A 144179-nucleotide genomic window follows, 5' to 3' on the forward strand; every position below is an offset into this window, starting at 1 on the left:
TCTTTGAGCGTTCTGTGTGCATTCCGTGTGCATTCTTTGAGCGTTCCATGAGCGTTCTTTGAGCGTTCCGTGAGCGTTCCTTGTGCGTTCTGTGAGCGTTCTGTGTGCCTTCTGTGTGCGTTTTGTGAGCGTTCTCTGAGTGTTCTGTGTGCGTTCCGTGTGCGTTCTTTGAGCGTTCCGTGAGCGTTCTTTGAGCGTTCTGTGTGCGTTATTTGAGCGTTCTGTGTGCATTCCGTGTGCGTTCTTTGAGCGTTCTGTTTGCATTCCATGTGCGTTATTTGAGCGTTCTGTGTGCGTTCCGTGTGTGTTCCTTGAGCGTTCTGTGTGCATTCCGTGTGCGTTCTTTGAGCGTTCTGTGTGCATTCCATGTGCGTTATTTGAGCGTTCTGTGTGCGTTCCGTGTGTGTTCCGTGTGCGTTCCGTGTGTGTTCCGTGAGCGTTCCGTGAGCATTCCTTGTGCGTTCTGTGAGCATTCCGTGTGAGCGTTCCGTGGTGTGCGTTCTTTGAGCGTTCCGTGTGCGTTCTGTGTGCGTTCTTTGAGCGTTCCGTGTGCGTTCTGTGTGCGTTCCGTGTGCGTTCTTTGAGCGTTCCGTGAGCGTTCTGTGTGCGTTCTTTGAGCGTTCTTTGAGCGTTCCGTGAGCGTTCTGTGTGCGTTCTTTGAGCGTTCTTTGAGCGTTCCGTGAGCATTCCGTGTGCGTTCCGTGTGCGTTCTTTAAACGTTCTGTGTGCGTTCTTTGAGCGTTCCGTGAGCGTTCCGTGTGCGTTCTTTGAGCGTTCTGTGTGCGTTCCGTGTGCGTTCTTTGAGCGTTCCGTGAGCGTTCCGTGTGCGTTCTTTGAGCATTCCGTGTGCGTTATTTGAGCGTTATTTGAGTGTTCCGTGAGCATTCCGTGTGCGTTCTGTGTGCGTTCCGTGAGTGTTCCGTGAGAGTTCCGTGAGCGTTCCGTGTGCGTTCTTTGAGCGTTCCGTGAGTGTTCCGTGAGCATTCCGTGTGCGTTCCGTGTGCGTTCTTTGAGCGTTCTGTGTGCGTTCCGTGTGCGTTCTTTGAGTGTTCTGTGTGCGTTCCGTGTGCGTTATTTGAACGTTCCGTGTGCGTTATTTGAGCGTTCCGTGTGCGTTCTTTGAGCATTCCGTGTGCGTTCTTTGAGCGTTCTTTGAGTGTTCCGTGAGCATTCCGTGTGCGTTCTTTGAGCGTTCTTTGAGCGTTCCGTGAGCGTTCTGTGTGCGTTCTTTGAGCGTTCTTTGAGCGTTCCGTGAGCATTCCGTGTGCGTTCCGTGTGCGTTCTTTAAACGTTCTGTGTGCGTTCTTTGAGCGTTCCGTGAGCGTTCCGTGTGCGTTCTTTGAGCATTCCGTGTGCGTTCCTTGTGCGTTCTTTGAGCATTCCGTGAGCATTCCGTGAGTGTTCCGTGTGTGTTCTTTGAGCGTTCCGTGTGCGTTCCGTGAGCGTTCTGTGTGCATTATTTGAGCGTTCTTTGAGCGTTCCGTGTGCGTTCTTTGAGCATTCCGTGTGCGTTCCGTGAGCATTCCGTGTGCGTTCCGTGAGCATCTGCGTTCTGTGTGCATTCCGTGTGCGTTCTCTGAGCGTTTCGTGAGTGTTCTGTGTGCGATCTCTGAGCGTTCTGTGTGCGTTCTTTGAGCGTTCCGTGTGCGTTTTGTGAGCGGTCTCTGAGTGTTCTGTGTGCGTTCCGTGTGCATTCTTTGAGCGTTCAGTGTGCGTTCTTTGAGCGTTCTGTGTGCGTTCCATGTGCGTTTTTTGAGCGCTCTGTGTGCGTTCCGTGTGCGTTATTTGAGCGTTCCGTGAGCGTTCCATGTGCGTTCCGTGAGCGTTCTTTGAGCGTTCCGTATGCGTTCTTTGAGCGTTCCGTGAGCGTTCTTTGAGCGTTCCGTGAGCGTTCCGTGAGCGTTATTTGAGCGTTCTGTGTGCGTTCCGTGTGCGTTCTTTGAGCGTTCCGTGTGCGTTCCTTGCGCGTTCCGTGTGCGTTCCGTGTGCGTTCTTTGAGCGTTCCGTGAGCGTTCTTTGAGCGTTCTGTGTGCGTTCCGTGTGTGTTTTGTGAGCATTCCTTGTGCGTTCTGTGAGCATTCCGTGTGAGCATTCCGTGTGAGCGTTCCGTGTGCGTTCTTTGAGCGTTCCGTGAGCGTTCCGTGAGTGTTCTGTGTGCGTTATTTGAGCGTTCTGTGTGCGTTATTTGAGCGTTCTGTGTGCGTTCCGTGTGCGTTCTTTGAGCGTTCCGTGTGCGTTCTTTGAGCATTCCGTGTGCGTTATTTGAGCGTTATTTGAGTGTTCCGTGAGCATTCCGTGTGCGTTCTGTGTGCGTTCCGTGTGCGTTCTTTGAGCGTTCCGTGAGCGTTCCGTGTGCGTTCCGTGTGCGTTCCGTGAGCATTCCGTGTGCGTTCTTTGAGCGTTCCGTGTGCGTTCCGTGAGCGTTCCGTGTGCGTTCCGTGAGCATTCCGTGTGCGTTCCGTGAGCATTCCTTGTGTGTTCTGTGAGCATTCCGTGTGTGCGTTCCGTGAACGTCTGCGTTATTTGAGCGTTCCGTGTGTGTTCTTTGAGCGTTCCGTGAGCGTTCTTTGAGCGTTCTGTGTGCATTCCGTGTGCATTCTTTGAGCGTTCCATGAGCGTTCTTTGAGCGTTCCGTGAGCGTTCCTTGTGCGTTCTGTGAGCGTTCTGTGTGCCTTCTGTGTGCGTTTTGTGAGCGTTCTCTGAGTGTTCTGTGTGCGTTCCGTGTGCGTTCTTTGAGCGTTCCGTGAGCGTTCTTTGAGCGTTCTGTGTGCGTTATTTGAGCGTTCTGTGTGCATTCCGTGTGCGTTCTTTGAGCGTTCTGTTTGCATTCCATGTGCGTTATTTGAGCGTTCTGTGTGCGTTCCGTGTGTGTTCCGTGTGCGTTCTGTGTGCATTCCGTGTGCGTTCTTTGAGCGTTCTGTGTGCATTCCATGTGCGTTATTTGAGCGTTCTGTGTGCGTTCCGTGTGTGTTCCGTGTGCGTTCCGTGTGTGTTCCGTGAGCGTTCCGTGAGCATTCCTTGTGCGTTCTGTGAGCATTCCGTGTGAGCGTTCCGTGGTGTGCGTTCTTTGAGCGTTCCGTGTGCGTTCTGTGTGCGTTCTTTGAGCGTTCCGTGTGCGTTCTGTGTGCGTTCCGTGTGCGTTCTTTGAGCGTTCCGTGAGCATTCCGTGTGCGTTCCGTGTGCGTTCTTTGAGCGTTCCGTGAGCGTTCTGTGTGCGTTCTTTGAGCGTTCTTTGAGCGTTCCGTGAGCGTTCTGTGTGCGTTCTTTGAGCGTTCTTTGAGCGTTCCGTGAGCATTCCGTGTGCGTTCCGTGTGCGTTCTTTAAACGTTCTGTGTGCGTTCTTTGAGCGTTCCGTGAGCGTTCCGTGTGCGTTCTGTGTGCGTTCCGTGTGCGTTCTTTGAGCGTTCCGTGAGCGTTCCGTGTGCGTTCTTTGAGCATTCCGTGTGCGTTATTTGAGCGTTATTTGAGTGTTCCGTGAGCATTCCGTGTGCGTTCTGTGTGCGTTCCGTGTGCGTTCCGTGAGTGTTCCGTGAGAGTTCCGTGTGCGTTCTCTGAGCGTTTCGTGAGTGTTCTGTGTGCGATCTCTGAGCGTTCTGTGTGCGTTCTTTGAGCGTTCCGTGTGCGTTTTGTGAGCGGTCTCTGAGTGTTCTGTGTGCGTTCCGTGTGCATTCTTTGAGCGTTCAGTGTGCGTTCTTTGAGCGTTCTGTGTGCGTTCCATGTGCGTTTTTTGAGCGCTCTGTGTGCGTTCCGTGTGCGTTATTTGAGCGTTCCGTGAGCGTTCCATGTGCGTTCCGTGAGCGTTCTTTGAGCGTTCCGTATGCGTTCTTTGAGCGTTCCGTGAGCGTTCTTTGAGCGTTCCGTGAGCGTTATTTGAGCGTTCTGTGTGCGTTCCGTGTGCGTTCTTTGAGCGTTCCGTGTGCGTTCCTTGCGCGTTCCGTGTGCGTTCCGTGTGCGTTCTTTGAGCGTTCCGTGAGCGTTCTTTGAGCGTTCTGTGTGCGTTCCGTGTGTGTTTTGTGAGCATTCCTTGTGCGTTCTGTGAGCATTCCGTGTGAGCATTCCGTGTGAGCGTTCCGTGTGCGTTCTTTGAGCGTTCCGTGAGCGTTCCGTGAGTGTTCTGTGTGCGTTATTTGAGCGTTCTGTGTGCGTTATTTGAGCGTTCTGTGTGCGTTCCGTGTGCGTTCTTTGAGCGTTCCGTGTGCGTTCCGTGAGCATTCCTTGTGTGTTCTGTGAGCATTCCGTGTGTGCGTTCCGTGAACGTTCCGTGTGCGTTATTTGAGCGTTCCGTGTGCGTTCTTTGAGCGTTCCGTGAGCGTTCTTTGAGCGTTCTGTGTGCATTCCGTGTGCATTCTTTGAGCGTTCCATGAGCGTTCTTTGAACGTTCCGTGAGCGTTCCTTGTGCGTTCTGTGAGCGTTCTGTGTGACTTCTGTGCGCGTTTTGTGAGCGTTCTCTGAGTGTTTTGTGTGCGTTCCGTGTGCGTTCTTTGAGCGTTCTGTGTGAGTTATTTGACCGTTCTGTGAGCATTCCGTGTGCGTTCTGTGAGCATTCCGTGTGTGCGTTCCGTGAGCGTTCCGTGTGCGTTATTTGAGCGTTCCGTGTGCGTTCTTTGAGCGTTCCGTGAGCGTTCTTTGAGCGTTCTGTGTGCATTCCGTGTGCATTCTTTGAGCGTTCCTTGTGCGTTCTGTGAGCATTCCGTGTTCCGTGTGCGTTCTGTGAGCGTTATTTGAGCGTTCCGTGTGCGTTCTGTGAGCGTTCTGTGTGCGTTCCGTGTGCGTTCTTTGAGCGTTCCGTGAGCGTTCTTTGAGCGTTCCGTAAGCGTTCTTTGAGCGTTCCGTAAGCGTTCTTTGAGCGTTCTGTGTGCGTTCCTTGTGCGTTATTTGAGCGTTCTGTGTGCGTTCCGTGTACGTTATTTGAGCGTTCCGTGAGCGTTCTTTGAGCGTTCCGTGTGCGTTATTTGAGCGTTCTGTGTGCGTTATTTGAGCGTTCCGTGTGCGTTCCGTGAGCGTTCTTTGAGCGTTCTGTGTGCGTTATTTGAGCGTTCCGTGTGCGTTCTTTGAGCGTTCTTTGAGCGTTCCGTGAGCGTTCTTTGAGCGTTCTTTGAGCGTTCCGTGAGCGTTCTTTGAGCGTTCCGTGAGCGTTCTTTGAGCGTTCTGTGTGCGTTCCGTGTGCGTTATTTGAGCGTTCTGTGTGCGTTCATTGAGCGTTCCGTGAGCGTTCCGTAAGCGTTCTTTGAGCGTTCCGTAAGCGTTCTTTGAGCGTTCTGTGTGCGTTCCTTGTGCGTTATTTGAGCGTTCTGTGTGCGTTCCGTGTACGTTATTTGAGCGTTCCGTGAGCGTTCTTTGAGCGTTCCGTGTGCGTTATTTGAGCGTTCTGTGTGCGTTATTTGAGCGTTCCGTGTGCGTTCCGTGAGCGTTCTTTGAGCGTTCTGTGTGCGTTATTTGAGCGTTCCGTGTGCGTTCTTTGAGCGTTCTTTGAGCGTTCCGTGAGCGTTCTTTGAGCGTTCTTTGAGCGTTCCGTGAGCGTTCTTTGAGCGTTCCGTGAGCGTTCTTTGAGCGTTCTGTGTGCGTTCCGTGTGCGTTATTTGAGCGTTCTGTGTGCGTTCATTGAGCGTTCTGTGTGCGTTCCTTGTGCTTTATTTGAGCGTTCCGTGTGCGTTCCGTGTGCGTTATTTGAGCGTTCTGTGTGCGTTCCCTGTGCTTTATTTGAGCGCTCTGTGTGCGTTCCGTGTGCGTTATTTGAGCGTTCTGTGAGCGTTCCATGTTCGTTCCGTGAGCGTTCTTTGAGCGTTCCGTATGCGTTCTTTGAGTGTTCCGTGAGCGTTCTTTGAGCGTTCCGTGAGCGTTCCGTGAGCGTTATTTGAGCGTTCTGTGTGCGTTCCGTGTGCGTTCTTTGAGCGTTCCGTGTGCGTTCCTTGCGCGTTTCGTGTGCGTTCCGTGTGCGTTCTTTGAGCGTTCCGTGAGCGTTCTTTGAGCGTTCTGTGTGCGTTCCGTGTGTGTTTTGTGTGCGTTCCGTGTGTGTTCCGTGAGCGTTCCTTGTGCGTTCTGTGAGCATTCCGTGTGAGCGTTCCGTGTGCGTTCTTTGAGCGTTCCGTGAGTGTTCTGTGTGCGTTATTTGAGCGTTCTGTGTGCGTTATTTGAGCGTTCTGTGTGCGTTCCGTGTGCGTTCTTTGAGCGTTCCGTGTGCGTTCCGTGAGCATTCCTTGTGTGTTCTGTGAGCATTCCGTGTGTGCGTTCCGTGAACGTTCCGTGTGCGTTATTTGAGCGTTCCGTGTGCGTTCTTTGAGCGTTCCGTGAGCGTTCCGTGAGCGTTCTGTGTGCATTCCGTGTGCATTCTTTGAGCGTTCCATGAGCGTTCTTTGAACGTTCCGTGAGCGTTCCTTGTGCGTTCTGTGAGCGTTCTGTGTGACTTCTGTGCGCGTTTTGTGAGCGTTCTCTGAGTGTTTTGTGTGCGTTCCGTGTGCGTTCTTTGAGCGTTCTTTGAGCGTTCTGTGTGAGTTATTTGACCGTTCTGTGAGCATTCCGTGTGCGTTCTGTGAGCATTCCGTGTGTGCGTTCCGTGAGCGTTCCGTGTGCGTTATTTGAGCGTTCCGTGTGCGTTCTTTGAGCGTTATTTGAGCGTTCCGTGTGCGTTCTGTGAGCGTTCTGTGTGCGTTCCGTGTGCGTTCTTTGAGCGTTCCGTGAGCGTTCTTTGAGCGTTCCGTAAGCGTTCTTTGAGCGTTCCGTAAGCGTTCTTTGAGCGTTCTGTGTGCGTTCCTTGTGCGTTATTTGAGCGTTCTGTGTGCGTTCCGTGTACGTTATTTGAGCGTTCCGTGAGCGTTCTTTGAGCGTTCCGTGTGCGTTATTTGAGCGTTCTGTGTGCGTTATTTGAGCGTTCCGTGTGCGTTCCGTGAGCGTTCTTTGAGCGTTCTGTGTGCGTTATTTGAGCGTTCTGTGTGCGTTCTTTGAGCGTTCTTTGAGCGTTCCGTGAGCGTTCTTTGAGCGTTCTTTGAGCGTTCCGTGAGCGTTCTTTGAGCGTTCCGTGAGCGTTCTTTGAGCGTTCTGTGTGCGTTCCGTGTGCGTTATTTGAGCGTTCTGTGTGCGTTCATTGAGCGTTCTGTGTGCGTTCCCTGTGCTTTATTTGAGCGTTCCGTGTGCGTTCCATGTGCGTTCTTTGAGCGTTCCGTGTGCGTTCTGTGTGCGTTTCTGTGAGCGTTCCGTGTGAGTTCCGTGAGCGTTCCATGTGCGTTCTTTGAGCGTTCCGTGTGCGTTCCGTGAGCGTTCTGTGTGCATTATTTGAGCGTTCCGTGAGCGTTCTGTGAGCGTTCCGTGTGCGTTCCGTGAGCTTTCCGTGTGCATTCTTTGAGCATTCCGTGTGCGTTCTTTGAGCATTCCGTGTGCGTTCCGTGAGCGTTCCGTGAGTGTTCCGTGTGCGTTCTGTGAGCGTTCAGTGTGCGTTCTTTGAGCGTTCTGTGTGCGTTCCATGTGCGTTTTTTGAGCGCTCTGTGCGCGTTCCGTGTGCGTTATTTGAGCGTTCCGTGAGCGTTCCATGTGCGTTCCGTGAGCGTTCTTTGAGCGTTCTTTGAGCGTTCCGTATGCGTTCTTTGAGCGTTCCGTGAGCGTTCTTTGAGCGTTCCGTGAGCGTTATTTGAGCGTTCTGTGTGCGTTCCGTGTGCGTTCTTTGAGCGTTCCGTGTGCGTTCCTTGCGCGTTCCGTGCGCGTTCCGTGTGCGTTCTTTGAGCGTTCCGTGAGCGTTCTTTGAGCGTTCTGTGTGCGTTCCGTGTGTGTTTTGTGTGCGTTCCGTGTGTGTTCCGTGAGCGTTCCGTGAGCATTCCTTGTGCGTTCTGTGAGCATTCCGTGTGAGCGTTCCGTGTGCGTTCTTTGAGCGTTCCGTGAGCGTTCTTTGAGCGTTCCGTGAGTGTTCTGTGTGCGTTATTTGAGCGTTCTGTGTGCGTTATTTGAGCGTTCCGTGTGCGTTCTTTGAGCGTTCCGTGTGCGTTCCGTGAGCATTCCTTGTGTGTTCTGTGAGCATTCCGTGTGTGCGTTCCGTGAACGTTCCGTGTGCGTTATTTGAGCGTTCCGTGTGCGTTCTTTGAGCGTTCCGTGAGCGTTCTTTGAGCGTTCTGTGTGCATTCCGTGTGCATTCTTTGAGCGTTCCATGAGCGTTCTTTGAACGTTCCGTGAGCGTTCCTTGTGCGTTCTGTGAGCGTTCTGTGTGACTTCTGTGCGCATTTTGTGAGCGTTCTCTGAGTGTTCTGTGTGCGTTCCGTGTGCGTTCTTTGAGCGTTCTTTGAGCGTTCTGTGTGCGTTATTTGACCGTTCTGTGTGCATTCCGTGTGCGTTCCTTGAGCGTTCCGTGTGCGTTCTTTGAGGGTTCCGTGAGCATTCCGTGAGCGTTCTTTGAGCGTTCTGTGTGTTCCGTGTGCATTCCGTTTGTGTTCCGTGAGCGTTCCGTGAGCATTCCTTGTGCGTTCTGTGAGCATTCCGTGTGAGCGTTCCGTGAGCGTTCCGTGTGCGTTCTTTGAGCGTTCCGTGAGCATTCTGTGTGCATTCCGTGTGCGTTCTTTGAGCTTTCCATGAGCGTTCTTTGAACGTTCCTTGAGCGTTCCTTGTGCGTTCTGTGAGCATTCCGTGAGCGTTCTGTGTGCCTTCTGTGTGCGTTCCGTGAGCATTCCGTGTGCGTTCCGTGTGCGTTCTTTGAGCGTTCTGTGTGCTTTCCGTGTGCGTTATTTGAGCGTTCCGTGTGCGTTCTTTGACCGTTCCGTCAGCGTTCTGTGTGCGTTATTTGAGCGTTCTGTGAGCATTCCGTGTTCGTTCTGTGTGCGTTCTGTGTTTGTTCCGTGAGTGTTCTGTGCACAGACTTCGCAAGTGAAAATCCAGACCAAAAACGTTGTGAGTTTGTGAGCCACGTCTGTAGAGCCCACGTTCACGAGCACCTTAGCCTCACTAGTTAACAACCTAACGTTCCTGTCAGGGTTAAGTATTCAGTGTTCAAACACTGACTTGTACAAGAATGTACAGCGTCATAATTAAAGATATAACCTAACCCAATGGCTCCCTCTCATGAAGTTGATGTGTACAGGTTAAACTTGTCCGTGCTTGTAACCCTTAGTTAAAGAGAAAGATTTAAAATTTGAGCAACTAAAATCAAAAGAGATGTTCTCCTTTTGGGTTAGTGGCCAAGCATCAAACTAACCACGAACCATAGTATTTATATAAACGTTAAATAAGTATTGGGCACAATAACTAATACACAGAGTATCTACATTGTCAGCCATTATCAAACGGTAAATTGATGAGTTGTGGCATCATAAACGGCTCAGAAAAGAACCATCTAGATACATTTTAAATGTCTGAATCCTCCCCTTTCCTCAGACTCCCTGTGTGGATAGCATCTGTGCTCCACGCTGTCAAACACCTGAAGAGTGACCGCGCCCGTCGCAAGAAGGCCTACAGGCTCCTGCAGAGGAAACTGGTCAGTGCTCATGTAATAAAATGTCACATTTTTCATGGTATTGTGTCCTTGTTGTGTCTAATATGAGAAAAGGCCATGCTCTCTCTTCCTCCTGCTCCATCTATCAGAAAACTGTCACGAGTGAGTCCATCATGCTGCCCTCAAAGGGCCGGCTGTAACTGGAACACTGTATGAATGTAACTACCTCGGAGCATATTGTTAAATAACTGTCTTTGCATTTGATTATTGTTTATTCAAGTGTAAAAATAATGTACATGCATTTATATACATGTAAAAAAAAATATATATATATATATATAAGCAAATTTCTCTAATATTATCAAATGAATCCATTTAATTAAATTAAATTTATTAAAACCCACATTACTGTATGAAAGATCAAACACATGTTATTACATTAACTTTGTTCAAAGCTTTTTTGTCACAGTTGAGAAGAACGTAACTGTTCTCCACTGGTTCTCCACAGGTCTGGGGCAGTGGTTCTCAACTGGTCTGGGGCAGTGGTTCTCAACTGGTCTGGGGCAGTGGTTCTCCACAGGTCTGGGGCAGTGGTTCTCCACAGGTCTGGGGCAGTGGTTCTCAACTGGTCTGGGGCAGTGGTTCTCAACTGGTCTGGGGCAGTGGTTCTCAACTGGTCTGGGGCAGTGGTTCTCCACAGGTCTGGACCAGTGGTTCTCCACAGGTCTGGGGCAGTGGTTCTCCACATGTCTGGGGCAGTGGTTCTCCACAGGTCTGGACCAGTGGTTCTCCACAGGTCTGGGGCAGTGGTTCTCCACAGGTCTAGACCAGTGGTTCTCCACAGGTCTGGGGCAGTGGTTGTCCACAGGTCTGGACCAGTGGTTCTCCACAGGTCTGGGGCAGTGGTTCTCCACAGGTCTGGACCAGTGGTTCTCCACAGGTCTGGGGCAGTGGTTCTCCACTGGTCTGTGGCAGTGGTTCTCCACAGGTCTGGGGCAGTGGTTCTCTACTGGTCTGGGGCAGTGGTTCTCCACAGGTCTGGCTGGAACCCACCATCACCCCTGAATAACAAGCTAAGACCTAAATCGAGGAACATTTTCAACTTCTCAAATTGATTTAATCAGAAGATGGTGCAGTTTGAACCTGAGATAGTAAAGAATATCACAGTATGCACAACAAAACTAGTTTGCAGTCAATTATAAACCAAAAAGTGCATCTTAAGGACACAATGTAATACAACATACATAACTATTCAGTAACTTCAGACTTTAAAATACTCAACAGTGCTTTCATGCACAAACATGAAATAAAAAGGTCTATAAGTCAAAAGATGTAACTTATGGCTCACTCACTGAATTTATGACAACCAACACTGCACTACAAGTCAGTGTCTTGATGAGCAGCTTTTATCCACAAACTCAAAATTAATTAAACAAAAAGTGGAATTAAAAAAGATTCAAGTATACAACATTAACTTTTCTTCTGATTACCTTATCAGTAGGTTAAACACTGAAAAACATGAAGCAGCACTCACTTCAACCTTAGTGTACCACTGACCAACCTGAGTATGGAGGAATTCATAATGGGAGAACTGGGGATGCTTTTTAATACAAAGTCAATGCACAGATGCGTTTGTGATTATGGCATCATTTCTGCCGGGCGCGTGAATGATGCGACGTGAAAAATGCGCCTCATTCACGCAAGCTAAATGTTTTATCTTGTGTGTGTGTGAGGCTGTGTTGTTACAGCCAATCAGCGTTGAGATGCTCCGCCTGACATCACTAACGGAGGATAAGTTGATTGTCTGGAAGCGGCCGTCATCCAGACGCAGTTCCTGGAGAAGCTGTGTGCGGCTACGGATAACATTATATATGTATATTATGAACCCTGACACGAGGGCTTGATGGTCCGACGTTTGTGGGACTTGCACAACATGTACAACTAGTGGTTATTTCTTCCATGGCAATAAGCCACGCCTCCTCTCCGGCGCTTCTAGAGCGAATGATCACTAATAGTCCAGCGAGTAAACTCACGCGAGTAAAGCAACGCAAGAGTTAGCTTCTCTTTTGGTCTGAACGCAGCATAAAGGAGAGTGAACACACGGCACTCCGCTGCAGAAAAAATGACCTTCAAAATAAAAGCACAGCATTTCTTTTCTTAAATTTTTTTAAGAAAAGGCGATCATATGTCTTTTAAGCCGTCGCGGGCCACATAAAATGACAGGCCTTGTGTTTGACACCTGTGCCCTATGGGGTTTGTGGTAACATAGAACCACCTCCAGCTAGGTGGATTACATTTATGGCTAAATTGTCCCTATTTTAGACTTAATTAAATAACTGTTTCGCAACAAGGACCAGTACAAAGCAGGATTCACTTCAAAACTGAAGCTCAGGATGGATTAATACCGACTAGTTGTGACTCAACTTGCATGGAATGTTCTACTGCTAATGTGGACTCACACACTGCATCAATGTTGGAGTATGTAATACTAAAACATTGTGTGAACATCGAGTGAACATTTAGCTTAATTTAAAGCCACCAACTAACAGTCGGCGGTTGCTATTAGTGGAACTTGATACTGTAACGCAGCTCAGCTTGAAGGCTCGTCTGCTCCGTGAGCTTGGCCGGTATGTGTGTGTATTGCTGCTGTAATGTGTGTATGCTACTCTCTGCTGGCATATTTGCCGGAAGCGGTGAAGGGGGACTTTTGTTTTATCCAACTGGTTCTGCCCTAGCTGCAGTGCACATCAACAACCACAAGGTGGCACATGTGAGCAGTCCAGGCCTCCACATTGCTCACTGATCAAATCAGCATGGATGAAGCCTCAGCAAGAGAGGAGGAAAGTGATTTGTCTGGCGTTTTCCAAAAAATTGGGGGTTAGAAACCTGAACTAAAAGTATGAACAAGTCTGCTGGGTTGCTGTTGGTAGGGGGCTCATTCACTCGCCCACAGTAGACACACTATTGATAGTTGGTCCATAGTAATCAGTCCAAAGTCTTGGTTGCAGGATCACGTTCTATCCTTCTCATCAGGTGGTTCCCCTTCAGTAGAAGGAGAGTATTCTGGTAAGGGCAAACCCACAACACTCGGAAGGGGGGGGGGGGATTATATCATATCTGGAGGACTGGGAAAGTCTGAACTACCTTGCTTTACTTGGACCTGGATAAGAGAAACTGAATGTAAAAAGATCAATACCTTAATAAATGGCTCAAGGATAATGCTGCGTTCACACCAAAAGCGTTGCATGAGTAGATACCATGCAAAGTCAATGCACAGACGTGAATGGTTGCGAATGACGCGGATTTTCGGCGGGCGTCGCGAATGGTGTGGCGCAAAAAATGTAGTTTAAATATTTAAACTTTGGCAAAAAATTCACCCGATGCTGAGTTGCGAAAGCCAATCAGCGTTGAGATGCTCCGCCTGTTGGGCTGCTGCTGCTCTGGTAGCGCTGGAAGCGGAAGTTATCGAGACGGAGTCGGTGAACGTCACCGAGCTGTGTGAGCCTACGGGTGATGTTATGAACCCAAACACCAGGGCGTTAGATGTTCTGATGCTTGTGGGATGTCCACAACAAGTATAAAGCAGAACTAGTGGTTATTTATTCCATGGTGGATGGCGGAAATGATAACGGAGTAAAGCCACGGAGATACGCCACGCCCCCTCTAAGGCGCGAATGAAGCGAATAAACCACAACTTGTCGGGCAAGTAAACTCACGAGTAAAGTGAATTTACGCTTTTGGTGTAAACGCAGCATTAGTCTTGCATATTTACAGCCACCAGCAGTCATTAAATATTGTCTCAGCTCTTCCTCTGTTTTCTTTGTCTCACTTTTATTATAGATGTTTCACAGGGTCGGTGTGAAGGAGGGGGATCGGTTCCAGCCCACATATGTTTACCCAGAGGAGGTGAAAATGTTGATTCGTTCTGTGTTCTCACAGGACATCTGTAACTACCCCGACCCCTGCCATGATCAGGCGAGTATGAGCACCTTTCACAACTCATTTATTCTCTTGAAATTGTGCATCTGACATGGATGTTTTTATTCTGTCCATTTTAACATGGTTATTTGCTTTGTGTGTTTTGAATTTGCGAGCCTCTGTGTTGCATTTCTTATTAGTACTTGAATGAGGATACTCACTGTAAATCAAGGCAATAGAGACTTCTTAATTTGCTCAGCTGGTTTTAATGGATCACCGTGTGTCTCCTATACATGCATAACATCAACTCCTGTATAACCCCCAGTATATGCTACCGTATATGACATCATAGACTACCGTATATGACATCTGACACTCTTTTGAGCGTGAAAATGGCTATTCAAACAGCATTAACCAAGATGAACTCAAATGGAGACATTTTGGAGTTCTTTCCTCTCTCCCTCCCCCTCCCAAAGGCCATATGATCTGCACTTATCTACAGGTCAAGCCTGTCAACTTGCTAGCACACCCATCCAGATCTGGTCACAGTCTGACCGGGTAGAGGGGTTGTGGGTGTGGCCACACTCTGACTGACGGGAGCAGTCTCTAACATGGTGGCTCTGTCAGAGTGTGTGTTTGTCCCTGTGATGGGCTGGGGAACCGGCACTGGTTAGAGGTGACGGCGGTTCCACCGCTGCTCTGTTCCATGCTGCTTCCTGATGAAAATTGGTGTCCATTATCGCTCACCACCTCATCTGGAATGCCAAACCTGGCGAAGAGTGTTTTCAGTCTTTGGATAAGTTGTGCACTTGTTGTTGAGGGCAGCTGCAGTATCTCTAGAAACCTGGAGTAATAATCAGAGATTACCAGGTAGTTGTGGTGGTTGTGCTCACAAAGGTCCATTGTAATTCTCTTCCAGGGTCGCTGCGGAAGCAGTGTGAAGATGAGAGGTTCCTTTTGTTGTGTTCTTTTCAGTTCACAGCACACCTGACATGACGTTATGAAATTGCTTATCTCCGTAGAGCGTCCAGGCCACCACACAGATGAACACGCTCTTTCCCTACATTTGACTGAAATTTACTGTCTGAAGGATCTCACCTCTCATTGGCTTTCGCACGACAATCCTGTTTGCTCTGAGGACAAGGCCAGTGTGTTCTGATAGCTCTGATTTCACTTGGATGTACTCTCTCGCGTACATTGCTTAAGTGTTCAGGCCATCCTTTCTTTCTGGACTGCGTGACAGGGTGCTGCGACGATCAGAGATTTTCCTGGAGCATACTCTGCCACTGGATTGAATCTCATGAGCCTCATGAGGAGACAAATGAAGGTAGTGTGCTTACAGCTGTCTGCATGCAACCGTATCTGGAAGAACCCACTGGCGGCATCGAGCGAAGAGAAGACAGTGGCCCCACTCAGCTTTGCTGTAATCTCATCAGTAGTAGGCAGGATATACTGTTCTCTTTTCACAGCCTCGTTCAGCCTCTTGACATCAACACAGATGCGGGCTTTACCTGTGCTCTCTTTCAAGACTGGCACCATGGGTGCACACCAGTCCGTGGGCTGTGTTGCCATTTCCCTCCATTCTCTGGAGCTCTTCCTTTACCTTTTGCAGCATAGGGAGAGGTACGCGTCATGCTGTGTATACAGCATCTGTCTGAGCGTTGTCTTTCAGCAGTATTCTCATCGGTTCAGTCTTTAATGTCCCGCGCTCGCCATATGCCTGTGGATGTCCTCTGTCGCACACCGTTTCATCCACTCTCCTCACCAGATTCATTTCCACAGACAACGGTCTGCTGAGTAGGTTGTTTACAGTAGGTCCGCGGATGGCATATGCTGTGAGTAGGTGAGTTTTTCCTTTGTAGGTCACAGAGCTCTGGATCTGTCCTATGCACTGCAGCTCGCCGCCTGGTATATCTGCAGGCTCCAGTGGTCTTTTAGGGATGAGTGAGAGGTAGGTCTCCTCGCAGATGATGTTAAGATCGGCCCCTGTGTCGATTTTGAAGTCAACTGGTGTTGAGCCCACCAGGAACTCGACGGCCCATTGCTCTGGTTGCTCGCCTACTTTACACAGCCCCAAAAAAGTCTGACTGCTTTTAGTCACATGCTCCTTGCATGCTGACTTGTGAAGCAACCTCTTCCGACTACCTGACTGTCTCTATAGTCAGCGCTAGCGTCAGGTCCTTCGTCAGCTGCAACTTCCGTGAGACGTCTTTCTCAAGTATTCCAACGGCGATTCGGTCGAATATATCCTCATCTCGGCTCGTGCCGAATTCGCAATACTCTGCCAGTTGATACAAAGCCCTGATAAGTCTCAGTTTTCTGTCCCGGTCTTTGCATGCGCAGATGGAAACATGTGTATTACATTCCTTCTCGGCACAAAGGACTCATCGAACTTTCCAAGCACCCTAACAAAATCATTTATATGTCCATCTTCGGTAAACGCAAACGAAGGGAAGATGTTCTCCGACTCGCTTCCCATAGCGTATATCAGGCTGCTCACCTGCACGGCGCCATCTTCTTTGTCCAGCTTAGTGGCAGTTCTGAATCTCACAAAACGCTGCTTCCACAAGACATTCTGGCTTATCGAAGGAAAAGTTTGTTGGGGGATGGAACTTTGCCATGACTCCGTTTTCACGATGTAAATCAAGGCAATAGAGGCCTCAACTGGTTTTAATGGCTCACCGTGTGTCTCCTTTACATGCATAACATCAACTCCCGTATAACCCCCAGTATATGCGCAAGCACATTAGTGTATGACATCATAGACTACCGTATGTGACACTCACTATTAATTATTTGTGCACCCATTGAAAAGCGTCAATATTGTATAAACCTTGTTGTATATGTAATCTTATCTCTGTTTTTAGGTTTGTTTTGTGACATCTGCCTCTCGGGACTACAGATAGCCTCTTGGCTAACTGGCACATTTACAGAAATGTTTTTATTAATGTGCACTGTCCCTTATCAAATAAACCAAAGTAAAAATAAATAAATATTGAGCTCTGTGATAAACAGGTACAATCAGCCTGTGAACCAACTGGTTATCATGCAATGATGTGTGACTGTGCTTGTGTTGTTTCAGGTGGTGTACCTCACTGTAGAGGATCTGCACAAATATGCAATGATGGCTGTGTGATTCACTGTTGAGTTTTCTCTTGTTCTGACTCAGTCCTCTTTGTTCATCTGCGGTGGGCTTGCTGTATTACATTTGTTCAGACTGTCTCTCCAATACTTGGCACATTCCAGCTGTCTGCCTCACATACTGATACACTAAAGCAACATACTGCAGTATCTGACAACAGTTCATATAGTTACAATGCCAAGTAGAATTCATGATACTTCACCCTTTATTAATATCCCATTAATAATAATGGAAGTTCATTTTTACCTTCTGCAGTTAGTTTTGGCAATACTCCTCTATTTAATAGTGCATAACCAATCTGCAGAGAGTTGTCTCTATTAAACATTTTATTTCACATTTCATTAAATGTAAATTGTTGCAGCAATGTGCAGTGTAGTATTTGTACCCGTCCTGGTATGTATTAGCGAGGGCAACTGTGGCTCAGTAGAGAGCAGGTCGTCCTTTAGTCAGAGGCTCGGTGGTTCGATCCCCGGCTCCGCCAGCACATGTGGATGTGTCCTTGGGAAAAGACCCTTAACCCTGAATGTCTCCTGTAGCTGTTGTTACAGTGTGTGAATGTTAGTCACTCCTGATGGGCAGGTGGAACCTTAGCTCCTCCCATCAGGGTGTGAATGGGTGAATGATGTCATGTAGTGTTAAAGCGCTTTGAGTGGTTGAAAGACCAGAAAAGAGCTATATGCACTGCATTTACCAACACATTGTGATCAAAGTTGATAGTTTTCTATACATAGACATAATTTTAACAAATGGAATAACATCAAATGTATCATAGCAACAACAGTGTATACTCTGAAAACATTGTATTCTGGGGCAATTTGTAGTTGTTAAAGCTACTTTTACCATTAATAGACGTTTCAGCTGATTGGTTGTGTCACGGTAGTAGCGGCAAAAACAGGACGGAAAAAAGACAACTTTATTGTTCGCAGCAAAAATCCAATGTACTACCTCACCCCGTGATCTATGGTGATCAAAACAGGACGAACTGATAAAGGGGAAAGACACCAACAGGGTTTAAATACACAGGGCTGGTGCAGGTGATTGGACACAGGAGGAAACAGGGACAGGGCAGACAATCACAGGGACAGGAAGTGAAGGGAAACAGAGGACACGAGAGACGGGGACTTCAAAATAAAACAGGAAACACAAAACAAACTACAGATCCTGACAGGTTGAGCAAGCAAGAACCAACATACTGTACATGTTTCTGCACTATTTACTGTAACCCTTTGGGGCTGCCACAGAATATGTTGAGATATGTAATTGTTTGTTGTTTTGTTGGTACCATCAAGTTTGTTTTCAACCAACAACACTATATAAAATATACTACACTGTAATATGGAAGAAATAAGATAATACTCCAAATTGTTTCTATAAATTCATAATTAGCCTCATAACCTAGCATGCAGCTCTTTGATCAGGAGACGCCTGCTGCTCTGGGTTCACGGTTGAACAATAGTCAAAGTATAACCTATTAGTATGTTTATGGTGCATTACATACATGGATGTCTAAATATTGCTGTAGCCAGATATAAACAGTTGTGGCTGTTTTACAGATCAGAAAAAATATTTAACAATGTTTTAGACCACCTCTCAACCTCACATTGTACTGCAGCAGGGTCTGACAGTCTGCCCCGCTCAGTCCTGGTTCTCCTGGTCCTCCCTTCTGTCCAGTGGCCCCATCAATACGGCCTCCAGCAGCGCGGTGTCGGTGTTGGCTCCCAGCCGAGCAGCGACGTGAAGCGCAGCTCCTGGCCAGGAGGAGATGCTCCTGCAGGGCGCTGAGCTCTCCATCTCCGTCCAGAGTGTTGACTTCTGGTTGAAGACTGCAGCAAAGCCAGATCTGGGTCTGTCCACAGAGGACTGGTCTCTGCTGGAGTCTGAGCTGAAGTAGTTTCTGAAGAACCTGACCCGGTGTCCCCAATGACAGGCATTAAGAACAACTATAAAAAAGATGTAGGTCGTAGATAGGATCAGGATTAAACTAAGTTCAAAGTTCCTCACAGTTACCAAAGAACATTTAGACTGTATGGAATCAATACAAGGGCTGCACGGTGGTGTAGTGGCTAGCACTGTCGCCTCACAGCAAGAGCGCCGCGGGTTCGATTCCCGGTCGGAGCGGTCCTTCTGTGTATCATTGCTAACAGTTATCAAATAATTCTATGATCCCATGCAGCATGAATTGCTGTTGGCTAACTCTCCACATTCCATTTTAAATGATGTGAAACTCGTGAAAAGATTAGCTGCTATAAATAATGTTCAGATATTGGGAATACTTGACAGTACAGAGTAGTATGTTTGATTGATTTATACATGAGATCGTTGTTTCTGACTACTGGTCTTTTCAGTGCAGAAACCCGTTGACAACAGATGAGGTGTAGTGGCCAGATTCGACCAATAATGTGACTATATGAGTGGGGAACACTGGTCACTTGTTAGCGTTGTCCAGAATTGTCTGCCTGGTAAGCCTTTGGAAGAATTCAGCCAACAACTTCTCTCGTTCTGGTAGATTTATTTCTCTGATCACAAGCAAAGTACAAGCTGAGATTGCGACGCCAGGGGAGTCTCAACAACTCTCCGTAGAACTGAAAACCCGGCCTTTACATACACAGATTTGGTCACAGGTTTGTATGCATCATCCCAACTTCTAATTGGTGCTGAACTATCAAGAAGGGGGATAATTCCATCTCCTCCTTCTCTCTCTCCACAGAACTGAGCCTTGCAAGGCCAGTCCACATCTTGGTTAGACTATTCGATGACATATGGGTGTGCTGAGATAAGGCGCTATCTATTCTCGAGAAGCAGACATTCACAGACACAAATCTCATCTTCTATTTGTTATTCTGAACTGGAGTAGCCTGACAAAAGCATAACATTATGACAATGTATAAGAATTTATATTATCACACTCAATACTTGTATTCATCCCCTCTGCTACAATGCACCTCATCACCACTGGTGCAGCTGGTTGGTTTGAGACGTAGTTGCATACAGCTGCCTCTGGAGGCGCCACAGCTGGGGAGTCAATTTTGTAGCAAAAACAATATATCAAAGTAAGTAGAGTTTGCAACGGGTGGATGAATTTTCCAAGAGAATTTTTTTTAAATCAAAAGAACAACAATGTATGCACAGTTGTAGGTTGACAGGTAGGTGGGTGAAGACCTTAGGTCGACAAGATGGAACAAAACGACTCCAGCAGCCCAGGCGGAAAAAAAAATATACTAAGTATATTTAATCTTAGCATACTTGAGTATACTTGAAGCCCTACTTATCATAAGTTTTATTAAAGTGTGTTATTTTGGAACAACTAATGTTGTATTTAATATATTTAAGTAGTATTTAAGTACTATTTGAAGTATATTTAATATATTTTCTTGTGCTAAATTGGAACTACTTAAAGTATACTTAGTACATGACTGTGTATGTGCTAATATGCATGCAGATAGTTCACTTAAAGTATATTTTTTATTGTATTTAAGTATATTTGAAATATATTTTGAGTATATTACAAATATATAAACATCACATTCTAAATATATTTATAGTGTTATAATAGTATACTTTTGGTGTACTATAATCATATTCTAAATATATTAATATTGTGCTAATAATATACCAAAAGTATACTTTTAGTATACTATAATCACATTCTAAATATATTAATATTATGCTAAAAATATACCAAAAGTATACTTTTGGTGTACTATAATCATATTCTATATATATTAATATTGTGATTATAGTATACTAAAAGTATACTTTTGGTGTACTATAATCATATTCTAAATATATTAATATTTTGATTATAGTATAATAAAAGTACTTTTGGCTTATTCCAATTCCTAAGAAAGCACACTTTGTTATTACTATGCTATATTACTTTGTACACTACATAATACTGTTGTCCATTAAAATACTAGCAGTATCCTAAAGGCTGAATGAACTTCCCAGACAGTAATCATAATCACTTCATTGAATTAAAGTTTACATGTATAACTAAACAGAACAAAGAACCATCAAACAAAACAAAAAAAGACATGTAATGAACCGCAAACAGGATCCATATGATGTTTATGTATATGAAAAACGTGTGATTAACATTCTTCAGCTGTACAGCCAGCTTGACAATATATTCTACAGCATCATTATTCTCCAAGGAACAGACAGGTTGTTGTATTTGGCAGAATTTAATGGAGGAAAATATACTTTTGTAAAACTGAAAAAGAGCACAAAACACGTACAATAAAACAACATTATGCAGTTGACAGTAAACTAACAATCGCCAATACTGTATTCAAACCAAAGAAATATTAAGCTAAGCATGTTAATATAAATGTAAACAGTAGATGTTTTACGGATGAAGCCGATTTTGCGCAGATTCTCAGTCCGTGAGTGAACGTCACTTCCTGTTACTGCGTGTGTTTACGGTTAGCTTACTTCGTGCAGCTATTCTCCATGGACACTAGGTGGTGCTAGAGGGCATATCAAATATACAAATACACTGGTTCCAACACAGTTACACTTTGGCCTGATGACGCGTCGGAGGCACTCGTCTATGGACATTCTTTAATAACAGTATATGTTAAGGGAAGAGAGAGAGATGATGTCACAGCATATTAATAAATGTTCTTATATGTTGACTACACAGGAAATCCTGTTGAACCAATATTATTTAAATCAGTAAATCAGTATTAACATTGAGGAACTATATCAATATGACATGCCAATATTCCTACCAGTGCAGGTCAAACATATATTTCATCACTGGTCGGACTAATAACGTGGCTGTCCGACCAGTGATGTCCTGTCTGCCATTAAAAAAATGCTTCGGTTTCATCAAAAGTAATAGGTGAAACGTGACGTGATATGTTAAGTATGGTCAATAAATAGTAATGAATAAATAATGTTTAGATATTTGTAATATACTCAAAATACATTTCAAATATACTTAAAATACAATAAATATATACTTTAAGTGAACTATCGGCATGCATATTAGCACATACACAGTCATGTACTTAAAGTGTACTAAGTATACTTAAAGTTGTTCCAATTTAGCACAAACAAATATATTAAATGTACTTCAAATTGTATTTAAGTACTACTTAAATATATTAAGTACAAAATGAATTGTTCCAAAATAGCACACTTTAAGTATACTTATGATTAGTAGGGCTTCAAGTATGCTAAGATTAAATATACGTAGCATATTTATTTATAAACACAATTAATATATACAAATAATAGCATGAATAAGTTTACTTAATAATTACAGAAATATATTTATCAAATGTGCTTTAAATACATTCAATGTTCAATGTTAATTTAGAGCATATTTGAAATGTACAAAAAATGTTAGAAAAAAAAGTTGAAAGAAGTACATTTAAGTAATTGCACAGAACTTACACTTAAAGTATATTTTTCTTATAATATATTTCTTGAAAGGATACTACAGTACAATTATTTTAAAGTATACTTTTTAAAATAGGTGGAAGCGTGACTTTAGTATATTTTTTATATATTTGCAATATACTATTGACATTTTAAGTATATTTTAAATACATTAAAGTATATATATTTTCCTCCTGGGCAGGTCTTTCATGTTTTTCCACTCAGGGATAGTTCAGCTTCTGATTTTAAAATGTGTTTTATGACATGACAAGGTGGTAGGTCTGTGTTGCCCCCGCCCCGGTCAGAACATACCAGCTCATAGTCGACATCCCCCACTCACCACAAAGGGCCTGAGGAGTTTATTTAAAGCTGGAAGAAGGAAGCAATACAAGTATCTTTTCTCCTGGTGTGAATTGTCTCAGCTTGGCTCCTCTGCTGTTGTTGACGCCCCAGGACGTACTGGATCTCACTCTTACTTGTGCCTAGACGGTTTAGAAGTAGAAACCGTTGAGGACAATTGGTCTAGGTTAATGGGAGAAAAGCTATCCAAATATACACCAGGGCATACAGCCGTTTCCAAGGCCACATCAACTAGATCAACTACATCACTAGAACAGGATAATTTGAGGATTAGCTCCCCCTTATGGAATCCTGACATTTTATGTTAAATCTGATTAAAAAAAAACACTGCCTGGAAGTGTGATCTGTTAAAAAATAATAATATGATTTGGACCTTAAGTAGAAATATATTTGGGGGATTTTTCTTACGTTTGCTCACGTGGGCAATGACAGAGAAACCTGGCGGGGCGTGATTGGGAGGAACGGCTTGCCCAATCTGAACCCGAATGGTGTTTTGTTGTTGGACTTCTGTGCTAGCCACAGTTTGTCCATAACGAACACCATGTTCGAACATAAGGTGGCTCATAAGTGTACCTGGTACAAGAACACCTTAGGCCGGAGATCAATGATCGACTTTGTAATCGTATCATCTGATCTGCGGCCGTATGTCTTGGACACTCGGGTGAAGAGAGGAGCAGAGCTGTCAACTGATCACCACCTGGTGGTGAGTTGGATCAGATGGCAGGGGAGTCGGCTAGAAAGACCTGGCAAGCCCAAACGTGTAGTGAGGGTGAACTGGGAACGTCTGGCAGAGGATCCTCTCCGGGAGGTCTTCAACTCCCACCTCCGGAAGAACTTCTCACAAATCCCGAGGGAGGCTGGGGACATGGAATCCGAGTGGACCTTGTTCAAAGCCTCTATTGTGGACGCGGCTGCTCGGGGTTGTGGCCGGAAGGTCATCGGTGCCTGTCGTGGCGGCAACCCGAAAACCTGGTGGTGGACACCGGGGGTGAGGGAAGCCGTCAAACTGAAGAAGGAGGCCTTTCGGGCGTGGCTGGCCCAGGGGTCTCCTGAAGCAGCTGACGGGTACCGGCGGGCCAGAAGGGCTGCAGCGGCGATGGTCGCGGAGGCTAAAACTCAGGCATGGGAGGAGTTCGGGGAGGCCATGGAGAAGGACTTTCGGTTGGCCTCAAGGAAGTTCTGGCAAACCATCCAACGGCTCAGGAAGGGAAAGCAGGGTCTACCCCAGGCTGTTCTCAGCAGGGGGGCGGAACTGCTGACCCGGACTGGGGACATCGTCAGGCGGTGGAAAGAGCACATTGAGGAACTCCTAAACCCGGCCAACATGTCCCCCGGAGAGGGGGCAGCGCCGGAAAACTTTGGGGTGGTTTCACCCATATCCCTGGCAGAGGTCGCTAAAGTAGTCAAAAAGCTCCTTGGTGGCAAGGCGCCAGGGGTGGATGAGATCCGCCCTGAGATGCTGAAAGCGCTGGACATTGTTGGGCTGTCTTGGTTGACACGCCTTTTCAGTGTTGCATGGGTGTCGGGAACAGTGCCCATGGACTGGCAGACCGGGGTGGTGGTTCCCATCTTCAAAAACGGGGACCGGAGAGTGTGCTCGAACTATCGTGGTATCACACTGCTCAGCCTCCCGGGAAAAGCTTATGCCAGGGTGCTGGAGAGGAGGCTCCGACCGCTTGTCGAACCTCGGATTCAAGACGAACAGTGCGGATTCCGTCCCGGTCGTGGAACAGTGGACCAGCTCTTTACCCTCGCAAGATTACTGGAGGGGTCCTGGGAGTTTGCCCAACCAGTGTACATGTGCTTTGTAGACCTGGAGAAGGCTTTCAACCAGGTCCCTCTGGGTTTTTGTGGGGGGTGCTGCGGGAGTATGGGGTGCCGGACCCGTTGGCACGGGCCATCCGGTCTCTGTACGCCTGCAGTAGGAGCTGTGTTCGTCTCCTCTGCATTTTGAGTCCTATTTCCTGTGGCTCCCAGCCAATCCGTGACAGGACGAACTGACCACCATGGACTCAGGGGACTCCGATCCTCTCCGTCAGGCTCTTGCCTCTCAAGGTGCGCTCGTGGGTCACCAAGAACAACTCCTCAACGACATGATGGATGCCCTCCAGACCCTCTCAACTAACGTCAACCAGCTTGGACAGCAGCTACACCAGATTTCCACACAGTGGACCTCTTCGGCTCCAGAAGGGGCCACCTTATTGCCTCCTGTCCAGTAAAAGACCGGGCTCATCAGTGAGAGGGACAACACTGGTGAGCCGTACATCCCTGTCAGTAGGTCCTCCTCGTTTACTCTCCAAGGTTGATATCTCTTCTCCAACTGCCTCTCTGTCAGGAGGTGTTGATGGATTCTGGTTCGGACGCAAACCTAATGGACAGTGGTTTGGCCCGCAAGCTAGGGTTGGAGGATCTCCCACTCTCCAGAACCCTGGAATTAGTACCCTCGATGGGCGTCTACTCTGTCGGATAACTCACCGTTCATCTCCTGTTCAGCTAACCTTCCCAGATCATCACACAGAGACTATATATTTCACCTCATTTTGGGCCACCCCTGGCTGACCCAACATAACCCCCACATGGACTGGGCTTCGGGAATGGTGATTGCATGGAGGAGGGAGTGTTCTGAGAGATGCTTTCCCATAAGAACATCTCTGACCTTACCTCCACCTACGCCTCAGTCGGCACTCATGCTGGATCCCGACTACCCGGACCTTTCCAAGGTGCCGGGATGCTACCTTGACCTTAAGGAGGTATTTAATAAGGCCCGAGCCAACTCTTTGCCTCCGCACCGGGAGTATGATTGCGCCATTGATCTGCTCCTGGGATCTTCTCCTCCCAGGCGAAGGCTCATTCCTCGTCTGCACCTGAGACTCAGACAATGAAGGATTATGTGAACTCCGCGTTGGCTGCAGACCTGATCAGACCTTCTTCGTCTCCAGCAGGACCTGTTTTTTTTTTCGTCAGCAAGAAGGACAAGACCCTCCGCCCCTGTATTGATTACAGGGGTCTGAACAACATCACCATCAAGATGGTACCCCCTCCTTATTTCATCAGCATTTGATATGTTACAAGGTGCTAAGGTCTTTACCTAACTTGACTTAAGAAATGCCTATCATCTGGTCAGAATTAGGGAGGGGGACGAATGGAAGACTGCTTTCAACACCCCAGTGGGCATTACTAATATCTCTTAATGCCCTTCGGACTAACTAATGCTCCAGCGATTTTTCAGGCCATGGCAAACGATGTTCTCCGGGACCTGCTCAACCTCTGTTTTCATTTATTTGGACGATATTCTTATTTTCTCCCCCGCCGAGGAGACTCATTGGGGTCACGTCAGACAGGTCCTCCGACGTCTCCTTGACCACCAGCTGTTTATAAAAGCAGAGAAGTGTCTTCACTGTTTCGTTCCTGGGGTTTATTGTTTCTGAGGGCAATGTGAGGATGGAACCGGGGAAAGTCGAAGCAGTCACAGATTGGCCCACTCCTTGCACCCGCAAGGAGGTTCAATGATTTTTTGGGTTTGCTAATTTCTATAAGAGGTTTATTAGGAACTTCAGCTCTGTAGCAGCCCCCCTGCATGCACTAACCTCTTCTGCTGTTAGGTTCCAGTGGAATCCCGGCGCCGATGTTGCCTTCCTACGGCTCAAGGGAGCGTTCACCACTGCTCCGGTGCTTACCCTCCCAGACTCTCGTCAGCAGTTCGTGGAGGTCTCGAATATGGGAATTGGAGCGATACTTTCCCAAAGGTCCGCGAGGGATAACAAGCTGCACCCCTGTGCATTCCTCTCTCGGAGGTTTTCACCTGCAGAGAGGAATTATGATATAGGAGACCGAGAACTTCTCGCCATCAAAGTGGCTCTGGAGGAATGAAGGCACTGGCTGGAGGGGGCAGAGCACCCATTCCTGGTCTGGACGGATCATAAAAACCTTGAGTATCTGCGAACAGCTAAAAGACTGAACCTTGTCAGGCCAGGTGGGCTCTTTTTTTTTTTTTTTTTTTTTTTGTAGGTTTAACTTTTCTTCATCTTATCGCCCAGGCTCTAAGAATGTGAAACCGGACTCTGTCTCGGCTGTTTGACCCTGTTGCCCCCCCCCCCCCCCCAATCCTCCCTCATGCATTCTGCCCCCTTCCTGCCTGGTTGGGGCCGTCACGTGGGACATTGAGGAGAGGGTGAGACGGGCTGCCGCAGATGTTTTTGTTCCTGATGGTTGCCCCCCCAGTAGGATGTTTGTTCCCTCTTCTCTCCGATCTCAGGTTAATTCAGTGGGCCCACTCTTCTCGAGTTTCCTGTCACCCCGGGGTGCGGAGGACTATGTTGTCATTAAGCAGCGGTTTTGTAGGCCCGTTATGGAGAGGGAGGTAGGGGAGTATGTGTCAGCGTGCCAGGTGTGTGTGCACAGAGTAAGGTTTCACGTCCCCAGTTCGTTTCTAAGTTCTGGAAGGAGTTTGCAGTCTCCTAGGCGCCACGGTCAGTCTGTCTTCTGGGTACCACCCCCAATCCAATGGTCAGACGGAGCGATTGAACCAGGAGCCCACTTCCTGGTGCAGACGCCTCATTTGGGTCGAGTATGCACATAACACTCTACCCTCCTCATACACTGGTCTCTCCCCTTTCCAGTGCGCTTATGGCTACCAGCCACCCCTGTTCCCGGCTCTGGAGAAGGAATCTAGGGTACCCTCTGCGCTGGCCATGGTCCGCCGGCGCACCTGGGACCGAGCCCGCCGGACTCTCCAAGAATTCGGCCTGTTACAAGAGGACGGCAGATCTACGGCAATCCCAGGCCCCTAACTATCGGGTTGGAGAGAAGGTGTGGCTATCCACACGGGACCTCCCCCTTCACGTGGAGTCCCACAAATTGGCTCCTCCATATGTGGGGCCCTTCCCAATTTCGAAGATGATTAACCCTGTGGCCATGAGGCTCAAGCTCCCTAGACCCATGAGGGTACACCCCACGTTCCATGTGGCCCATCTAAAGCCAGCCAAGGAGAGCCGTTTGGTTTCACCACCACCCCAACTCATAGATGGCGGCCCGATCTACGCTGTCAAGTGCCTCTTGGCGTTTCGGTGCCGTGGCCGACAGTACCTCGTGGACTGGAAGGAATATGGGCCTTGGGAGAGAGCCAGCAACATTCTGTGCCCAGACCTCATCAGAGACTTCCACCGGAGGTTCCCCGACGAACCTGGGCCGTCAGGTGCCGGCCTTAGAGGGGGGTGGGGTACTGTTACACCCAGACCTTATGTGTAGTCTGTTTTCTGTTGTGTTGTCTGTCACTTACCTTGTCTCTCGTTTCAGAATCCTCCCTCCTTGTGTGTTGTCCTCATGTGATTGCAGACCCCGCCCTCATTGTTGCCACCTGTGTCTCGTTTCCCTGTGTATTTAGTCTGTCAACCCCTTGTTCTGTGTCAGTTCGTCTCTTAATGTTGCCCAGTAAAGATCCCTATTTCCTGAGTTCTGACTACCGCCTCTTTATCTGCATTTTGAGTCCTATTTCCTGTGGCTCCCAGCCAATCCGTGACACCCACTCTGGTTAAATCTTTTTAGAAATTTTAGATAGTTCTGATTCACCTCTTAAATCTGTGACATTTTGGGAACTAGTGTGTTTCAATGTCTAATAGGATAAAATGAGTAAATTGTTGACACACGGAGACAGGCACACAACTGCAAGGCAGTAGTTCTTGTTTAATTCCATCATTGTGTGTGTGTGTGTGGTACTGACACTAATGCTATTTTCACGGTAGAAGCAACAAAGCTGCCAAACGGCCAAGGGTAGTCAGCTGCAGTGTTTATCGCTGGTTAATGTAGTTTTGTTAATTAGTAATGGGACCTGGTCAATGACGAGCATACATTTTCTTCCACTTTTTAAACAGAACACACAGGAATTGTGGGGAGGTAAAAGTGGACGGGAAATGGGGAAACTAAAACACATGATTGGGTGAAGTTTCATTGGAGTGCTGAAAAATGTTGAGGCCAGCTCAACTGGTGGTTAAAACTGCCCAACGCATCATCGGAACTTCACTCCCTGACATTGAGACCATCCACCTCAAGCGCTGCCTGCGGAGGGCACGCAGCATCGTCAGGGACCCCACACCCCCCAGCCACAGACTGTTTGCCCTCCTTCCCTCTGGGAGGCGCTACAGGAACCTCCGTTCCAGGTCCAGCAGGCTCAAAAACAGTTTCTTCCCCTCAGCGGTCAATACACTCAACTCTGCACCACGTTGACATCCACCATCCCCAACCTCTCCCCACATCACACTTGCACCTTTAATGTTCACATATAGACACTTGCACCTTCACTTTACTGTATATACATACTGTTTATATTATACATATCCACTACACACTATATCTGCTTTGCACTTTGTTTGTAAATATACTGCTCTCTTTGCACTGCTGGTCCGATGCTAACCGACATTTCGTTGCCTCAGTAACCCATCGATCCTCCTCTCTCACATACATTTTCGCTCTCAATTGCTAGTGTCTATTAGGAACAATAATGGATTTACATTGGAGGTAGTTACAAGCCTTGTGAGTCTCATACATATGCCATTGTCCATTGAGAGCTCATTCAATGAAGTTTCAAATCAGTTTATTTTGTATAGCACACATTTTACAAACTTCACAATCTGTACACATACGACATCCCTGACCTTTGACCTCACATCGGATCAGGAAAAACTCCCAAGAAATAGAAAAAACCCTTTTAGGGGGAAAAAAGGAAAGAAACCTTCAGGAGAGCAACAGAGGAGGATCCCTCTCCCCGGATGGACAGAAGATTCCTGCATTGTGCTCTGCGTGATATGGTATTCAAAAGCAAAAGAGAATCGACTCAGCCTAAGTTGGAGATGTACCTAGTCCCAGTTTCGTCTACTCCTCGACTTTTGTGATTGGAGCTTTATGTCTACAAAGTGAGCAGCTGTTTAATATGCTTTCAATATTCATTGAGAATAAGTCCCTTTTTGTCTATAATAGTATGTGCATCATGTTGCACTAATTTTGCTATCAAAGACATTCAAAATCTGTACCCTACTCTCCCAAATTAAGTGCCATCACACCACTGTGAACTATATTTACATTTGTTTAAAGTGTAATTGCAATGCAATGATGCAAATATGTTCCAAACAATGCAAAATAATACAAATTAATGAAAGTAATTAACTGAATTAAGGTAATAATCCATATTTCTTAGTCAGTAGTCACCGCAGGAAGCAGGATGTGTGATCAGGCCAGGTTCTTTCAGGAGCCCACAGAAAAGATATTGGAAGCAAGACATGACATGAGAGATCACAGGACGAGGTGAGGGAACAGTGTATTTTACCATTTTACTCTATTACGACTACTGTCCACAGGTTTAGTTTATTACATGGGTACAGATTGATAACATCAGACGCAATGCATTTTGATTGATGCAGATCATCTCTACATTCTGGAATTCCATATTATTGCCGATAGATGATCATGTATGTTGAATTAGTAGGCTACAGTGAAACTGAAACTGAGTCACAATGTATATAAAATCAAACACATTGCGCGACATGAATATGCACTTATTTTATTGCTCGAACTGCTGCTGGCAACATTAGACAACCTCAGTGATGAGTCCATATTTTATGTAACTGTGCAGCTTCATAATGTTTTATGAGAGAAGAACATGTCTATAATTGAGGCATTAACACAGAACCAGTGCAGTTCTCTATTTAACCTGTTGGCTGCAGTAAGTCTTCACTGTAATGTTCCACTTGATGTATGCAAACAGATACTGTACAATGGCCTTTCATAAGCAGCTGTTTGGGGCTTAGTTTTATATTGTATCATGTTAGGTCATAAGCTTGTGTTAGCACTCAGTTCCCAGTTTATTGATCTAAAATAAATGTATTCTTTTACAACAGTCCTGTAATAAATTATTCCTTCATCAATGTTTTTATTTAACGGTTTTGAGAGAGGTGTACATTTTGGAGGGTGTAGTGCACTGTTGTTGACTTGTATTGAGTTGTACTGGGAAGTTTCCATTATTTGGTCCAGACCATTTATTATTAAAAAGCCCTCTGAGGCAAATTTGTAATTTGTGATATTGGGCTGTATAAAATAAACTGAATTGACGTATCAGTGATGATAAATGACATATTAGAAGGCTAGAAGCTTAGTGTACCTAACAAACTGGCCACTGAGAGTGAAAGTCCTAGGGCTGCAGAAGTTGTGATAGACTAGTTAACAGACTAGCTATCATGTATACTTAATCATACTGCTGCAGTGACGTTAACCATCATCATCATCATCCTTCAGTGACAGTACACACCCGGGTTATGGTTCCTGAATGCATCACCTGTCTGGGACACATTGGCAGTTTTGTTGCTGCAAATTACCTCAGTATAATTACATTCACTGAACTAAATTTAATTGGCAGCTGGATCATAAGACAAGAGCAGTGCTACCTCACTTTACTGGGCTGTCTGGGCCTGAGAATGGAACAGAACACACAAAAACATTTTAATTCCATTACACATAGGTCATCCCTGTCCCAGGACCTCACATTGGATCAGGAAAAACTCCCAAAAATAAAGAAAATAACCTTTCACAGGGAAAAAAGGGAAGAAACCTTCAGGAGAGCAACAGAGGAGGATCCCTCTCCCCGGATGGACAGAAGAATAGATGTCAAACCTGATTCAGCCCTAACTATAAGCACTATCAAACAGGAAAGTCTTAAGTCTATTCTTGAATGAGGTGACTGTGTCTGCCTCCAGGACTGAAAGTGGAAGCTGGTTCCATAAAAGAGGAGCTTGATAACTGAAGGCTCTGGCTCCCATCCTACTTTTTAGGACTCTAGGAACCACAAGTAGCCCCGCATTTAGTGAGCAGCTCTCTAGTGGGGCAATATGGTACTACAAGCTCCTTAAGATATGATGGTGCATCACCAATCAAGGCTTTTAATCTTTTTACACAGTGCGTATCATTCCCAGAAGAGCAAAGTTAATATGAACACTGATATCTCTGTTTCTCTTGTAATCTTCTTTGAGGTGGATTCATCAGGCTGAACTCCAGTACCACCAACATAAATGATAGTGGATCTTAAACAGTCAGACAGTTGTATACTGTTGTAAAGAAGCAATTTAAATGTATGCAATGTTAAATATTTGGTTAAGTAAGGAGCAAAGAGTCAACCGTCTGTTATCAGTTTCCTTTCATTTCTGTATCTGCTTAACTCGGTTTCCCCCTTTTTTTTGCTTTAGTTATTAATTTAATTTTTATTTACTGCATATATTATTTATTGTACTTCATTTAGTTATTCAGTGCCCCCATCCTCCCCCTTTAATCCTCCTTGTGGAGTGCATGTGTAAAAGTATATGCATGTGGGAAGGTGTATATGGGTATGCTGTGCAGGTATGTGGACGTAGATGGCTATGCATATGTAGATGCATATGTATATGTATTTGTCGGTGTAGAAGTGCATATATGTAAAGGTTAGCATTTATACTCGCAACTAGAAAAACTATTGACACTAATATTACTGTGTTTATTTGCTATTTTATTTTATTGTATTAAGTTTATTTAAATGTCAAGGACTGTTCTGTTGTGTTGAAAATGCAAAAAAAAGTAAAGGATAGTTTGAATTTACCTGAGCCCTATTCTAAACGTGTGTGTGTGTGTGTGTGTGTGTGTGTGTGTGTGTGTGTGTCATCCAAATAACAATTTGTCCTCCCTGTCTCTCCAGATGTGTTGTTTACATTTGGAGATAATACATATCATGTATTGAAGAATAGGTATTTATTTGCAAGAAAGTAATTCCAGAGAAAACAGCTGTTCTCTGGGTTATTCAAGCTAACAGTAGCCTATGCACAGAGCTGAGAGAACCTCCATTGTATTGGGTGGAGTCAGAAACAGGAGCTGGACATTTTGTTTTTGCTGACCTTGGCTGGCTTAACTTTGGTGCAGCAGTGAACATTTAAAAACTATTTTGACAGTTAGTGGCTAGCATAACAATATTTCACTGGTTCCAGCCTCTCAAATGTGAATGTTAGCTGATTTTGTCTGAGTATGATAGTAAACCTATATCTTCATGAGTTTGCTTTGACATGCTTTGGAGCAATCTGTTAATCTGCTGATTAGTAAATACTTGGAAGACAATTGATAATAAAATATCATATGTATATTTAACTTGTCTCTCAGTATATGGTGACGTCACTGTTCACTGTGGTCAGAAGTGCAACACACTCAACCAGAGGGGGCAGTAAACAGCCTATTATAAAAATATAGGTATAAATATATTTTTTAATTTTTATAATCCTTTATTAGTCTCGCAGTGGGGACATTTACAAACATCATATTACATATTTATATAATACATTTTTTGGTTTTGCATTTGGGCTGTTCAAATCCTCTGGATGGATAGGCTACTGCACCATTAGGGAGCCGTCCATGCTGTAGAGCCCCCCTTCAGGACCCCCACTGATGTCAGCCGAGAGCGAGAGAAAGAGAGAGACTGTCTTTGCATGAGAGGCGATCCACAGCAGAGAGGTGAAGGAAAAGAGCACTGCTTCAGCTCTGCTGTACTGTGAATGGAAGAAGGAAGCAGCAAGTTGACAGCTTGAGCTAACTCAGAGAATAGTGCTGCAGATCACAGAGGACACTTCCTCCTCCTCCTCCTCCTCCTCCTCCTCCTCCTCCTCCTCCTCCTTCTCTGCGCTCTCGCCCTGGGAATAAGCACCTGCTCAGCCATCTCTTCCCTCTTCATTTCCACTTACTTCCACGCTCTCCACTTCTATTTCTTCTCTTGTTGTGGTGCATCCAAATCAGGATGCGGACCCAGCAGGGCTCGGGGGGGGGCGTGCCCCTGCCTGGGGGCAGCTGTGGCAGCAGCGGAAGCTTGGGGCTGTCGCCTGGGTCCGACTCGGACGGAGGAAGTCCCACAGTCAGAAGGGTGGACAGCATGGTGGACGGAGATCTCGGGGTGGGTGGATGTACGGGTGGAGGAGGCAGAGGAGGAGGTAGTTTGGGTGGAACTCTGAGGGGGGTCCTGTCTCGCTATTGGAGCTTGGAGAGTCTGCATTCGACCACAGGTAAGTGCCTTCCACATACGATGCATGTCTTTGCAGATGTGAAGTCTCCTTTTCATGCACATGGATATGCTATACTCTCTATGCTGTATGTGACCACACATGGACACTAGCACACCGACACATTGCCGTGACGGTAGTGTGTTATTCAGGGTTGGTTATGATGTGCGTGTGCGTGTCACGCCAGCCAATAGACTGACACTCACTGACAGACAGGGTTGATGTGTTTGGGTGGGCCGGCTGCCTCGCTTTCTAGTCAAGCACAAAGAGACAGAAAATGCCTTTTACAGCCCACTTTCTTTCAGTCTGTATGTGTGCTACACACATATCTGTGTTTTGTGCACTCAAGGTCCTCAGGTAGCATGATGAATCAGGAGTCAGGACTTGGGCTGGGTATCATTTGAAGTTTTTCAAAGTCATTTAAACCAGGAATCCCTTGAGGGAGAGCTGGCCAAGAAGACAGCAGTTACAGTTTAGATATAAATAAAACACATCAGACATGAGAATAAGATAATCAGTCACAGAAGGAAGAGACTAATCTAGCTCAAATAAAGCAGTTGAATTTCTCAGTTTATATGGCTTTACATTTTATGGAGGAGAGACTGCTGGAGTTCTGCATCAGGAAATTACACATGAGGGGAGTTTCCTCACCATGACATTGTACACAAAGATATACATGTGAAGATGTCTTTGTAGACTCATTGACAGCCGGTCTTCCAAATTATAAAACGCACAAAATCCCTTAAAAATATATATACCAAGCTCCATATATATATATATATATATATATATATATATATATATATATATACATACAATGTTCACTCTGATGGGACATGTTATGAGAAATGTTAGAGTTGGAATGAAATGAATGGCTACTAAGTAGGATGAACTCAACAAAAGTATTTTCATCTGTTGTTGGAATCTGGCTGTGGAGATTTAGTGAGGTCCAACACTGATGTTGGTGATAAGGTCAGGCTCACAGTTGCTGTTCCACTTCATCCAAAGGTCTTGGATTGGGTTGAGCTCAGAGCAGAACAGTTACGTTCTTCCTCACCAAACAGTTTCCTTTTTGTCTGTTTTTGCACTGTATCTGAGCTAACATGTTTAGAAATCGCCATGTTTATTATCGGATACAAGCGGCCACAATTAGTTTCCTCTGTTGGGATAGAGATAGGGTAAGTAAGGAGCTCGGACATCAGGAGGGTATTTGAGTTGAGCCGCTAGACCTTTGTGTCGAAAAGAGTCAGCTGAGGTGGTTCGGGCATCTAGTCAGGATGCCTCCTGGACGCCTCCCATTAGAGGTTTTCCGGGCACGTCCAACTGGTAGGAGGCCCCGGGGAAGACCGAGGACACGCTGGAGGGATTATATCTCCCGGCTGGCCTTGGAACGCCTCGGGATCCCCCAGAATGAGCTGGAAAGTGTTGCGGGTGAGAGGGAAGCCTGGGTCGGCCTGCTGAACCTGCTGCCACCGTGACCCGACCCCGGATGGATGAATGTTTATTGTATATTGAAACAACAAAGGGACACACAAACTGTTGGCACAAAGTCGAAAGCACACAAGTATCTTAACCCTCTGTCAAAGGACACGATGGCCCGAAACATGTTTACGCAATGTTTATATTCATATCTCCGCGATAATATGGCACAGAAATATGGTTTGGATGTTGTCGGAGTCTGTAGACGTTCTACTTCTGTGTTCTTCTTTTCACAAGATCATATGTGATTCACAGATCGAGCCAAGAGCTTGGACGTGCCCTGTGAGGTTTGTGTCGAGCTCCTCCATATATTCCACCACTTTTGTGAACCTAAGGCTTTGGTAAACTAATTTCAAGCACCAAAACCGTTCTTCCACATGAGTAAAGAGATTTGAAGAATTTTAATAAATCCGTCTTCAACTTTTCAGCTTTAGGGCCAAATTACCTCTTTACACTGTGCCTAAGGAAAATGTTGCTTCATTATTTAGATAGCTGAGATTGTTTTGCAACTTTTTGTTGTATCTGTAACGGCTTTCAACGTTATCCCGTGAGTCTCGGACTGAACAGAGGCAGCAACACTGAATATTGGGGTTCCCAAAACCTTTTTATTCGCATGGACACACAAACAGCTGTATATCGCGAACTCTCGCCTCATGCCCAGTGCTTATAGTTAGGGCTGAATCAGGTTTGCCCTGGTCCAGCCCCTTGATATGCTGTTATAGGCTTATAGGCTGCTGGGGGATGTTTTAGGATACACTGAGCACCTATCTCCTCTTCTCTCTCTCCTTATGGATGAATTTACATCTCTCCATTGCACCTTATTAACTCTGCTTCCTCCCCGGAGTCTTTGTGACTTCACGTCTCATAGGGTCCATTGGACCTGGAGGTGTCTGATGCTGGTGAGCCGGCCTCCCGCGTTGGCCCTGCTGATCGCCCTGTAAAGCCCTCTGATGGAAATTTGTAATTTGTGATATTGGGCTGTACAAAATAAACTGAATTGAATTGAAATGTAGCGCAGGGGGTCGACCGCCCACCAGATGGTGAGGCACTTCTTCTCCACCATGCTGTACCTGGCCTCCCTTTCCGAAAGCTCCCGGCTGATGTAAACGGCCCTCTGTTCGACGCATCAGTCTGCAGAGTAAAGGGAGTGTAAAGTTAGGTGTGTGAAGGAGTGGTTCCCCACAGAGAGCCTGTTTTACCTTCTCAAACACCTACTGGCACTGCTCAGGAACCGGCGTGGACTGCAGCGTCAGCAGGAACCGGCAGCCGGAAACCCTCCACCGACGCGGTCCGGAGGTTTGCGCCCCCCACTCAGGGGCTGGGCCTGCGTGACCTCTGCCCCTGGAGCTACGAGGGCCCCCCCATAAGCCCAACAAGTCCCGTTGAAGGGGTTTGGTGCCGAGACCCTATGGGGGTTGTAGTTCCCTTTCTGGAGGCTACGAGGGCCCCATAGGCCAAGCGGGTCCCTTCAAAGGGGTTGTAGGCTGGGTCCATCCTTGGTCGGTTCGTTCTGTTATGTGCAGCTGCAGGTAACTGGGCCCAAACGCCGTCAACGAGGGAAAGGCAACTTTATTGCACAACAGACTTCAACGCAGACAAAACGAGCTCACACACAAGCTCTTCAGCGATCAACACAAGACGAACCGACAAAGGGGAATGACACCAACAGGACTTAAATACAGAGGGCTGGTGCAGGTGATTGGACACAGGAGGAAACAATCAGGGACAGGGCAGACAATCACAGGGACAGGAAGTGCAGAGAAACAGAGGACACGAGAGACAAGGACTTCAAAATAAAACAGGAAACACAACGCAACACTACAGATCCTGACATACACTCCACAAGGAGGGTTCAATGAGGAGGGAAGGAAGGACTGAATAGTTAAATTAAGTAGAATTAAATAGTATATGCAGTAAATATAAAATGAAATAAAATAACTAACTAACTAATGTAAAAATAAAAACACTCACCCCTTCTATTGATTTCCCCTCGACCACCCCCAGGTTCTGTTTGGCTTGTTCCAGGCTTGGGTCTTCCCCCTGGGCGTCTCCTCCCCCAACCTGAGTTTGGGGATCCATCCAGTGCTGTGTCTGCTCAGCCCCCTGGTTTGCCACAATACTCATACACATATAGGCTGTGCTGTTACGCTTACTTCAGGCGCACGTGGCCTGTAAGCCTGGCCTCTATTGTGTGTCTCATTGATCCTTTATATAATAGCGACCTCGCTGCTATTGTGTTGTATTGTGTGATGTAATCACATACACGATTACGCCCGCCATCCTTCTTTTTCATTCTTTTATCCCCCCTACACACACATGAACACCCTCACCACATGATTGTTTGTTGATTTGACGTTGTTGATGTTGTTGGTCAATAATATTATTGACTTTGATTAGTATTGTTAGAAATAAATGAACTTGGTTATACTTTAAAGAACAGTTTTATGTGATTACTTTGTGTATATGTGTGTATTGTGGTTGTTATTGTCGGGTGCTCGTATTTAAACCTTCACTGTTTGATCTAAATGTGGAATAGTACTTTGACTATTGACATTTTAAGTGAACACCAGTTTTGAGACTTAATTTATAGTTTGGTTATTGGTCCCCGATTCAAGGGTGGTGCCCCGTTATTATTAATAAATGTTAATAATTGTATTATATTAATAATGATATTAATGCCAATGAATTAGTTTTCATACTTGCTGAAAACCAAACACGCTCCTGCCAGATCCCAACACTGTGTTAGTAGATTTTGATTCTGAAACCTGAGTCTATCTTTTTAGAATTCTCCTCTATTTACCATCATCATTGTGCTACTCTTTCCCAGCAATGCTGCATGACATCCCTTACAGGGCTTTGTCATGCTTGACCCCAAACCACCATTATTTATGTCTATTCCTTGCACTCAGTGCTGTACGTCCACAGTGACAATACAATTAGTCCAAATTATGTTTCATGTGTGAGGTCATGTGTGTAAATATGTCTGTGACTGGCCCATGTTCGTGTTAACTCTTCCCTCTGTGTGGGCCTGTAAATGGGCCAGCTGGCAACTGTGCCACACACACACACACACACACACACACACACAAACACTGACAGATATCCTCATCTGTGGAGCAAGAAAGAGTGGGGGAGGAGGGAGGGATGTCTGAAAGCATCAATCACAAAAATGGGAGTCACAGGGCTCTCTGGGAAATAGGTCGCTGTGGAACAGCTATTCAGCCTCAGGCGTCTTCGTGTTCTACCTCTGCTGAAGTTACTTAGTTGAGATGGGGCCGGGGGAAGTTATCTTTCATTGTGAACTATTTCTCATAAAATCCTTCACTTTAGCTGAACCCTCTGTGTTAATAAGGCAGAATCCAAAAAATATTTTTCCTGGCCACAATGCATTGTGTCAAATTGGTAACATTAAAGTCAAGTAGCCAGCACAGGCACTTGCTACCATCATGTTTGAAACAATGGAGACATCAGGTAAAAGCACTCGCTGTCTGAAAGCACTTTTTATGCTAGCATGTCAATGGAAGTCACAAATATGTGTAAAACAGACAAAACATTTGGATTTTGCATGGCAGATAGATAATTATACCTTTTACCAAAACAAATAATTTGGTTTATACTTTTCAAATATCAACATATTTTGGGTAGTTGTTGTACTTAAATTACATGACAAGAATTAGAGCTTGACTGATTAGTCGGTTTGGCCAATTAATCTGCGCAAATAGGACATTTTACAAATAATTGTTATCGGTAAAGCTGAGCTCAGATGGTGGCCGATAGCTGCACAGCCGCTACCAGGACATACAGCAGAGCTCTTCATGGAGGCTCCATGGACATAATAAGCTCCACTTTTGATGCAAATATCTGTGTGCATGTGATTAACTTTCAATAATAATCAAAGCAGTTGTAAAAGACCCCTTTAAATTATGTTTTAGATATTTATTATTTATATAGTTTTGTAACCATTTTCGAGTGAAAAACGGACAGACAATACTCTTCTTCTTCAGGACTTTGCAATTTGCTGCTTCATTGCCATATTGCTTTTGTGATGTGTTCAACCATTACAGAGGAAATAACTGTAATAATAATTGTAGAGCTACAGTGTTAGCCATCACAGCAATGTCTACCTTTCCCCTTTCACTCATTCTTTCCATTCCGGCCTCCCCCATGGAGGCGTGTGTGTGTGTGTGTTTGTGTGTGTGTGTGTGTGTGTGTTTCAAATTCAATTTAGTGGCAGTAGTGTGTTTGTATCCTTGTACTGTCTGGCTTTCAAAAACTGTCCATGTAAGGCAGTGAGCTAGAGGAAGAACTCCTCAGCCTGGCACTTCATTGCACTTTATACCCCCCCTTGCCCTTCCCCTCCCCCTCCTACCTCTATCATTCCCCCTGCTTCACTTGGTCAGAGCCTGTGAGTCCTCATCCGAAGATCAGTTGTGAGTCCTCACTCCTCTGTGTGTAGCACAGTGATGCCGGGCTGTCATTGTATTCGTGAGGATGTGTGGCTTTGAGAGACAGTATTTTAGACTGGTATATCAGGGGCCTTTTTCTTTAAAGCTACTGCCCCCTCCGCAAACCTGTAATCCATGTACTGTATTTATCTTGGATTCTGTATGTCTATTGTTTCTGTTTGTGGTTAGAAATCTGATGTTTTTAATGAATGTGTGCTAAACTACTGCTGCACCTCAGTTCCAAACATCTTTCTGTTTGCAGTCACATGTGTCAGATTTAACAAATCTGCCAAAAAGCTGGTTTTGAGACTGTGCATTTATTTATATTTTGAAATCATATTGATTATGGCACACATTGGTACATGGCTGTGCAGCACCATCTAGCCTAACGGTTTCATCGGGAGGGGAGACGGATAAAAAAAAACAGCCCCAGCAGAGGCCCTGGCGAGGGAGGACTCACAGCCGACTGATGCCTCATCAAACAAAGCTTTTTCCGAGTTCCCCATGACAGAAGAGGAAAATGCTGTGACAGTTTAGGACCGACCATTTGGAAGACCCCAACCTGGAACAAGCCAGACCGAACCTGATGGTGGTCGAGGGGAAACTGGTAGACAGTGTGATTGTTACCACCTTTCCACATTGTTCGGTGAAAAATGGCCGCCTGTGTAGGGTAGCTAAACTGGGGTAGTCCCTAAATGCTGTGTTCCAAAAGTATTGTACCTAGCCCATCTGGAGCTCATCTGGGAGTAGAGAAGACCTACGACCGAATCCTGGGTCACTTCTACTGGCCATTGGTAAAGAGGGTGGTCCGGGATTACTGCAAAAGCTGCCAGGAGTGCCAGAAGACGGCTCAGAAGGTACGTTCCCTTCCAGAGAATGGAATGGAACGGATATAGTAGGCCAATGCCGATGTCCAGTCGGGGGCATTGTTACATCCTGGTCATTATGGATTATGCCACCCGCTACCCAGAGGCAGTACCATTATGCATTGCAAATTGCCAAAGAACTATTCCTCTTTAATTCAATTCAATTCAGTTTATTTTATACAGCCCAATATCACATATTACAAATTTGCCTCAGAGGGCTTTACAATCTGTACACATACGACATCCCTGACCTTTGACCTCACATCGATCAGGAAAAACTCCACAAAGAGACTTATTAGAGCAGCCTGATAATAAGGAGTTGCAGTAATCTAGTCTGGAAGTAACAAACGCGTGAACCAGCTTTTCTGCATCTTTTTGAGACAAGATGTGCCTGATTTTTGAAATGTTACGTAGATGATAAAATGTAAAAAAAAATTGCTTCACGTGGAGTTAAAGGAGAAGTCTCCGTCAAAGATAACTAGAGATTCTTTACAGTGGTGTTGGATGCCAGGGCAATGTCATCTACAGAAACCACATCACCAGATAATTGATCTCTGAGGTGTTCAGGGTGTTCATTGTGGTTATCTGGATCGTGGTCCATGCCTACTACTCATTATTCAAAATGTATATCATATTTATTGAATGTGTTGTAACTTTGTAACTCTGTTCATTCTGTACACATGACATCTATGCATCTGTCCATCCGGGGAGAGGGATCCTCCTCTGTTGCTCTTCTGAAGGTTTCTTCCCTTTTTTCCCTGTCAAAGGTTATTTTTGGGGAGTTTTTCCTGATCCGATGTGAGGTCAAAGGTCAGGGATGTCGTATGTGTACAGATTGTAAAGCCCTCTAAGGCAAATTTGTGATTCTGGGCTATACAAAATAAACTGAATTGAATTTGAATTGAATTAATGCACGGGTTACACGGTGGTTCTTAGAGTTGCACAACATTACTTTTTCTGTTGAGCACCTGTCTGGAAAAGCCTATGGAAATGGAGATGCCCTGTCCAGGAGAGATGAAGGCTGGTTGGTTGATGCTCCCAGCCGCCACCTGGAGCTGGTGGAGGGGGTGTGTGGCAAACCGAGGGGAAAAGCGGAGCAGACAGAGTACAGGTGGAGGATCCCCAAACTCAGGTTGGGGGAGGTGATTGAGGGAGTGTACTTCCCCGTGCAGGTGATTAGAGCAAGCATATGTTCACAAAGCTGGGAAGCAGCAGGAGAAGCTTGGACAGGAGGCTAGGAGGATCTCTTGAACCTCTGGGAAGGAAGCGCATTGGACGGGAGGTAATCAAGCACAGTTACCTCTCTCCTCTGCTCTGCACACACAGGACAAAGGAATCGCCTCACACCAGGTGTAGACCGAAGACCATAGACCCCAACCGGGAGGAAGCTTTTGTTGAGTTTGAGCCCATCCCCTTTTACCCTAACCTACTTATTAAAGGAGACTTTTTGTTACATTACTACTGTCTTTGAGTTTATTTTATTCCTGAATCTTGCAACCACGCCCCACAATTTGCCACAATACATATATTGTTGTGCAAGTGCAAGTAGTACAGACTCTACAAATATAGATATGTCGGTCACATGATTAATGAAAGAAGCTGAACTCATAGTTCTACAACCTTCATCATGACTTTCCTCCACTATTGGACACTTAAATAAGAGAGGGTTGGTAAGAGAAGACAGTTTATATGACCCACCATCTGTTTGCTTGGAACTCTGATCTGCGTCAGCCTGCGGTGTTTGAAGATGTCATTGACTGGCTGTAATTACTCCTCTCTGGCCTGTTAATCCCAGTAGATGTGACACGCACTGTTAGATGGCAGACAGTTTGAGATGATCCACTACACAACCTGCCACATGCTCCTCTCATCCACGTCATCATCCACTCCCATAATTTTACAGCACACATGATCCTCCCTCTGGACACACCACACTGTTTACCTCTGGGCTTCCTTCCACCCTAACCCATTTTCCACATAATCACCAACGGTCGAAGTTCAGAACAAATCCTGTATCAGAAAACTTTCATGAATGCCAAATTTGTCCCGAAAAACGCATAAGTGGAGTTCAGAAAATCACCAAATCAAAGCCGGATTACTGACAGACAGCTCCTAGACTGCCTCAGACTGTATGTCTGTGCTGATGAGCCCAACTACAAGGCACTCAGTGTTCAGTCACAGCCATTACACTGACTTGAGTCACATGACTTCTGATGGCATTGTGATTGGACACAGAGCTGAACTGAACTGAACTTACATTAGTAACTGACTGAGCATGTTGTCAGTGTTGTGTTGTAACTTCAGTTGATAAATACAACATTAATATTGGTAGTTCATCCAGCCTGCTCATTGTAAATGTGTTTTTTCTTCTTCATATTGTGTGCAGTTAACAAACAATTTACTTTTTATGTTGCACTGAAATGAAGTCAGTGAGTGTGTTCTTGGTCACATCAATTTGAAAGCTGGACCAAAGTCTTTGATTTCATTCAATTACAATTAGGTCAAATAAAAAGCCTCAAGTTGTCCAGTCTGGACAGTGTGTTTCTTTCAACGCCTCAATAGGGAGATCTTGCCTGTCAACAAGGCAGAGGTCAGAGGTCAGGGATCTTGGGCTTAAAAAGGTTGGTGACCACTACTGTAAAGTAATGTTGCACTTTTTTGGTTGTATTGCCAGTGTTCATCACAATATATCAGTAGAAAGAGTTATGCCATGAAGTGATTACTGTTGGCAGTCAGAGCAGTGCCTTGTTGGAGAATTCATGTAATGTCCCTCCGTTCACCCCTCCATGCTGCTATAGCACAGACACTGTGCACATGAATTAAGGCCAATCAATACCTGGAGCGCCTCTCTACAGCATCACATACCACTGGTCAGGGTGTCCTACACTGCCCCCATGAGGGCAGAAACCAAAACCTCCACAGACCCGATGATGGCAGGGATGATGATGTTAGAGTACATAGTGTATTATGATGTGTAAGATGCTGCTGTTCGAAGTCAATACTCTCAGTAAAAGAACCTTACTGCTTCCCAACTGCATCTTACTGTGCAATTAATAGCTCAATTTTCTCTTCCATTCGTCTCTGTGAGTTGCCACCAGATAGGTCCTCCATTTCAATTCAATTCAATTCAGTTTATTTTGTATAGCCCAATATCACAAATTACAAACTCCCCTCAGAGGGCTTTACAATCTGTACAAATACGACATCCCTGTCCCAGGACCTCACATCGGATCAGGAAAAACTCCTCAAAAATAACCTTTGACAGGAAAAAAAGTGAAGAAACCTTCAGGAGAGCAACAGAGGAGGATCCCTCTCCCCGGATGGACAGATGAATAGATGTCATGTGACCAGATGAACAGAGTTACAGAGTTACATAAACACATTACATGAATATGACAATGTATGAATGGACCTCCAATCCATGAAACAGAAGGAGGTAGAGAGGAGGGGGGGCGGGGCATCAGCAGGGCCAACGCGGGAGGCCGGCTCACCAGGCATCAGACACCTTCAGGTCCAATGGACCCTATGAGACGTGAAGTCACAAAGAGAGAAGAGGAGATAGGTGCTCAGTGTATCCTAAAACATCCCCCAGCAGCCTATAAGCCTATAGCAGCATATCAAGGGGCTGGACCAGGGCAAACCTGATTCAGCCCTAACTATAAGCACTATCAAACAGGAAATTCTTAAGTCTATTCTTGAATGAGGTGACTGTGTCTGCCTCCCGGACTGAAAGTGGAAGCTGGTTCCATAAAAGAGGAGCTTGATAACTGAAGGCTCTGGCTCCCATCCTACTTTTTAGGACTCTAGGAACCACAAGTAGCCCCGCATTTAGTGAGCAGCTCTCTAGTGGGGCAATATGGTACTACAAGCTCCTTAAGATATGATGGTGCATCACCAATCAAGGCTTTGTAGGTGAGGAGAAGAATTTTAAATGTGATTCTTGATTTTACAGGGAGCCAGTGCAGAGCAGCTAATACAGGAGTCATGTGATCTCTTTTCTTAGTTTTTTGTGAGTACACGAGCTGCAGCATTCTGGATCAACTGGAGGGACTTAAGATACTTATTAGAGCAGCCTGATAATAAGGAGTTGCAGTAATCTAGTCTGGAAGTAACAAACGCGTGAACCAGCTTTTCTGCATCTTTTTGAGACAAGATGTGCCTGATTTTTGAAATGTTACGTAGATGAAAAAATGCAATCCTTGAGATTTGCTTAACGTGGGAGTTAAAGGACACGTCTCGGTCAAAGATAACTAGAGACTCTTTACAGTGGTGTTGGATGCCAGAGCAATGCCATCTACAGAAACCACATCACCAGATAATTGATCTCTGAGGTGTTCAGGGCCCAGTAAAATAACTTTAGTTTTGTCTGAGTTTAACATCAGGAAGTTGCAGGTCATCCATGTTTTTATGTCTTTAAGACATTCTTGAATTTTAGCGAGCTGGTTGGTCTCTGGTTTGATCGATAGATATAATTGAGTATTGTCTGCATAGCAATGAAAGTTTATGGAGTGTTCCCTGATAATATTGCCCAAAGGAAGCATATATAAGGTAAATAAAATTGGTCCAAGCACAGAACCTTGTGGAACTCCGTGATTAACGTTGGTGGTCATTGAGGCTTCATCGTTTACAAATACAAATTGAGATTGATCTGATAAATAGGATTTAAACCAACTACCTGAAATGCCAATCGACTGATCCAGTCTCTATAATAGGATGTCATGATCAATGGTGTCGAACGCAGCACTAAGGTCTAATAATACCAGTACGGAGATGAGTCCTTTATCAGCACTAAGGTCTAACAAGACCAGTACAGAGATGAGTCCTTTATCAGCACTGTCTAATAATACCAGTACAGAGATGAGTCCTTTATCTGATGCAATTAGGAGGTTATTTGTAATTTTCACCAGTGCTGTCTCTGTGGTGTTTTCAAAATCCTGACTGAAACTCCTCAAATAAACTATTCTGATGTAGAAAGTCACACAACTGATTTGTGACTACTTTCTCAAGGATCTTAGAGAGGAAGGGAAGGTTAGAGATCGGTCTGTAGTTAGCCAACACCTCTGGATTAAGAGTGGGCTTCTTCAGGAGAGGTTTAATTACAGCTACTTTGAAGGAATGTGGTACATGGCCTGTTAGCAAAGACACATTAACAATATCCAGCAGAGAGGTGCCAATTAAAGGCAACACGTCTTTAAGCAGCCTCGTTGGGATGGGGTCCAAGAGACAGGTAGACGGTTTAGAAGTAGAAACCATTGAAGACAATTGGTCTAGGTTAATGGGAGAAAAGCTATCCAAATATACACCAGGGCATACAACCGTTTCCAAGGCCACTCCTCTTGATGACAGATCGGCAGTAGTTGAGGGCAAGAGATCATCAATCTTGCCTCTAATAGTTCAAATCTTTTCATTGAAGAAGTTTATGAAGTCATTACTACTGAGGTCTATAGGAATACACGGCTCCACAGAGCTGTGACTCTCTGTCAGCCTGGCTACAGTGCTAAAGAGAACCCTGGGGTTGTTCTTATTTTTCTCTATTACTGATGAGTAATAGGCTGCTCTGGCATTACGGAGAGCCTTTTTATATGTTTTAAGACCATCTCTCCAAACTAAGCGTGATTCTTCCAGATTGGTGGAACGCCATATGCTTTCGTGAAGTTTGCTTTAGTTTTTGGGTCTGAGGGTTATACCGGGAGCAAACCTCCTTTGCCTCACTGTCTTTTTCTTCAGTGGGGCTATCGAGTCTAGTGTCATTCTCAGTGAGCCTGTAGCACTATTGACAATATGATCAATCTTGGACGGACTAAAGTTAGCACAGGAGTCCTCCGTCACATTGAGACGTGGTATTGAATCAAATGCAGAAGGAATCGCTTCTTTAAATTTAGCTACAGCACTGTCAGTTAAACATCTGGTGTAGAAGTGGGAACAACTGTTGGAAAGACAGCCGATGGTGACGCTTATGACTAGGTGTGACAGCAAGTGTATTTTTAGCTTATCAGCCAGGTAGCCACAAACACTTGAGAGGATGTTTCTGTGATAGGAGGAAACACAAAGCTCACAGCATGGAATGATTGCTTCAGGATGATGTGACTAGATATGTAACAGGTCTTCACATATATGAAAGCTCAAAGCTATAATGTTAAAACTGTTTTTTTATTATTTGGATAGGAAAAAACCGCTTCATACTGGTTGGAAGGAATTCAAATGGGATGTGTTGGTCATTTGTTGTCTGAGAGGGATCCTCCTCTATTGCTCTGCCTCAGGTTTCTTCCTTTTTTCTCCCCTTATCTCCCCTTACCCCTTTTGGAGGTGAGTTTTTCCTGAACCGATGTGCGGTCCCGGGACAGAGGATGTCGTATGTGTACAGATTGTGAAGCCCTCTGAGGATAATTTATAATTTGTGATTTTGGGCTATGCAACATACATTTACTTTATAATTTCAATTTCAATTCAGTTTATTTTATACAGCCCAATATCACAAATTACAAATTTGCAATCTGTACACATACGACATAACCTGACCTTTGACCTCACATCGGAGCAGGAAAAACTCCCCAAAAATAACCTTTCACAGGGAAAAAAGGGAAGAAACCTTCAGGAGAGCAACAGAGGAGGATCCCTCTCCCCGGATGGACAGATGAATAGATGTCATGTGTACAGAAAGAACAGAGTTACAGAGTTACATAAACACATTACATGAATATGACAATGTATGAATGGAACTCTAGTCCATGAAACAGAAGGAGGTAGAGAGAACGTGGGGGTGGGGCATCAGCAGGGCCAATGGGAGGCCGGCTCACCAGCATCAGACACCTCCAGGTCCAATGGACCCTATGAGACGTGAAGTCACAACGACTCCGGGGAGGAAGCAGAGTTAATAAGGTGCAATGGAGAGATGTAAATTCATCCATAAGGAGAGAGAGAAGAGGAGATAGGTGCTCAGTGTATCCTAAAACATCCCCCAGCAGCCTATAAGCCTATAGCAGCATATCAAGGGGCTGGACCAGGGCAAACCTGATTCAGCCCTAACTATAAGCACTATTAAGTCTACTCTTAAATGAGGTGACTGTGTCTGCCTCCTGGACGGAAAGTGGAAGCTGGTTCCATAAAAGAGGAGCTTGATAACTGATAATCTACTTTAGAAACTTAAATTCTCACGCCAACTTGTCAACTTTTACAACGGAGCAGTAGAAATGATACTGACGACAAACTTTACAAACTGGCATGATGTGTACAACTAGGACAGAAGGGCTCTACAGTGGTGAATAAAACCACAACATCACCATCTCCGGAGCATCAGTGATGTTGGTGACAAGGAGTGCCTGAGAAGAGCTACATCAGAATCAGAATCAGCTTTATGGCCATGTGTGACACATACATGGAATTTAGTTACATGTAGCTCCCGTCGTACATATGTACACATAATATACAAATAAACAAAAAATATATGGAAAAGACAATGACAACTGAGTAGAACACATTTAACACATTTATAAATATATATAGACTAATATATATAAGTAGTGCAGAAGGAGGTGTCTGATTGATTGTTCATCAGAGTGACGGCCAGTGGGAAGAAGCTGTTCCTCTGTCTGGTGGTTTTGGCATACAGTGCTCTGTAGCGCCCCCCAGTGGGAAGAAGCTGTTACTCTGTCTGGTGGTTTTGGCATACAGTGCTCTGTAGCGCCCCCCAGTGGGAAGAAGCTGTTCCTGTGTCTGGTGGTTTTGGCATACAGTGCTCTGTAGCGCCCCCCAGTGGGAAGAAGCTGTTCCTCTGTCTGGTGGTTTTGGCGTACAGTGCTCTGTAGCGCCCCCCAGTGGGAAGAAGCTGTTCCTCTGTCTGGTGGTTTTGGCATACAGTGCTCTGTAGCGCCCCCCAGTGGGAAGAAGCTGTTCCTCTGTCTGGTGGTTTTGGCGTACAGTGCTCTGTAGCGCCCCCCAGTGGGAAGAAGCTGTTCCTCTGTCTGGTGGTTTTGGCGTACAGTGCTCTGTAGCGCCTACCAGAGGGAAGGAGTTGGAACAGCTTGTGTCCTGGGTGTGAAGGTCTGCCGAGATCTTTCCAGCCCGTTTCCTGACTCTGGAGGTGTACAAGTCCAGGATGGAGGGCAGGATGAAACCAATAGTTCTCTCTGCAGACCTGACTATCTGTTTTAGGATTTTAAAGGATATTAAAAGCATAATTACAGCCTGTTTACCTTGCTGCCCTCTGAAAAGAGATACAGAAGTATCAGCTGATAAACCACCAGACCAAAACTACTTATTTCCTCAGGTTGTGATACTTGATTTTATTTTAATTTAATTTAATTTAATTCAGTTTGTTTTTATATAGCCCAAAATCACAAATTTGCCTCAGAGGGCTTTACAATCTGTACACATTCGACATCCCTGTCCCAGGACCTCACATCGGATCAGGAAAAACTCCCCAAAAATAACCTTTCACAGGGAAAAAAGGGAAGAAACCTGAATATGACAGAAATTATGAATAATGAGTAGAAGGCATGGACCACATTCATTGCATGAGATAACCTCAGTCAGTCTACATCATACCAATTCTTATTTCGTTTTCCAAATGACCAAAAACAATGGCTCACATCTCAGTCTGTCACTCTTGGCATTTTAATGGGGGAGGTTGCTGATCCAGTGAGTTTTTTTCTGATTAATGATGTTCAATAAAAAGACAATAATTCAGAAAAAAAGGTCTTTGTCCACTTTTTAAACTATTTGCTCCATTTGAAAGCACTGTCCTGCCGCAGTGGGATTGTCAGACGATAGGAGGACGTTTCGTCGCTCTGGTTATTTGGCGGCACAGTAACATTCAGTGACTGGGTGTAAAATATCACTGTGTCTGTCTCCCAGCTGATTGTCCAGACAGCCAGTGAGATTAAGGACACGAACAAGCTACCGAACAGGCCTGCCTGAGCTCAGTGATGTCTTCGGAGCACTAATTCTATATGACCCGCTCAAACTCCACATGTGTGTAAATCAGTTAACCACACTGTCTGATGTGTTTGCCCCTCTTCTGTTCTCCCTGTCCCTCCCTGTCTCAGCGGTGGTTGTACCTGACGGGACATCAGAGAAGGCGGGGCTTGCGGGTGATCTTGGCAGCGAAGAGGATCTGCTGTATGAAGAGTTTAGTAGTTCTGTACATCATTTTGGACATCTAGGAGGAGGCGGAGGAGAGCAGCTGGCCATCAATGAGGTAGGCAGCATGGAGGTGTGTTCTAGATTTCACCAGGGTTATGGTTAGCGCCATGATTGGCTCCAAAGAAGTTGGTTTAGATCAATTTAAAAAGCAACTTTGTGCAGAATCATCAAGTGAATCTATAATTTTTTTAATGAGCGCATGCCACAATAGCTTTTTGGTTTTGGCTGATAACCTCCGTCCAATTGCATAGCTCTATGTCAGGATCTGTAGTGGATCTGTAGTGTTGTGTCGTGTTTCCTCTTTTATTTTGAAGTCCTTGTCTCTCGTGTCCTCTGTTTCTCTGCACTTCCTGTCCCTGTGATTGTCTGCCCTGCTCCTGATTGTTTCCTCCTGTGTCCAATCACCTGCACCAGCCCTCTGTATTTAAGTCCTGTTCGTGTCATTTCCCTTTGTCGGTTCGTCTTGTCTAAATCATTGAAGATCATGTGTGTGAGCTTGTTTTGTCTGCTTTGAATCCTGTTGTGCCATAAAGTTGCCTTTCCCTCGTTGACGGCGTTTGGGTCCAGTTACCTGCAGCTGCACATAACAGAACGAACCGACCAAGGATAGACCCAGCCTACAACCCCTTCGAAGGGACCCGCTTGGCCTATGGGGGCCCTCGTAGCCTTCAGAAGGGGAACTACAACCCCCATAGGGTCTCGGCACCAGACCCCTTCAACGGGACCCGTTGGGCTTATGGGGGGCCTCGTAGCCCGAGGGGCAGAGGTCACGCAGGCCCAGCCCCGGAGTGGGGGGCGCAAACCTCCGGACCGCGTCGGTGGAGGGTTCCGGCTGTCGCCTCCGTGCTGCAGCCCTCGCCTGTTCCTGTTGCTGCCTCCGTGTTCCGGCCAACCCCAACTTCCTGTGACCTGTCGGACTTCCGGCCGGCCCTTGCTTCCCTTGCCTTGTCCCAGGACGCTCTCCGGGACATGATAGAGTCCCTCCGAGCGGTGAGCATGATCCTGCTTCGGCCGCAGTCCACGCCGGTTCCTGCCGACGCTGCGCCGCAGTCCACGCCGGTTCCTGCCGATGCTGCGCTGCAGTCCACGCCGCAGTTTCGTGTCCTGTCGGCGCCCCGTCCGACCCCAGCTCCTCGTGTCCTGTCGGTGCCCCGGCCGACCCCAGCTCGGCGTGTCCCGTCGGTGCCCCGGCCGATCCCGGCACCCCGTGTCCCGTCGGCGCCCTGGCCGATCCCGGCTCCCCGGGTCCCGTCGCCGCCCCGGCCGACTCCGGTTCCCCGGGTCACGTCGCCGCCCCAGCAGACTCCGTTTCCTCCTGTCCCGTTGCCGCCCCGGCCGACTCTGGTTCCCCCTGTCCCGTCAGCGCCCCAGCCGATCCCGGCTCCCCGGGTCCCGTCGCCGCCCCGGCCGACTCCGGTTCCCCCTGTCCCGTCGCCGCCCTGACCGACTCAGACTCCCTGTGTTCGGTCGCCACCCTGGCCGCTTCCGGCTTCTGTTCCCGGGGGTCCTTTTGAGCGGTCTACGGCTCCAGAGCCCGGTTCCCCTGAGCCCGGTTTTCCAGAACCCGGTTTTCCGGAGTCCGTCTGTCCGCCTGGTGGCCGTCCTTCAGCCCGTCCCCCGGAGCATGTCCGTCCGCCTGGTGGTCGTCCTTTTGCCCGTCCCCTGGACCAGGTCTATCTGCCTGGTGGCCGTCCTTCAGCCCGTACCCCGGAGCTCGTCCGTCCGCCTAGTGGTCGCCCTTCTGCCCGTCCCCCGGAGCAGGTCTGTCCGCCTGGTGGCCGTCCTTCAGCCCGTCCTCCGCAGCCCATCCGTCCGCCTGGTGGCCGCCCTCTTGCCCGTCCTCCGGACTTCTTCTGCCATGCTTTTGGTCCCGCCTCCGGCTCCCCTCCACCCACCCTGGGGGACTGTGTTGGGACGTCTGGAATCCGCCCCTTGAGGGGGGGGGTTATGTCAGGATCTGTAGTGTTTTGTCGTGTTTCCTGTTTTATTTTGAAGTCCTTGTCTCTCGTGTCCTCTCTTTCTCTGCACTTCCTGTCCCTGTGATTGTCTGCTCTGTCCCTGATTGTTTCCTCCTGTGTCCAATCACCTGCACCAGCCCTCTGTATTTAAGTCCTGTTTGTGTCATTCCCCTTTGTCGGTTCGTCTTGTCTAGATCATTGAAGATCATGTGTGTGAGCCTGTTTTGTCTGCTTTGAATCCTGTTGTGCAATAAAGTTGCCTTTCCCTCGTTGACGGCGTTTGGGTCCAGTTACCTGCAGCTGCGCACATAACACTCTAGTTCTAATGCATTGTGGGCCTTTGTGCTTTTTAGTGCATGTTAGTACTTGTTAGTGCATGTGAGCATGCCTGACTGGTTAACTCACAGCTGTTGCTCTGCACTGTTCTCATACAGCTGATCGTCGTGGATGCATAGCACCCTAGGGCGTAGTTTTGGTGCTAACATTGGTGCGGACTCACATAAACGGGGTCTAGGATCCTCCCCCAGGACATTTTGAGTGTTAAACACTTCATTTCCTGCTTTATGGTTCGATTGACAATTGAAAGTATTACAAATATAATGGAACATAATGCAGTATGGCTCTCAGGCATTCAGTAATGCTTTCAGATATTTCTTCTCCTGCAGATCTACGTTTCTCAATTCATGTCATCTCTACTGAGTCAAGTCACATGTGGTCATGATTTACTCTTCCCTCCTCTTTTGAGTCTTGAACCTCTTTAAATGTGCATGACCTAAATGATGAATTAATGCATTTTAATTGATTTATAAACCCCTGGAAGTTAATAGCTCAGATGTGTTTTAACAATATTTCTGCTCATTTCTAAATTCTCCGCACATTCAAAACATTTCCCATGTATCAGTGTTCACTCAGATGTCAAGAATAAAGTCATAATACTTTGAGAAATAAATGGTTATAATATAGTTAGTATCAATTTAATCAGAATAAAGTCATAATAAATCAACCTATTAAACCACCTTCCGTTCAGGTGTGGCTTATTGTCCAAGTGAATGTTAACCACAGCACCTCTGATAAAGTAGCTATATCCACTTTATCATAAACAATCCAACCAGCAGTTCAAACCAGAGCTCAGAGGAGAGGGCTGGCCTATCTGCTACGGTCACTGATGATGATTCAATTCTGTTTATTTTGTATAGCCTAAAATCATAAATTTGCCTCAGAGGGCTTTACAATCTTTACGACATCCCTGTGCCAGGACCTCACATCGGATCAGAGAGTGCAGAGGAGCTAATACAGGAGTAATGTGATCTCTTTTCTTAGTTTTTGTGAGTACACGAGCTGCAGCATTCTGGATCAACTGGAGGGACTTAAGAGACTTATTAGAGCAGCCTGATAATAAGGAGTTGCAGTAATCTAGTCTGAAAGTAACAAACACGTGAACCAGCTTTTCTGCATCTTTTTGAGACAAGATGTGCCTGATTTTTGAAATGTTACGTAGATGATAAAATGCAATCCTTGAGATTTGCTTAACGTGGAGTTAAAGGACAAGTCTGGGTCAAAGATAACGCCTAGATTCTTTACAGTGGTGTCGGATGCCAGGGAAATGCCATCTACAGAAACCACATCACCAGATAATTGATCTCTGAGGTGTTCAGGGCTCAATAGATATAATTGAGTATCGTCTGCATAACAATGTAAGTTTATGGAGTTTTTCCTGATAATATTGCCCAAAGGAAGCATATATAAGGAACATAAAATTAGTTGTCGTCCACTCCCAGAGTGTCAATAGTTTTCTTCTGTCTTCTCATACCGTGCACATACATATATATTGTTCATCATCATAAAGGTTCTGTGTGTAAAATCTCAGCAGTGAACACGACTGTGCTAGAGAAATTGCGGTGGACACAACAGTCTCCAGCCACTTCACAGACAGCTGTCAGTTTCACATCATTCAGATGCGCAGGGGACTTTTAGTGGGCCGAATAGGGTGAAGAGGCGGAGTAGGCTCAACAAGCAATTTGGCTTCTCTGCGTGTGTTTTCACGATGATGCAAACAGGTTTGTTCTTGTAAAGACCATTCTGTCCTCCTAAAATATTGGTAGGAGCATGTCCTTATTGTCCATATGCAAACTTATGCACTTGGTAGCACCCACCCTCCAGTTCTCCTTCAGGAAAACACTATTGCCATTGTTTGCACTGTTACCGCTGTTAGCATCGATAGTTGCTAGACAGTTACTTTTAGCTAAACTGAACTGACAGGAAATGGTCAATTCTGTGTTATTATGGTAAGTGGAGAAGAGCCAGGCCAGGTCTGGGGCAACTGTGGCTCAGTGGTGAAATAAATAAACAAATAAATATGAATTAGAGGTGTCCAGTGAAGTACAGGGGCAGACTGTGGGTGAGTGGTGAGCAGGGTTGTCCTTCAATCAGAGGATCGGCGGTTCGATCCTCGGCTCGGCTAGCCCATGTCGATGTGTCCTTGGGCAAGACACTTAACCCCATATTGCTCCTGTAGCTGTGTCTACTGTGTGAATGTTACTCCTGATGGGCAGGTGGAACCTTAGCTCAACCCATGAATGGGTGAATGATGTCATGAATGAATATATTGTTTTATAAATAAAACAATATATTCATAGATAAAACACTAGTGGACCTTATCAGCAAGCATGAGATAGAGGCGAGGTGGAATGGCTGGCTGTCTAGTGTCAATGAGAAGAAAGAGATGGCCTCCGGAATGCCCACCTCCATCTTCTTATGAACAGATCCTGCATGGAGCAAGTCAGGACTAGCAAATTTATTTCTCTCCACGATACGGAGTCTGGCTGCAGAAGAGCAGGTTGACCTCCTGCACTAAACCACTTACTATGCTGCAGCACAATGTTCATATGTGCTGTAAATGGACCTGTACTTGTAAAGTGCTTTTCTAGTCTTCTGACCACAGGCACAGTTGCTGGAGCAACTTTGGGGTTAAGTGTCTTTCCCAAGGACACATCAACATGTTTTTGTAATTCACATGTATTTGTTTATTTATACAAATTTAACAGTATCTATTCCTGTTTTTTTATTCATATTTATTTGTTTATTTATTTGATGTCTACTATCAAATTTTATATCAATCTATTATTTGAAAGATAAAATAAAATGTACGGTATATGTGAATGCAGCAAATAGCACTCAACCTTAAACCCACACACCAACAAACACACATTATTTCCCTTGAGATCCATCCATTATTCTGCATGGCCTCAAACGTCCCCCTCCCTCTGTTCCTCACATTCTCAACACCCCACCCCCCACCAACACAACGGTTGCTATGGCCCTGCCTCAACTATTCTGGTATCCAGGATACGTTGACACACTCTCCATCCTGATTGGCTGCCAGCTATGCAAGGGTGGGCACAGAGAAAAGGAAGGGAAGGAAGTGAGAAAAAAAGAGAAGAGGGTGATCCTGGTTTCTAGATGGATGGCTGAGGCCGCACAGCTCCAGGCAGAGCAACGAGCTCCATTTTAGCAGGAACTCTGAATGGAGGGATAGAAGAGGACAAAGGAAACCAGAGGAAGAACAAATGACCAGTCGGATTGAGAGGTAGAAACATCTGAGTAAATGTAGGCTAGAGAGAGAGAAGAACAAGGCGAAAAAAATAAGGGGACAGACGGATACAAAGAAGAGGGAGGAAAAGACGAAGAGGCATGAGCACGAACCAGAGAGATGCAGCATCCTGTCCACCTTTTATCCTGACAGCCGACCGAGAGAGCGAGAGGAAGAACGAAACGAAAGACTAAACTGGTGGAAGATAGAAGGAAGAAAGGAGGGGAAGCGCCTGTTCTTAAAAGAGGAGAAAAGGAGTAAAGGAGGACAGGTGTGTTGGGGAGGGGGCACGTAGGCTAATACACGAGTAGCTTCACTGCGCGCAGTTTCACACACACGCTGACACAGATCGGCACCCAGCCTCAACTTGCAGGCCGGGGTGACGCTGGGCATCGGCAAGGTGGCAGGAGAAGCAGAGGAGGTGACCGCCGGAGCAGAGCGGAGGAGGAGAGCAGCACCAGAGGACGACGACGGAGATAGTCGAGGAGGAGGACGAGGTGACGCGGTGTGGTGTGGAGGCTCGACGCTGAGGGAGAGACGACGGGGGAGGGGCAGCGGTGCTGAGGAGGAAGAGGAGGAGGAGGCCAGGGGACTGATGGCTCGCGGCAGCGGCTCAGGGAGGTGGAGCAGGCAGAGGTTGGGATTTTTTAGCACCATGCTGCGCTGCAACCTCCCCCCAGAGACACAGAAGGTGGTGGTGTTCCTCATCATGATGCTGCTCATCATCATCAACGTGGTGCTGATGTTCCTGCTGGCCTTCCAGTAGAACGCACACACAGACCAACACCCTCTCACACAAACATACACACACACACACTCAGACTTATCTATTCTGGATGAAGGAAAAGACCAGATAAACTGATACAGTGAGGGGCCGAGGAGCAGAGGATTGATGGGTGTCCAACATGGCAGAAACAGAACACAGGTACAACCAGAAGGAGAGGGAAGATCATTTTGTGTCAGAATGAATGAATTTGTATCCTTTTTGTCATCAGAAATTTGTAAACGAGAGGGTTTACTGTATATGAGAGATGGACCGTGTATAGGGTGAGTTCATCCGAATTCTAGAAAAATCATCAATCTCATACCTCAAGTAATAACTATTAATGCAGATGGTTTGATTTGGCCGGTCTCTGTGGTCTCTGTGGTCTCTGTGGTCTCTGTGTTCAGTCTCTATTCTGTATTTTACAATTTCTCAACAAATTCTATGAAAAGAACCAAACCAACAATACTGTCTGACTTCCCCACCGTTTTTGGCTCTCATCTCCAAACCCACTGGAGACATAAATATTTAAAAACCTCTCGCAAAGATATAGTTACATTAAAGACTAAAGCTCAGCAATTTTCTTCAACAGCTGGACAATGTAGTTTTTGACAAACATCACTCAAACTGCAAGAAATAGTTCATTTGTTGGGAACTATTTTCAGCAGCAGGAAAAAGTTATGTTGAGCTTTGATACACACAATACTTTTAGTAATACATTGTTGTATCTGCACATGGAATTTGTTGACTAACAGAAATACAGAATATTGCCAACCTTACCATAACCATGAACATACGACTTGGCAGTTTCAACATAACTGAATAGACCTGATCAATAATTTAATGCCATATATAATAATAATATGGTATTAATGTAATATATCTAGTACCTCGCCCCCAAATATTTTATTACCAACTATCTTTTGATTGTTTTGTGTACTATCTTTCCTCTTGAGGTTTTACAGTATTACAATACTACTTGTTATGCTTGCTGTTGTACTCGCTACTTTACACTTGATCTTGATTGACTGCTCAGTGTTCTTAATTTTTCTTGTAACATTTACTAAAACCGCACACCTTTGACACAGGTATTTGTTGTTGTCAATGAATTTGCCAAGAGTATGTGTAGTTATTGTAGCAACAGGTCTGACAGTTCAGCTAAATCAGGGCTTACATTGTTGTGGTCCAGAGGTTCTCACAGTGGGCTGCTTTCACTCTTGGTAGAACAAACATTGATTTCTACTGCATGACTCGTCCATCCCTCTCTTCTCTCTCACACCTGTCGTAATTCTCCATAAATTCAATGGACAGTGGTAATGTCACTGGAGATTGTATTACTGGAGAACAGCAGCTTTCTGTTTGCAGGTGAAACAGGAAGCTCTCACGTTAAAATCCACAACAATATCAATCGCCCACCTCTCTTCAAATTGTCTGTCCTCCAGGTCAACCCTTCTTATAGTATGAGAAGACACAGCTTGTTGTGATGTGAAGGAGTGTGAAAGAGGCAGTTTGTATATTCTGTAGCCTTGGTACAAAATTAAGTGAATATACAAAAATTATAATAATGTAAATTCAAAACGTGCTGGGGGCCTTCAGCCAAAACTTGAGCCGAAATTGGTAAAGGAAAGAATATTTAATTAAAATTTAATAGATGGCCTAAAATATGTTCATGTTACTCTGTGTAACTGTAACATTCAGCAGTTAAGATAATGCTATCTCACAACTGTGTTTATGTGTCTTTGTGTTGGACTCTCTTTGTGTTAAGAAATCACTTAGGTCAGCTTTAAAAAACTGATGAAAATGTACACAATTACATTATTTTACTTTGGTAATTGGCTGCTGTGGAAACACCACTGTGCTGTGTATTATGTAGCTCTTCACCCTTACTCTGTCAACACATTCTCACCCCAACACATTCAATACCGCAGCTTGGTCCATGCACACGTCTTTAAAGGAAGTTCAAAGTAGGCAACAACTAAATTAGGTTTACAAGTGTGGCGGATGTTAACTGGACTGAATAAAGCTTTGTTTGTAGCACGAGCCTCCGCAGATGGCGTAAAAGCTTCAGCATAAACGTAGGGCATTTCTGCTCTGGGGTGCATTATTGTTTGAAATACGAAAGAAATGAACTGTGGAATCAAAAAGACGACGAGTGTAACTCATATATATGCGCATAGACAGTAGGTGTAACGAAAAAAAAAAAAAACTCCACAATGACGAGGGATTGGAATAATCTGTAAATTCCAATCTCATATTCATGAACTACTTCATTATAAAGAAAGCTAAGGTTGAATATCCTCTAAACAATAACATTTGGCTGCGAAATAATTACTCAAATGAGGATTTTTAAGACATCTTGTTTCCAAAGCATCTAAAAAAAGAACTGGCCTATTTGGTTTAATTAATTACATGACACCAACAGTGGACCCATCTGTGTGAACAATCACTTCATACAACATCATTTGTTCTGAGTGTGTAATAGGGACGCATGTATTTATACCATAGTTGGTATGCAGCGCATACACACGCTAAAAGGGGTCTCTGTTGAGAGAGAACAGGTTGACCCAGAGCTTTTGGAGGGCTTCACTTGAATTGAAATGACTAAGATATAAGCCCAACCTCTTTGGTTTGTCCCTGAAAAAGAAGCAATATCCAGTTGGGACCCCTCATTATAAGTTGTATGTCTGTGAGCTGTGAGCAGTTCAACCAGAGTGTATTTTCCCTTTAAGATTGTATAATACAATGGCTGGCCTGACATTGTGAATTTACTCCAAAGACTCAACAAAAGCAAGATATTTGTTTTGTTGTGGCATACACTACATTAAATTAAAAGAATATATATTTTCACAAGTAACATTCAGGGTTAATGTGTCTATGTAGGTGTGCCCAGGATTAGCTATTGTGTGACCCACGACCCCCTCGGCCAGACGAGACCTGACCCGCACTCAGCTGCAGGGGGCAGAGCTGCTTGTGTGTGTGTGTGTGTCACCCATTGCTGTTACCATAGTGACTCTTAGTCGTGCTCTATGAGCACTGTCATGATGCTTGGCCTGTTTACAACAACCTGTAAGCAGCCATTTACTATCACAACATTTGATGAGAAGATTGTGTCCTGTCATGTAGTCAGAGATGATTCTAGAGAGGAGGGCAGCCGAGAGGCAAGCTGGTGTGGGTGTGTTGCCTAGCAACAGCCATATCGTCTGTTTTCCTCATCGCCATGATGTATCAGTGAATCTACAGTAAGAGCCATTTAGCAGACAGGAAAACAACACTAGGAGGTTGTGTGAAAAACGTCTAGACTTTCCGGCCTGCTCAGAGGAGGGGTGGGGTGCTGATGTGGTCCAGCAGTTGATGTTGTCTCGGCAGGAATGAGAGGCTGAGCACCATAATGGATGTTCTCTGTAGAATATGGGCCATGTTGATGCAGTGAACCTGGCGGTGTGAAATATGACCACTGTGTCTTCATCAATAACACTGTGTCCTGTGTTCTTCTTTATCTCTGTCTCTACGGTCACCTCAGTTTCTCATTGCTCGACCATGAGCCGTTACCATAGCTTAAAGATGAAGTTTATAGTGTATAGGCACAGAGTGACCTCTGTGTATGGGCCTACCCTTAACCCATAGCACACCTTTATGTCCTACTAATTATATGGAGTACACACTATGCATAATGATGAAATGGCCCTATTTTGGCAGTTAATGAGCTAAGTGAGGTTTTGACATTTCAAATCTTGTTGTACCATTATTATTACTATTATTATTATTCCAAAATACCTTCAAGACAAAACCTGCGATAGTTTTATATCTATCTTGATTATTACCCATTACAAAGCCTTCATATGAACATTTAATTATTTTGGCAACGTTTGCTATGTAAAATAATATGTAATACTTAATACTTCATAATAATTTAAAAGAACACATTATGTTTCATTAATTATATTTGTTCACAAATAAAAAAAGTTTACAAATTATTTCACACAAAGTATGTGAACATTGTATCGATAAACGTGTTAATTTCTCAGAGCCTCCAAAGTCACAGAGGCCATTATACGACTGACCTGGATGATAAAACTGACCTGTGTGTAAATTGCCCCTTTAATAGTGTCCATGAAGGTTCCTCTAGGTGGTCCGAAACACATATTTGATGTCAGCAATTGTCCATGTTTAGGTTCACTACATGCATCCAGACTGAAACATCTGGACATCCATCTTCCCAAGTATGAATGATGACTGTGGTGGCCCTCGGACTTTTCATCCAGCACCCCCATGAGGGTCATGTTAGGCTATTTCATTCTCACAAACTATTGGAGGAATTGTCCTGAGATTTGGTTCAGACAGTCACACTCCTGTCAGGATGATTCGTAATAACTTGGTGATCCCCAGACTTTTCATTAGATCGACATTTTAGCTTGTCTAATACTTTACCTAGAAAACCTTCCCATCAGTCTCAGCAAGACGTTGTGTTTACTGCTAATTAGCAAATGTTAGCATCCAAACACACCAACTAAGTTGGTGAACATGGTAAATATTATAGCTGCTAAACATCATCACGTAAGCCTGAATTTAACATTATTCAGCGTATGTTCCCTGATTGAAAGTCATTCCAATGTGGTCCTAGAGGTCAGATGTCAGAGCAGCCCAATGAACAACCCTTCTGTCTCACCTACCTTCACATACTTTGTCAACCTGTGGGAAACAATGGTTGAAGAAGATAACTGGTTAAACTTAAAATATTTGAACACTGTGCTGCACTGAAATTGTTGAATGTTACTTACTTGTCATTTTCGTGGCTGGCCTTGATATTTATGGTTCGACTCAAAGTGCCCTTGTTGCAGACATGATCCTTCTGTGGTGGTTCCTTTGCAGCTGATCAGCGATGGCAGTGTGGTGTATGCTGAGGCCCTCTGGGACCATGTCACCATGGACGACCAGGAGCTGGGCTTCAAGGCCGGTGATGTCATCGAAGTAGTGGACGCCACTAACAAGGAGTGGTGGTGGGGTCGCTTAATGGACAGTGAGGGCTGGTTCCCTGCCAGCTTTGTACGGGTGAGACAAATTATTTCCAGGTTGCTTGAAGAGACAGAATTGACCGTCCATGGGGCTTTGAGTTGCACTGTTTGATTAATGACTGCAACTGCTGCAATGCTGACAGTATTGTCAGTGGAGCCGCAGTACGACTTGGCACATGATAAGCATGTTATCACACACACTAGCACAACTGTAAACCAGAATATATCACAAAATTGGAATTGCAGTTCGCATTCATGTGATTTTTGTGATGGGTGAATTCAAAATAGAAGAGGCAGCGGCAAGTGTAGGGAAAAAACAAAAGTCTTCCTGAGGTTTTAATAGTTACCTGTGTCCTCCTCAGTTGCGAGTGAACCAGTATGAGCCTATGGAGGAGTGTCTGGCCCATCTGGAGGAGGCTGAGGCTGGAAAGGAGAACAGGGCAGGTCTGGGCTTGTTGCTGGGACATGGTTTACACTGCAAAGAACAGATGAGGACCAACGTCATCAATGAGATCATGAGCACAGAGAGAGACTACATCAAGCACCTGAAGGACATCTGTGAGGTCAGGATTACATCATGTTTAAACGTGATGTAAAACAAGTTATTTATTGTAATGCTTCTGCACTGTTACAATAAACCCAATTCTTTACCATGACCCTAGAACATTCTCTTTTCTGATTGCATGTCTTGTTTCAGGTCTTGGTATGGGCTTTCTAGCAGTTGAACCAGCAGCTTATGCTTATATGGGTTATTGTGTATGTTTTGTGTTTGATTTTATGTATTTATTCACATGTTGTGTTTGGTGGTCAATATCTGTGGAGCATTATCTGATAGTTGTTCTGTTTCCTTCAGGGTTACATCAAACAGTGCCGCAAGAGGACAGATATGTTCACGGAAGAGCAGCTTCATACCATCTTTGGCAATATTGAAGAGATCTACCGATTCCAGAGGAAGTTACTGAAAGGCCTTGAGAAGAAATTCAACAAAGAGCAGCCCCACCTCACTGAGATCGGTTGCTGCTTCCTCGAACACGTAAGCTCAGTCGGAGCCAGCCCCAGGCGTAGGTATAGGCCAGGGGTCGGCAACCCGCGGGCTCTTTAGCCGCATGCAGCTCTTTAGCCCCTCTGTTGCGGCTCCCTGAAGCTTTGACAAAAAAAGAAATAATATATATACACTACCGTTCAGAAGTTTGGGGTCACCCAGACAATTTCGTGTTTTCCATGAAAACCCAGACTTTTATTTATCAAATGAGTTGTAAAATGAAAAGAAAATATAGTCAAGATATTGACAAGGTTAGCAATAATGATTTATATTTGAAATATTAATTTTGTTCGTCAAACTTTGCTTTCATCAAAGAATGCTCCATTTGCAGCAGTTTTATAGCTTCTCTCACTAGCATAACTGTTTTCAGCTGTGCTAACATCATTGCACAATGGTATTCAATGGTTTTCAATGGTTTTCAAGGGTTTTCTAATCATCATTAGTCTTCTAAGAACACAATGTACCATTAGAACACTGGAGTGATAGTTGCTGGAAATGGGCCTCTATACACCTCTGTAGATATTTTATTAAAAACCAGACGTTTCCACCTAGATTAGTCATTTACCACATTAACAATGTATAGAGTGTATTTCTAATTAATTTAATGTTATCTTCATTGAAACAAACAGTGCTTTTCTTTGAAAAATAAGGACATTTCTAAGTGACCCCAAACTTTTGAATGGTAGTGTATACATAGATTTTTTTATTTTATTTTTTTGCCCAGTGGATAATCTTACCTCTTATCTATCTTTGAGTTTGAGGTATTACTGTCATGAAAATAAAAAAACTGTTTTAATATTTAAATAACTAAAATGTGCGTCTGTCAAGCACCTTTCCTTGCAGTTGACTAATCGTGATTGGAAGAGCCCCGCTCTTCCAATCACGATTAGAGTTTATTTCTGCGTGGACGTATTCATTTGTTTTCACTGCCTACGATACTGGCTGACCTGTATGCTTGATATGTGGCGAGAAATAATCAAACAACAAAACATGTAATGTTGAAAGACTCTTCCAGAACAAGCACAAAGCATTTGCTGAAAAGTATCAAGCTGCAGACGAGCGAAGAAGAGCGATTTCTCAACTGCTGCAGGAAACTGAGCAAATAAATATACTTCCATGAAGTCTCCAAACTACCACTGCTAGTTTTGTGGTAGCTCGTGAGATATTGAGATATTGAACAGGGTCCACTGTTAGTAAAAACTTATCCGTCCTCGGGAGCGTTTCATAACTCCTCTGTTTTCAGTGCTCAAGTCTAAAACTCTGGCATAGTGAGGACGCTCAGTGTAAACGTAACAAAATATATACGTTTAAAATCAGAAACTTAGTAGTGTGGACATGGCCTATTTATTTCAGAGTTGTTTTTTTAAACCATCCTTAGCATTCTAGGAGCAGTGGGCTGCTGTGAAGCAACCGGGGAGCAACTGGGCTTCAGTGTCTCGCGAACTGTGAGGAGGACAGATATCGAACCTGCAACCTTGTTGTTACAGGACGACCGCTCTACCCCATGAGCCACAAATATGGGGAGGGGTCAATTGACCTCAATGTAGGCCTACACATGAATGTGTATTTTTTTTCCCCCCTTCATAAGAATTTGATATTGTAGAATAGCAATACAATGTCAAATAGCAAGACAATAGAATAATTGTCTTTATTCTAGTTCTATAATTTCATAAATACAACAAACTATAGTTTTTGTATATATAATATGACTATATATAAACACTTTATAAACTGTGATAGCAAATAGCTTTTGTGGGGCCAGCCACATTTTATTTGGTGGAAAATAGACCAAAATGGCTCTTTGGATAGTTAAGGTTGCTGAGCCCTGGTCTAGGTGAATGTTAGGGCCCCATCCATCCAGTTATAACTTCCATTACTAACATACTACACAGCCCATTAATTAAGAGGCCCTCTGAAGCCAAGGAAAGAGAAAGAAGAAGAAATGAGGAGGAGGAAAAAGGTGAAAAGGAGAATGTGATGAATAAATAGTTGTATGAATAGTATCTATTACATAGTAGTTACCATTGAAGCAGAGTGCTACTATCATACTTCGGAAGAAAGTCTTTTCAGTGTCATCTGCGTAGCTTGATCTCAAAGACATAACGCTAAGCAGTTGCTGTGTAAGTGCATGAACTCCATGATTGGTGGTGCAATTGGCTACAAAGCTAGCGGCACCAGCTAAAATCTTGCCCAGGTCACCAAATTGGTCCGAATTGAATTGATTGGATTTATTTTTTTGCGTTATTCCACTTCACAATGCTATATATCGTTTTCCAAGACCATCAAACTCATATTTGAATAGTTTGTGAACAATATTCTTACAGGAATGTGAGTGCATACCTTTTTACTGTGTACCAAATATTATACCTGCTTTTAACCCATTATCTTGCTGTTCTTTATGTGTAGCAAACAGATTTCCAGATTTATTCAGAGTATTGCAACAACCACCCCAACGCTTGCGTCCAGCTCTCTAAACTAGTGAAGGTCAACAAGTACGTGCTCTTCTTCGAAGCCTGCCGACTCCTCCAGAAGATGATTGACATTTCCTTGGATGGCTTCCTGCTGACTCCAGTTCAGAAGATCTGCAAGTACCCACTGCAGCTGGCTGAGCTGCTGAAATACACCAACCCACAGCACAGGTGACAGCAAACTCCTAATGTGTTCCCACAGGGAAGGATTATAGAAGGACATGGATTTAGAGATGCATATGATTATGACAGATGCATGCATACCATTGATCGATAACTATCGTTTTTTACATTGGAAACCGTAGTTTAACACGAAAATCATAAGTCAAGCTCAGCGAACTAGCTATATTTGACTTTTTAACAAAGTATCTTGTTCCATCCCAGTACATGTTTTTGTTGCTTCAGATTTAAAAATTACGGCACCTCATTAAAGCATGGAGCTTCAGTTATTTTATGTTTTCTTACTGTCAAAAAATTCCATGAAAACACTAAAAGTCTGAATACTTTCAGACTTCCATACCAAACAAATATATTTTAATTTTAGTTTCAAGGCTCAGTAATATACTAAGACAGCTGCACACTGTAGTCTTAACTCTTACTCAAAAAGGAAGAAATTGTCCATTTCTTGGGGACTATTTTCCGTGGCGGATTAATCCACATTTGGTGCTTTAGTGTAGTGTGGGATTGATGAAAATAAACTAGTGTGTGTTTGTGTTCATGGTGATGAAGGATTAAGAGTGCAACGCATTGATGTGTTTTTAATGAAGCTCTATGGCACATATGAAATACGATACAGTATATTAGGCTGTGATAAACACACATAATACAGTAGGATACATTCATGGTTGGCTTTGGTCTTTTCATTATTAAATATCACCAGACAAATCCTTGAACTTCACCATGTCACTCTCTGTACATGTAGGGACTATAAAGAAGTGGAGGCGGCCTTAAATGCCATGAAGAATGTGGCTAAGCTGATCAATGAGAGGAAACGGCGTCTTGAGAACATTGACAAGATTGTCCAATGGCAGAGCTTCATAGAGGACTGGGAGGTGTGGCATATTTGTTCTGAACTATTCTCTCACTTCATTCTGTTCAATACAACCGCAACAGAGCTGGGTAGCAAGTAACAGCTATGTGTGTGTGTGTGTGTGTGTGTGTGTGTGTGTGTGTTTCAATGCGTGCAGGGAGAAGACGTCCTTAGCAGGAGCTCTGATCTGATCTTTTCAGGAGAGTTGAGCAAGCTGTCCCAGCCTCAGGCCAAGAGTCAACAGAGAATGTTTTTCCTCTTTGATCACCAGATGGTCTACTGCAAAAAGGTGCCTCAGCATTTAGCATACTTTATGCGGATGAGTAAAGAATCATCCTAAAAGGGAGGGGAAAGTGAACTTGTGGTATCTCTGATGTAGGATTGTAAGCTTACTACAATGACACACTCTGACATCTCAGGCTTCTCAGCTTGTGGTTGGGGCGCTCCAAGGGGTCACACGATTTATGGGATAGGGAGAAAAAACATTTTAAATTCTGAATACTTATACTGTATATTGCCATCTTCCATTTGTTTTACTTGTGCACCATTTCCCATTTGAACAGCTGTGTTGGTGTCATGAGTGGGCATTGCTTCCTTTAACCTTTTGAAAACCAAAAGGTTAAAGGAACTATAATGTGTAAATCGATTTACACATTATAGTTAGACTGTGTAAAACATTACAATAAACATAAGCAAATATATTGATGTAATTAAACAATCAACAAATCAAATTAAACAAGAGAACTTGGGCTACAATAATCAGTAAGCCATTTCCACACAAGTCAAACACCAACTGAAAGAATTATTAAAATATCATAATCACCATTTTGTCAGGAGTCAGCCCACTCAGCACTTTTTGGAAATAGCAACCTGTAGCTATCAGAAAAAGCCAGATAGCAAAGAGCAAGAGGATTTAACACCGAGATATGAGCCAAAAAACACAGCAACATGAATCACTTAAGCGCTTTACAGTCACAAATGTTGCTTATCTTTGGCTTTTTTTTTTTTTTAATTCATTTTTCTTCTTCTAATCAACAAAGACTGCTGCATTTGATGTATTGAACGCCATAAGTAATATACAAGTGAAATATATGGTTTGGTACATGAGAAAATTCAAATTGCCCAAATGCCCATTTTGCCTAATTATTCTGTACTAAAACCTCTCTAACTTTGTTCTGCTTTACTTTTTCAAAGTCAAACTTTGCAGAGAGTCTGGTCCCATAGTGTGTTATGATCTCTGTGGTTTCTGACCTTTGCTCTGCATCCTTTCAAGAGAGAATCATCCTGAAAGTGCTTTTTTTTCGCAGCGAACCTGAAAATTCAACTTTTGCTATCTTACATCTTTATTTACTCTTAACCAGTAACACATATACTAATATTTACACATCTGAACAAAAGCACACATGGATTGCCTTCATTATAGCACCAACATTATTTAAATAGCCTTTGTGCTTGCTGAGATACACCCTTTTTAGTTTGGGTATGTTATTTCGAGCAGAAACCTAAAAAATAGGTTGGTTTTCAAAAGGTTAAGTTAACTGAGCTAAGATGGTGGAGAAACAGGTTGAAATAAAAATAAACATAAGGATATTAACGATATGCATTGTAGTGCACTTAATACCCCTGCAGAATTCAGCATATACCGTATGAATCTGGCGGCCACAAATTAAGCCAAATACATTTTTGGAACGCTATATAGAAAGAATATTTTCCTTCAGTTAGTTATGTGCAAAACAGATTCAAGATTCAAAATTCAAGATTTTTATTTGCCATTTGGTTGATTTATTTTTGTAGATTAGAAATACACAAAGCATTCGTTAAACAATAAGTCATTAGACCACATTCACAAGAAGAAAAACTTTATAGTTGCAGATTTCAAATACTGGGGGGATGCATGATCCAAATATTAAAGTTAACTCAGTGCTTGTATTTTTTTTCCGATTTTTGCATATAAATGATAACATTAGAAGAGGAAAATAATGATTGTTTCCAAGGCCCAAAGTGAAATGTATCTTGTACTGCTTCAAGTAATGTGTTTGTGTTTGAACCACATGGATTCAGACCAATCACATCCTGTGAAGAGCTACAGGGTACTAGGGGTCTGGCTTAGGTGTGTGTGACGCAACACAGTGAGGTGATGGTCCATCCTGCAAAACAATGGCTGCACCTAAAGCCATAAGCGTAAATGCTATGATAGCATCAGTTCTATAAGAACTGTAGAATATGTCTTCTTTGAAAGAAGAGCAAAGATTGCCATTGAATGCTTCATCCAGTTAGCTGTATTTTTGAAAGTGCCTGTCCCTTCCCAAACAGTTTCCAACAGCTTTTCAGATGGTTCTGTTTAACAAACCATTTGGTCCATCAGCTTGAAATTAACCCACTAAATTGCAAAAGTTAGCTTGCCACTAAAGTGGAGTGAAAATGTATGGACTTAGAACTGGATTTAAACTTAAGACTTGGAACTGTAAGCTGGGAACTTCTAGCCCCTAATGCTGTGTTCACACCAAACGCGGCGCGAATTTTTCATGTAAAGTCAACGTACAGGTGCGTTAGACGCAAATTCGCGTTAGACGGCGGCTGATGTTCCGACGTTTGTGGTATTTCCACAACAAGTACAGAGTATAAATAGTGGCTATTTCTTTCATGGCGGACGGCGGAAGTTATAACTGTTTTTACGGAGACAAGCCACGGAGATAAACCACGCCCCCTTTCCGCGTCAAACGCGTCTGTGCATTTGGTGTGAACACAGCACAACTTGTCGGGCGTCGAAACTCACGGGAGTAACGCGGCGCGAATATTCGCACCACGTTTGGTGTGAACGCAGCATAAGGGTCTTGGGGCCAGAAGGTAGACCATGACTCCAAACAATACATGTATTACTTGATTATTTCCTTAAATAGAAAACTCTTCTCCAGTACACTATGCTTTATTCACCAACGATTTTAGGCTATACTCACTTCACATTATCCGTTTCTTTGTTCTGATCTGTGGCAAGAGACATAGCATTTATCAATCAGTCAGCCATGTGGGCTCTTGTTGGTTCTGTGGATTACTTAGGTTGTGTACACTTTAAAAGGATTCTTCTTCTTAGGCTTAATGTGCCACCCTTATCATTGCAGGACCTCCTGCGGCGGGATATGCTATACTACAAGGGTCGGATGGACATGGATTACATGGAGGTGATAGACGTGGAGGATGGAAAGGAGAAGGACTTCAACATCAGCGTGAAAAATGCTTTGAAGCTGCGGGTGCTGGCTGGTCACGAAGTCCACCTCTTGTTTGCCAAGAAGCCGGAGCAGAAACAACGCTGGCTGAGAGCCTTCGCTGACGAGAGGATTCAGGTCCAGCATGACATTGAGACAGGTCAGATATATGCACAGTAAACATTGATTTTTAAGTTTGTCCGTTTTGTCAAATAATGCACAAACCTGTGATATTCTAGTTAACCTCTGAGCCATGCATCATTTTCTGCCACAGACAGGGTGATCTATTTACTTTACTTTAACCTTCTCACTTTGTGGTGCCTCAGTAAGGGTTGGACTGCCAGCAGTAAATGGGTTTTATATGATGCTGACCCAAAGAATAGAACAGAATGTCAGCCAGGCTGGTGTCCTGAGTTGTTGAATTATGAGGAACGAATGGGTTGGACTGATGTTGAGTCCAGCATATTTCCATCCATTTTGTCCTTTTTGGCTCATATTGAGAAGATGGACTGTTGGGTTCACCTTTTGTGAACCAACTAAATGAAAGAATAAGTTATTTAGAAAGCTTCATAGGTCAAGTCTACGGACAAAGGGTGTTGTATGCTCTACAGACACTGATGATACTCTTTTTTTTCTCCTTTTAGGATTCTCTCTTACAGAGGTCCAAAAGAAACAGGCTATGCTAAATGCCTGCAAAAGCCATCCAGCTGGGAAACCCAAAGGTATGCACAAAGCGTTCAGGGAATATAAAAAAAGATGTTCTTCCTCTCTCCCATGGCTTGCACATGGGTCACCTCACTATGAATAATATATCAGCACTGATCTATCACGCAAACAGCAGCACTTTTTACCTGTATTCTTCAAGCATTTCAAAATCACTTCAGGACTCACAGCAAAGGTTTGAGAAGGACTAAACATACTCCTCCTACAGAACAGCAGAGGTTTTTATCAACAGTCCTACACACATTTTCTCAACAAGACAACAAACGATAACAAATATTAGTACTCCAATTGCTTCTACTTTGCGGTTCACAACTATTTCTGCACAAATGTTTTCACAATAAAAGCATTCCAGGAGTTTAAAAAAGAATCGTCATATTTCTTGATAGTTTTTAGTTTGCAACTAGACAAGTGTTGGGTTTTATTGAAATGAGTTACATAGCATTAATTTGCCGCTTGAACTCAACGAGGAGATTTGAGATTGCGCTGTGTTTGCCCTAAGCGGCAGCAATATATAAACCCCCAAAAGTGAGAGGTAACACAGCGATCTGTTCCCACCCAAAAGAAAGTATTACTTACCGAGCTGTACTTGAACACCCGTTGGTGCAGACTGCTAAGAGATGAGGCATGAAATATACATTACACTGCAATTGAAGTTAAGTGGATGCCAGCGGAGCCCTGCTTATGATGAATGATGTCGCTATCCGTGGCCAATGGTCGCAGTGACCTGACATTAGCGATGTGATGGATCTCAAACTACTTTGATATACCTAACACTTATTAGAATACAACACTGTGGCAATTATCAGAGCGATGAGCATATAGTGGATAGGCTATGACCAAGTGAGCATCTGAACAACATGTAAACAATAGAATGGATATAGCACTTTGTCGTATCTTTCAAGTGGCAGTGATCTTGGATGAAGGAATCTCCGCGGACACTGTTCTTTCTGGTATAATAGAGTTTATTACAGAGAGGAATCACAGGTCAGGACGAGCGTCTAGATCGCTCGAAGAAACTTCTCAGCCAAATAGAAGATCTACTGAGACTGCACCGCAGCTCAGTTATATACCCACTTTGTCGTGATCAGATCCTGAGATTCATAACGTCACTCAGGAACCCCCAATCTAAACACTTACTTTCCAGACACAGGAAGGAGTATCCTATAACAAGATTTGGACATAACAGATGTGGTCACACAGAGGCCTCTAACACATGACCTCCAGGCACAGGAACAGACCCCCCCTCCAATAGGTCAAAGGGCATTCTTTGAGGGGGCCACAGTATTCTGGAAGCAAGCTTCTAAAGCAGCTGAGAATACACCACAGCTTCTTACCAGATATGACTACATAACACCACCCAGAAAGCAAAATTCATCCGGGACATTGTTGGGCCACATGATTATGTTTCTTCTAGCCCAGTATACGCCCGGGTCCTTGGCCCAAACCTGGCCAATAGACAGCATGACTGTCAGATGAAACATAAGTGGGCCTGACCTGGACCGATGCATTTAAACATATTGTAAAATGCTGTGGCCCAGTTCTGGCCCACATTCTAACCTTTTATATTTAACCCCGGCTTTGGCCCAGCTCTGGCGCAAATACTGATATCAGATTACAATTGTGCTGCTGGCTCACTCCTGGCCTATGTACTGCATGATGGTTTGTCTTGTTGCCATGGAGACCTAAAACCCCACCCCACCTCGATTCCACAGGTTATTTTTGCATTTCTTTCATCATGCGTCTTAAAAGCTGAAACGTGATACTTGGTTTTTCAGTAAATTAATAAGATGAATACAATTTCACTGAGCTGCAATCTTTAATGCTAAAATGTACTTACCCGATCTGATTGCTATGATGCCACAAGTCAGGACACGCTTTGTATGGTGATTCGTAGTGGCTAGAGGGCTGGGTGCCCTACTGCGATGACTGATGTAGCCGGCCATGGCTGGAGAATGTGTGCCCTGCTTGTGCAGAATGATGTAGCCAGCAATGGCTAACGGGCTGCGCGCACTGCTTAGTTGAATGATGTAGCCAGCAATGGCTAACGGGCTGCGCGCCCTGCTTGGATAAATGATGTAGCCAGCAATGGCTAACGGGCTGTGTGTCCTGCTTTGTGATGACTGATTTAGCCGGCGGTGGCCCCTGAATTGCTGCTAGGTTAACTTAGATACCAGTGTCTCCCATACATGACGTGAACTTTTCATTTAAAACCATACGTGATACCACCTGCTCATGCATTTTGAAAACAAAGCCATAATGATCCTACGCTTAGGTCAATAATAGCCTGATCATAATGTATTATATAAGTGCTGCTGAAAAGAAAAGTGTAGGCCATCAACCACCGACCACCAGTTATATGCAATTGCTTAACGCTGTTAGGGTTTCAGGGTTCTTTGAGCTCCGATGATGGCAGAGACATCAGGGCGCACGTAGAAAAAATAAGCTGAGGATGACCAGCTCCCCAATTGAAGCCGTAGATTGGCCTTGTATAGCTGCTGAGGTTGCAGTACCTATCCTAAACGATTGACCCGAGTAGTGTTTTGGGGGTAGGTTACACTTAAGAAGGACCTAATGGTGGCTAAACCAGGACTTGGTGTGATTACCGTTGAGGGTAAGGAACAGAGGGGCATGAAGGTTGGTTCCTGCCCTGTTTTTTAAAAAATATTTACAAATGCATTCAAACGGGCAGAATTGAGAATCCAAGCTGGCTAACGATTCCGCAAGAACTTCCTGCTTTGGAGTGTTTGATAAAAAGACTGAAGACATCTGGGTGAAAAGTTAGATCTGACATGGTGATGTCCATAGCTGCATCAAATGAATTAGTGGCAGTGGTAAATTCCCCGCTCCTTAGGACCTAGTAAAAAGCTAAAAGAACAGCTGTCCAGAAGGGAATCCACGGGAGAAAAAAATCTATGTCTTATAACTGGGTGGGTTGGTTTCTGGCACAGGCTCTTCAAAACCTGAAATTTGAAATGGGATAAGGCTTCAGCAATGACATTAGTATGGCCTGGCACGAAGCAAGCTGTTATGATGACATTTTGGGTGGCAGATACCTATGAAATGCATCTCATAAAAGGCATGATGTCGAGGCTGGATGAGCAGCCTTTGTCAATAATGCCTACCACTGCTTGGCACTGCACCACGATGCGTTTGCGTCTCCAAAATCGACCCCAAATGTGGCAAGCTACTGCAATAGGATATATTTCACCCAGTGCGCAGGGTGTATCTAGCTTTGGGAATGGATAAGGCCACCTACTGGCGAACCATTGGCCTTGGAAGTACCGACCGAAGGGGCGTCTGTGAGTCAGAAGAATTAAACACATCATTCAAAAGAATCTTACAACGTTCCAATGATTTAGCAACCGAGACCACAAACGAGGTCGTAGCGGCTCCCTTCATTCAGGGTAATGACGTCGTCCAAATTTGGCACAGCCAGGATTCAAATGGCCGAGGAGGGAAAGCCATTCCTTTTGATGTAGTATAGGACGGAGAAATGTTGCCGATGCGCACGAGTTTCTCTGCTGGAAGAGAAGCTTTAATTTCGTAATGCACAGAAATGTGAGTCGAGTTGACGGACCGGTTATTTTTTGGTCGGAGAGTGGAACGCTGAGATGTTTAAACAGTGATGCTTCTGAGTTGGCTCTATCAGGAAAAAATTGTCGAGCAGGTGAAGGAAAGAGGGGACTGAGACTCTGTGTAGGAGGATCCAGCAGAGTGCTTCGGATACTTGGATAAAGATAGCCGGACTGCTTTTACACCCGAATGTGAGACGCACAGCAAAATACAGTTTAGATTCCCACTTGACCCCGAAGAGATTCCACTGAGATGGATGTATTGGGATTATTTTCAGCGCGTCTACAATGTCTGTTTTGGAGAGCCAAGGGCCATGCCCGGCTAGCTTGATGAGATTGATGGCGTTATCCACGGTGAAATAATTAAGGAAAAAGGGCTCGGGAAGAATGAGACTATTAATGTGTTGGTGCCTTCTGAGAGGCAGACAGATCAAATATTAATCTTTTCTTCCCGGTGTATTTCCTGGTTGCTACTACTATGGGTCTGGATCAGAACACAGATAATGGTGAAGCATTGAAAGGGCCTATTAAGTCCTCCTTGTCATCTCTTTTTTAAAGAAGATTAGACATTACCGCTGGTTCTTCTATCGCGAACTGGAGAATTTTAAGACACCCCTACCCGGAACCCTTGTAAAAGGCCAGAAAGCAGATAATCGACAAACACGGAAGTGCTGGGACATATCAAATCTGGTTTCGGCCTTTACAGCGTGCTCTGGTGGTAGAAATTGTACTGTAGGGCAAAGAGGTGCTGAGTGGCCCAGGATACCGCAAGTTACGCAAGTCACTGGCTGCAAGCCGCCCACTATCATAACGAGCAGTTCTGTGTCCAAGATTGACCATTTCATTTAGATGTTGGATTAGGCTATGTATACCATGGCTTTGATGTGGTATTTTAAATGTGTTTCTCCCCTCCCTGAGATTGAGGTCGCCAATCAGCGGTAAATAACCGCCCAGTTATTGTCGGCGTTCCGGGTATACTGAGCATATTAGTTCCTGAAAAATCGTGGCATTGAAAAAAAAAGAAGAACCTGGTATTGAATCAAAATGCAGAAGGAATCTCTTCTTTATATTTAGCTACAGCATTGTCAGTTAGACATCTGGTGTAGACACTTTTTACCATAAGTAAAGGTCTGACAGAAGAGGGTTCTGTGGGAAGACCTCCAAATGCTCAATGTCAATGCCATATGTAAGAACAAGGTGGAGGGTGTGGCCAAAGCAGTGAGTGGGTTTCTGTACTCTCTGACAGAAGCCAATCGAGTCCAACAATGAGATAAATGCAGTACTAAGGCAATCATTATCAATATCCACATGAATATTAAAATCTCCTACAATAATAACCTTATCAGTTTTAAGGACTAAACTTGATAAACACTCTGAAAATTCAGATATAAATTCTGAATATGGATCTGGTGGCCGGTACAGTATAACAAATAGGATTGGCTGTAATTTTTTCCAGGTTGGATGTGAAAGACTAAGAACAAGGCTTTCAAATGAGTTGTAGTTTAGTTTAGGTTTAGGATTCATTAATAGGCTTGAGTCAAAGATGGCTGCTACTCCACCTCCTCGGCCGGTGCCTTGAGGAATGTGAGTATTAATATGACTTGGAGGAGTTGATTCATGCAGGCTGCCAGGTTTCAGTAAGAAAAAAATAAATCAATGTGATATTCTGATATTAAATCATTTACTAATACAGCTTTAGATGACAGAGATTATCCGTTAATTATCCTGTTTTGTTGCACTGCTGAAATAGTGGCGTTAACCCTGAACCACACCCTCGCTCCACCCACTCTGCAGCTGAGCCTAGCCACACCCCACTGCCACAATGAGTTAACCTGATGAGTGACCCACACTCGTAGCAGCAGTGGAGGAATAGGAGGGGGTTACAGGGGACGCTGCCCTGGGTGCCTGTGCACGGTGGCACTACCTCTCACTGCCCTTTGCCGTCACTCGTTACCCCGTTTGTGTCACGGAAACCTTGTTATTTAATAAGCGTTAGGAATATTTAACACAACCCAATAAAGTGTATACCTTCGTTATTTATTTAAAGCGCGGTGTAAAGCTCGGATAGCGGTCGGTTTAAACACTCAGACTTAGATTTAACAGCTATGAATCTCTCTCCCAGCCTGTAGAAAAAAAGGAATCCGGCCAGGAGCCAGGGGCCTCCCAGTAGTATTTATTTCCTTATCAAAGTGCCAATGTGTATAGGAAATAAGTGTGTCAATATCAGTGCGTGTAGCCGTGGGGATATAGATCAACTCACCTCAGGGGCTGAAGGATGACGACGTTGTGAAGACCTCTCAGTCAGCAGGTGACGTCTCGATCAAGGAACTGATCAAATTAGTGGCTCAAAAAGGGTACAAACGAGTTATTCAATTAAACTGCAATGCAGCTGAGATTTATTTAACACACGATTAAAAGGTTTAACAGCTAAATAGTTTGCAACACCCGTCAATAAGTAAAACTCAAGCTAATGAGCAAAGTGTTTTGCCAAAAGGTATGGAGATTTGAAAAATCAATATCTACAATTGACCGTCCGTATCTGTCTAGACCAGGGGTTCTTAACCTTTTTGACCTCGGGAAATACAAAGTGGGCTGGGGCCCATTCATATAGTAACACTGTATTGGTTTAACTAATTGATGTCCCTCTTGGTTTGATTTGTATTAAATGACTAAATCAAATTGACTTACAGTTGAACAAGTAAAAACATGATGCAATGTGATCACAAAGACATTTGTTCATCATGTGTATACCGCAAATAAAATTAAATAATGTGCAAATGAAAAATACTTCTCCATAACTTTGGGGGACCTTCTTCAGTGTCTTCTTCTGCCTATTGGAGCTTGTAAAACAACTGACTGATGCATTACTGCCATCAAGTGGTGGGAAGCTGTATTGTAACTGAGCGTCTCATGGATAACAGTACTACCTCTGGTGTCTTCAATTGATAACCTATGCGATCTCGCGGCCCACGGGTGCAAAACTGAAATATGTTTGCGGCCCTCTAGGTGGTGCTCCATGTTTGCGACCATCTAGGTGGTGCTCCATGTTTAAGAATCACTGGTCTAGAAAGCTCTATTCGAAGACCCTGCTCCTTTTCTTGGACATATACACCCTCAAAACTACTCTCCACCTCGGACACTCGTGATCGTCCGGGGGGACAAGCAGGGCTTTTAAATTCAATTCAATTCAATTTCAATTCAATATATTTTATATATCCCAATATCACAAATTACTAATTTGCCTTTTTTACTGCCCCTCTACAGGCAGCAGTGGCCTCGGGCTACCTCCCCCCTTCTTAACCTTTGAGTGAAGCTCCTTAACTTATGACTAGAATTGTTTAATATCAATTTTTACTCACACTCAGGACTTAGTTGGCAACACCTGCTCATATAGCTTAAGACAATCTACCTTACAGACCTCTCAGTAGTACACATCTCAGTAGTACACATTAATGCAATACTTCTTGATAAAGTATGTAGAAAAGGAATGGCATTGTAGTACATCTTATGTTATTACATACATCAAACATAGATTATATTGGAGAGTACACACACTACATAGGGACTCTACCACAAGTTAACTGCTCCCGTTATGCTCCCGTTATGCAGCGCTAAAACACCTTAATCCTAGAATGATTCAATATAAGAAATAAAATATACTTTTTATTGATGGGTAATCGATAATGCAGAGATAAGTAGATATATAAACCCTACTTTGTTCTGCTGCTCATGGTGGCGTAGTCAGTGTTGGCAGTCATTGATAGGTCAACAGATATTATGCATATATGTTTGCAGTTATTGGGAGGGCAAAGTCGTAAAAACACATCATTGACAGTAGACTCTTTACCTAAGGATCAATATTAATCCCGGCCTTCCTCTAATGATAAATTCCCATTAAATTGCAGGCCTTCCAACACTATCTTCACGTTCCTGACTATGGAGCTGCCGATAACCAGAGTGTGTTTCTCAGCTGGTGTGTCGCTGAGTGGGAAAAACTGGTTAGAAACGTGAAGAGGTTGGTGGTGCACCGTGGGCTTAGATTTATAATTCTTTGGAACCGTTACCCAGCGTTCCGGCTGCACATGGAACAGCTAGCAGAAGCTACGTCAGATTGGCCCGCACCGACTATGGGAGGGGGTGAGCTAACTAATGTAGCTAATGTCTGAGCTTCGATGGTGCGTAGCCGTGCATCTAACCCACTGAGAACTGCCTCCAACCTAGCAAATGAACACTTATTTATGTACACTTATTGCCTGTATCGTTATCAATAAGGGAGGCAGAGGAATAGCTATACATGTGACACACTGAGCCAAAGAGAGCAGGAGGGGGAGAGGGAGAGAAGGAAGTCATCGCTAGCTGCTAAGCTAAAGTGCAGTGGCTAAACTTAGCAGAAGTAAACAATGTGAAAATGTTAGCGATAAGTCACTAAAAGAAGGAGCGATCCGAGCATTTAAATACTCAGATCTAAAGAAGATCACACAATTAGCTATCAGAAAGCAGACACGCTGGCAACCGGAAGTGAGGCAATACGTTTACCGGAAGCAAGAGAGAGTGCGTTCAATTTAACTATTAAAATATGCTCCCCTTTATTGTGTGTTTAATGTGAAACATCTCCGGGAAGTATTGAGTTTTCAGGCCTGTTTTGATGGTACAGGTCTGCAAGTGTACGTCAAAAAAAGACTAGACTAGATAAAAGAGGATACGACAAGACAGGAAAAAATACTTTAAGATCCAATAGACGGTAAATTCAGATACCTAAGAATGTTGAAATAAGTAGCATGCAGACCTAGCTCCAAAAGAGTCTAAATCTAGAGAGAAAGTCAAGACGAGTAAGGACGGGTAAGTAGGTACACAGGTAGTAAGGCATGTACATTGACAGCTAGGCAAACAGGTAGTCAGGCAGACAGGTAGGTAAACAGGCAGGTATGTAGAAAGTCAGGTAGGTAGACAAGTAGGTTGGTAGACAGACTCTGTTGTTGTTTAACCTATGGAATTAGTTATGTGTAAATGTAAGCCAGTATAGTAGTCATTTATACCCTGCTCAATACCAACTGACAGCAATACTGTCATTGTTGGAATACCTATTTCTATTTTATAATTGGCTATATGCTTCACTTTGAAACACTTAAAATACATGTATGGAATATATAACAAATGTATGCTTACTGATGCTTTTTTTCAAAATAATGCTAAATGTAATGTTATTTTCTCTTTATCTCCTCCTCAGCAGTGACCAGACCTTACTGCGAATTCCTTCTGCGACAGAAACACCCCTCTCTTCCCGCTGCTTTGCCCCAGCAGCAAGTCTTTATGCTGGCTGAGCCGAAGCGCAAAACTTCCACCTTCTGGCATACCATTGGCAGATTGACACCATTCAAGAAGTAAAGAAAATGAAAAAAAGCAAAGCTGTGGAGAGAAGGAATAGAGGAAAAGAAATAGAAGACCTCTCTGCTCGTGCCTAGACCCTTTTTATGAATCTCCTTTATTTCCTACTTGTAACATTGCCCTAATTGACATACTGATTTATTGTATAGATGAGGAGATCATTTTCTTTTTCATTATTATGAGGAGATCATTTTGTGAAAGCACTTTATAGGTTGGTTAACAATCAGACTTAAGAATAATCTCCTGGAGACACTGAGTCAAACAAAGAAGTGGATTCTTGCTTGACGTCCTACTAGTACTACTATTACTACTACTACACCCTCAAGCAAGCGCAGATTGGTATTAATACTACTGCTGTTAAAGAGCACAGGACTCCTGATTGTGCTGCTTCTGTGAAGACGTTGGCTGTCTACAAAATTGTGTCATGTATTTCCACTGTTGAAATGTTTTATGATTTCACATATGCCAAGGGATCACTGTGCCAGGCAATTTAGTTGTATTTGTTTGTTTTATGTATGTAAGGGACAATTGACAGTGGGTAGTTTACTGTTCTTTTCTCTGTGCAAATATATAATCAGGATTCTTTCCACTGGGATTTTAAGTGTTTTGTGAAATCCATCCATCAGGATTTGGTTATGTACTGTATGTCTCTGGCGCATTTATGGTATTGTGTAAACACTTGATACATGTCATCAAATGCAAGAAGAAAATTCAACTGAGCTTTTTATTCAAACAAACAGCAGCAACCCACAAACACTGGCAACACATTCCTCGAGTCTGATCCTCGACTCCTTCTACCATGTCAATGAAAGTAAACAACCTGTTTTTTTAAATGAAGTGGGCCATGAATGACTTACAATGGCATGCATGGATGTGATGAAAAAATACTGTGAACAATATTTTTTTATCTCTGTATATTTAACCAAATTCAGGAACTGAGGTTTCATGTGCTACGAGGCTGACAGCATCACACACTGACATTCTTTTATCTATTATAGCCGGTATTCCTGCTCTGTGTTCCTGGTCTCCGGTATAATCTCATTTCCGATCAGTGCAGCTCAGTGATATCACTCTGTAAGTGCATTCAGTGAAATGTGCTCTTTTCACCTTTATGTTCAAATGTTTTAGCCTCTGACGACATGGAATATTAAACATTCCTAAGCTTACAAATGTGACCCTCAGTTGCGATGATTATTATTTCATTTCCCACAAGTGTTGTTCTGCTCAGCCAATATTAAGTTGAAGTATGGGCACATTGTGATGGTGCCCTTTTAGCTTGGCAGCAGGTTTAACTTTCAGTTTAAACCGGCTTCTTATGATATTCAAATGAGGTCTTAAGTTTAGGCCCCTAAACTTCAAAACTTGTATTCTTAATGTTTTTGCTCACAATTTTCAAAAGAAAGAAGAAGTTCAATTTTTATTTTTATTTTTTCCTTTACAGACAGCCATATCCTCTATTTTTTAAAAGTGTTTATAGTCAACTTTTGTTGACTATACATTGTGCTGTTGATGATTGCTGCTGATTTCAGTCTGTGATAAGAGGCAAACTCGATTTTCAAGCATTAAAAGGAGAGTCCCGGAGTCATACAACCCCTTGAATGAGGTACTTATCCTTCGTCAGTGTATTACTTCAGCTTGTGTCCAGGGTGTGAAGGTCTGTAGTGATCTTTCCAGCCCGCTTCCTGACTCTTGAGGTGTACAAGTCCAGGATGGACGGCAGGCTGGAACCAATAGTTCTCTCTGCAGACCTGACTATCCGTTGTAGTCTGTCTCTGTCCTGTTTGGTGGCCGATCCAAACCACACAGTGATGGAAGAACAGAGAACAGACTGGATTATGCCGGAGTAGAACAGGATCAGCAGCTCCTGAGGCAGGTTGTACTTCCTGAGCTGGCACAGGAAGTACAACCTCTGCTGGGCCTTTTTCCTGATGGTGTTGATGTTGGAGGCCCACTTCAGGTCCTGGGAGATTGTGGATCCCAGAGACCTGAAAGTCTCCAGCGCAGACACAGTGCTGTTGAGTATGGTGAGGGGGGGTAGTGTTGGGGGGCTCCTCCTGAAGTCCACTGTCATCTCTACAGTTTTGGGCTTGTTCAGCTCCAGGTTGTTCTGAACACACCAGAGGACCGTCTGTACGCAGTCCTGATGAGGCCGATGGCCGTTGTGTCGTCTGCGAACTTCAGGAGTTTAACAGACGGGGTCCCCTGAGGTGCAGTCGTTGGTGTAGAGGGAGTAGAGCAGTGGAGAGAGCACACATCCCTGGGGGGCGCCAGTGCTGATAGACCGGGTGCTGGATGTGATTTTTTCATGCACTAAAACAATGTTTGACTTGATTTAGGCTCTAGCTCAGTCTTGAGACTTGAAATAGACTTACCCCATACAACTTGAGATTGGCTGTAACTCACAGACTTGATGTAGACTATAGCTCATAGACTTGAGACTTGAAATAGACTTACCCCATAAAACTTGAGATTGGCTTTAATAATATTAATAATAACAGATTGGGGAGAGGGCCAGAGAAAACTACGGTGTCCGACATTGTCTTGGCATAAGTACACACTTTCATTTTAGTGACCTCCGACCGGCGTAGTCGGGATGTATGACAATCTTACTGTATTTACGTTTATCTTTAGCCAGCAGTTTTAAACAAGATTCAATGTCTGCATTCTGGCCCCCGGAATGCATGTGACTTACAACAGGCTAGTGTTCAAATTTATGTAATTTAAATTTGTTTGGTGACAGTGGCTTAGTGGTAAAGTGGAACTGTCGCTCAGTGGTAAGGTGGGCAGTCCTTTAATTAGAGGATCGGCTCTGCTAGTCCAGACACTGGACCAGACACCAAACGCTCTCGTATGCCTTGCCGGAGGTGTAGGAATAGGTTAGAATGGATGAGTGTAAAAGTGCTTTGAGTGGAAGACAAGAAAAGCGCCATTCAAGTCCATTTAACATTTAACATTGAGAAGGAAGAAGAACAGAAAAAATGCTTTTCTGTTATGCTGTCAGTCACACACAACTTTGATTTAATGTGAATTAGAAAACATTCTGAACAAGGCATCATAATGACAAAATCCTCAGACTATTTGATTGAGAGACACACATTGTGACATGAATCTGCCTTTTATCTGGACATTCTCACACCATTCAGCTTCAGTCAGCTGGAGCTGATCAACTGGAGGACAACAAGCTGATGGTTGAACAAAATGGAAATCTTCAAACACACCTGAAAGTAGGCCAGTTGGCAACCCTTTGATATGAGGTGGATAGTTTGCAACATAGGAACAGAAACCTGCATACCAACTTATTTAAGATAAGATAAGATAAGATAATCCTTTATTAGTCCCTCAGTGGGGAAATTACAGGATTACAGCAGCATTGCTCACAGTAATAAGTAAAACAAGTAGTATAATAACAGAAATAAGATAAAAGAGTAAAAAACAAGAAGAATATTATATATACAGACGGAGTAGAAATAGAATAAAGTGGATAAAGTGTATAAAATAAATTTAAAAAAATTTAAAAAGTACTTAAACGTATTAGTATTGCACAACTGGGCAACTGGGCTAAAGTGCTGTTCAGTGCGAAGTCCAAAGTGTTCAAGTGTTTGTGGCTACTGGGAGCTCAGTTTGTTGTGTAGCCTGACAGCAGCGGGGAGAAAGGACCTGCGGTACCTCTCCCCCAGACACCGGGGATGAATCAGCCGGTGGCTGAAGGAGCTGTGCAGCGCTGCCAGAGTACAATGCATGGGGTGGGAGGTGTTGTCCATCAGGGACGATAGCTTGGCCATCATCCTCCTGTCTCCCACCACCTCCACAGTATCCAGAGGACACCCCAGCACGCTGCTGGCCTTCCCCACCAGTTTGTCCAGTCTCCTCCTGTCAGCTGCTGTGATGCCGCTGCACCAGAAGACCACTCCATAAAAGATGGCTGATGCCACCACCGAGTTGAAGAAGGTCTTCAGGAGTGCTCCCTGCACCCCAAAGGACCTCAGTCTCCTCAGCAGAAAGAGTCTGCTCTGTCCCTTCTTGTAGAGTGCATGAGCGTGGTCAGACCAGTCCAGTTTATTGTTCAAGTGAACACCCAGGTACTTATAAGACTTCACAATCTCAATGTCCAGTCCCTGGATGCTCACTGGTGTTGGAGGAGAGCGTTTACCACGGCGGAAGTCCACCACCAGCTCCTTGGTCTTGCTGGAGTTGATCTGGAGGCGGTTCCGCTGGCACCATCCTAAGAAGTCCTGGTTCAGTTCCCTGTACTCCCTGTCATCATCGGCCGAGATGAGGCCGACGATCGCAGAGTCGTCAGAGAACTTTTGCAGGTGGCAGTTGGCAGAGTTGTGTTTGAAGTCCGATGTGTAGATGGAGAAGAGGAATGGAGCCAGAACGGTTCCCTGTGGAGCCCCTGTGCTGCAGTACACCCGATCTGACTCACACTCCCGTATCCGCACATACTGTGGACGGTTGGTGAGGTAGTCCAGGATCTATGCAGTGAGGTGGTGTTCCACCCCGGTCTGCTTCAGCTTGTCCCTCAGGAACAAAGGCTGAATGGTGTTGAAGGCACTGGAGAAGTCGTAGAACATGACTCTCACAGTGCTTCCAGCCTTTTCCAGGTGAGAGAGGCATCTCTGCAGCAGGAAGATGACGGCGTCATCCACCCCGATGCCAGATTGGTAGGCGAACTGAAGTGGGTCCAGGGATGAGCTCACCAGGGGGCGGAGATGGACAAGGACCAGCCTCTCCAGGGTCTTCATCAGGTGGGATGTCAACGCCACCGGCCTATAGCTCTTGAGGTCCTTGAGGTTACTGTAATACAGCTGTTTCCTGGAGTTTTTCAAATTATTTATTTTTCACAAAACCATATGCTCAAGATGCAAGACTTCAGGGAAAGGAAGGAGATGCCACTCAATCATAACTCTGATGCAAGCGTTTTATTTTAAGTTCGAAAAGGAACAGTTTACCTTCATCATTATAAAAGCCAGCAATTATTGGGCTGATATCAATAGTGTCTAGGACATGTGGTTCAAATTAGTGCTTAAAATGCATCAACGTTGTCAGGATCCCTGTCTGACCCATTGTGTGTTTACCTCTGTTCTCCCAAGTCTCCTTACCTCATGTGTCTGTCATCCCCTGTTTGTGTTGTTTTTGCCATGTGCTCGTTGTGTGTGTGGGCGTGTACCTCCGATGCCGTGGCCACACCCCCCGAGCGGTGCACAGCTGTGGCCTGTTGGATCATCACCGGCACCATATCAACCCTGGTCATGCAGGCCTGGGTTGTCAGTCTGTTACGTCATCTGCCCGGTAGTCTCCACTGCCGCTCCATGAGATTCACCACTGGCTCGTTACCTCTCTCTCTCCTTGTTCGCAGAGTACCTGCTCCGTTCTGCCTTCCTCCGATGTTGTGCCTTGGGACTCGCACCATGATTTGCTGTGCCTACCTCCGATGTCGATCCTCGGGACTCACGTCGCGACCCGCCTGCCTCCGGTGTTGTGCCTCGGGACTCGCACCGTGATTTGCTGTGCCTACCTCCGACGTCGATCCTCGGGACTCACACCATGATTTGCTGTGCCTACCTCCGACGTCGATCCTCGGGACTCACACGATGATTTGCTGTGCCTACCTCCGACGTCGATCCTCGGGACTCACGTCGTGATTGCTCATCTTCTTTTACGGAATCAAGTTCCTTACCCTGATCCTGGGCATCAAATCTATTTGGATCAGTGTGTACCACCCACAGACCGATGGTCTGGTGGAGCGTCTGAATAAGACTTTGAAGTCCATGATCCGTAAATGTATTAGCTAAGATGAACATAACTGGGATAAGTGGCTTGACACTGTTTGAAATGCGGTTGGTCCCCCAGACACACTTTTACCTCCAAATTAAATAGTTTATTTTAGTTATGCAGAATCAATACAGCAGTGATATCTATCAAATGTTATAGATGCTCAAATGTTATAGATGTAATCAAACTATCTATCACTTTCATAAAAAGAATTAGAGAGAATAATCAATGACAAGCTCTGGTTCTTCTTTCTCTTTTTCTGGGCATTTCGCAGTGGACATTTCTTTCTTTCTTTTCTTTAAAGGAACAGTCCACTCCTACCTCACAGACCTGCTCCACCACCACACTCCATCAGGCCCCCTCCTACCTCAGACCTGCTCCACCACCACACTCCATCAGGCCCCCTCCTACCTCACAGACCTGCTCCACCACCACACTCCATCAGGCTCCCTCCTACCTCACCGACCTGCTCCACCACCACACTCCATCAGGCCCCCTCCTACCTCAGACCTGCTCCACCAGCACACTCCATCAGGCCCCCTCCTACCTCACCGACCTGCTCCACCACCACACTCCATCAGGCCCCCTCCTACCTCACAGACCTGCTCCACCACCACACTCCATCAGGTCCCCTCCTACCTCAGACCTGCTCCACCACCACACTCCATCAGGTCCCCTCCTACCTCAGACCTGCTCCACCACCACACTCCATCAGGTCCCCTCCTACCTCAGACCTGCTCCACCACCACGCTCCATCAGGCCCCCTCCTACCTCACAGACCTGCTCCACCACCACACTCCATCAGGCCCCCTCCTACCTCACAGACCTGCTCCACCACCACACTCCATCAGGCCCCCTCCTACCTCAGACCTGCTCCACCACCACACTCCATCAGGCCCCCTCCTACCTCAGACCTGCTCCACCACCACACTCCATCAGGCCCCCTCCTACCTCACAGACCTGCTCCACCACCACACTCCATCTCCTCTGATGATCTCCTGTCCATCCCACATAGGACCAAGCACCGGACGTGGGGTGACAGAGCCTTCTCCATATCTGCCCCCTCCCTCTGGAACTCTCTCCCCAAACTCATCCGAGACTGCACTGATCTTTCCATTTTCAAATCCCAAATCAAAACCCACCTGTTCAGAACTGCTTTTAATGTGTGATTGTTTGTTTTTGTTTTCTTATCAGGGTCCGAGCGACTCAGAAAGTCCCTATTTATTTGTTTTACCTGTATTTTAGCTATTCTTATTTATTTATTTTTAGCTTTTAGAATGTTTTAATTATGTGAAGTGTCTTTGAGTATTATGAAAAGCGCTATATAAATTAAATGCATTATTATTATTATTATTATTAAATACCCCTGCACTCACTCTCTGGTGGTCTTCAGGTAGGGATTGATGTCTTTAGGACTGTATTACTACTAATAGCTACTCCTATCAATACTTGGTTATTCTTCATGATTAAATAACTGTTTTTTAAAACATATATAGAATTAAAGCTGCAAGCAGCGATGTGCGGGTCCTCGTTCCTCCTCGCACGTCGGGGGTACTGGCTGGACATTACAAACAGTCCACCACTTGCTGTATCCAATGTATGGCATTCAATTCAATTCAGTTTATTTTGTATAGCCCAATATCACAAATGACAAATTATCCTCAGAGGGCTTTACAATCTGTACACATACGACATCCCTGACCTTTGACCTCACAGCGGATCAGAAAAAACTCCCCAAAAATAACCTTTCACAGGGAAAAAAGGGAAGAAACCTTCAGGAGAGCAACAGAGGAGGATCCCTCTCCCCAGATGGATAGATGAATAGATGTCATGTGACCAGATGAACAGAGTTACATAAACACATTACATGAATATGACAATGTATGAATGGAACTCCAATCCATGAAACAGAAGGAGGTAGAGAGGAGGGGGGGCGGGGCATCAGCACATTACTAATGAGTGTTAATGTTGGAACAATGCTTTATAAACGATGAATTAGTGTTAACTCATACTAAACTAATGCTAAATAGCATGTATTTATAAAGTGTTACCAGAATTTCTGATTGGACGTCAACTACAGTTTATAGTATATATTTTTCAGCATGGAAAAATTACATAACAACACAGGTACACATTGTGTTTACTTCTGCCATCTGCGTATATGGGCATATTGAGCCGCATAGGATTGCCTGCTGGTGTGCTGACCTTCTTCTATCTCTGATTCAGAAATCTCCTCCTCTCCTTCCTCTTCTTCTTCTTCCTCCTCTTCTTTCTCCTCCACCTGTTCCTCCTCCTCCTTGCCTCTCTGGCGTTGTAAGGTGGTGCGAGACTGCAAAACAAATAGGGTGAGCACTCTTGGGCTCACTGAGTAATGGCCTTCAGGGCAGCAATAAAAAAATGGTCAGAGCATAACTGAAGTTTCTGCCATATCCATAACCTGACGTCGATGACCATTCTTTGGCTAAGATCTTTTGATGATTAATTTGACCTCTATGGACCATTTCTTAAAATAAAATAAAAATTGCCCTCAGGTTTCTCCCAAAAACACTGAATCATGTCTGAATACCTTGTGTAATTCGACCACGAGGAATCTGATTCTGACATCAGTTTGAAGTTATGATATAATTTTGCCCCATTGTGGTCGCCATCAAGTAGATTTTAAACAGGACTTTAACGGGAAGGTAAGATGTTTTCCAGTTCCAAATTGTCTATAAAAGACACCTTCTAAAGTATATGTTACTTGTTAAACTATTTGCTCATTTATTCTGGTAAATGAGCAAATAAATGCTCAATGCAAATTCATGCATGTGGATGCATAGAAATGAGCAGCTGATATGTGGTTCTTTTACTGTGAATCACTACAATTACAGAGAGAAGGAACACTCATTCACTCCCAACTCTTCCATTGGCTCAGTCCTAACAGTGCCAGAGTATCCATCATGCAACATAACAAGTCAGTGTGTAGTATTGATGTTTGCAGTTATCAGACTGATTGCTTCAAACATGATCGTGACAAACAGTGGTATCCACTACCCTGCATATCATTTACAAAAAATGAAATTTGATTGCCAGGTGAGATGACTGGTGAAGGCAGAGTGAGTGACAGTCACCATGGTGACTCCTCTAAGCGCCGATACTCGCATCAGATAGCTGTTGTCAATTTTTCTGTGTGCACCATGTTGTATCTGTTGCTATGGAATTAACCATACACAAATAAAGTTGTGTTTACTCACAAACTTGGATTGTGATATATTGTCGTGTATCCTGTGATTCCTTAGAAGATCGGTTTCCAACATACCGATTAGCATGTGTTTTTGGTCAGTGTCCCCTCAAAAGAATGCCTTTGACCTGTTGGAGGGGGGGGGTCTGTTCCTGTGGTCGGAGCGTGTGTGAAGAGGCCTTTGTGTGACCACATCTGTTATGTGCAAATCTTGATATATGATACTCCTTCCTGTGTCTGGAAGGTAAGTGTGGCAGCGGGGTGTGGCTAGGCTCGGCTGCAGAGTGGGTGGAGCGGGGGTGTGGTTCAGGGAACAGTGTCATGATGTGTAAATGAGCCTCAGCTGGGATCAATTATGTTTTATGTTCCATATAAGAACAGGAGTAGCTGGAGAGTAGAGGGAGAGCGGGTAGCGGAGACCCGGATCGGTCGCTACCAGAATTGTGTGTGTTGCCTCTTTGGTGCCTGCCGGAGACTCGAACCTGTTACAGTAGGTTAGAGTCTCCGGCAGGCACCAAAGAGGCAACACACACAATTGTGAGGGCAGTAACAGGTTTTATTTATTTGTCACGCTTCTGGTAGCGACCGATCCGGGTCTCCGCTACCCGCTCTCCCTCTCCTCTCCAGCTACTCCTGTTCTTATATGGAACATAAAACATAATTGATCCCAGCTGAGGCTCATTTACACATCATGACACTGTTCCCTGAACCACACCCCCGCTCCACCCACTCTGCAGCTGAGCCTAGCCACACCCCGCTGCCACAGTAAGTGTTTAGATTGGGGGTTCCTGAGTGACGTTATGGATCTCAGGGTCTGGGCACGACGAAGTGGGTATATAACTGAACTGCCGTGCAGTCTCAGTAGACCTTCCGATTGACTGCGAAGTCGCCGGGCTGACTAGTCGCTCGTTATGACCTGTGATTCCTGTAATAAACTCTATCATACAAGAAAGAACAGTGTCCGCGGAAGATTCTTTCAAACATCATTCTTCAACATCACTGCCGCTTGAAAGATACGACAATATGCACAGTATTAGAAGATTGAAAACTAATGACGTTCTCTCTGCAGTTATTTAACGCTAGTTGACTAGTTGACGATATCTTACAGATGCTGATAATTTTATCAGCTGATCCACAGCTGACCACGAGTGTCGGTAGTCTGGCCCTCTCCTGAATATAATAAATAAAATAATAATAAAAAATTAAATATTTCGTAAAAATTGGATTTGAGTTAAGTTTGGTTTATATCTTTTACAATTGAAATGTGCTTATAGTTATCTACATGAGTAAAAACACAAATAATACTGCTGGTTTGAATGGTCACAGAATTGAGAGGTTCTTGACCTGACGACCGTAACAATCATTCTCATTCTTTCACTATTGTAACAAAAACGTAGGGCTCACCCTCCTGACTGTCTCAGGATACTGGCTGTGATGTTTCCTGTGGATTTGACCTGTGGTAGAGGCCAACATTGGCCTGAGGCTTTGGCTTTTGGGGGAGGCCAGAGGAGGACTCGGGTAGCGGCTCATGAGGGGAGAAGAGTAGCTGGTCAGAGGGGTGTCCAGAAGTCCAGCCAGAGAGTCAGACATCTTAATCCGCCCATTAAACAGCTATGGAGTCATAAAGACAGTTAATGGTAAATGGACTGTACTTGTATAACTCTTTTCATACCCGTTCATACACCACAGAAACAGCCTGGGATTAAGGGTCTGGCCCAAGGACACATCGACGTGGACTAGTGGATCCTCCGATTGAAGGACGACCCTGCTCACCACTGAGCCACAGTCGTTTCAGGAAAGAGGTGTTTAACAGTATTTAATCCTAAACAGGAAAGAGGTTTAAGCTTGCCATTCGTCGTTTGTCCTCTTCGATGCCTTTATATATTTGCATAATTTTGTAATTATATTTTATCCGATATTCTTCAGTCACAACAATGGACTAACTAAATTGGCCTGAAATAACTACATTAGTTAATAGTGTGGGTGTATTTATTGAAATATTTGCTTGACCATTCAAATCCTGGTTGGAAAAATTAAGTAAGTCAATGAGACTTCAGCAAAGTATTTTGTGCATAGGTTGATCACATCTCTACATTAGCCAGGAGGATCAGTAACTGATATTTGTCATGTGATTTGTACAAATCGAGGTGAAACTAACCACTAACTATAATTTCAGGTCATTGATGGGAAAATCGGACTTTGAGGACATTTGCTGAAGGGTTCACATACTATTTTCTTGTTTAAAGTAATTTAATGAATATCAGACCACATTTTATGGCTGAATTATGCATAAATATAAAATATCTAGAACAGGTAAATAGATGTGGTGTGAATTAATATGAATGCAAAGTGCAGTTAAGGTATGGGTGTGCTAATCTACTCTTAAAAATAATTAGGTATTATTGGTTGTACATGATACGCAACTTTAGTACACTATATTTGTACACCTCATAAACAGTATAACTTACTATTTGTGTCACAATTTGGCCACAATTCAGCACATTGACCAGCAGATTCTACACAGATTGTGCAGGGAGTCCCCTACAGCCCACCTCCATTGAGAACAACACAGTCTGCCTGCCTTTGTCCCCAGTCAGTGAAGAAGCTGATGGTGTGGAATGATTTCCTTTGGCCTTGTGTTTCTTCTGCCTTACCTGCTCCAAGATTTCCACAAGACTCAAAGGTACTTTATACCTTGCGACCTATACTTCCTAAGGGATGCCTTGCAACCCATAAATGGTGAATGGTGTGCTATGGTTCCTCTCCCACCTCATAGCTTACACAGGGGTCCTTGCACTGTGCAGGTTCATTGGGGGATTGGGAAGTTTCTTTTGAGGAGATCTCATCTCTCCGGGATCATTTGGACCCCAGCTAGACAGTTATGACTCCTTTCCTCCTCCAGGTCCCTCACCATTGTTTTTCGCTTTCTTTGACTCACTTTTCGCACACTGCTGGTGACCTTATCTCCCAGTGCAAGGGTTTCTATTTATATCTGTCATCAGTGAACGGTTGGTGGAGCTGGCCAAATCTTATATACAGCCTAATTGATGTGAAGCTTGGAGGGATTCCCAACCAGCTACAGAGGTGTTTGTTGACCTACTGGTCTTCGGTTTGATTTTTGATACTGGAGATGTTGTTCCTGTTTGAGAGGATGTTGTCATACTGCTTTGCCAAGCACTTGAAGAGTTTTTCATCAAGAACCAGGGACCACTTTGCAACTCAACAGCCTGCTCATGCTTTATCACATGAAAATAACCTCTATGACAAGGTTGAAGTCATAATAATAATGTATGCTTTATTAATCCCAAATTCTTCTCTGCATTTGACACATCCTTAGTTATTAAGGAGTGGGCTGCAGTGAAGTGCAATTAGGGGTTTAGTGTCTTGCTCAAGGACACTTCGACATACTATGGGAGCAGGGATCGAACCGGGTACCTTGTGGTTACAGGACGACCACTCTCCCCATGAGCTACAGCTGCCCAACTCCATCTTCTCATCAACATGTCTGTAGACCTATATGTGTTTAATCTGACAGATATCAATATTGAAGTATTACAGCTGCATGAGTGTGTTTTTTGTCCCTTCAGGGCAAACACGCCATCTGACGTATTTTTACCTAATAAAGTTGATATGCTGTATGTGGTCACATCCAGCAGACACAGAGCAACATTGTCATTCCTTTTGAGTTGTGTTTCTGGCCTGATTAATGTAGCACTGTTTTGGTCTCCACCAACTCAACCAAATATTCACTCCACTATGTTCACCTGCTAATTGCTAACATTTTTTGACTGCTGTTTGGTGCTGATCAGGTTAAGAACAGTGGGTTTATCTTAATAGTTGCATCAGTAACACATTGTTGTTTCATGTGTTATCAGCTGTGGCGCTACCTCCAGATCCTTTTGAGTATTAATTGCCTCCAGGTTGTGGTATGTGTGGGCATAGATCTCCAGTGCTTTAGCATGGAAGAGCATCTCCACTGTAATGAAGTCTGTGAAAATCCTCTGAAAAAAACAAAGCAATGTTTGTTGTCAGTGGAACATTAATGGTTTAACGGCTGGAGCATGTTTGTGAATAGTAAGCGTGAGACTGACTTTGATATCCTCCAGTTTCTGTCTTTGGAAGTCTTTGATGGTCTCCTCTAGTTGTCTGATACTGCGGTGGGCATTGTTGGAAGCCTTCTGAGCATTTACTTCTGCCTGTCAATTAACACACAATACAGAACACAAAGCTTTATTTCACAGTCAGTCTAACGTGATTGTTAACGTGATGACATTCATGAGATAATCATAATATCATGTACATTACCTGAGACTGAAGGATATTGTCAAGAAAATGTAATCAAAGCTGCACAACTGTATGATGATCAAAATACATGGCAGTGAATGTAATTGAATACCTTTGAGTTGCTTCTGATCCCCATCTACGTGTAATAAATAACCTTAAATATGAGATAATTATATTTAACCTTTTAAACCCCACGGCCCCCAATAGATAGACTGTGTAAAACCTTACAATAAACATCAGCAAATATATTGATGTTGTACATCAAATTAAACAAGAGAACTTGGGCTACAAGAATCAGTAAGCCATTTCCACACAACTCAAACACCAACTGAAAGAATTATAGAAATATCATAATCATCATTTTGTCAGGAGTCTGACCACTTTTCGGAACTAGCAACCCGTAGCTCGGTGCTATCAGAAAAAGCCAGATAGCAAAGAGCAAGAGGATTTAACACAGATTCTAAACATCTTCAGGAGATCCTTCTGCACCAAAGCATCACCGAGATATGAGCCAAAGAACACAGCAACATGAATCGCTTTAGCGCTTACAGTCACAGCTTTTTTTTTTTTATATTAATTTTTCTTCTTCTAATCAACAAAGACTGCTATATTTAGATGTATTGAACACCATAAGTAATATACAAGTGAAATATATGGTTTGGTACATGAGAAAATTCAAATTGCCCAAATGCCCATTTTGCCTAATTATTCTGTACTAAAACCTCTCTAACTTTGTTCTGCTTTACTTTTTCAAAGTCAAACTTTGCAGAGAGACTGGTCCCATATTGTGCTTTGATCTCTGTGGTTTTTGACCTTTGCTCTGCATTCTTCCAAGAGATAATATCCTGAAAGTGCTTTTTTTTCTAGGCAAACCTGGGAATTCAACTTTTGCTGTCTTTCATCTTTATTTACTCTTAACCAGTAACACATATAATAATATTTACACATCTGAACAAAAGCACACATGGATTGCCTTTATTATAACACCAACATTATTCAAATAGCCTTTGTGGTTGCTGAGATACACCCTTTTTAGTTTGGGTATGTTATTTCGAGCAGAAACCTAGAAAATAGGTCGGTGTTTAAAAGGTTAAAGATATTTTGCTAATAAACTGAAAAATGCATATGACGCCTCAATATCTTAATACTGCAGTTACAATTTATCTTTTATAAAATTATTCAGTAATATATCCCCATATGTATTAATAGTTATATGGTATGTTAAATTCCAAATTGACATTTTGTCTTAGTATTTTTTAACTACATACATTTATTTACGTGTGAGGATTGATGATCTACTAAACTGGCTTTTCACAGAGTCAAATCTATCTTTATTGCTGTTTTTCTATTCATTGGCTTCTCTTATGCGGTTAATGGAGGTGTTTTTTTCAAGATAAGTGGATATTTCTGTGCTGAATCTGAACTACATCTCAAAAAGATATGGTCTGAAAAGGACAAAAGCAGTTTCCACCCCATTAAATCTTGATATGGGACCAGTGTGTAATGAATTGGAAGACACTAAAAACCACAGAGAAAACACTTTAAAGGAGCCCTCATTTGGAAATCTTTGAAATAGGACAGCACTCTTGGGATATATTCAAATGATTCTGTGTAACAAACTTTCTTGCACGTTAGGTCCCTTATCCCTTATATTAAATGACATATTCATATATAAGACTGCAGAATTACCGTTCAAGATGCTTCAAGTAGCATTTTAGTCAAATGTATCTCTGGAAACATAGGTCTCCCCACTAGAATTTTACCCAACCTTCTGTGGTGGACATGTATCTTGTTTGGCAGCACAGCAAACATTTGTACTGCTTGAGCAGGTGGTTGGTCTATGAGGTTTAATTAGTCAATACACAAGTTTCCACTGAATGTGTGGGGATGAAAAGAGTCAAATGTCAGTATGTGAAGGATACAATGCTCTGTCGATCTGCTGGGTTCCTCAGTCTGATTTTTTCCAGTTTCTGCAACTCCTTCAGCTCTCTGTTGACATCAGTGCTGAACTTCTTAAGATCTGCCTGAATTTGTAGACACACTGTCAGGTCATACAACACAAAAAAGTTCTCAAAAGACAGCACTCGTTTGATCAAATGTATGAGTTGACCTGTGCCTATGACCTTATAACCTACCATGATGGAGAGGGAACTACCTCTGAAAGCTGTGTTGTCGAGGACAACAGCTCCTGGGAGAGTCATTTAGGACTGGTCCGAGGCACGAGGTTAAGACCAAGAATAATTCCAGAAACTTCATTGAGTGACAACTTTGAAGGCAAGCTGGCTCACAAAGATTAGGCCCTCTCCTCAATCCAGGCCTGTAGGATGTGGGATCAAGTGTCTCCCCAAAGTAGCAGGCAAAGGCATGGACATTATTGTCCTCTCACCAAACTACAACACTATTTATCTACCAAGGTGAATGTAGGGTGATATTGTAATACTGCATAACCTTTGGGATGGCGGTGGATGATTGGGTCAAATTGGCGTGTGACTGACATTGTACACCACCGTTTGCGTTCTCTTTCCTATCGACAGTTGTCATTGCTTTCTGTAACACTTTTAAACCAGCTTCCGTTCCTACACCTAAACATTGGCTCCAGCATCCTTTTGTAACGAATGATGAAGACACAATGCTGTTGTGCTGATTAGAGCCGGACTGATAAACTGGCCAGGACCCTATAGGCTTAAATAGTTTTTCTTCTGGAAATTGCCTTTAACAATAAGTGGATTGAATATTATTTAAGGATACAATAATTGGGTATTTTCTACATCAATTATTATTTTTGAATGGAGTGTAACAATCCAACACTTTCCATTCCTCTAAACTACACATGAGTTATCAGGACCTCTTGTAGGGTAACACAAGCTGACACCCCATAATGCAAAACTCTGGGTATGAGTTGCAGAGACGGACTGATAACTGAATCATCTGTCAAGCTGCCAAGACACACACAGCTGTCACAGATGAGGAGTTCAAAAAGACAGACTGTCTGTAAAAAAAACAAGTCAGAGAATCATTTCAACTGCTTGCAAGAGCCATACAGTATATGAGCATGTGATGGGACAGTGATATGAGCATGTAGACAAGATAATCTGGGGTTTATGTTCTGCTGAAGTAGTTCCCATCCCACTTAATAGAAAAAAATGTCTTCTTTTTAGACTATTGAATGGTCAAGACAAATTCCTATCAAGACTAGTCTAAAAGTGTTGAAACTTTAGCAATGTTTTCCCAAAAAACAAGTGTTGACAACAGGGAGACATCTTATAATCAGGGTTGTCTATTCATGACAATATTGTTGCTGATATTAGTTTCTTGCAGATATATCAATGTCGGAGGAACGCGTAACCAAACTCACCCTTTTATTTTTAACTATGTCTCCATAGGTTTTTAGTGGAGCAACAACTCTTGTCTCCAGTCTTTCTACCTGCAATGATAAGGTGTCCAACATTTGTTTGATGCAAAACATAGAGAACATTGATGTACATAACTACAGTGTCCCTAACCTGAGCCTGCCTGTAGTCCTGCACCATGGCCAGGTCTTCAGCCATGTTTTTCAGGCCGATCTGGAGTTCTGGGTCCTCTCTGCTGGAGAAGTCAAAGAGCTGAGCCACCAGCAGGTCTGCCTTGTCTCTGAGCTTGGCTGTCTTCCTGGTGTAGGAGGCTAGCAGGGAGCAGATCTCACCCAGGTACTGCTCAGCATGTTTCACTGTCTGCTCCATGCTTTTCACCTGGACATCCCTGCTAGGACAAATCAAGAGAAATCATTGTATCTTTTGTTGTATCACATTCGGAATAAACTAGCTTGGTAACATTCTAGCCAAAGACCCCCAGCTTAGATAGGAGCTGTTGAAACCGTGTTCATGTTATTGTCTCTTTTGATAATGTGAAACATAAAAGCAGGGACTCCTACCTGGATAAGAGATTGTTCATGTTTGTTTGGTCGTCCTCCCAGCAGCTCCTCTGCTCTGTTGTTTGCCTATGCTGATTCTCACCTGCACCAGGTAACAGAAGACTGTTCCCATGGAAACCCCTACAACAGAGGGTGCGTGATAGCTGTGTTGGGGATGTAAGTGATGCTCTCTGCCACATGATGGGAGCAGAGTGCTATTTTGGCCATTTACTGGGCTTTAGAACTAATAAGAAGTCTCGCCCTGAAAAGGATTATGTGGTTCATAATACAAAGGAAAATAATCACCATGTCATTTCATTCTCTGCATACTGTACACAAAAAACGTGTTGGGGGGATCTGTGGTTCAGTGGTGAGCAGGGTCATCCTTCAATCAGAGGATCGGCAGTTCAATCCCCAGCTTTGCTAGCTCTTGTTGATGTGTCCATGGGCAAGACACTTAACCCCAAATTGGTCCCGTAGCTGTGCCTACAGTGTATGAATGTTAGTTACTGCTGATGGGCAGGTGAAATATTGCTTGGTAGCTCCTCCCATTAGTGTATGAATATGGGTGAATGATGACAAGTAGTGTTAAAGAGCTTTGAGTGGTCGGAAGACTAAGAATAAGACTATACAAGTAAAGTCCATTTACCACTACCATTTACAAAATTTCACACGCTTTTTTTGACTGCGGCTTTTACAACGATGCGGTAATCTGACCAATGTCACAGTGGACCAATTAAACTGTTTCGGCAAACTACCGGTAACTCATAGGGCATTCACACCAAACGCGTTGCGAATTTTTAATGGCCGCATGCGAAGAGCAACTTTTCCTCAAGTCTGCCAGTGGATCCTAACAACGTGTCAAAGAATCCACCATCACCAACGGGTTCCGAAAGGCTGGACTGCTGTGTGATGAGGAGGACAGCGCAAGCTCAAGGGCGGATTTGCCTCGGGAGGAAAGTGACACTAAGAGCGCAAACGAAAGAGAGACAACGAAGCAATTCGGAGGCGGTTTAATTCCGACACTGAAGAAGAAGAGTTCAATGGTTTCAGTGCACAGGAGGACGATGGCAATAGTGATCAATGACTTTTGCTGGTAGGTTCCTATATTTTTCGGCGAGAAAATTTGTGCTGTTCAATTCCGATACTGAAGAAAAGAACTTTAGTACTGTTAAAAGTATTTGTGGTATGTACGTATGTAGTTGTGGATGTTACCGGCATTTATTTAATTAAAAGTTAAAAAAAATCTTTCCTGTAACATCTTATCGTGTTAATATCTCATGTTTCAATGGGGACACCTGCGGCTTATAGACAAGTGTGGCTTATTTATGTACAATTTCATTTTTCTTTTAAAAATTAGCAGGTGCGGCATATATATAGGTGGGCTCTATTGTCCGGAATTACGGTACTTATTTCTGTCTTTGGGCTGCTGTAACTCCTGAACTTCAATTAAGTTTAATTTGTTTTTAATGCCACCCTGCCCACTTCAAAAACATGTACAACACAATGATTTTAGTTACAAAGAGTCACAAAGAGGACATTGAATTAATGCAAAACATGTAATTTAGTCTTACGAGGACTATTTGGGTGAAGAAAATAGCACCCATGATTTACAAACATGTAAAAAAAATAACAGGTTGCTGTTACATAACTAAATCTAAATATTCTATTAAATAATGTTGACGTTTCCCTAATTGCATCCAAGCTGTTATTTTGTCATATGAGCAAAGTTAAGCTGTTTCATAGATCCGCAGGCATTCTAATGTTGAACAGAAATTGCAGCAGTCCCTTGGATCAACAATGTTTTACGTCTGAAAACCTTTAAAAGCGTAACATTTTTTATGAAATTCCACTTACTAGACATAGCAGTACTTCATCTGAATTCAGGAGGTTTAACTCCACGAATCAGGCAGCTGAGGAACAATGTACTTCGAAGAAGAGAACCCACATGTCTGATTTTCTTCCATGGCGCTTAAGGCAGCAGAAGCCCTTCCCTCTGAGAGCCAGCAACACTTTCTGCAAACAACAGGATGATAATGAGGTTCTAGAATATAACAGAAAATCTCTATTTTAACTTGCACAATAGATAGCATGGATAACATTGAGTTGTTTTTCAAATTCACTGCAGAAGTTACATTATTGTATTCCTCTTTATTTAAAAGAAAAGTTTAATAAGAACAACTTCTGTCTTAAATAGCTTAACTATTTTATTTGGTAGACTTTCTAACCATCGACCTTGGATCTTTAATACCTTAAAAACAAACCTTTTAGGCCTTCGCTGGAAAAATGGATACCCAAACTAAAAAGGTATATCTCTGCAACCACAAGGGCTATTTGAATAATGTTGGTGTTATAATGAAGGGAACACTTGTCCAGATGTGTAGATGTTAACACATGTATATAGGGCAGGGAAGAAGTCGACTCAGATGTTTCCAGTATTTACTGCAGAAGACAATAAAACACCAGATTGTCTTCTCTCTGTAAATCCGATTCTCTGAGCAATATCAAACTGTTGTGCTGAAGACAGGACTACATTAAATCTAAATAACAATTCTTATCAAAACCATGAATCATGACATGCAAGAGGAAAACAGCGACCCCAAGTGGACAAAATAAATAACTGCGTGAGTTAGAGTGACTCAGCGAAAATTAAAAAGGAAACACACTTACCCGCAGAAGACAATAAAATACCAGATTGTCTTCTCTCTGTACATCCGCTTCCTAAACAAGCAAAACAGAATTTATACAAGGAAAACATACAACAGGGCGGCCAGAAGTAGCAAATATAAATGAAAAAAGCCTCAAAACGTGTATTTTAACCATCTGAATGACACACAACAGGTGGACACCGCGATTGTATTATCGACCATTTCCATGTGTAACATAAACGGTTACATTTTAAAAGAATATAATGTTGAGAAATGATATACTTAAAAACTAGGATGGAAACCAGACACATAGGGAGGCCTTGAAACTTTGTTGAGAATGTTATACTTAGAAACTAGGATAGACACCAGACACATAGGATGGCCATAACACACCACTTAGTTAGTTAGCACATGTATAAATTATACTACGAAGACTCTCCTCCACACAGTTCTCAGGGACTCAGATAGATAAGCTCACCATAAATACCTCAGCTAGAACTCTCCCCCATATAGTTCAGATAGAGTGCAGGAGGCTGCTCGCAGATAAAGATCACCTGCTGACCTACTCCCTAAAACTGAGAGACAATGAGAAGATTGCACAACATACACACACACTGATCTGCTACGCCACCTGGAGGCCAGATGATCCGTGAGCCTAGAGGGTGGGACCATCCTGTGCTCCAATGAGGCTCTCTCAAAGTCTAAACCAAGAGCCGCCTCCACCTTATAGTCGACCAATCAAAAATGCCCTTAAGGACGATATAGGCTGAGTGCGCATTCTGCTACAAAGCCCAGAGAGGTTGTTACGTGGGTACTCATGAAATCGTGAAATTAATGTTACGTTATAGATAAAAGTAGTATGTTTGGGTGAGGACGCATCGCTGTAAAAGGATATGGGAGACAGTTTTAGGGAGATGGACGGTGAATGGCTGGATACGCCCCGGTCCAAAAGTCCCGAACAAGATTGATACGGCTAAAATGAGGAAAGACTTGCTGGACGCCACAGCAGGTGCAATAAAAAAAAGAGGAAGAAACAAGATGTGGAGCATTCTCTAAAGCTAAAGATAACAGAAAAAGAGCAGAAAATAAAGAAAGAGTGGGCTTGAAAGGATGGGATGAAATTATACGTCTCCATCTGAACATGCCAATGGTGTCACGAAAACCGGATGTGGCCGGCAGCGCCGGTTCAATGTTTGTACAGAGAGCAGGTAGTGTAGAGAACAAGACCAAGGAAGACAATGAGAGAGAAATCGGAGACAGGGAGAGGGACGGCAGATCCGCCCCTCTTAATAGCTCCGCCTACGCCCCTCTCTACCCTGCACTACCTCTTTCTCCCCACATGGAGGAGCCATTGTTGCACGTACGGGGAGGTCCCCCGCCTTACTCCACAGAAACTGCAATAGCATCAGCTCCCCACATGATGGCGCCAATGTTGCAAGTAACAGGAGGAAAACTGATTGGAGCCATGTCAATGAATGTGACGGATTGGAGACTGGAAGTGGATGACACACAACTAGCGGGGGTTGTGGGGGTTCTCACAAATGAACTCACTGATCTCCAGGAGCAGATGCAACAAGTCAACCTGCACATAAGAAGCCTGACACTAGAGTCTGCAGAACAGAGGGAGGGACAGACCAGACCAATTACCCGTCCCCCGATCAGAGCAGGAGAATTCCAGCAGTCAGGAGAAGGGGGGTCATCTATGGAATGGGAGGAGATGATTCTGCAGCTCGAATAGAGTTTGTTGAAAGAGTGTGCTTTATGTTCAATTCAATTAAGTTTATTTTGTATAGCCCTATATCACAAATTTGCCTCAGAGGGCTTTATAATCTGTACACATACGACATCCCTGTCCCAGGACCTCACATCGGATCAGGAAAAACTCCCCTAAGGTGCAATGGAGAGATGTAAATTCATCCATAAGGAGAGAGAGAGAAGAGGAGATAGGTTCTCAGTGTATCCTAAAACATCCCCCAGCAGCCTATAAGCCTATAGCAGCATATCAAGGGGCTGGACCAGGGCAAACCTGATTCAGCCCTAACTATAAGCACTATCAAACAGGAAAGTCTTAAGTTTGTTCTCAAATGAGGTGACTGTGTCTGCCTCCAGGACTGAAAGTGGAAGCTGGTTCCATAAAAGAGGAGCTTGATAACTGAAGGCTCTGGCTCCCATCCTACTTTTTAGGACTCTAGGAACCACAAGTAGCCCCACATTTAGTGAGCGCAGCTCTCTAGTGGGGCAATATGGTACTACAAGCTCCTTAAGATATGATGGTGCATCACCAACCAAGGCTTTGTAGGTGAGGAGAAGAATTTTAAATGTGATTCTTGATTTTACAGGGAGCCAGTGCAGAGCAGCTAATACAGGAGTAATGTGATCTCTTTTCTTAGTTTTTGTGAGTACACGAGCTGCAGCATTCTGGATCAACTGGAGGGATTTAAGAGACTTATTAGAGCAGCCTGATAATAAGGAGTTGCAGTAATCTAGTCTGGAAGTAACAAACGCGTGAACCAGCTTTTCTGCATCTTTTTGGGACAAGATGTGCCTGATTTTTGAAATGTTACGTAGATGAAAAAATGCAGTCCTTGAGATTTGCTTAACGTGGGAGTTAAAGGACAAGTCTCGGTCAAAGATAACTAGAGATTCTTTACAGTGGTGTTGGATGCCAGGGCAATGCCATCTACAGAAACCACATCACCAGATAATTGATCTCTGAGGTGTTCAGGGCCGAGTAAAATAACTTCAGTTTTGTCTGAGTTTAACATCAGGAAGTTGCAGGTCATCCATGTTTTTATGTCTTTAAGACATTCTTGAATTTTAGCGAGCTGGTTGGTCTCTGGTTTGATCGATAGATATAATTGAGTATCATCTGCATAGCAATGAAAGTTTATGGAGTGTTTCCTGATAATGTTGCCCAAAGGAAGCATATATATATATATAAAGGTAAATAAAATTGGTCCAAGCACAGAACCTTGTGGAACTCCGTGATTAACGTTGGTGGTCATTGAGGCTTCATCGTTTACAAATACAAATTGAGATCGATCTGATAAATAGGATTTCAACCAAATTAGTGCGGTACCTGAAATGTCAATCGACTGATCTAATCTCTTTAATAGGATGTCATGATCAATGGTGTCGAACGCAGCACTAAGGTCTAATAATACCAGTACGGAGATGAGTCCTTTATCTGATGCAATTAGGAGGTAATTTGTAATTTTCACCAGTGCTGTCTCTGTGCTGTGGTGTTTTCTAAATCCTGACTGAAACTCCTCAAATAAACTATTCTGATGTAGAAAGTCACACAACTGATTTGTGACTACTTTCTCAAGGATCTTAGAGAGGAAGGGAAGGTTAGAGATCGGTCTGTAGTTAGCAAACACCTCTGGATTAAGAGTGGTCTTCTTCAGGAGAGGTTTAATTACAGCTACTTTGAAGGAATGTGGTACATGGCCTGTTAGCAGAGACACATTAACAATATCCAGCAGAGAGGTGCCAATTATTGTAAGTCGCTTTGGATAAAAGCATCAGCTAAATGACATGTAATGTAATGTAATTAAAGGCAACACGTCTTTAAGCAGCCTCGTCGAGATGGGGTCCAAGAGACAGGTAGACGCTTTAAAAGTAGAAACCGTTGAATCCATAATCCATTCAGTTATTCATTTGTCTTGACCCTCCAACCTGTAAACTCATTATAATACACAACCGCATTCGCTTGGAGTGCTATTAAACCTTGTTTTCGCACACTTCCTATTAATCATAACTCTGATATCTTACACAACATTTGTGTCTGACACATTAAAAAGAAACCGGCGGATTGCTCCCTCCAGGTGGGGGCAAACTGCCTACCCCAAGCGAAGGAGTTCAAGTATCTCGGGGTCTTGTTCACGAGTGAGGGTAAGGTGGAGCGGGAGATCGATAGGCGGATCGGTGCGGCTGCAGCAGTAAAACAGGCGCTGTACCGGTCCGTCTTAGTGAAGAGGGAGCTGAGCCGGAAGGCAAAGCTCTCCATTTACTGGTCGGTCTACGTTCCAACCCTCACCTATGGTCACGAACTCTGGGTCGTGACCGAAAGAACGAGATCTCGGATACAAGCGGCCGAAATGAGCTTCCTCCGTAGGGTGGCCGGGCTCAGCCTTAGAGATAGGGTAAGGAGCTCGGACATCAGGGGGGAGCTTGGAGTCGAGTCGCTGCTCCTTCGTGTCGAAAGGAGTCAGCTGAGGTGGTTCGGGCATCTAGTTAGGATGCCTCCTGGACGCCTCCCATTAGAGGTTTTCCGGGCACGTCCAACTGGTAGGAGGCCCCGGGGAAGACCGAGGACACGCTGGAGGGATTATATCTCCCGGCTGGCCTTGGAACGCCTCGGGATCCCCCAGAATGAGCTGGAAAGTGCTGCGGGTGAGAGGGAAGCCTGGGTCGGCCTGCTGAACCTGCTGCCACCGCGACCCGACCCCGGATAAGCGGGTGATAATGGATGGATGGATGGACATTAAAAAGAAGTACAGGGCAATCACGAAAACAAACAATGTTCAAGAGTAAAGTTATTACCCAAGCTATTATAAGCACCCACCACAGTTTACGGCACTCAAATTATTCAACATATAGGAATAAATAAATGAGCAACTTTTCAAAAGACAATTAACTAAACTAACTATACCTAGATACTATAAAGTGTCTGAACTTTCTCACATCAGGTCAAACATTTTACTATGAAACACTGGTCCGAGTGTTTAAAGTCTAATGGCCAAACTATACTACAAATAGCTATGGATTCATGGCCCTAGAGGATCTAATGGGATTTATACTGTTTAGCAAAACAAGCCAATACAAATGTTCACTGTTTGCCAGATTCCTTTAAATGTATTAAGCACAATTGTACTCCCCAGGTGATGAGCCATTTCCATTTAGATATTTAGGCAACTGTCATCTAGTGCCAAATTTGTTATCTTTGAACACAAGTAATCTCTTCACAGGCAGAGCACGCTCATGTACCCAAATAAATAAAGCGAGCCAACTTTCTTCTTATACATCTTTTATTGTTGCACTAATCTCTTCAATAATTGCACAAGGAATACAAAGTTAAAAGCCCCTGCATATTAAGTCATATAGAGCCTATGGCAGCAACTTTTCACGTAATGTTTAAACACCAGCAAGCACTCGTGAAATTTGTAAGTTATAATTAAACAATGAAGCATACAAACATGACATGTAAAACAATGTTCTTTAAAGTCAGTTGTATCTAAAGTCAAGAAAGTAAAGCTTTTCAGAGTAGCTGGAAATATCAAGGCAAAATCCCATTTGAAAATATCTTGTATGTGGTCATGCCATATTACAATAAAGGGAGAGCCACGAAAAAAGTACTAAAAATCCATTCTGCCAACAATTGCCTTCCAGATTAAAAAAAAATGCTGAATGTTGGAAGTCAGAATTTAATTTAACATTAACAAGAGGTTCATGTACAGTAAAGTTACTGCAGCTTCACTTTATACATGTCAACAATAATTGTATTTATTTATATTGTATAAAGAATAAAATAATTGAATACTTACATTTGTGAAAATCCATTAGCATTTGGAATTTCCAAAGCACTGAACTTTCAGACAATGGACATCCACTTTCCACATACATGTATGTAGTGTCATTGGTTCTCTAGTTTTGAGCACTGTGACAGCACTGTTCTCACATACCTGTACTTGTTGGATTGTCCTACTGCAAGCCATACAGAATAATGTAGAGCTAGTTCAGGCTAAACTCAAATGGTGCTGTATCACTCAAGAAAAAAAACTACAACAAAATGTGTCTGTATATGTATCCTCCTCCTCACTACTACATCTAGACATTCCATTTGTTATGTTATGTGAATTAAAGATATTTTTCCAGAAAAAGGTATGGTAATAATATGTTCTGTATATTGTGCTGTTTTATGCCTGTCCGGCTCATCTTTAAATATTACTTTGCAGAAAAAAAGCACAGTACGGAAATACAATTAATATACACTGAGCAACGTAGCAGTTTTGCTTCATCAAGACCAACAATAACATCAACATGTGTTCATATCTGCAAGCTTTAGCAAAGAGTGGACACAACAATACTTTTGTTTAACATTCAGCAAAACAAATACTTTCTGTTTACTGTCAGTACATTTTCATCTTTTATATAAAGGAAAAAGTGCCATTTCCTTTGAGTTTATCCAAACACTACACTCCCGTGATATGTATTTAATATACTCAATACCATAAAAATGCATTATAATATTCAGTTGAAGCTAAATTGAGGTTTTTTTGGTCTGTGTTTCCTCTGCAGTGTAGGAATACTTCAGAAGTCTGCAGTTGCTGGCAGAATTTCTGGGTTGTAAAGTATATGTTCCACCATCACATTGTGGTTTGCCTTACTTTGTGGCTGTACTATCATTATTTCTATTTCCAATGGATCCAATGACTATGATGAGGCCCGTAGTGGTAAATCCACAGATAATTACCACCAACTTAGCAGTACCCTTCATCTGTACAGAATATTTTAGTTTCTTTCAGCTCATTGTTTTACTTTCCTGCCTTTCCATGTTTTTGCATTGGAAACAGTTGCAGCATAAGAGATACATATTTAGATACTAGCTAACAAGAGACAAATATATTTATAAGGAGACCAAACTAGTGGTAGAAATACTCCATGATGATCCACGTGAATATTTGGCAATATTGTATTCATAGCTTGTTTCTGTTTCGCCAAAGCACAAAAGAAATCAATTCATGCAACTCTATTCTCAACCTAATCTTAGCCCTGTCTCCTACAAGTCATTTTTGTGGCATCAAATCATAGTATTAAATGAACACCCATCTACAACCTTAGAGGGCACCGCACAGAAAACACTACTCAAAGGAAAAACTGAATTCAACTCGATATACAGCAATACAGGCAGTATTATATTAGCAACCAGAAAGGTGCATTTAGAAGAGTGAAGATCTCCTCCAGGTGTGTCAGTAACAACCATTGCTCTATCTAGATACCAATGATGGTGATGGCTTGGTAAAACAAACTTTGTTCAAACTCAAAAACAAGGGCAATGAATGCAGGTGATCGGCTCAAAGTCATAGTACAAGACATTCACCAAGCTGTGTGCCTGAGTAGCAGCTGAGTTGCAGAAAGGTCTGCAGTGTGTGTACTGGTAGTTACGTTAGTTGTTACACCATCCAAAATAATAAAAGTGAATCAACTAACAACAAGATCTCTGACTTTACAGCCAATGGTAAACCACACTTGAATTTTCACTGGGCAGCGCAAATAGTGCATATGGCACGAAAGATTTGCCTCATTGAAAAATTTCAACTGGTGCAAAATAATTACGTGACACTGTTGTGAAAGCCAATCAACGTTAAGATGCTCCATCCATCATCACTGACGTTCTACTGTTGTTGAATCAAACTGGCTACTGGTCAGCCTATGGTAGTGCTGGAAGCTGGTCCTTTGTTTAATAAAAGTGAGCCGCAGAGCAATGACCGAGAGGTATGAAGCAGTGTGTCGCAAGGTACTTCCGCAATAAAAAGGGGTTTTGCGCAACCATGAGAGGTCACTGGCCACCCAACATATTATTCAGTCTGGTGAAGCAGAATATGCAATTAGCCGTAGATAGACACAGAGGCTCACACTCACTCACGGAAGCATGCACAACCATGACTGATAATATGATCCTCCTGACTGCGATGATAAACCTAGACTTGATAGCCTTCAGATTTGTCTGGCTCATACTGTCAAAACCTCCAATTAGTTCCAGCTGAACTTGACCAATAACTCTTTTATGGCATGTGAGTACTATCTCTAAAAATAAGGCCAATTATTCCACTTGCAGTTGTTGTGCTTCTGGATTGGACCTTTTTAAAAAGTTCTTCAATAGGCAACTGAATATCCGCAAGAAGGCATGCATTTTTCAAAACGTTAGCATGACACATAAACTGATAACCTCAATTATACAGTCTCCACTTGCCACATTTCTAAATATTATTATTGTGTATTCATAATTTGTATTAAATGGAAACTATGTGATGGCACTGTTGTTGTCAATATTTTAATAAACATTGTTTTACTAGTGGAAGCTGTAGCCAAGTAAGAGCTGAAAGCAACAGCCTTCCAGCTGTAAGATTCAAAAGTAATGAGGAGACGAGTCAGAACTGTAGTTATATTTGAAAATAATGCACAGCCTCTGGCCTAAATCAAGACTTATTTATGTCCATGGTACTGTATGAAAATTGTTTGTATGGATTCTCTTTGCACTTCGTCAAAAGTAATGTGGCCACACATATTGTCATTGTCTTTCTCGATTTGCCCAAAGCATCACAGAAGCATTTAGGTTATGTCACAAGATGAAACAAACAATTGCAACACTGCATTTCACTTTAATGATTATAACATTGAATTGATGGCTTCATATGGCAAACGGTTCCCTTGGTCCTCTTCAGTCATTTTTTGTAAACTCGCCTGCCTCCCAGCGCAGAGCCATGGCACTCTTGCGTCTTCCTCCTGTGTAGACCTCTGGAAACTGAGAAAGATAGCTGATTTTGTACCTGCTTTCAAAGCACTTCCTCCACCTCCTTCACATCCACCTCCTCTCTCAGGTCATTAGACTGAAGGTGGGATAAGTAAATCAGTGTCAATGTAATGGAAAAGGCATGGTAACATTGCTCGTAATAGTTATCCATACAATTTAAAATTACAATACAATTATACAATTTGATACAATTCTGTCTTGTATATTAACTCAATAGATGCATACAACCCAACTCAGTCACCAGAAAAGGTTTTGGCATTGTAGGATTCTGCATACAGCAGAATCCTGTACTACGTCACTTGCTGTATTACGTAATTTCCTATACTACATCACTTGCTCTGACCAAATGCAAAAACATCTGCATTTTACGCCACTGTGGTTTGCAGATTTTTTATTAGGTTAAACATAAAGTATATGTATTATTTTCATTGGAAATTGCGTCTGTAAAACAAGATTTCCAAAAAGGAAACGTTTGAGCAAGAGCTTACTCTGTGATCGCAGGATAAAGCAGAGCGGTCCATCCTGTAGGCTGTTTTCATTGGTGAGGATGGAGAGGACTTGCATTTCACTGGTACATCAGCTAACGGCAAAGAACAAGGAGATCATTAGATTAATTGTATATGCACAGAGAGGAAAAAAGTAGAAAACGTTTTTTGTACACAATATTTTAAGCTATGTCTGTCATCAATATTTTGCTGTCATACCTGAATTGTCAAACGCCAATGTGTCCATGTGATTTGACAATATCCTTTTATTATTGAACCTATCTTTGCCATACAGATGTGCCCTCTCTTTTCTCAGCTCGTCCTCCCTCTGCTTCACCATCTTAATCTCTTCATCCACCAGTGACATTGTACTTCTTGAACGCAGCTTGAAAAAGGGATTCTTCAGGAACATCTTTTCCTGGGGCTGATCGCATACTTTGTTGAGTGAGAACTCGGAGGCACTGCGAATAATCAGATTGGATGTCTCTAGGATGATGAGGTTGGAGCTGCTGTCCTCGGAGCACCACTCGCCACACTGAACTACCACATTATCTTTTCCATGTCTTGGACTAGAGGTGAAATCATTGCTAGGGTCAAGAATGTTAACGTTGTTTGCAGATACTTCATGTTTTAGTGGTTCTTTAGTGGGTGAAGAGGTGATGGTGAATGATGGTGTCAGTGGAGTGCTTATTGATCTAGGGATACTTCGTGATGGAGCACAATCAGTTGATTTGCCCATCCTGGAGAGGCCCCTCTCCCTCTTGAAGTTTTCCTCCCTCTCCATTGATATGCGAATCTCCCTTTCAACTGGGGTTTCAGGGTCATCGTAAGGTGACCTGTAACTGGAATCATCCAAGCCAGAATCTTCTGAGCAAGGGCTGAATTGGGTGTGAGGATAATCGCCAACCAGATGAAAATTCTCCAGCTCATGTGCTTTCTTTTGAGTTCTTTCAATGTTGCGCACCGGTGTGTACATGAAGCTGTGGCTGCCATGGAAGCTGGGCTGCTTGGCTGTAGGTAAGACTATTTTGTTCATGGTTTGCTCCTCCATTTCCCGCCACTGTTTACGAGCCAGCTGGAAGTCTACATGTTCTGTGCTCACATTCTTGCTCTTGGTCTCTTGTATCACACAGAAGTCTTTAGGTAGCTTCTTGATCAAATCTTCATTCATGTGCTTTTGGTGGCTGGTGTTGTTATGATTGGACTCCCTGCCATTTTCACTCTCATCTTCAGATATTTTGGACAAACCTTGTAGACCTAAAGGGGTATATTTAACCTCTTGAGGAGGGGAAGGGAAGCCAATGATATACTCAGGTTGTTCAAGAACTTCTTCCACTTGGGGAACCTCAAAACTGACCTCTTCAAACTTGTTATTGTCTTGTTCTTCAAAGTCTGTTACCTCAACTTTTTGCACGAAGAGTTCCTGGGCACTCAACTGAAGACTGTCCAAATAAGAGTCATCATCTTCTTTATTTATAGAAGAAGAGAATATTGATCTCCATTTTTCATCTGTCTCACTGTCTGAGGAAGCTGCTGCAATCTCAATTCCCAAGCATTTGGCCATTTCTTCAGGCTCAAGGTCATGGCAGGATTCATTGGAAGCATCTGACATTGCCTCTTCTTTAATACACTGCTCTAATATTGACTTCTCTGTAATGGATGGGTCAAAAAGAATGTCATGGGTCTCGGGGTCTTCCTCTGTGTCTATTGCCACATTTTGATAACTATCATCTTCAAGACAAAGCACCTTATCCTTAGGCTCTTGGTATAACTCTTTCTCAGGGTAAGTGTACTGGGGTAGTTCAGGGTCTTGTTCTGACTTAGGGTATTGCCCCAGCTCAAGATATTCCTCTTCCTCAGGGTCTTGCCCATAGTATTGCTTTGGTTCAGAGTCTTCCTCGGGTTCAGGGTATTGCTCTGGTTTAGGGTCTTGTTCTGGCTCAGAGTATTGATCTGGTTCAGGCTCTGGTTCTGGTTCAGGATACTGCTTTGGCTCAGGGAATTCTTCTCGCTCAGAATCTTGTTCTGATATCTTCTGCTTCTTACAATGGTCTTCATTCTCATAAACACTGTCTGCACTGGAGAGTGTGTCTGACACAGATGAGGTGATTGACTCATTCCTGTTGAGCTCTTCATGTCCTGATTCTAATAGCAAAGCTTCCTTTGGATCCTGACAAGGCATTTCAGTGCAAACACTGGTCTCAGAGCAGTCAGGCATGTCAATCTTAATTTTGCCGCTTGGCATTTCAGTTAATATTTTGCCGAGCATCACTGGTTTCCCTGGGAAATTTGATGAGTCTGTCTCTAAACAAACTTGCTTATCGTCTGTACTGAAATTCTTCCCCTGCACAGGTGAATCAGCCACAGTGACCTCCACTTCACAGTCCATTGCAAGCTCTTTAGTGGTTTCCATGGTGACGGAGAAGGAGCTGTGATTCTCAGTTGCGCTGCAAGCTTCGTTCGAATCTTTTCCATCTGACTCACAATCCACCATGGTAGATTTCTGAGAAGAGAGAGAATAAGTAAAATAGTGACTTTCATTCTAGTTTACACTTTTGCTAAATGTATAGCTAATTAAAAGCATTTTCAAAGTAGTGATACTTCACCCTGGTATTATTCGCAGTCTCCTTCACCTTGTTTTCCTCTACTGTCTTTCTGTATTTCATTTTTTTATTTGCCTGTGTAACATTCTCCCAAATAATAAGTAAAGACATTATCATGTAAAGTGTTAGAAGCTGATGAAATGCATCTAGCCACCAAATGGCCAGTCAGGACTAATATTTTGACCCAGCACATATTGTAAACCCAGCACATTGGACAAAACCATCCACCATTACTTGATTATATATGCATCTATTGTGAAACAAATACAGAAGAAACACTACTGTGATGCAAACAATTAAGACTCTGAATTGTCAGACTGTTCCGATAATTTGTCAAAACACGACTCATCAAAATGATCATCATCCGCATTGTATTCATGAGCAACATAGACACGAACACTTGACCAGCTCAATAACACTCCAAGAAATGGACTTTGGCAAATCATACTGAACAATTCCTAAAGTGCAATAAGCACAGTTGTCCATGGATAACACTGAAATGTGTTGTGCCCATGCCAGTCAGAAAAACACTTCCTGGTGTATTTGGGGAAGGATGTCAGTGATGACGTGTGTTGGAAAAGAAGGGGGGATATCTGTTGTTTCTGCTTGCCCTTGCTGTGCTGAGTGAATGTTTCCTGAAGTGGAGAAAGAGAGGAAGCACATCAAAAGCAGCTGAATTAGATGGCAATATATCTGTTCTTATGCAAGACTGCAGGGTTTAGTCTTCCTCCCACACACTGCTGGAGTGTCCCTGCAAGATGATTGGCTGAGCCCCCACACTGTTCACAATTGCACACACATACTCACAGACATTTTTGTCATTCTTGTCACTGTGATAACCATCCCTTTCTACATTTATACTATATTGTATACATTTTTGACTTTGCAGCTATTGCTTACATTGCAAGACTACTTTTTACATGTGTAACTTAGTGTTAAAATTATGTTGTATTTCTCTACATCCAGACTTGTGATGGTAGGCTAAAATGACTGTCCTGACTCTGACCACGCCTGCAAAATATGTCAACAGACGCGACACAGATGTGTGCTTGCCGGCTATGGAGGACAGCTCAGCATAGCACATGCTCCAGATCGCCAGTTCAGCCAGAGGTTTATTCACTGCTATTTTCTGACACCAAAGAAAGCAGGTGGGATGATGCTGATTTTTGACCTGTCCAAGTTCAACAGGGGCATTAAGAAGTGACAATCAGATATCTGTTCAGGTGTATGGAAACAGCTCTTGAGCCATGATGCAGAAAAAGGGAGTAGGTGTTTGTCCTACGGAGATGATATAGCCTCCACCAGTATGGAGCCAAATCTAGGCCAATAGTTTTGTTCGTTTGAAAAAAAGATTTGAACCTGAAAATTCAAGTTTTGGTCTTGAACATTGAAAAATGTATTTGAAATAAAAATAAGTGTATGAAAAGTTTTGTTGGTTTAAATATAATTTGGATTCAGTTATGTTTTTTTTCTTCGAATAAAATATATTTTTTCATTTTTCAGTAGCAGATTTTATATTTTCAACTTTAAATCTTTTTTTTTACAGTTTCTAATTTTTATTTTTTTCGGGTTCAAATCTTTTTTTCAGGTTTAGTTCTTTTGGCCGGGATCTGGCGTGGGGTGCGTGGTTTCAACTACAGGGGCGTGGTATCATGAGTGACAGTGTAACAGAAAAGGCTGAGGACATGCCTCAACTACGTTGCCCTCAGGAAGCTTAGGTACCGCGAGAATTATGACTCAATACTTTATATACGCCAGATTCACAGGATTGGCAGTAAACAAAATCGACTAGTGACTAAGTTATGTTTAGCAAGCGGTTTTGGAACATACTTGGTATGAATTGTAGTATAAGAGCCATAAACTATGCCAGGTTGTGCTGTTCACAAACCACACTATGGTTTAACATGATTATTTTTTAAATAATTATTACATAATTATTTAACAAAACAAGTCTACTCATACTTCAAAAATGACTTTTTGGGAAATTTATTGTGAAAACTTGGAAATGTCCCAGACTGGATTACTGCAATTCCTTATTATCAGGCTGCTCTAATAAGTCTCTTAAATCCCTCCAGTTGATCCAGAATGCTGCAGCTCGTGTAATCACAAAAACTAAGAAAAGAGATCACATGACTCCTGTATTAGCTGCTCTGCACTGGCTCCCTGTAAAATCAAGAATCACATTTAAAATTCTTCTCCTCACCTACAAAGCCTTGATTGGTGATGCACCATCATATCTTAAGGAGCTTGTAGTACCATATTGCCCCACCAGAGAGCTGCGCTCACTAAATGCGGGGCTACTTGTGGTTCCTAGAGTCCTAAAAAGTAGGATGGGAGCAAGAGCCTTCAGTTATCAAGCTCCTCTTTTATGGAACCAGCTTCCACTTTCAGTCCTGGAGGCAGACACAGTCACCTCATTCAAGAATAGACTTAAGACTTTCCTGTTTGATAGTGCTTATAGTTAGGGCTGGCTCAGGTTTGCCCTGGTCCAGGCTCTAGATATGATCCTATAGGCTGCTGAGGATACACTGAGCTCCTCTCACCTCTTCTTTCTCTCCTGAATTCACGTCTCTTCATTACTAACTCTACTTCTTCCTCTGTGCCTTCTCGCCTCACAGGGTCCATTGGACCTGGCTGTGTCTGAAGACGGTCCTGGCTCCTGAGCCCCTGCCCCTGACTCCTTGCCTCAGCTTCCTGCATCCGGCCCCTCGGCCATGGTCTGGGCCTGGCCTCCTTCCTCATTGGCCCTGCCTCCTTCTTTGTGCCTCCTGCCTCATTGGCCCCACCTCATTCGCGATGCCTCCTGCCTGGTGGGCCGGCCTCCTACCTCCGTGGACCTATTTCCTGCCATGGCAGGAGCTAAAGCCCCTCCTCTCTACCTCCTTGTGTTTACAAGTATTGTTGAAATCTGGATCATGGTCCATGCCTACTACTCATTATCCATAATGTCTGTCATACTGTTTATGTAACTCTGTAATGCTGTTCATTCTGTACACATGACATCTATTGCTTTTGTCCATCCGGGGAGAGGGATCCTCCTCTGTTGCTCTCCTGAAGGTTTCTGCCCTTTTTCCCCATGAAAGGTTTTTTTTGGGGAGTTTGTCCTGATGCAATGTGAGGTTTTATTATTGGCCCACTCTATGAAGGCTGTGGTTGAATCTACCTCCCCCTGCGGCTGAGGTCACATGCTCCTGCTGCCACGTGTCGAGGACAATTATCTTTCAAGGATGATAATTGTACGGCCTTATTACAGTCCTGCGCCAGCCACAGATACCAGATTATTTTCTCTTATCATTTATTATTATTATATTATTTTTACGTCAGAGCAATTGCTGTAACAAGTTAAACAAAAACATGTTTTTGAAGAAGACAAATCATAGCTTTAGACTGATGATTGTAAAAAAGCAAAGAACAGCCAAATTAGTAGCAGCTATTCATTTTGATGTCATCACTGGCATAATCAACACCCCTTAAAGTTCCATTATAGTATAATACGCTTCATCCTCACACCTTTTAAACAAATATACAAAGTTAAGCAATCAGCAGTCATATTACTTGATCCTAAACAATTATTATTTTGGATTATTATATATATATATATATATATATATATATATATATATATATATATATATATATATATATTTGTATATATGATGAAACATGACTCAGCATCTCAATAATGTATTTTAATCTCAAATGTATTCAGAAATAGATTTGGGTTGATTAATAAACACGATAAAAACTTTCACACTCAGTTTCCTGCTCAAGAGACCAGTGAAACTATTTTTTCCAATTCTTTTCATTTGCAACTGCCCAGTCACACTTCCTTGAAGACAATAACACGTGCATGCAACTGACTAAGCACCATGGTAACCATCAACAGGCCTGACACTTAGTGCACTGCTCAGCTGTCGCCGCTTCCACCTCCCCCTCACAAATTCATCAGCAGACTGCTAAATGTGATGGAAAGCAGAGCTGCATTCTTTTCATGTGGGAAAAGTTGTAAATACAAACTTCCTACTTTGAAAAGTTCACCTCATTTAATTGGAACATCTTGTCCATATGGAGCTGAGCCGGAAGGCAAAGCTCTCCATTTACTGGTCGGTCTACGTTCCAACCCTCACCTATGGTCACGAACTCTGGGTCGTGACCGAAAAAACGAGATCTCTGATGCAAGCGGCCGAAATGAGCTTCCTCCGTAGGGTGGCCGGGCTCAGCCTTAGAGATAGGGTAAGGAGCTCGGACATCAGGGGGGAGCTTGGAGTCGAGTCGCTGCTCCTTCGTGTCCAAAGGAGTCAGCTGAGGTGGTTCGGGCATCTAGTTAGGATGCCTCCTGGACGCCTCCCATTAGAGGTTTTCCGGGCACGTCCAACTGGTAGGAGGCCCCGGGGAAGACCGAGGACACGCTGGAGGGATTATATCTCCCGGCTGGCCTTGGAACGCCTCGGGATCCCCCAGAATGAGCTGGAAAGTGTTGCGGGTGAGAGGGAAGCCTGGGTCGGCCTGCTGAACCTGCTGCCACCGCGACCCGACCCCGGATAAGCGGGTGATCATGGATGGATGGATGGATGGATCTTGTCCATATGTTTACCACACTGGATGAAAACATTTTCCACACAAGTTGCTTGTGTTCATGGCAAATCTGTTTTCATTAGAATGTGGTAGCCTTTTGGTCTGGGCTCAGAGTAAAAATATGGCTCCAGTCAACTTTGAAGCTGAGTGCAGTTAAGAAAGTGTGAACACCTAAGAACCTTTTGCGAGTTGTAGCAAAAGTGGAACTTCAAGGTTCCTTTTTAAAAGTAACTCTCAAACACCAAAATCTCAATTACATTATTAGATTAGATTCGATTAGAAAACTTTATTAATCCCCAGTGGGGACACTCATTTGTCACCAACCATCCATACAGACAACAATAGACACATTCCACAGAGCACAACAGACAAGTAACACACTACAAAACAAACAAAACCAGAAGACACCCCATAAAACATGACCATCAGAAAGATGCTAAGTCTAAAAACAAAAAATCAAACTGCTGCCGGAACAAAGGACCTTCTGAGTGGTTCAGTAGAACACTGAGGCCTCCTGAGTCTCAGTGAAAGACCTTCTGAGTGGTTCAGTAGAACACTGAGGCCTCCTGAGTCTCAGTGAAAGACCATCTGAGTGGTTCAGTAGAACACTGAGGCCTCCTGAGTCTCACTGAAAGACCTTCTGAGTGGTTCAGTAGAACACTGAGGCCTCCTGAGTCTCAGTGAAAGACCTTCTGAGTGGTTCAGTAGAACACTGAGGCCTCCTGTGTTATGTGCAGCTCGAAACACAGGACCCAAACGCCGTCAACGATGGAAAAGCAACTTTATTGCTCAGAAAACAGGATTCCAAAACAGGATTCCAAAAACAGGATACAGAACAGTCTTACACACAAGATCTTCCACGATCTAGACAAGACGAACCGACAAAGGGGAATGACACAAACAGGACTTAAATACAGAGGGCTGGTGCAGGTGATTGGACACAGGAGGAAACAATCAGGGACAGGGCAGACAATCACAGGGACAGGAAGTGGAGAGAAACAGAGGACACGAGAGACAAGGACTTCAAAATAAGACAGGAAACACGACACAACACTACAGATCCACTACAGATCCTGACATCCTGAGTCTCACTGAATGAACTTCTGAGTCCATTAAAAACACAGTGTAGTGGATGGCCTTCAAAAGAAATGATTGTTTTTAACTTGGCCCTTGTCCTCTTTGTATAGTGACCTCTAGTGAGTCCGGGGGAAGGCCAATCACTGAGCCAGCCTTTTTGATCATCTTATTGATCCTGTTTTTATCATCCGCAGTAATGCTGTTGATGTTCCCTGTTGTGCTCCAGTTTTAGTTAAAATAGTGTCAGAAAGTTTTTTATCAAGCCTGACACACTGCGTTCTAGACAATATGTAATCTAAGACCCAGGCAATCGTTGTATTGTGCAGTTTAAAAGTCATACGTTTTTTAGCTAAAAGGTGTGGTTGTATTGTATTAAAAGCACTAGAAAAGTAAAAAAACATGATCCTAACCAAACTTCAAGATGGCTATAAATACCGTGGAGCATAACAAGTAGTGCATCGTCTACCCCTACAACCTTCCTATATGCAAACTGCAAGGGATCCTGGAAGACTGAGACCTGTCTACTCAAGTGACCCAGGACAACCCTTTCAAAACATTTCATTATGTGAGACGTCAGGGCTGTCGGTCTCAGGTTGGAAAGACTAGGACTCCTCACACTGTTTGTCTTTGGGATAGGAACGAGACAAGATGTTTTCCACATTACTGGAATGTGTGATGAAGACAGAGATAAGGAAAATATGTAATGAAGGACTGAGCACAGCTGGTCAGCACAGACCTTCAGCGTGCGTGGATGGACACCATCAGGGCCCGCTGCCTTGTTAATCTTCAGGTGCTTTAGCTGCTGTCGAACCTCCTCAACTTTTATTAAAATTGCCGAGCTACAGTCCTCAGGACTACTCGGTGCGAGAGAAGCTCGGATGTTTTCGTGAGATGCAGAGGAATCCAGATCATCGAACCTTGCAAAGAACCGATAAGCCTCATTTGCATTGATCCCAGCACCAGACAAACTGGGATTACTGGTCCCATAACCAGTAATAGATTTCATTCCGTTCCAAAGGCCCCTTATGTTACTATTGGACATCTGTCCTTCAACCCGGTCCTTATATGAACGTTTACCTTGTTTAATTATAGTTTTTAATTCCTTTTGGGTAATTTTAATCCTGTCTTTATTGCCGCTGAGAAAAGCAGTTTTCTTTTTATTAATAGCAGCTTTAACCTCCCTTGTCACCGAAGGTTTATTATTAGGAAACATTTTTATTTTTTTATAGGGAATGATTTATCAATAAACATCCAGCGCTACAACACAACATTACGCTACAGTATTTCATGTGGTATTCAATTAAAATTCAGCGACAGTAGGTATTAATTGTTTGTTTCAATTAGCGTTGAGTGCTGCTGCTGCCTCCAATGAGGGAACCAATTATGATTAAAACCAGAAATGATAATGGTGTGTGTCTGTGTTAGGGGTGGGTGTATTCATGTGGGTGTACGTGAATGTGAATCCTAAATAGCTTGGAAATGTCAATTCTCTGTCCTAGTATTTTAATGACCTAAAATAAACTCCAGTATCATTTAAAAAGGACCACACTGGGAATTGTTCTTTATATGCAGTGATGTACAGGTTTTCTCCATTGTTCCTGATATAGAATATTCTAAACTAATTTCATATGTGCTGTTTGGTTTGTTTCACTTCTCATCAAACATTTCTGACTAAATATTACATTGTATCTCCAGAGTGACCACAAATAGATATTGTTAGCTCAGTTGGAGAGGCAGGAGCATTGAGAGACACACATCACCGAATATGTTTGCCTGCTTTATTCATTGTTCTTTTTGTTTTTACATATATTCTCTTTATTCATTATTTTAAGTCGTCCAAAGCCAAGAAGATGGTGGTAGTAGTGTTCCCACTGGGAAACAGGGTTCCTGTCTGCATTCATAAAAACTATTGAAAGTGTTCAAACATATCACAAATGACTATCTATGACGTCTTGTAATTCTTGAATATGCAGTATATCTTTCTGTTTGTCAAGGATGCTTTCTATTCACTATTCACATCACTATGATAGGAGCCCTGGCCTATCATGTGTACGAAGTGGCTATCCACATCTATTCTTATTGTAATAAACCTAGATATTGGTTAAATTAGCCCAGTTGAATAGTCATTCTGGTTTAAGGAAACTTGGGTCTTATTTCAGTCACTTCTCATTCCCAAGACGTCAAATACCGATTATTTTTCTCACACCACTGCGTCTGGTACTGAAGCATGGGGCACTCTCGAGTGCAGGGGTATTCAATTCAAATTCTGCAAGGTCCATTTGGATAGAAATTCCTCATGCAAAGGTCCGGAACGTCACAGTAAAAGTAGCATAGCAGTTGTATCAACGTTTGTACATAGTCGACAACTGATTATCAAATCAAAAGAAGAAAAACTACATTTAAGTTCAGTTTTCAAATTAGACTGGATGAATTATAAATAATTCATAGTCTAATAATACATTGAAATAAGGGATGCACTTAAGATTAAATTAGATAACAGAAAACTTTTGAAAGATTTGCATCTTAAATTAAAGTTCTTGCCTTTTTGCTTTAAATTCATTTCACCCAGGAAACCATGATATTATATTTTTCTCATCTTCTAAAAAGAAAAACGTGTGATTATTGAAACTTGTTTCAGTTATATTCTACTTAAATCTGGTGACTGTGTCTGCCTCCCGGACTGAAAGTGGAAGCTGGTTCCATAAAAGAGGAGCTTGATAACTGAAGGCTCTGGCTCCCATCCTACTTTTTAGGACTCTAGGAACCACAAGTAGCCCCGCATTTAGTGAGCAGCTCTCTAGTGGGGCAATATGGTACTACAAGCTCCTTAAGATATGATGGTGCATCACCAATCAAGGCTTTGTAGGTGAGGAGAAGAATTTTAAATGTGATTCTTGATTTTACAGGGAGCCAGTGCAGAGCAGCTAATACAGGAGTCATGTGATCTCTTTTCTTAGTTTTTGTGAGTACACGAGCTGCAGCATTCTGGATCAACTGGAGGGATTTAAGAGACTTATTAGAGCAGCCTGATAATATGGAGTTGCAGTAATCTAGTCTGGAAGTAACAAACGCGTGAACCAGCTTTTCTGCATCTTTTTGAGACAAGATGTGCCTGATTTTTTAAATGTTACGTAGATGAAAAAATGCAGTCCTTGAGATTTGCTTAACGTGGGAGTTAAAGGACAAGTCTCGGTCAAAGATAACTAGAGATTCTTTACAGTGGTGTTGGATGCCAGGGCAATGCCATCTACAGAAACCACATCACCAGATAATTGATACCTGAAATGCCAATCGACTGATCCAGTCTCTGTAATAGGATGTCATGATCAGTGGTGTCGAACGCAGCAAGGTCTAACAAAACAAGTACAGAGATGAGTCCCCTATCTGATGCATTAGGAGGTCATTTGTAATTTCCATCAGTGCTGTCTCTGTGGTGTTTTCTAAATCCTGACTGAACTCCTCAAAGACACATCAACAATATCCAACAGAGAGGTGCCAATTAAAATGCCAATTGACTGATCCAATCTCTGTAATAGGATGTCATGATCAATGGTGTCGAACGCAGCACTAAGGTCTAACAAGACCAGTACGGAGATGAGTCCTTTATCAGCACTAAGGTCTAACAAGACCAGTACAGAGATGAGTCCTTTATCTGATGCAATTAGTACGTCATTTGTAATTTTCACCAGTGCTGTCTCTGTGCTGTGGTGTTTTCTAAATCCTGACTGAAACTCCTCAAATAAACTATTCTGATGTAGGAAGTCGCACAACTGATTAGCGACTACTTTCTGAAGGATCTTAGAGAGGAAGGGAAGGTTAGAGATCGGTCTGTAGTTAGCCAACACCTCTGGATTAAGAGTGGGCTTCTTCAGGAGAGGTTTAATTACAGCTACTTTGAAGGAATGTGGTACATGGACTGTTAGCAAAGACACATTAACAATATCCAGCAGAGAGGTGCCAATCAAAGGCAACACGTCTTTAAGCAGCCTCGTTGGGATGGGGTCTAAGAGACAGGTAGACGGTTTAGAAGTAGAAACCGTTGAGGACAATTGGTCTAGGTTAATGGGAGAAAAGCTATCCAAATATACACCAGGGCATACAGCCGTTTCCAAGGCCACTCCTCTTGATGACAGATCGGTAGTGGCTTACCTCTTTAATAGTCCTTATAGTTAGGGCTGAATCAGGTTTGTCCTGGTCCAGCCCCTAGATATCTGCTATAGGCTTATAGGCTGCTGGGGGATGTTTTAGGATACACTGAGCACCTATCTCCTCTTCTCTCTCTCCTTATGGATGAATTTACATTTCTCCATTGCACCTTATTAACTCTGCTTCCTCCCCGGAGTCTTTGTGACTTCACGTCTCATAGGGTCCATTGGACCTGGAGGTGTCTGATGCCTGGTGAGCCGGCCTCCCGCATTGGCCCTGCTGATGCCCCGCCCCCCCTCCTCTCTACCTCCTTCTGTTTCATGGATTGGAGTTCCATTCATATATTGTCATATTCATGTAATGTGTTTATGTAACTCTGTAACTCTGTTCATTCTGGTCACATGACATCTATTCATCTGTCCATCCGGGGAGAGGGATCCTCCTCTGTTGCTCTCCTGAAGGTTTCTTCCCTTTTTTCCCTGTCAAAGGTTATTTTTGGGGAGTTTTTCCTGATCCGATGTGAGGTCAAAGGTCAGGGATGTCGTATGTGTACAGATTGTAAAGCCCTCTGAGGCAAAGTTGTGGTAATGGGCTATACAAAATAAACTGTATTGAATTGAATTGAAATTGAAATTATTATATTTCATCCACTGTTGCTATTATTAGTAATTTTCCATGAATATTTTATTTGTTTTCTGCTATTATTACGGCTACTACTACTGCTATTGCTACTCTCATTATATGAATCATTTCTGTCATATTCATTGAATGTGTTGTAACTTTGTAACTCTGTTCATTCTGTACACATGACATCTATTCTTCTGTCCATCCGGGGAGAGGGATCCTCCTCTGTTGCTCTCCCAGGGATTTACAGGGTTTCATCTGTGACAAAATACTTAGTCAGAATCCATTTAACAGCTCTTATTTCACTGCCACAGAAAATAGTCCCCAATAAATGCACTACAAACACACCTGTTTTAGAAATATCTGATAAAAATGATCTCTATTTTAGAACCTTTAAAAAAATGAAACTGTGAATTTGGCACTAGTTTCTAGAGATCTGCATCTTCATTAGGGACCAATGAGCCACAGACTGGAAGAAAGTATTAAAGGAAGGACTACAACGTTGATGGTTTCGGTCTTTTCATGATAAGGAGTGTGTGGAGTTAAAGCCACACTAATCTATCCATTGCTCCTCTATCAATTCCATTCAGTATATTTTGTATAGCCCAAAATCACAAATACCAAATTGTCCTCAAACTCCCCAAAAAAAACTGAAAAATAACCTTTCACAGGAAAAAAAGGGAAGAAACCTTCAGGAGAGCAACAGAGGAGGATCCCTCTCCCCGGATGGACAGAAGAATAGATGTCATGTGACCAGATGAACAGAGTTACAGAGTTACATAAACATTCAATGAATATGACAGAAATGTATGAATAATGAGTTGTAGGCATGGACCACGATCCAGACCTCCACAATCCATGAAACAGAAGGAGGAAGAGAGGATAGGGCATCAGCAGGGCCACGGAGGATGAGGCCAGGACCTTGAGGCAGGAGGGACAAAGAAGGAGGCAGGACTATTGGGAAGGAGGCCAGGCCAGGGGCTGGATGCAGGACCCAGGACCGGCAACATACCATGCGAGCAAATGCGTGCTTACCGTCAGCATGTAGTAGGTCATCCATACAGAATTCATATCCAAGGAACATCTTCCAATAACACAGACGGATAGAAACAAACTGTACAATTCTTGCTGTTGTACACTGCTCATATGGTAAGGCTTTGTTGGAGTGGTAACAGAGTGAAAACACACTTTGGCAGCCCAGTGTGTGGACAGTTGTGTTAAACCAACACACACACACACACACACACACACACACACAATAAGTATTGGTAGAACTGTTATTTAGATGCATCCAGGGGTGGAGATGAGGCTTAATGAGGCTGATTCCTATGACCGACACACACAATACCAATCAAACGTGTATGTCCATCTTTGCAGTGAGAGCCTAAACAAATAAGGAATACTACTCTTTTGAAACTCTGGCGATTGCTGTTAATCTAACAAATAATTTGTATTTTAGTATTTATCATTAGTCTTACAATTCTTATTTGTATTAGTAGTAGTAGTAATTGTAGTATTTATCTTAGTATTTTTATTTATGTGATTATTGAACAGGAAAAAGAGGTGAAGACCAATGGGTTGAATAAATATGCAACATATTTTGGAGATGTATTTAAATATCCTGGTCCAGAGTTTTGCCACTAGAGGGCAGGCCTTAAGTTGGTGGTTTAAAGTAACATGATTAATCTAACAACTCATATAGGAAGGATACAATGGGATGCAATGGGCAGGGCAGGTTTGGGGTATGGTCAGGGTTAGCAGGATATATCCTGTATAGAAGAGCCCTGAAAGTTGAAGCACAGTCGGACATTCTGCAGTGATAAGCTCCCCAAGTTGTTGGGCTTTCGTAAATGTCGTTTATGTATGAAGGTGCCATTCCAAACAAAATCTAAACAGCCTGACAAAGGATTTAGGGATATAAAGATTGGCAAGCATTATAACAGATACATACATTTAGGTAAGATAATCAGCTTGTCTACATTAACTCTACTAATTGATAAAAGGGGAGGACATTGCAGTGGATAAAGGAAGATTAGATTTTTTGCATTAGGTTCAATATGTTTTCATGAAAAAGACTGGGATATTTCCTGATGATCTCGATACCAAAAGTAGTAAAGTGGCCATTGGCCAACTTGAACTGGAAACAGGGCATAATTAGTGGTAAGACTTTATAATAACTACACACTATTTAGAATTAGTTAAGTATGAGTAAACACTTATAAAACATTTATAAAGCATCGTTCCAACATTAACACTAAACAGTTATACATGTTTTATTCTTGATAATGCGTTTCATGATTTATAAATTATGCATTCCCCATTTGTAAATTAAGTAATATATTACAAACCAATTTTTAAGGGAGTATAGATGATTAATGAAATCATTTATAAAATGTTAGTAAATGATAAAACAAATATGTAAATGTCAATTATTCATTGTCGATATGCACTAATGTTACGGAATATGGTAACATGTGCTTTTTAAACGTGTTTTAATCCTGCAATTCATGATTCATTCAGGTGACCTCATCTAAAGTGAGGACTATCTATACCTTACAAATCATGTATAAATGACATTGAAAGGCCAGCAGTGCCTCAAGGCATCAGAACTGCACTAACTTCTGCTAGAACATTTTTCATCAAGCTTTAGATGGGGCTACATAAGGATGGTAAATTGTATTTCAAGACTGACAATAATTAATAATTTAGTGCGTTTACCCTCCATTATTACATGGCCTGCTTTCCTCTAAATATATTTCATATCCGTCAAAAATATGTGTCTGTCAGGGCTTTCTTTGTCACTAACTGCATTCAGATGTATTTGCAAAGCTTCAATCTAACAGATCAGACTAAGATGGATACAGATTTGTCAAAGGGATACAGATGCTTTGAGTGTGTGTTTATTATGTGTGTGAGTTTCTGTCGCAGCTACACACAGGCACTGACGTGTTTCTTTCTGCGAAAGCCTTCAAAATACCATCCCTCTCTACACTAAGAATTCTAATGCAATCATTACAGCGGACTGCGTAAGACAGCTGCAGGCTGCACTGCAAATATAATGCCATCATTTTCTAGAGTCTATTTTGAAACTTGCATTTCTGAAACGTTAAATTAAGCATGCATTAAATATTAAATAATAAGGCTGTCTTTAATCTTTTTATTCCACTGTGCACTATTGTTCAAAAACTGGTAACATGCTCTGTCATTACCATTAACAAACACACTGTAGGTTATGTTGACTCTATTCTATCGTCCTTTAGTCTAAAATACCAACTTGACTACCAAATGTGGCTTAAGCTGACACTGAACAAATGTACTATTTCCTGCAGTTTGAGTAATGTTTGTAAAAACTACAGCGACAAGCTGTTTGAGAACATTTTACTTGGGCAAAACAATGGGTTTGGAGCTGAGAGACAGAGAACATGTCATCATTCAACCATTCATACACTGATGGTAGAGTGCCATCTGCCCATCAGAATCTATTTAATAATTCACAGTGATGACAGAGCCTTTGGAAGCAAATTGGGTTTAAGTGTATTGCCCAATGACACATCGACATGGACTAGATGAGCTGGGGATCCAACCTCTGAACTGATGTCCAGCAGTAATAAGACGTTGGGACACTTTGGAATCTGTGTGAGCAGTTCTCTTCTAAATCAGCATCAAAGATCACAAAGGCTGTGCTAGTTCTCCGAATTACTTTCGTTTGTGGCAAGTTTGCATGGTACATAATACTGTATACAACAGCAAAATATAACAAACCTTTACAAAATAGCTCCAAACCTGGAGAAATCTCACTAAAACTACCTGTATAGCTGGATACCACTACTGAGATCAAATAATACATTTAGCAAAGCATTTATCCACTCAGGACACGGACAGTCCAACATCACTGCTTATTCACACCTGCGAAGCTCCCGACACACACACACACAGAGAAAGAGAGCCTACTGCAGCTAGTCGATTCATAGCATATTATCAAACCAATAACTCGGCTCTGCTTGGAGGCTTGCAGCATCCTTCCATCCACATCAATATCAAACACATGAGCTGATTTCCATTTCAGTAGCCACAGCAGTGTGGATATATACTCTGACACAAAGCAAAATCTTTGCAAACTTGTGCATGTGTGTGCGTGTTATTAATATACCTACCTGAGACAGAGTGGTGGGCTTACGGAGAGGGCTCTGTTCTGTTTCTGAGTGCAGCCTCACACTGGGAGCTCTGCCTAGCTGCTCCTGCCTCTGATTGGACGGCTGGTGGAAGGGGGGGGAGTGTACAGAGAGCCAATACGTGAGCTTTTTCTGATGAACCCACAATCAGTTAGAGAGGAGCTCAACTTGTTTGTACACACACACTATCCCGTAGCAGGATTGATTTGAACCGCTACATGAATTATCTTTCTGCTAGGAGGAAGAACATTCAATTCTTGATTCTTCTAATAAAAACATGATATATTGTGTGAGCCAATATTGGCGGTGGCATTACTGCGGATGATAAAAACAGGATCAATAAGATGATCAAAAAGGCTGGCTCAGTGATTGGCCTTCCCCCGGACTCACTAGAGGTCACTATACAAAGAGGACAAGGGCCAAGTTAAAAACAATCATTTCTTTTGAAGGCCATCCACTACACTGTGTTTTTAATGGACTCAGAAGTTCATTCAGTGAGTGACTCAGGAGACCTCAGTGTTCTACTGGACCACTCAGAAGGTCTTTCAGTGAGACTCAGGAGACCTCAGTGTTCTACTGGACCACTCAGAAGGTCTTTCAGTGAGACTCAGGAGGCCTCAGTGTTCTACTGAACCAGTCAGAAGGTCTTTCACTGAGACCCAAGAGGCCTCAGTGTTCTACTGAACCACTCAGAAGGTCTTTCACTGAGACTCAGGAGGCCTCAGTGTTCTACTGAACCACTCAGAAGGTCTTTTACTGAGACTCAGGAGGCCTCAGTGTTCTACTGAACCACTCAGAAGGTCTTTCAGTGAGACTCAGGAGTCCTCAGTGTTCTACTGAACCACTCAGAAGGTCTTTCACTGAGACTCAGGAGGCCTTAGTGTTCTACTGAACCACTCAGAAGGTCTTTCACTGAGACTCAGGAGGCCTCAGTGTTCTACTGAACCACTCAGAAGGTCTTTCACTGAGACTCAGGAGGCCTTAGTGTTCTACTGAACCACTCAGAAGGTCTTTCACTGAGACTCAGGAGGCCTCAGTGTTCTACTGAACCACTCAGAAGGTCTTTCACTGAGACTCAGGAGGCCTCAGTGTTCTACTGAACCACTCAGAAGGTCCTTTGTTCCGGCAGCAGTTCGATTTTTTAATGAACACCTTTAGGTGTTTTTAGATTTAGACTTAGCATCTTTCTGATGGTCATGTTTTATGGGGTATATTCTGGTTTTGTTTGTTTTGTAGTGTGTTACTTCTCTGTTGTGTTCTGTGGAATGTGTCTATCCTTGTCTGTACGAATGTTTGGTGGCAAATGAGTTTCCCCACTGAGGATTAATAAAGTTTTCTAATCTAATCTAAAATGTGCTTTATTTGCGTCTATGCATTGACTTTGCATGGAATCTACTTGCAACGTTTTTGCTGTGAACGCAGCATAAGTGTTGGGAAAATGTATCGGCTAATTTTAAGTGCCTCATCACCCCAATCAATCCGATTATATTTCTTTAAATGTGCCTGCTGGAATGCACTTTATTAAATACGCTTTACTATAACTACCGATCCAAGACGTCCCTTTGTCCTTAAAGAAGATTTCAGAACATCGCAGTGATTTTCAAGGTATGTATGGAAATCCGTGGGGCACCAGGTCGACTGAGTGGTAATGGCACAGTGCAGTAATTTTTAACAGAACTAAGTCCCCGAGGCCTGTTGGGATTAGGAGAAAATCGCCAACAGTAGGAATAGGGAAGAGGTCCGTAGAATTTGATGACGATCTACCTATCTACCTAAGTATTCTTAGGTTTTGTTAAAAAGCACAATAAAATAAAGTTTGGAAAGACGACACTTGGGAAGCTAGATATCAAAATTATCGGATGAATTTACGGTGCAGAGAAAACCAAGCCTGAGCTACGAGCGAAATTGAATGAATTTATTAAATTGGCTGAAAGACGCAAGAAGGCTAGACAACAAAATTTGAAATACAGAAAAGAGCAGTTGAACAGATTGTTGAGTGTGTTGTTACGAGAGTGTGTTGATACAACGGTGTATTATTAAGAGAGTGAATTTGAAAGGAGAGTGTGTTGTTGCTAGTGCTTTGTCATGAGTGTTATATGTTGTCAAATCTGTAAAAGCAGAAGAAAGGAGGATATAGTCACGTGTTACAAAATGGTGGCCTGAGGAGCAGACCAGACACATGGTAAAGGGAGTCACAAAATTGCGACCAGATCATTTTGACTCACTTGCACTATCTGTTGGCCATTTGATAGAATGCACTTTCCAATTTTAAGTAGGCAAGGCAAGTTTATTTATAGAGCACAATTCGTACACAAGGGAATTCAAAGTGCTTTACAGCTACATCAAATTACAAAAACACAAATAAAATCATTCCATAAAAACATAAAAATGATCATTAATTAATTATATTAAAAGTAAAGAGTGCAGATAAAATACTTTCAGTTGTCAAATAGAACTGTTTTCAGCCTGGATTTAAACATTGTCAGAGTTGAGGCCTGTCTCACATCTTCTGGAAGAACGTTCCAGATTTTAGCATAAAAGTGAAACGCAGCCTCACCGTGTTGAGTCCTGACTCTGGACCAGCAGGAGACCACTCCCTGATCTTCTTAGAGCCTGAGATGGTTCCTATGGCTCTAACATGTGAACCACTCCCTGATCTTCTCAGAGCCTGAGATAGTTCCTATGGCTCTAACATGTGAACCACTCCCTGATCTTCTCAGAGCCTGAGATAGTTCCTATGGCTCTAACATGTGAACCACTCCCTGATCTTCTCAGAGCCCGAGATGGTTCCTATGGCTCTAACATGTGAACCACTCCCTGAGCTTCTCAGAGCCCGAGATGGTTCATATGGCTCTAACATGTGAACCACTCCCTGATCTTCTCAGAGCCCGAGATGGTTCCTATGGCTCTAACATGTGAACCACTCCCTGATCTTCTCAGAGCCTGAGATGGTTCCTATGGCTCTAACATGTGAACCACTCCCTGATCTTCTCAGAGCCCGACATGGTTCCTATGGCTCTAACATGTCACACATGTACGTTGATGCTAGACCATGAAGAGTCTGATGCAGCCTCTCATCGACTATTTACATCTCAGAGGTAGCATACATTTTATGAGTATAAGAAAGAAAAGGGAGCATGTGTGGTATGAATGAGTTGTTTGGTTTTGGAAACAAAAGATAAGGGTTGTCTGTGTTTTTTGAGTCTTGTGAAAATGTGTGTGGCTGGATGCCCTGTGTGTGTGTGTGTGTGTGTGTGTGTGTTTGTGTGTGAAGTATGATCACTAATGTGTTCCAGCTGTGTGTGACAAACTGCATCGAGGTTGTAGTTGAGAACGGAACATCTAATAACTTGTAAGGACAGATATTATGTTCTATGTATTAAATATACAATGAGCTTCTTTAGAGAGGATGTAATATAACAAATGAGTTATTAAATATACAATGAGCTTCTTTTGAGAGGACGTAATATAACAAATGAGTTATTAAATATACAATAAGCTTCTTTAGAGAGGACGTAATATAACAAATGAGTTATTAAATATACAATAAGCTTCTTTAGAGAGGACGTAATATAACAAATAAGTTACTAAATACACAATGAGCTTCTTTTAAGAAGACTAATATAACATGAGCCCTTTTTTCTTTTATAAGGGACGTAAAGACACAATGAGTTTCCTATGTGAGAACTGAGACCCCTCCCCCAAACCGTGTTCAGCTGTGTGTGTGTGTGTAAGTGCTCTAACTCTCCTCTTCAGGGGGGGAGATTTTCAATGGGATTAAAGGACACAAAATTCTTATGCAGCTTGAACTTTTTGTCTCATTTGGGCTTCATTAAATTCTACAATGTTTAGGTAGGGGTTTAATTTGGGAATTAAGTATTGATGGTACACATTTTAACCTGCTTTCATTTAGAAGCTTATAAGAATATTGATCTGTTTACATACACATGAAAGACTACATGCTGTAGTTAGTTAAAAGGAAAAATAAATAAATGAATAGAGGGCTTGGCAACTGACAGACCAGTTAATGCATTTAATTCATTAATAGCATATGATTGTTTAGTCTAAACTCTGCTGACAATTGCGGATGTCAGTTTTATTGTCTGTGCGTGGTTTAGTCTGATCTGTGCTGTGTTGGAGATTCAATATTGTGACTGTTTGACGATTTGAGCTAAATATTGGGTGATAATTAGGCGATTGTCTTACAGTGATTAAGACCACATTTGGTGACAGTCAGTCCCTTGTGGGAGTGCGTGATCTTTTGGTCAAATATTATAAGGGGACTTTGGGTTGTGCTATTGCATTAATGAGCTCTTGATCCTTTTGGCGTTGACAAAACAATTTCACTTTTGACTGGGGTGAATTTGTGGTTTTAATACATGAATGACTGAATTAATTGATTAATTTGTTGATTTGCCAATTGGTTAATTGATTGATTTGTTGGTTTGCTAATTGGTTAATTTGTTAATCGATTAATTGATTAAAATAAACAAATAAACAAATAAATAAATACAAAATAAAATAAAAAACGGGGGAGAAGTAATCTAAATAGCTTTAAGTAGTTTGAATCTTAGCAATTACTTCTTAACTTATAATAACGGAACATAAGGAAGCCGTTATAATGGGGAAAAAGGGCACTAAAAATCCATAAAGTAATTACTCCTGTTGATGTAGTACAGAAGAATAATCCTTTAGTTAGAGGCATCGCAAACATTGCAAAGATATCGGAAAAATGGCATAAACGCTGGCCTGAAATTGACCAACCATGGCCAGTGGAGGGGACTCTTAAACCAGATGTAATTAAAATAATGCAGGTACTTGTATCCACATACAAGGCGGAGCAAAAGAAGGGAAAAAAGGGGGAAAAACGCAAAGAAAAGAAGCAAGTGGAGGTGGCATTCTCCAGTTGTTTGAAAATGAGGGACAGAAACTGATCAAAGCTGCAAACGATAGGAGAGATAAAGACGCAGAAGAAATAGGACAGAATACAGAACAAACAAAAAAACTGTTGGCAGACACCAATTCATTTTTCTCACATATGAACCCAGTGAAGAGACCGCCACCTTATGAGGTAGAGACGAAGTCTAAGAAAATCTATCCTCAGCTCCCAATGATCAGTCAGGACGGTAACTATCATATCAGAGACAAGGAGGACAACATAATAGAAACAGGACTAGCGGAAACAACTATAACGATGTATCCAAATTCCAAAAGTAGGAAGGAAGCAAGTTTGGGAACTAGTATGCAAAGGGTGGAATATAGAGACGATAGTGACCAAAGTAATCTGGAAGGGAGCATGGGAGGATATGACCCTGCAGTCAGGCGGATGCTGGCCAGAGCAGAAAAGAGAGGAGGTGATACCACTAATGACAGTGAGAATGGAGACAGCAATGAAGAGGACCCACGGAGGACTTTAAGAGAGGTCGAAGTAAGCATAGACCGATGCCTCTGTGACTTGAGTAAATCTGGTAGTCCAGAAAAACAAAGATCACTGGAGAACCAGTTAGAGGACTTGCAGATACGGAAGGAGGAGCTACAGAAACAAGGCTCCTTACTATCGAGCATGAGAAATAGATTGCGCTCTAGAACACAGTCGACACCCAAGAACATGTATCCAGTGGTCATCCGAGAACAGAGTTTGGAGTATAAGCCTTGGCAGAGTACAGATATGTCAAACATACTTGAAAGGTTACCTACTCTTCAGGATGGAGCACATCCTTGGATTTCAAAGTTAGAAGAGATTATGGTGGGAGAACAACCGGCCATTGGAGATATTAAGAGACTCTTGGCTAATCTCGTTGGAGTTCATGCTATGGGAGAGATTCTACAGTAAGCTGGACTTAATCGATATGTGGGAACTGCTGTGAATGATTCAGAGCTGTTTTCTGCAAGTAGAGGTCGAGTGTGCAGAGCGCTGAAAGATATATTTCCAACAAATGTACATCCTGACAATATTTTTATTGAACCACTGGGACAGGAAGAAAACCCGAGAGCCTATTTGTCGAGAGCTCATCAGGTGTGCAGAAATGTCACAGGAAATGACCCAGAGTTGAATCAAATGGAGAAGTCAATTTTGCGAGCCAGAGTGCAGGAGGGGTCGCCCCTACCAGTGAGGAGCAAACTGGCAGAGGTGGTTGGTCTTGGAAGCATGACAAAGGGTGTTTATACGGATCATATAGCCCACCAAGTGGAGCTGTATAGGAAAAAAGAACATGATCAGAAAGAACATGACCAAGAGACCCTCAGGAAACTTAATCAAATACAACTGATGGATAGTAAGAGGATGGAGAAGAAGCAGGCTCTGGTTATACAGGACCAGGCTCCACTAAATCAACTATTAACAACCACAGTAGTACCAGGTTCAATCGGTCCAGCCATCACCGGTGGTTCCAGTCGTCTCATACCCACAGCCAGCTTTTGATCAAGCGCAGTCCTGGAGAGGAAAGGATCAAAGAAATTTCGAAAGAGGAGGAAGGTTTAATCCAAATTTTCAACAGCGTTCAGACGAATGTTCTAATGATTCAGGAGGTGCATGGGTTAGCTCACGTTGCAAGGGGGGAAGTTAAGAGAAAGATTACAAAGGAGTATGGTTTTTGGGCACCATGTTTGCGTGAACAGATTGATTATGTCAAAGGCAGCGGAAAGGTCTAGAAAGATAAGGACAGAGGAGAGAGAGGCTGCTCTAGCAGTGGCCTGCCTTGAATCCAGACTGGTGAGGGTCAAGAAAGTTGTTATGGTGGAGAAAGGAGGATACTTGTTTAAAGATAGCTCGCTCTAGAGTTTTGGATAGAGGCAGAGAAGGAGGAGAGAAGAGATTGATAGGTGAGCAGGTCGCCGGCGTGTTTGGATTTCCGCCACATATTGGGAGTGAGCTGTCCGAGTTAGGATTTAGAGTTTGCATAGTGTCTCTAGTGATACTTGGTGAGAATAAAAGTACAGACCTCCAAGATGTTGGGGAAACGAGAGAATCGACAACGATGACATCAACTCTCCAGAGTTCTCTTTAGCACTGTAGCCAGGCTGACAGAGAGTCACAGCTCTGTGGAGCCGTGTATTCCTATAGACCTCAGTAGTAATGACTTCATGAACTTCTTCAATGAAAAGATTTTAACTATTAGAGGCAAGATTGATGATCTCTTGCCCTTAACTACTGCCGATCTGTCATCAAGAGGAGTGGCCTTGGAAACGGCTGTATGCCCTGGTGTATATTTGGATAGCTTTTCTCCCATTAACCTTGACCAATTGTCTTCAACGGTTTCTACTTCTAAACCGTCTACCTGTCTCTTAGACCCCATCCCAACGAGGCTGCTTAAAGCCGTGTTGCCTTTAATTGGCACCTCTCTGCTGGATATTGTTAATGTGTCTTTGCTAACAGGCCATGTACCACATTCCTTCAAAGTAGCTGTAATTAAACCTCTCCTGAAGAAGACCACTCTTAATCCAGAGGTGTTGGCTAACTACAGACCAATCTCTAACCTTCCCTTCCTCTCTAAGATCCTTGAGAAAGTAGTCGCAAATCAGTTGTGTGACTTCCTACATCAGAATAGTTTATTTGAGGAGTTTCAGTCAGGATTTAGAAAACACCACAGCACAGAGACAGCACTGGTGAAAATTACAAATGACCTCCTAATTGCATCAGATAAAGGACTCATCTCTGTACTGGTATTATTAGACCTTAGTGCTGCGTTCGACACCATTGATCATGACATCCTATTACAGAGACTGGATCAGTCGATTGGCATTTCAGGTACTAAGTTGGTTTAAATCCTATTTATCAGATCGATCTCAATTTGTATTTGTAAACGATGAAGCCTCAATGACCACCAACGTTAATCATGGAGTTCCACAAGGTTCTGTGCTTGGACCAATTTTATTTACCTTATATATGCTTCCTTTGGGCAATATTATCAGGAAACACTGCATAAACTTTCATTGCTATGCAGACGATACTCAATTATATCTATCGATCAAACCAGAGGAGACCAACCAGCTCGCTAAAATTGAAGAATGTCTTAAAGACATAAAAACATGGATGACCTGCAACTTCCTGATGTTAAACTCAGACAAAACTGAAGTTATTTTACTGGGCCCTGAACACCTCAGAGATCAATTATCTGGTGATGTGGTTTCTGTAGATGGCATTGCCCTGGCATCCAACACCACTGTAAAGAATCTCTAGTTATCTTTGACCGAGACTTGTCCTTTAACTCCCACGTTAAGCAAATCTCAAGGATTGCATTTTTTCATCTACGTAACATTTCAAAAATCAGGCACATCTTGTCTCAAAAAGATGCAGAAAAGCTGGTTCACGCGTTTGTTACTTCCAGACTAGATTACTGCAACTCCTTATTATCAGGCTGCTCTAATAAGTCTCTTAAATCCCTCCAGTTGATCCAGAATGCTGCAGCTCGTGTACTCACAAAAACTAAGAAAAGAGATCACATTACTCCTGTATTAGCTGCGCTGCACTGGCTCCCTGTAAAATCAAGAATCACATTTAAAATTCTTCTCCTCACCTACAAAGCCTTGATTGGTGATGCACCATCATATCTTAAGGAGCTCGTAGTACCATATTGCCCCACTAGAGAGCTGCGCTCACTAAATGCGGGGCTACTTGTGGTTCCTAGAGTCCTAAAAAGTAGAATGGGAGCAAGAGCCTTCAGTTATCAAGCTCCTCTTTTATGGAACCAGCTTCCACTTTCAGTCCGGGAGGCAGACACAGTCACCTCATTCAAGAATAGACTTAAGACTTTCCTCTTTAATAGTGCTTATAGTTAGGGCTGAATCAGGTTTGCCCTGGTTGAGCCCCTTGATATGCTGCTATAGGCTTATAGGCTGCTGGGGGATGTTTTAGGATACACTGAGCACCTATCTCATCTTCTCTCTCTCCTTATGGATGAATTTACATCTCTCCATTGCACCTTATTAACTCTGCTTCCTCCCCGGAGTCGTTGTGACTTCACGTCTCATAGGGTCCATTGGACCTGGAGGTGTCTGATGCCTGGTGAGCCGGCCTCCCACCTTGGCCCTGCTGATGCCCCGCCCCCTCCTCTCTACCTCCTTCTGTTTCATGGATTGGAGTTCCATTCATACATTGTCATATTCATGTAATGTGTTTATGTAACTTTGTAAATGCTGTTCATTCTGTACACATGACATCTATTGCTTCTGTCCATCCGGGGAGAGGGATACTCCTCTGTTGCTCTCCTGAAGGTTTCTTCCCTTTTTTCCCTGTCAAAGGTTATTTTTGGGGAGTTTTTCCTGATTCGATGTGAGGTCCTGGGTCAGGGATGTCGTATGTGTACAGATTGTAAAGCCCTCTGAGGCAAATTTGTAATTTGTGATATTGGGCTATACAAAATAAACTGAATTGAATTGAATTGAAAGCTGGGAAAATGGAAGAGAAATCTACCCGTTCAATGTTAAAAGCTATTGAAGGTATAAATGTATCACATTTAACTACAGTGGCGCCTCAGATAGTTTCTATAACGTCACCTCCGTCAAATACTGTGATCAGAGTTAAGTTAGGTGGAACAGGTTACCTTCCTTGTCAATGTGGAAGGTGGAATATTGGTAGTAACAGTCCTCCCAATTGGGAAAATAGTCGTGGTGAAGATTTGTTGTTGACAAAACCTGAAGATGACATTGTGCCTCGTGATCAAAGGAAGTATGTTTTGTATAATGATATGAAGTGGTTGAAAATTAGAAGTGATTGTTCACTTGTCCTGCGTAACGATACATGGGAAGACCAAGGGGAATACATGTGTACTTATTTAGAACCGGAGTTTAAATTTGTTCCATATCAAAATTATTGGAGCGAAAGTCATATAACTCGTAGAGTGACACTCATGATAAAAGATTTGAGTCCCATTGGAGTTTTCACGGTTACCGAAGGGGTTCAGGAACAATTTACCACAGTAACCACTCCAACGGTGAATAGTACACAGAAGAAGCCTGGTACTTTAGTTCCAGAAACAACTAAGAATGTTCATACAACAACTCAGGCTACTACTCTAGCTATGACTTTAAAGGGAATGAATGCTACAGCAGTGACGACATCTTTGGCGTCTACGACATTGTAAATGTAACGCAGACATCCAACGTGACATCTTTGACAGTTAAGGATGTGATTAATGTAACCCATAAGCTAATGTTAAAAATAGAGCCTAGTGTGAACAGTAATAATGAGATTGTTGAAGTTAGAGAACAGATGATAGAAGAGAATTATGTAGATTCATCTGTAACAGCTCAGAGGAGTATTTCAGACGTAGATAATAACTTTTCTGACTCTGATCAGACACCAGAATACATAATAATAATAATACATTTTATTTGCATTGCACTTTATATTTTAACAATTTCAAAGTGCTACAGAGCAGAAAAATAAAACAAGAAAATTTTTAAGATAAATTTAAAATAAATGTAAAAGCAGAGCCTATAAAGGATATTTTAGCAGTAAGCTTTCTTAAAAAGGTGAGTTTTCAGGTCTCGTTTAAAAGCCTCTGCAGTCTGTGGGGCCCTCAGATGGTCGGGGAGGGTGTTCCACAGCCTCGGAGCTGCAGAGGAAAAGGCCAGATCGCCCTTAGTGCGGAGCTTGGTTCTGGGGACTTGGAGGGTGTTTTTGGTTGCAGAACGGAGGGTGAATGAGGAGGTCTGGAGGGTGAGTAGTTCTTTTAGGTACATGACTGGTCAATACCATGCATTACAAAAGAGAGAAACTAAATGGAGGGCATTTGGGTTTGATCCTTCAGTGTTACAAATTGCAGACCCTTGGGCAAGTAGGAACTTATGGTTCCAGCAATTAACTCATTCCGTAAAATTGGTTGTGAATTGGAATGGTCCATGTCTGGTAAAAGTCCTAAAACCAAACTCATGGCCTTCAATTTTAGAGACTATACCAGAACCACTAACCGCTATACAGTATGTCAAAACAGTATGCACTATCATGGCCTTTGTATCAGCAGCAGTCAGCAAGAGATGCAATAATGACTTGAGCAGTACATCTGATTTATTTGTTCTTGGTTGAAGGGATTATCATATGTAAATTTACTTGATCAGCATGAAAATATCAGAACGGCGGTCCCTGATACAATGGAAGTGACATCAGTGGGAGCTAACAGCTGTTTTTGTTCAAATACAACTTATGATGGGCCGGGTATGTTTATGGGGATATCAGATTGTGATAAATATATGATGGACTTGGGTAAATATGAACATAACACTAGTAATGATTCATATGAAGTAACTTTTTATGTACCACATCATAAAAAGAATAAAACTTTAAGGGTGCAGAACCAAAGTTTGCCTGGCGATGTGACTATAGGGAATTTCAAGGATATTTGGTGGGTTTGTGATGATAAGGCATACCGTATGGATGGACAGGATGTTGTTATATAGCAACGTTGAAACTTCCATATGAGGTTCTTACTATCCAGAACTGAAAAGGGCCAGATGGGGTCCAATCTAATGTCGCTCCAAGAAGTAGGAGGAAATGTGAGATGGCACAGTTTAACAATTTGGAATCTTACTATTGGAGAGTAGGATTATTTCCATGGTATGGGTGACATTTTTGGCAGATCACATCGATAACATTAGCTACACCTTACAGGGTTTTGCGAACAAAACCATAAGAGGGTTTGAATATTTGTCAAACACCCAGAGAAGCCACAGACTGACGTTGCTAAAACATGACATGGCTCTTGACTATTCTTTGGCCAAACAAGGTGGCCTTTGTGTGACTTTGAACTTAACTGGGAAGGCTTGCTATACTTTGATTCCTGATAGTTCTGATAATATGACTAGTGTCATAGATGCATTGAAGCTTATAAGAGATGCATTTGGCCCGTCGGAAAACGCTGGATGGTCTGCAAATGCTTGGTTGCAGGATAAATTAGGGCCATTAGGAGCATTATTAGTTCAGGTTTTGGCAGCGTTCGTTCTGTCGTTGTGTGTGATGTTTTGTTTTTGTACGCTGTTGACCTTTGCAAAGGTTATGATAATGAGATGGGTTGGAGTTGTGATGCCAGGCGATCAAACTCAGATGCCATTATTACATGGTGATGACACGGACGTTGATGAGGATGAGGTGATAAAGGTCGAACTGGTGGAGGAATACCCATTTTGAATATCTGATGTTATTATAATCCTAACATTTACCTCTGTTATTGCTTGGTTATTCTGTAGTTTTGATTTTGTTTTGCTCTTTCGAGACTCTGTGTGGTCTCGAAGGGAAGGGGGGGGGGGGGGGGGGGTAAATGGACATTGTGATTTATAATTTCACATTTACTTATAGAAGTGTTAATCTGTATTTGATGTTTTAATTTGTATCTGTTCTGTATGCAAAATATACTGGCTCTTCTTTCTTTCATTCTAGAACATATTGGGGGAAGACCACTGTCAGAAAGAACAGTGTCCGCTGAGATTCCTTGATCATCATTCTTCAACATCACTGTCGCTTGAAATATACGACACATTCATCACTGTTGCTGATTCCCCTACAGCACCACCCCCAGCAGCCACAGCTACAGCACCATCAGAAGCCAACGCTAAAACTACACCAGCATGGGTCACAGAAGAAGAGAGTACAATCTATCCATCTCTCACCACCCTTAAAAAAACCCACCCTATGCAGCAGGAAATCCTTGTAGAACCCCGATACAGGCACCTATGCTGGAAGTAAAGGGAGGAACGCTGGATGTAAATTCAACAATGACTGATCATGCTGTGGGCATCCTCACAGAACAAATAGACGCCCCTCACCAACTTGATGGTGAAACACATAAAGAATGGAGAAATGACCAGCGAAAGCAGGCAGGAGGCCAGACAACAAGAAAGCCGCAACCCATCTCTCCATTGAGTAGAACCAGGATATTTAGAACACACCTCAACCCCTGCAGCTGCAGAAAGGGTTGACATAGAATGGCACATGCAAAGAGAGTCCCCTGTCGCCAGGCACAGACTAAGCAACACCAACTGGGATAAAGAAAAAGGTGACTGGCCACACCCCAACCCACAGAGGCAAAGGACTCCCCAAACCCAGAGTCTGTCCGACTACATGGCACTTACGGATAGTACTTTGTAGTTTAACTTTATTGAAGAAATTGTACTTGCTTGATTCTTGTTGTTCTGAGTTTGGACTCACGGTTTTATGCACTTATTGTAAGTCGCTTTGGATAAAAGCGTCAGCTAAATGACATGTAATGTAATGTAATGTACAGTGCAGAACCAGTGGAAAACCAATAGACATCAGAACCCCTCTGTGCAGGACCACAAGGGATAGTCAAGCTCCCAGACCATCTCACAATAGTGCGAGACAACATCAGCCCAGCACAGCACGAGCATAACCTCAGAGCGAGGAGTCAAGTAAGCCATCAGTTACCAGTGTCAGCCTTCCAATCCCCTCTTCTGACACTGTCCCATGGACAGAAGCAATACCAACCATTCAGCATGAGAGACACCCAGATGATGGTCGAGAAGCTACCCCCCCTCACAGACGGTGGCAGACCATGGCTGAGAGCCTTAAGTGCCCTGACAGCAGGACACACTTTGGCTCTAGGAGGCATGAGATCTCTCCTCACCCAGTGCTCCAGCAAACTGGAAAGTGTCGCAGTACAAAGAGACACCCAAGTAAACGCACTGCCTGACAACAAGCCTCTTACCCACATCGCAGGAACATTGAACAATGCCATCAGATTTAAATGGCCTCACAACCCCAACCTCTCCAGCCTCGATGGGATCAAACACAAGACAGGAGAAGAACCACAGACATACCTAAAGAGAGCTGCCGACACATGGGAAAAAGCCACAGGACACCGCCATGACACAGATAAGACAACCAAAGGTCTGTGGAAAAATGCAGTCATACAAGGGCTCCCCTTAACTGTTGCGACCAAACTCAGAGAGACAGTGGGTCTGGTCAACCTATCGGATGACCTCTGGAAAGACCACATCACCCACCAAACAAAGAAGAAAAAAAACAAAAGCAAGAACAAGAAGGGAAGCTATGGAACTCTGACTGCTCAAAATGCAGCTGGCAGACACTGCAGCGGTCCAAGCCGAAACCAAAAAACAAATGGCCGCCGTGAGTGACCTCACCGCCCAAATCTAGGAAGCAGTGAGCCAGGCATTGGCACAAAAATAATTAGAGACACTAGTCCAACAAGACACTCAACAGTGGAACCAAAGAGCTCCCTACCTAGTAAGAAGGTTTCAATCCAGAGGGAACTCATCAACAACCACAGGCTGCCACAACTGTTGAAGAGACGGACACTGGAGAAGAGACTGCAGAAGTGTCCCACAGAATCAGCAAAATGGAGAACAAGGCTACAACAGGCATAGGACAGTTCAGAGGAAGAGAAGGACCCAACATCCCCCATTCCCATCAGCTGCCAGCCAGAGCCTGGGAACAAGAAGAATACTATTGACGAGGCCCAGAGGACCCAGGCACAGGGGTGACCGTACCACTAGGCATGGAACCCATCATCACCTGTGCCATAGAGGGAGAAGAGAAGAAATTGATGGTAGATACCGGTGCCTCTGCATCTTGCATCGCAGAACTTCATCACCGAACACCCCCTCTCTCTCAAGAATCATTGATGGTAGTAGGGTATGCAGGGACACCACTAAGACAAAATTACACCAAAGCCTTAAGAACTCAAGTCGGCAGTACGATAATCAAACTTTCCTTTCCCCCACCATGCCCATAGATCTAGCAGGAAGAGAGCTACTGAAAAAATTAGGAATCACAGTATATTGCACACCTGATGGAATGTACATGACAGCTCCAGGAGGTCTCATGCTGGGATCTCAGACCAACGGTCAGAATAATGTTCATGGCCCCTGATGCAGCACCACATGCTGCTTCGTCCACAAGAGTCTACTGGATGAGACTCGATCCAGAGACACCTGAGGCTCCAGGCATCATCAAAGCTTTCATGGACTGGAAGCCATGGATATTGACGCAACATCCATACGTCACCTCTGAAGACCCTTATCATTGTACATATAACTACACCACTAGAGATGATGACTCTTACCAACAAGCATGGGATGAGGAAAAAGAGGATGAAACAGAAACTCTCAGAAGTGGTGCTATAATCATAGGAGTGGCAGCTGAATGTTTACTGAACCCCCAATAAAGACTCTGGTATACACTAGGATCCGACTGTCCCCCACATCACCCTACTCATAGGGGCGGGTGATGAAGCACGCACACTAGGCCCTATAATGAAGATGGCCTCCAAAGCAAAATGGATGCCAACAAATTCCCCCATTTCTCGTTCACACTGAGGATGGAAAGCACTGGAAAATCATGCAACACTCCAACTCCACAGGCCTATTGGAACAAATAGACCTATCAAGGCACCATGGCAGAGAACACACCAATCACCCATAGAACGACCCAATGCAGAAAGAAGTCCCAACCCAACTATGGTCTCAAGGAGACTATGATGTTGGCCACACCATGCAGCATAATGTCACTGTGACACTCAAACCAATGCAGGACCCAATATGGAGGTCCCAATATCCCCTAAAGCCAGAACAGAAAGATGGAATCAGAGAAACCATCAATGGACTGTACCAAACAGGAGTATTGATTGACAGCTACTCCAACTGGAACACTCCCATTCTACCAGTTCCCAAGGAAGGACATAAAGGATGGAGAATGGTACATGACCTCAGAGCCATAAATCAAGCAACCACCACGCAGAATGTTTCAGTTCCCAAAACAAAAGTTAATCACAGTAATTGATCTGGCATTCTTCTGTTTGCCATTAAATGAAGTACAAAGAGACATGTTCTCATTCACTTTTGAAGGACGTCAATACACCTACGCAAGAATGCCCAAGGCTACAAAGACAGCCCAGGCTTATTCAACGCTGCCCTCAAGAAAGATTTGACACCATTACACCTGCCACAATATGTCATCCTTATCCAGTATGTTGATGATTTACTTCTGGCAGCACCAACAGCCGAAGTATGTCTACAAGTCACACAAGAACTACTCACCCTGCTATCAAAAAGAGGTTACACAGTAAAGAAAGCAAAGACCCAAATTCCAAGAAAATCTGTCTCATTCCTGGGAAAAATTATTTTGGGAGACTCCTGTTCTCTCTCAGCTGGTCAAAATTCTGCCATTCTAAGTGCAGCAAAACCAACAAATGTACAAGAAATGCTCCCATTCCTTGGGCTTACAGGCTACAGCAGACTTTACATTCCTGGCTACACCTTCCTCACACAACCACTCAGAGATCTCCTATCAGATGCAGGAAACCGCAACATGAAAGCACCACTAAAATGGACACAAGAAGCAGAAGAAGCCTTCACTAAAACCAAACAAGAGCTAGGTCAAGCATCACACCTTGCTACTCCTGACTACACAAAACCATTCCACCTGGATGTTTCTGAAACAAATGGGATGGTATCCGCTATATTGTTCCAGAAAAAGGAGGGAGGTAGGAGACCATTGATGTGCTACAGCTCAAAATCATATTGAAAGAGGACAAACAGAATGCAAGATATCGAGTAGCCCTGAAAAAATCTGTTGAAAAAAAAAAACTAGCTCTCATCAAGTGCATTCACCATGACTGCAAGAAGACAAGCCAAGATCTGCAAAACATTACAACAGCCACACATGAACAATGTTTGCCCATGAACCAACATGGCAGATGGTCTGATAATGAATGAAAACATACATCGCAACAGTGAAGTAGTGGCAAGAACCAATCTCAAAATCAGGACTGATCTACAAACAACCCCGCTGGACAAACCAGAAATTACTCTGTTCACTGATGGAAGCTGTTACAAAGGAGAAGAAGGAAACATAGCTGCATACTACAAGAAGCAAAAAAGCATGCCAACATTGAAGCAGCCATTATCCCACAACCAGCTTCAGCACAACTAGCTGAAGTAATGGCATTAACAAAAGCTCTGGAATATGCAGAAGGACAGCCAGTAAACATCTATACTGACTCAGCGTATGCACATGGGGCAATACATGTGGATGGACCACAATGGATGAAAAGAGGTTTTCTGACAACAGTAAACACACCTCTCAAACACAAAGAGCTATTGGAACGACTGCCCAAGGCCGTTCTACTACCAACCAAAGTAGCAGTGATGAAATGCAAAGGACATCAGAAATCACACACATAAGTAGCTCAATGAAATGAAGCAGCAGACCTACCAGCAAAGAAAGCTGGAGGTTATACCAAACAAATGACAACCATTGCTACACCAGAACTGCCAACACTGGGAATTGAAGACATCAAGCTGATGCAGAAAGAGGCAGGTGTGTATGAGCAAAACCAATGGGCACAAAAGGGAGCTACACAAAAAGAAGGACTGTGGAGATTACATGATGGAAGACTTGTGGCAGCAGCAAGACTGTGCCGAGGTATCATCAAACAAGCTCATGGCCCTTTTCATGTCAACCCCAAAAGAACTGAAGAAAAAGTTTCCAGACTATGGTGGCATCCATATATGAAATAATTGGTCAGCCTATAATCACCAGGAATACACCACCTGTAATAATTTCAGCATGAAAAGACCCTACAAATGCCCTCAAGGAGCATTTCCAGTTCCAGATGCTCCCTTCAAATAACATCTGTATTGACTATACAGACATGGGATCAGAAAACAAAGTAAAAGGATACAGATTCTTACTCGTAATGGTGGACAGATACATGCGATGGGTTGAAGCAATCCCCTGCAGAAAAGCAGACGCCAAGACTGTTGTGAAATGGTTGAAGAACGAGCTCATACCAAGATATGGAGTTCCCAGAAAAATGAGATCTGACAATGGCATACATTTTGCAAACAAACACCGACAAGAAGTTGAAAAGTATTTAGGTATCACACATTCACATGGAGCAGTCTATCACCCACAGTCACAGGGGATAGTCGAGAGAGCTAATCAGACCATTAAGTCTAAAATAGCTAAGATATATCACAGGACCAAACTCATCTGGTTGGATGCTTTACCTCTGGCACTAATGTCCATGAGATCCTCACAGGGAGAGAAACATGTCCTCTCTCCTAATGAGTTGATGACAGGTAGACCCATACTGGGTCCAGACAGAGAGTTAGGAGACAGTACTATACTGGACATATTCCAAGTTGAGGAGTCAGAATATTTTGGAAAGTTAACTGATCAGCTTGGAGTTTTGTAAGGTTGAAAGTGCATAAAAGAAAGTGAACTGAGCCACGGTGGACTGGGCCGTTTGAAGTCATTGCAAAGACTTTACACGCCCTCCAGGTAAGATACCATACCAAAACCAAGTGGCACCATATAACACATTGTCTACTTGCAGATCCGCCGGCCAAAGCATCACAACCAACCGCTCAAGAGTTGCCCAATCAGGAGGGTAATTCTGGGCAAAAGATGTGAGGACACTCCCACACATTTCTGCCTAGGCGTAGTTATTTTTGATAATTATGTTATTTCTCTTTATTTTTTTGGGAGGTGCAGCAGCAAAACATTGGAACAAGAGTTAGGACCGCAACACAGAAAGAAATGTTCACAAACGACACAGAAATAGAACTCACACTGCTCACTATACCAGACTTGCCATTAACTGCACCCCCAGGTGCAAGTTTTGTTTTCCCCCAGAAACCGATCCAGGTGTTCGAGAGAGAAAGAGACCGGAGAGTCAGACATCCCAAATGTCAGACAAAGCCCGGAGTGGAGAACTTCTCTGTACTTCTACCTTTCATCCTCAGCTTCATTTGTCTCTCCATCACGACCTCCATAAGATGAGCCCCACACACGGGAACAGGTAGTATGAGGGAGTATCATACAATACATTGATGCAAAACACAACAAACCACAGAATTGTCATGATGATAAATGAAGTGTTTGAACTTGTTGTTTTTTTATCCAAGGCAATCAAGGACTGGAGGAGCGCACAGGAGGGAGATCATGAAGAGGAAGAAGGAGCGCATAGGAGGGAAATCATGAAGAGGAAGAAGGAGCGTGCAGAGAGTAGCAGCGCCTATACACATACATAGATCTAATCTTAACACTCTAAGACTTTAAGATTTTGTACCTTTGTGATGATTTAGAGAACCACACTGATACTTATATTGGTTACACTATAGTGCAGGTGGTAAAGAGGGGGTGGTGTGTTTTCTTCCACAGGAAAATGGGGGATAATAAAGACTGTATTATGTTTATACTATGAAATAGTATAAAAGGAGGGATTGTAAAGTATTCTCAACTTCTCTTAATTCAGCTCATCAAAGAAATGCATTCAGTGTAATAACGCATTGTACCGCCATGTTATTTAGTGCAAGGTATCTAATGATCAGAGGATCACATGCCAAGAGGCGTGGACACGCATGCGCACCAACTTTAACCAACATTCTGCTAGTATATTTACCTGTCCGTGAGCGCGGCTCGAGGCGAAAATTTTGGGTGAAAATGGGAGGCAGTTAACTACACGCAGAGAATCTTTGCACAGGGTCTGTGGAACAGAAGCCTAGGAGACCTCAGCTGAGAGTGTGCTCTGTATCACAATGTTGTTTTTCACTTGAATAAATATGCTTTATTATAACTTCCGATCCAAGACGTCCCTTTGTCCTTAAAGAAGATTTCTGAACATCAATACTTGTGAGGATATATGGACTGTATGCGCTTGTGTATCATGTACTATATATGTGTATGTACTGTATGTGGAGATGACCATTTAGAACTAGGAGTTTAAATATGTGTGTGCGAATCTGTGTATGGGTGGATCAGTATGTATGTATGTATTATTCATATTCAGAAATTCAATCAATTGAAGCAGTGAAAAGAAATTGTGTGTGATTCTTTAATCATTTTCTACAATATTCTGGAGTCGTGGACGGAACCCGGACATTTGGCCTCAACATTTGTTATGAGGCAGGTGGAATTAAATGTCATGGTTATTGTACAGTACCTGATTAGCCTACAGCAGGCTATTGCAAGGTCCATGACCCCTATTGTCAAAGACATGATTGTTTTCATAGGAATGTAATTTGAGTAAGTACCTGCACATTAATGTAGCGAAAGCCTTTTCGATTGACAAAATCTGCCTCATTTGGCCCAGAGGGCGATTTGATCGCTCGAGAAGGTCTTGTAAATAAATGATTCCTTGTGGGCAAATCGATAGCGGTCGTATAGGAAGTCATCATGATGTGATCAAGGATCTTGGCGATCTCGAAGAACTCTCTCCAGATTAAAT

General features: G+C 43.3%; 2 protein-coding genes across 2 annotated transcripts; one reads left to right on the forward strand and one right to left on the reverse strand.

Moving 5' to 3' along the window:
• The first annotated feature begins 33006 nt into the window (after window positions 1-33006).
• On the forward strand, window positions 33007-77941 carry arhgef4 (Rho guanine nucleotide exchange factor (GEF) 4). Its single transcript, XM_034560242.1, has 11 exons — window positions 33007-33268; window positions 49100-49251; window positions 60376-60555; window positions 60881-61081; window positions 61372-61551; window positions 63967-64199; window positions 64951-65080; window positions 65216-65347; window positions 68178-68421; window positions 68906-68983; window positions 77784-77941. The coding sequence occupies exons 1-11, from the start codon at window positions 33007-33009 to the stop codon at window positions 77939-77941; spliced, it is 1950 nt and encodes a 649-aa protein (XP_034416133.1).
• Window positions 77942-85856: 7915 nt separating this feature from the next.
• LOC117749768 (protein FAM92B-like) lies at window positions 85857-95150 on the reverse strand. The gene is made up of 9 exons (XM_034560511.1): window positions 95131-95150; window positions 94724-94958; window positions 94576-94644; window positions 93143-93244; window positions 91242-91247; window positions 91028-91132; window positions 90824-90937; window positions 88341-88547; window positions 85857-86045 (listed from the first exon to the last, which is right to left on the reverse strand). Exons 1-9 carry the CDS (start codon window positions 95148-95150, stop codon window positions 85857-85859), a joined length of 1047 nt encoding a protein of 348 aa, XP_034416402.1.
• Window positions 95151-144179: the final 49029 nt, after the last annotated feature.

This window comes from Cyclopterus lumpus, chromosome 20, assembly GCF_009769545.1.
Source record: "Cyclopterus lumpus isolate fCycLum1 chromosome 20, fCycLum1.pri, whole genome shotgun sequence".
Lineage (NCBI taxonomy): Eukaryota > Metazoa > Chordata > Actinopteri > Perciformes > Cyclopteridae > Cyclopterus > Cyclopterus lumpus.

What these genes read in the sequence shown, in the direction of transcription:
- LOC117749768 (XM_034560511.1), bottom strand. Translation starts at nt 95,150, where the DNA reads ATGAACAATCTCTTATCCAG. An exon ending in ATGAACAATCTCTTATCCAG is followed by an intron (nt 94,959 to 95,130) that starts GTAGGAGTCCCT and finishes TTGTCCTAGCAG; the next exon opens with GGATGTCCAGGTGAAAAGCA. An exon ending in ATCCTGAGACAGTCAGGAGG is followed by an intron (nt 86,046 to 88,340) that starts GTGAGCCCTACG and finishes TTTGTTTTGCAG; the next exon opens with TCTCGCACCACCTTACAACG.
- arhgef4 (XM_034560242.1), top strand. Translation starts at nt 33,007, where the DNA reads ATGCGGACCCAGCAGGGCTCGGGGGGGGGCGTGCCCCTGCCTGGGGGC. An exon ending in AGCAGCTGGCCATCAATGAG is followed by an intron (nt 49,252 to 60,375) that starts GTAGGCAGCATG and finishes GTTCCTTTGCAG; the next exon opens with CTGATCAGCGATGGCAGTGT. An exon ending in TCCAGCTGGGAAACCCAAAG is followed by an intron (nt 68,984 to 77,783) that starts GTATGCACAAAG and finishes TCTCCTCCTCAG; the next exon opens with CAGTGACCAGACCTTACTGC.